This window comes from Aegilops tauschii, chromosome 6 (genome assembly GCF_002575655.3).
Source record: "Aegilops tauschii subsp. strangulata cultivar AL8/78 chromosome 6, Aet v6.0, whole genome shotgun sequence".
NCBI classification, from domain to species: Eukaryota; Viridiplantae; Streptophyta; class Magnoliopsida; order Poales; family Poaceae; genus Aegilops; species Aegilops tauschii.
The window spans coordinates 96,795,469-96,939,647 of NC_053040.3; the positions used below are offsets into that span (position 1 = coordinate 96,795,469).

The 144,179-nt window shown below is 46.0% G+C and overlaps 1 pseudogene; it reads left to right on the forward strand.

Moving 5' to 3' along the window:
* The first annotated feature begins 10,780 nt into the window (after nucleotides 1-10,780).
* On the forward strand, nucleotides 10,781-76,311 carry LOC141025852 (uncharacterized; annotated as a pseudogene).
* The last annotated feature ends 67,868 nt before the right edge of the window (nucleotides 76,312-144,179 follow it).

Genomic DNA, 144,179 nt, shown 5'->3' on the forward strand with positions numbered 1-144,179 from the left:
AAGACTCAATCCGATAAGATAACTTCAAAGGGAAAACTCAATCCATCACAAGAGATTAGAGGGGGAGAAACATCATAAGATCCAACTATAATAGCAAAGCTCGCGATACATCAAGATCGTATCACCTCAAGAACACGAGAGAGAGAGAGAGATCAAACACATAGCTACTGGTACATACCCTCAGCCCCGAGGGTGAACTACTCCCTCCTCGTCATGGAGAGCGTCGGGATGATGAAGATGGCCACCGGTGAGGGTTCCCCCTCCGGTAGGTTGCCGGAACAGGGTCCCGATTGGTTTTTGGTGGCTATAGAGGCTTGCGGTAGTGGAACTCCCGATCTATTCTGTTCCCCGATGGTTTTAGGGTATATTGGTATATATAGGAGGAAGAAATACGTCAGGGGAGCCACGAGGGGCCCATGAGGGTGGAGGGCGCGCCCAGGGGGGTGGGCGCGCCCCTTGCCTCGTGCCTTCCTCATTGCTTCCCTTACGTACACCCCAAGTTTCTGGATTGCTTCCGTTCCAAAAATAACTCTCCCGAAGGTTTCATTCCGTTTGGACTCCGTTTGATATTCCTTTTCTGCGAAACACTGAAACAAGGGAAAAACAGAAACTGGCACTGGGCTCTGGGTTAATAGGTTAGTACCAAAAATAATACAAAAGTGTTTAATAAAGCCCATAAACATCCAAAACAGAATATATAATAGCATGGAACAATAAAAAATTATAGATACGTTGGAGACGTATCAAGTAACAGCTTCAAGCTGACCAAGATCTGCTCAACGACAGATGGACTGATGTCCTAGCAGCCGAAGAATACGCCCTTAAGCGCCCAGCCAAAACTTACCCGTAGCGCAAATTGCTACCTCAGTTCGATGATGAGGCACCAGAGCCCGTACCATCATCATGCAATGTGGCTGACCGACCACCACGCGGCAGGGATAAAGCGGCAACTCAAGCCGAACACCAGCCCGTCCCACCTCGCCGTAAAGGCAGAGATAAAGCAGCTCGGGGTTACACATATGACCTCCGGCAGGACCTGGACAGTAGAGCAGGAAATACCAGATCGATCTACGGATCGCGAGGACGTGCCCCGACACGTGACGACGGCTATCTATTCGGACGTGACAAGCCTAGTCACGCCCGGGCCGAAAACCGCTGACGGACTCCATCGGAGCTATGTCGCGACGTGGCCCAATATAGAGGCCCTGCACACCCTCTTTGCTGACAAAGTAATGGATCATGAATTCCTAGAAGAGTTCAAACCCATAAATATCGAATCATATGATGGAACAATTGATCCCGCGGTTTGGATCAATGATTTTATTCTCCACATCCATATGGCCCGCGGAGATGACCTTCACGCCATCAAATACCTCCCACTCAAACTCAAAGGGCCAGCTCGGCACTAGTTAAACAGTCTACCAGAAAATTCTATTGGCAGCTGGGAGGACTTGGAAGAAGCCTTCCTTGACAACTTCCAAGGTACATATGTCCGGCCACCAGATGCCGATGACTTAAGTCACATAGTTCAACAGCCTGGAGAGCCAGCGAGGAAATTCTAGACTAGGTTCCTAACTAAAAAGAACCAGATCGTCCACTGTCTGGATGCCGAAGCCCTAGCGGCCTTTAAACATAGCATCCGTGATGAATGGCTCGCCCGCCACCTCGGCCAAGAAAAGCCGAAGTCCATGGAAGCCCTCACGACACTCATGACCCGCTTTTGTGCAGGTGAGGATAGTTGGTTGGCCTATAGCAAAAACACAGCAAGTGAAACGGGCACCTCCGAGGTAAAAAATAGCAAACGGTAAGCTCCGACGCAACAGACACAAACGCCAAAACAATGGTGACAACACCGATGACACGGTAGTTAACGCCGGATTCAGTGGCTCCAAGTCCGGTCAGCGGAAGAAGCCATATAAAAGAAACAACTCGGGGCAATCTAGCTTGGACCGCATACTCGACCGTCCGTGCCAGATCCATGGCACCCCAGACAAACCAGCCAATCATACCAACAGAGATTGTTGGGTTTTTAAACAGGCCGGCAAGTTAAACGCTGAGAACAAGGAAAAGGGATCACAAAGCGAGGACGACGACGAGGAGCCCAGGCAACCGAACACAGGGGGACAGAAGAAGTTTCCCCCTTAGATCAAAACGGTGAACATGATATATGTTACACACATCCCCAAGAGGGAGTGCAAGTGCGCGCTCAGGGACGTCTATGCGATAGAGCCAGTCGCCCCAAAATTAATCCATGGTCGTCATGCCCGATCACTTTTGATCGATGGGATCATCCGACCAGTATCCGTCATGGCGGTTCAGCCGCGCTGGTCCTCGACCCAATCATTGATGGATTCCACCTGACGCGAGTACTCATGGATGGTGGCAGCAGCCTCAATCTGCTCTATCAGGATACAGTGCGCAAAATGGGCATTAACCCACCACGGATCAAGCCCATGAATACTACCTTCAAAGGAGTCATACCAGGTGTAGTGGCCCGCTGTACAGGCTCAATCACACTCGAGGTGGTCTTCGGATCTCCGGATAACTTCCGAAGCGAAGAGTTAATCTTCGATATCGTCCCCTTTCGCAGCGGCTATCACGCACTGCTGGGACGAACGGCATTTGCTCGATTTAACGCGGTGCCACATTATGCTTATCTCAAGCTCATGATGCCCAGACCACGCGGCGTCATAACAGTTAATGGAAACACAGAACGCTCCCTCCGCACCGAAGAGCACACCGCTGCCTTAGCAGCAGAAGTACAAAGCGGCCTTCTCAAGCAGAACCTCAATTCAGCGGCCAAACTCTCAGACACTGTTAAGAGAGTCTGGACTATTCTGCAGCAGGATAGCTTGGCTCGTCGAGAGCTCGATTAGCAATTTGGCCTCCATCCCAGTCCCGATCAAGTGGCGGCAATCGCACAACGCGTACATAACTATGCACTTAAAATACCATGGGCATAGACGGAGGCATACCTACCTTGTGATCCACAATACGGCTCGACCGCTCCCGGACACATATACTGTCACTGTTTCCTTTTTTCCTTTTCAAGTTTCTTTTCCCAGGCCTCCTCTGATGGCCTGACCCGCGGTCCTTTCGAAGGATAAATACACCAAGATGGCAAGAAGCACAGACGTACAGGGGAATTTCTAGGTGATTTCTTTAACGATCACTCTACCTGTTTTCAGGACCCACACGTAGCTCTCCCTTGGTTGTGGCATGTCAAATAGCCTGTTGCTTATCGCACTACTTCTATCAATGCGCGTTGACGTATTAATCAAATTATAATGGAAACAATTTGCGGCCCAAATTTTAGGGCCCCAGCTCATTACCTTTGCTCCCTTTCTGTTTTCCTTTTTCTATTGATAACCTTATCAGATAGCACCCGTACACTTTGGTACGTTTCACATTTGCCAGGGGCTTCATAGCGCCCCGCACTACGGCAATAATGTCCGAACACTTCTTATAGTATAGTTCGGCACCCCGAATTTAGCACTATATGCATCGGCTCCGAATCATGTCTTTGGTCAATAGTTGGGTTGCCCGGCTCCTGTGATTGCTACCTTACATTCCGCTATATCGGCTAAGGTAGTAAAGGGAGAACTACAGTGATTGTGCCCTGGTTTACCCGATGGAGCACCTCAGTAGAGAAAGCCGAAAACTGACTGTCATGATGCGGCGAGAGCCGGTCAGCTCTTCGGAGGTCTCAAATCCTTAGAGATTTTTCCGCATTACGCGAGGGATCGGTAATTACCCGATCAGGTGTTTACAGCCTCCTGGTTTGGATACTAGGGGCTGCGCCTAAATTTTTATCGTCAAACTCCTATGGCTGAGTGAGGGTGTTCAAGACGAATAGTCTGATTGCCTAGTTCGTTGAGCTAAACACCTCCTTTAAGGACCAAATAATTGGATCAAGAGTTTTAGATTACATCCCGAACACCCCCGTACTACCTACGTGGGGGCAGAAGCCGACGACTGGCCAACTCTCAGATTTCATACAACACGGCCGCACAGGAGGTGAAAATATTTTAAACAACCATTATATTACATAACAACTTTGTTTCATCATACAAGGCAAAGACAACATGAATGTATTCATTCAAAGATAATGTCCTGCGTACACTGCGCCACCACAATGCGAGACCCCTCCAGGACGTCTCCAAAATACCGCTCAGGCATGCGGTGCTCCTTGCCTTCGGGTGGCCCCTCGGTCACAAGCTTGACGGCATCCATCTTCGCCCACCACACCTTGACGCTGGCGAAGGCCATACGCGCGCCCTCGATGCAGGCCGACCGCTTGACGACGGCCAGCCGAGGACAGGCGCTCACCGGCCGCTTCACGAGCCCGAAGTAGCTGCTGGGTATAGCTTTGGCAGGCCACAGCCGGATTATCAAATCCTTCATGGCTAGCTCGGCCACCCTATGCAGCTCGACCAGCTGTTTTAGCTGATCGCTAAAGGGCACTGGATGTTCTGGCGCAAGATATTGCGACAAGAACAGCTTCTCCATTGAGCTCCCTTCTTCGGCTCGGAAGAACTCCGCAGCATCAGACACACTGCACGGCAGGTCCGCAAATGCGCCTGGAGAACTCCGAATCTGGGTTAGTAAGAAATACTTCTTCTTCACATACTTGCTTTGCATACTAAACGCCTTACCCGCCGCGATCTTCCTGGCCTCCTGGATCTCCTGGAGGGCGCCCTGGGCTTCAACCCGGGCCTTTACCGCGCTTTGGCGAGCCTTGGCGAGTTCAGTCTCTTGAGCCGAAACATCGCACTCCAAAGCATCGCATTTTTTCACAGCGTCCTGGAGCTCTTGCTGTACTTCGTTAAGCCTGGCCTTGAGCTTCTTATGGGCGGCTTGCTCCTTGGCAACTTTCTCCTCGGCTTCGGCCAGGGCCTTTTTAAGGGCCTAGACCTTGGTCGTCGCTCCTACACATATCATGACACTACGATCAATACACATCATTAATTCTTTCCGAATATATAGCGAGTCATTGCATACCTTGCTGGTCATCTAGCTGCTTCCTCGCTTGGCCGAGCTCTCCCTCGGCCCGTTCCAGTCTCTGCTTTAGTCTGGAGACTTCGGCAGTGTGTGAGGTCACGGCCAGCAACGACGCCTGCTTATTCATATAAGACACATTCAGTTAGTTTCCTGCGAAAATTAATTGATCCTATGTCCGGCTTTGCTTTCCGAACATCAGACAGTGTCTCAGGGGATACTGTCTATATTGGGACTTTTCTCTTTTGTGTCGCTTACCTCAAAACCTGTCAGCAGGCTGCCGTAGGCTTCGGTCAGTCCGCTCTTGACGAACTGAACCTTCTCAATCACCGTACCCATAAGGATATGGTGTTCATCCACAATGGAAGCGCCTCGTAGCGCTTCCAGCAGATTATCCGGTGCCTCTGGTTGGACAGAGGTCACCGGCGGGACAGGCACACCTACTTCTCTCGAAGGAGGCCGCTTACCGAATTCCAGAGCCGTATGGGTCTCCGGATCCGTGTTCGGCTGGGGTCCGAACTGCACACGGCCCTCATCGCCAGTCTCCATGGGGACCCGCTCCCCCAGGTGTTCGGCGACCGAGGTTTCACCCTCCGCCGCTACCCTGACGGCCTCCTGAACCTCTCCCTAGCCTGGGAAGGTCCTTTGGGACAACACCTCATCGTCACCCTTGGCCTTGGGAGAGTGAGCGGCCGGCGGTGACTCGCTGGCCATCGCCTTTGAATCCCGCGAGCCTCCCGATGAGGTTCGCGGGGAGCTGTCGTGGGCCGGACTGCAATAACACGATTAACCATATTAATACCATAAAGAGGAGAAGCCGGATACATTGATGCATCTTGGCTTTTTTAGTACTTATGATGCGGCCAGGGGCTTGTTCCAAGGGCATCGCTCCGGACTGCTATCAACATCCCATGCGGAGTTATCCGCAAGGGAGTCCTGCCCCCTCTTGGACGCCTCCGCCTCCAGACTCGTGGAGGCCGCCCTCTTCTTCCTTCCCCCATCAGGGGGAGGGTTGTTTACCTCCTCCTCCTCATCGTCATCCTCAGCGGCGGAGGAATGGGTCTCGTCGTCTTCGGACGTCACGTCCGAAGCACCCTTGCGACGGGGGCCAGTTTTGGCCCCCTTGGCCTTCTTCTCCGGCGGCTGATAGGGCGCCCGGACCAGCATCTTCGCCAGGAGCGGGATGAGTGGTTCTTCGGGCAGCGGAGGCGGACACTGAATCTGCTCCGCTTTCTCTATCCATACCTGAAAGAATAAATTAGTAAAGTTTAGTTACCCTCCTTGAACAAGCAAGTAGAGGGTACGCCTTGAGACGTGAAGGACCTACCGCATTGGCGGGATGGGCAAGATCGTGCCCGCGGTCCAAGTCTATAGCCGGCGGCTTCTCGTTGCCCTTGAAGAGCAACTTCCAGGCATTTTCGTGAGTGGTTCCGAAGAGCCGCACGATGGTTTGGTGCTTCCCCGGATCGAATTCCCATAGAGGGGAGGTTTGGCTTTGGCAGCGGAGGATCTGGCGAACTAGCATCACCTGGATCACGTCGACGAGCTTGATGTTTTGTCCACCATGCTTTGGATGCGCATTTGCAGCGCTATCAGCTCATCCGACGAAGACCAATTTGGGCCCTTCTCCATCCAGGAGGTAAGCCGCATTGGAGCTCCGGACTTGAATTCGGAGGCCGCGGCCCAGGTGGCGTCGTGGGGCTCTGTGATGTAGAACCACAGCTTCTACCACTCCTTGACAGTCTCCACAAACGTGCCTTTGGGCCATGTGACGTTGGGCATCTTGCTCACCACGGCTCCTCCGCACTTGGCGTGTTGGCCATCCACCACCTTCGGCTTCACGTTGAAGATCTTGAGCCACAGTCCGAAGTGGGGCTGGATGCGGAGGAAAGCCTCACACACGACAATGAATGCCGAGATGTTGAGGAAGGAGTTCGGGGCTAGATTGTGGAAATCTAGCCCGTAATAGAACATCAGTCCGCAGACGAAAGGGTGGAGTGGAAACCCTAACCCGCGGATGAAATGAGGGATGAACACCACCCTCTCGTTGGGCCTCGGTGTAGGGATGACTTGCCACTTGGCCGGAAGCCGGTGGGAGATCTCTTTCGCCAGATACCCGGCCTCCTGAAGCTCGGCGATGTCCTTCTCCTTAACGGAGGAGGCCATCCACTTGCCTTGCCCTCCAGATCCGGACATAGTGGAGTGCTTGCTTGAGGCGGAAAAGATGAGAACTTGGGCGCTAGAGCTCAAGAATGGAAGGGCAGAGGAAGAAAGAAGGCGTGGGTGAAGAAAGGGAATCCTTATCCCCTTATAAAGGCAGTGAATATCGAACGCCTCCCCACTCGCCTTAAAACTCGCCTATTCCCAAGGGCTGTGCAAATGGCACAGTTGGATTACCCACGCCCGTATTGATGAGAATCCTGCGATAAGGGGACACGATCTCTACTTTGACAAGACGTGCCAATAGAAACCGCATCTCGAAACGCGGAACGGCAGACGAAAACGGTTCGAAATGATGACCGGGTAGACGTGATGTCATCTTGCAAAAAGTTGTCAGCGGATGGGACTCGTGAAATACTATACTCTCTACGGCTGTGTGTGTGGTACTTTTGTTGCAGATCTGGACACGTTCGTTGCGTCCGAAGACTATCTTGGAGTATTCGGAAAGGGGAACCCGCCTTGCAATGCCGAAGACAATCTCCGCACCGGACACCTCGTCATTGAAGCCTGGTTCAGGGGCTACTAAGGGAGTCCTGGACTAAGGGGTCCTCGGGCGTCCGGCCTGTTGGACATGGGCCGGACTAATGGGCTGTGAAGATGCAAGACCGAAGACTCTCTCCTGTGTCCGGATGGGACTCTCCTTGGCATGGAAGGCACGCTTGGCGACCAAATATGAACATTCCTTTATCTGTAACCGACTTTATACAACCTTACTCCCCTCCGGTGTCTATATAAACCGGAGGGTTTAGTCCGGAAACGGACATAGTCATACAGGCTAGACTTCTAGGGTTTTAGCCATTATGATCTCGTGGTAGATCAACTCTTGTAACACTCATATTCATCAAGATCAATCAAGCAGGAAGTAGGGTATTACCTTCATAGAGAGGGCCCGAACCTGGGTAAATATTGTGACCCCTGTCTCCTGTTACCATTGACCTTAGACGCACAGTTTGGGACCCCCTACCCGAGATCCGCTGGTTTTGACACCGACACCACCCCTTGTGGTTGGTGTGCTCCCCTCTTATGGCCCATATGGCCAATATACCTCCCCCGGGGGTTCCGGTAACTCCTCCGATACTCCGATAGATACCTGATACACGCCGGAACACTTCCGGTGTCTGAATACTATCATCCTGTATATCAATCTTTACCTCTCGACCATTTAGAGACTGCTCGTCATATCTGTGATCTCATCCAGTAATCCGAACAACATTCATTCACGAAATCACATAACTCATATAATACAATATCGTCATCGAACGTTAAGCGTGCGGACCCTATGGGTTCGAGAACTATGTAAACATGATCGAGACACCTCTCTGGTCAATAACCAATAGCAGAACCTGGATGCTCATATTGGCTCCTACATATTCTATGAAGATCTTTATCGGTCGAACCATTATGACAACATACATTATTCCCTTTGTCCATCGGTATGTTACTTGCCCAAGATTCGATCGTCGGTATCTATACCTAGTTCAATCTCGTTACCGGCAAGTCTATTTACTCGTTCCGTAATACATCATCCTACAACTAACTCATTAGTCACTTTGCTTGCAAGGCTTCTTATGATGTGCATTACCGAGAGGGCCGAGAGATACCTCTCCAATACTCGGAGTGACAAATCCTAATCTCGATCTATGCCAACCCAACAAACACCTTCGGAGATACCTGTAGAGCATCTTTATAATCACCCAGTTATGTTACGACGTTTGATAGCACACAAGATATTCCTTAGATATCCGGGAGTTGCATCATCTCATAGTCGAAGGAATATGTATTTGACATGAAGAAAGCAATAGCAATAAAACTGAACGATCAATATGCTAAGCTAACGGATGGGTCTTGTCCATCACATCATTCTCCTAATGATGTGATCCAGATATCAAATGACAAGTCATGTCCGCGGTTAGGAAACCATAACCATCTTTGATCAATGAGTTGGTCAAGTAGAGGCTCACTAGGGACACAGTGTTTGTCTAGTATTCACACATGTATTTGGGTTTCCGATCAATACAATTCTAGCATGAATTATAAATATTTATCATGAATAAGGAAATATAAAATAACAACTTTATTATTACCTCTAGGGCATATTTCCTTCAAAAAGATCTTCAAATTGTGTGAACGCCGAACATCTTGACTTCACTATACCTTCTTCTTGTTAATGTGCGACGTTTGCCCAACTTTAAATGCCGAGAAATTGGTATCCCTATGGTAAATTGCAAAGGCTATTGACCATCATTTATATTGTTATGCAATATTTATTCCTATCGTCCTATAAGTTTGATCTAATGGTATGTACAAAAAATGAATCAACGAATCCAAATTTCAAAATGCCAAAGATTGTATCAAGTCTTATTCAGGAGTTTCATCGAACATGATGTGGGCATGCCTGGAGCTGGCATTGCTCGACGTCGCCCAATGCCTTTGGAGTTGCAACGAGTCAGCCATCGTGGACGTGTCGAGGACGTCTTTCAAAAACTCAACTGGGATGCCCGTCCACTGGGAGGCGGAATGGAGTCGAGCTCAACAGACAAGTTGTTTGCCCCCGCGGCCACGACAGATGGATTAGTCTATGTCGCTACACCGCTGATGGCATGCAAGGGCACATGGCTATTGCAATTCGCAGTAAGTAGAGTATGTCGATCCCACGGGGAGCGGTGGTTGCGCTGGTAACTGCCAAACCCACAACTACTTTGTCACACACGCAACTACGTTCACACCCAGAACATTATTTGGAAATAGTGTATTCGTCGATTGCTAGCGGAATTATAATAAGGGTGGTTTTGTCTAAACAACTAAGCGAAGGTAGAAACTAAATAAAACAATGAATAAAATAAGGGAGTGATGCTTGAGTAAACGGTATTCTCGAGGCGTTCAGAATCATTACTACCCACATGTCCTACGGACACTCAAGCCACTTTTCATGTAGTTATTTGTGGGCGGAGCCTGGTACAGAACACGTTCTACTCGGAGTAGACTTCGTGCCACGCATGCCACCACCGTTTTCTACCCTAGCGGGTTACGACAATGATGATTAAGGGTTTCCCTGTGGACACGCCCATGTGGTCTATGTTATTCCCCTATCGAATTGGTAGAGATGGGATAGGTAGAGGATACTACTATCACTTTTTCTGCTCCACTTGCCTAGAGATTGCGCTATCACTTGCCTTCTCTGCTCTCTACTTTATCAAACAGTTACATCCTTGTGTCCAAAGTTGGCAAATGTTGGATGGCGCACTTCACCCAACATCACGAAGAACATTAACAATACATGAAAAGGTTATCTCATATCGCGCAAAATTATTCGATGCTAGTACAAACTAGAGTTCATCCTATTCCCCAAGAACTAGTAATTCACTCAAACATCTCAAACATCTAGGGAGTAGATAGAGGATTGAGACAAGTTGCAAGCCAACATGATGTTGGAGATGGAGAGGAGCATGGTGGTGGCGGCGATGGAGAGGGCACCGGCCCTTTGGCCGGTGCTAGGTGTTGGGGGTGCCTCCTATCCTCCTTCTCCTTGTATTGGACCTCTCTCTATGGTGGAGTTTCTGCCATGGAGGTGTGGCGGCTGATGGAACTTGTGGACGATGGAGATGATGTGAGCCGACGGCTAGGGTTGAAGGTCTTCATACAGAAGTCCTCCTCAGGTCTCCTCTGTTGATCTAGCCTCCTCCCTTTCATCCAAGGGCTAAAGGGGAGCCAAATCCATGTCCAATAGAAGCCTTGGTCGTCAAGGATATGGTAGGAAAAAAGGGGACAAAATCAGAGAAAAATTTGGAAAGTTCTGGACAATTTTCGTGGCTGTCTGGAGCTCACACAACCACTCAAACGGGCGGCTTCGGTCGTATGAAAGGCCGTCTTTCATTTTGGACTCTGGGAGCCGCTTTGGTCGCCATTTCTTCATACGAACTCCGTTTTTGAGTTTTGACGTTCTTGGGCTCGTTGGATTGCTAGTAAAAATCCCAATGTATTTGCCTTGGATCTTCATTTTGGACACTTTGATAAATGTCAAATCATCAAGCTCTCCAAAGGGCCTCGATCCAGTGTCTGGAACTTCTACGATTTGACACCTAGCTTGACTCTTTTGATGTGCCAAATCCATGAACATCTCAACACACCTACAAAGACCACAAAATAAAGAAAAACTAAATAAAAATAAAAAGTGTGCAGTGAACTTGGTAAAAGAAGTAAATATCGAAAACTATGCATCGAAGACATAAATAAGTGCTACTCCCTCCGTTTCTAAATATAAGTATTTTTAGAGATTCCACTACAAACTACATACAGATGTAAATGGACATATTTTAGAGTGCAGATTCACTCATTTTGCTCCGTATGTAGTCCATAGTGGAATCCCTAAAAATACTTGTATTTAGGAACGAAGGGAGTAGATGGATATGATATGAGAGATTTTGGCACTAGAATATACTCTAAAAAGTATGCATAAAATACACCCGTCAACTGCTTGGGCCAAAGTCCATGTCCTCATAACTGACCATCTCCGCGACCGCCTTCTCCGCCGGTACCTCCTACACTGCCTCATGTTCAGGCTGCCTTCGGCGGTGGTCCTTGTTGGCAAGGTTCTCTGCCATGCAAGGAACCGCCACGTCGGGGAGTCTAATCGATTCCGCCGAGGCATCATGCATGCCAATGGTGTCGAACAGGGTTTTCGGCAACGACATCAGGAACAACGGATGAGGACAACTACACGGACTACGAGCAAGGAAGGGGTTGGCAGCTCCACAGAGGCAGAAAATGGAGGACGGAAGCTGGAGGAGTTTGGTCAAAGTGAGGGACTGGTCAATTTTGAGAAGATTTGAGACGGACCCGGATCGTCAGAGCCTATGTGGAGGGTGTGTCCGGGCGTCCCCATATCCGCCCCATATATGGTTCCGGTATGGGGAATGCCGGACAACCGGGGTGTTTGGGCCTGATTTGCCGGGTGCGGTTGGGTGGTTGTTTTCTGTAAGGGTAGCAACCAGGCAGGCTGCCCGAATGTTTTGGGTGGATATGAGGGCTCCAGTTGTAGATGCTCTTACGGTCTCTTATCCACATACCACAACGGTTGCTAAAAAGCACCACATAAAAAGATATACCTATAAAAAAAGACCACAGATGTACTATGCTAATCCCTTAGAAAAGTACTCTACTGAAGAAATAGAGCATCCGGATGGGCTCAAGCAGCTATGCTATAAAATGCAAACTTCTTGTCTCCCCCGCAAGTGGAACATGACAATATCCATGCCCATAAGGCGCAAGAAGTTGAGAATCGGGAGGTCTTACACTAGCAACCTAGGAAGGAGGAAGAGAAGAATGTGGTGTGATATGTACGTCTCCAGCGTATCTATAATTTTTTATTGTTCCCTGCTATTATATTATCTATCTTGGACATTTTATATGCATTTATATGCTATTTTATATGATTTTTGGGACTAACCTATTAACCTAGAGCCCAGTGCCAGTTTCTGTTTTTTCCTTGTTCTTGAGTTTTACAGAAAAGGAATACCAAATGGAGTCCGAACGAGCTGAAACTTTACGAAGATTTTTTATGGACCAAAAGAAGCCCATGGAGTATCTGAGATGGACCAGAGGAGCCACGAGGCATCCACAAGGGTGGAGGGCGCCCCCCTAGGGTGCGCCCCCTACCTTGTCGTCACCTCATGGACCCCGCTGACTTGTCACCCATGCCAAAAATTCCTATAAATATAGAAACCCCCAGAAATAAACCTAGATCGGGACTTCCGTCGCCGCAAGCCTCTGTAGCCACGAAAAACCAATCGGGAGCCCGTTCTGGCACCCTGTCGGAGGGGGAAACCATCACTGGTGGCCATCTTCATCATCCCGGCGCTCTCCATGACGAGGAGGGAGTAGTTCACCCTCGGGGCTGAGGGTATGTACCAGTAGCTATGTGTTTGATCTCTCTCTCTCTCTCGTGTTCTTGATTTGGCACGATCTTGATGTATTGCGAGCTTTGTTACTATAGTTTAATCATATGGTGTTTCACCCCATGTATCTTCTTGTGATGAATTAGGTTTTACCTTTGAGGTTTCACTATTATTGGATTGAATACTTGTATGGATTTGAGAACACTTGATGTATGTCTTCCGTGGGATACCCATGGTGATAATGGGGTGTTCTATTGATTCACTTGATGTATGTTTTGGCACTCAACTCGCGGACTCCCAAGGTGACATTGGGGTAATCTATGCATAGGGGTTGATGCATGTTGTCATCCTTGCTTCTCCGGTAGGAATCCTCGGGCACTCTTTGAGGTTCTTTATGTTGGATTGAATATTATGAATCTGAAGTTGTTTGATGCATATCATATAATTGACCCACGGATACTTGTGGTGACATCGGAGTATCTAGGTGACATTAGGGTTGATTGATGTGTGTCATATGGTGTTATTTTACTATGAACTCTAGGGCTGTTTGTGACACTTATAGGAATATCTGAATGGATTGATCGGAAAGAATAACTTTGAGGTGGTTTTGTACCCTGCAAGCAATTTCATCTTATGTTCTCTGCGATAGGAACTTTGGAGTGACTTTTGTCGCACGTTGAGGGATTGTTATATGATTCAGTTATGTTATCATTGTTTAGAGAACTTGCAGTAGTGAAAGTATGAACCCTAGGCCTTGTTTTCAAGCATTGCAATACCATTTTCGCTCACTTTTGTTACTAGTTACCTTGCCATTTTTATATTTTCAGGTTACAAAAACCCATATCTACCATCCATATTACACTTGTATCACCATCTCTTCGCCGAACTAGTGCACCTATACAATTTACCATTGTATTGGGTGTGTTGGGGACACAAGAGACTCTTTGTTATTTGGTTGCAGGGTTGTTTGAGAGAGACCATCTTCCTCCTACGCCTCCCACAGATTGATAAAACTTAGGTCATCCACTTGAGGGAAATTTTCTATTGTCCTACAAAACTCTGTGCTTGGAGGCCCAACACGAGTCTACAAGAAGAAGGTTGCGTAGTAGACATCAAGATCTTTTCTGCCGCCGTTGCCGGGGAGGTTAGTGCTTGAAGGTATATGTGTAGATCTTGCAATTGAATCTTTTAGTTTCTTGTTTTATCACTAGTTTAGTCTATGAAAGAAAACTACAGAAAAAATGGAATTGAGGTTGCCTCATATGCTTCACCTTTTTAATGTCTTTCGTGAAAATGATGGAAAAGAAAATTGTGCTCAAGTGTTAGAAGAAGAAGTTAATAAAATGTTTGGCACTAAATCTTTGAATGAAGAGCATGATTTCAATGTTGTTGGTATGAATTCTTTGAATATCCATGGTGCTAATGACATGCAAAGCCACAAGCTTGGGGAAGCTATGTTTGATGAAAATGATATTTTTTGTCCCCCAAGTTTTGATGAGAATATTTATTATGATGATAGCATGCCTCCTATTTATGATGATTATATTGATGAAAGTGGGTTTGGAAGAGTGTCAACTCTAGGTAATTATCCCACTATTTTCGAGGGTGTTGAATCTTATAATATTTATGAAAGTGGATGTGGAGAGGTCATGGCTTTATTTAGTGATGAATCCACTATTTTGGAAGTGGTTCCAATTGATTATGAGAACAAAGTTGCTATCTATGATTATTATTGTTATGACATGTATGTTATAAAGAATAATGATAACCATGAAACTTGTCATCATGATTTTAATTTTCAATTGCATTATGCCTCACATGATAGTTATTTTGTTGAGTTTGCTCCCACTACTATGAATGAGAAGAATTTTGCTTATGTGGTGAGTAGTAAAATATCTATGCTTGTGCATCATGAGAATAATGCTTTATGTGATAGTTATATTGTTGAATTCATTCATGATGCTACTGAAAATTATTATGAGAAAGGAACATATGCTTCTACATATTGCAATAATATCAAGTTTCCTCTCTGTGTTGAAAGTTTTCAAGTAATGCTTGTTTTACCTTCCTATGCTAGTTGATTCTTGCTCCCATAAGTTGTTTGCTCACAAAATCCCTATGCATAGGAAGTGGGTTAGACTTAAATGTGCAGGTCATATGCTTCATGATGCTCCCGTTATGTTTCAATTCTTATCTTCCATGTGAGCATCATTGACATCATCTGTTGGAAATATGCCCTAGAGGCAATAATAAAATGGTTATTATTATATTTCCTTGTTCATGCTATAATTGTATTAACCGAAAACTGTAATACATGTGTGAATACATAGATCACAACATGTCCCTAGTGAGCCTCTAGTTGACTAGCTCGTTGATCAATAGATGGTTGTGGTTTCCTGACCATGGACATTGGATGTCATTGATAACGGGATCACATCATTAGGAGAATGATGTGATGGACAAGACCCAATCCTAAGCATGGCACAAGATCGTGTAGTTCGTTTGCTAGAGCTTTTCTAATGTCAAGTATCATTTCCTTCGACCATGAGATTGTGCAACTCCTGGGTACCGTAGGAATGCTTTGGGTGTATCAAACATCACAACGTAATGGGATCACATCACTACGAGTATCTCCAAAAGTGTCTATTGAGTTGGCACGAAGCGAGACTAGGATTTGTCACTCCGTATGACGGAGAGGTATCTCTGGGCCCACTCGGTAATCCATCATCCTAATGAGCTCAATGTGAGTAAGGAGTTAGCCACGGGATCATCATGCTTTACAAAACGAGTAAAGAGACTTGCCGGTAACGAGATTGAACGAGGTATGGGGATACCGATGATCGAATCTCGGGCAAGTAACATACCGATGGACAAAGGGAATTGTATACGGGATTGATTGAATCCACGACATCGTGGTTCATCCGATGAGATCATCGTGGAACATGTGGGAGCCAACATGGGTATCCAGATCCCGCTATTGGTTATTGGCCGGAGAGATGTCTCGGTCCTGTCTACATGGTTCCCGAACATGTAGGGTCTACACACTTAAGGTTCGGTGACACTAGAGTTGCTATGGGAAATTGTATGTGGTTACCGAAGGTTGTTTGAAGTCCCGGATGAGATCCCGGACATCATGAGGACTTCCGGAATGGTTCGGAGGTGAAGATTTATATATGGGAAGTCCAGTTTCAGTCGCCGGAATGGTTTCGGGGGTTATCGATATTGTACCAGGACCACCGAAAGGTGTCCGGGGGTCCACCGGGTGGGGCCACCTGCCCTGGAGGACTTGATGGGCTGAATATGAGAGGGAACCAGCCCTCTAGTGGGATGGTGCGCCCCCAAGGGCCCAAGGCGCCTAAGGTTGGAAACCTAGGGGAGGGGCGCCTCCCACCTTGCTTGGGGGGCAAGTCTCCCCCCTTGGCCGCCCCCCTAGATGCATCTAGGGGGGCCGGCCCCCTCTTCCCTTTCCCCTATAAATAGTGGGAGGGTGGGAGGGCAGCCGCACCCCCTTCCCCTGGCGCAGCCCCTCCCTCCTCCAACACCTCCTCATCCGTAGTGCTTGGCGAAGCCCTGCACGAGAACCGCAAGCTCCACCACCACGCCGTCGTGCTTCTGGAGCTCTTCCCAACTTCTCCTCTCCCCTTGTTGGATCAAGAAGGAAAAGACGTCCCCGGGCTGTACGGGTGTTGAACGCGGAGGCCCCGTCCGTTCGGCGCTTGCTCGGATCTTCCGTAATTTGAATCGCCGCGAGTACGACTCCATCAACCGCGTTCTTGTAACGCTTCCGCTTAGCGATCTTCAAGGGTATGAAGATGCACTCCTCTCTTGTTGCTAGCATCTCCTAGATTGATCTTGGTGACACATAGGAAAATTTTAAATTATTACTACGTTCCCCAACAATGGCATCGTGAGCTAGGTCTATGCGTAGATTCTATGCACGAGTAGAACACAAAGTAGTTGGGGGTGATGATTTGGTCAATTTGCTTACCGTTACTAGTCTTATCTTGATTCGGCAGCATTGTGGGATGAAGCGGCCTGGACCAACCTTACACGTACGCTTACGTGAGACTGGTTCCACTGACTGACATGCACTTTATGCATAAGGTGGCTAGCGGGTGTCTGTCTCTCCTACTTTAGTCGGATCAGATTCGATGAAAAGGGTCCTTATGAAGGGTAAATAGCAATTGGCATATCACTGTTGTGGCTTTTACGTAGGTAAGAAACGTTCTTGCTAGAAACCCATAGCAGCCACGTAAAACATGCAACAACAATTATAGGACGTCTAACTTGTTTTTTGCAGGGTATGCTATGTGATTTGATATGGCCAAAAGGATGTGATGAATTGTATATGTGATGTATGAGATTGATCATGTTCTTGTAATAGGAATCACGACTTGCATGTCGATGAGTATGACAACCGGCATGAGCCATAGGAGTTGTCCTAATTTATTTTATGACCTGCGTGTCAATGAAAACGCCATGTAATTGCTTTACTTTATTGCTAACCATTAGCCATAGTAGTAGAAGTAATAGATGGAGAGACAACTTCATGAAGACACGATGATGGAGATCATGGTGTCATGCCGGTGACGAAGGTGATCATGTCGCGCCTCGAAGATGGAGATAAAAGGCGCAAGATGGTATTGGCCATATCATGTCACTTTATTATTTGCATGTGATCTTTGTCATGTTTACACCTTATTTGCTTAGAACAACGGTAGCATAAATAAGATGATCCCTCACTAAAATTTCAAGAAAAGTGTTCCCCCTAACTATGCACCGTTGGGAAGGTTCGTTGTTTCGAGCACCACATGATGATCGGGTGTGATAGATTCTAACGTTCGCATACAACGGGTGTAAGCCAGATTTACACATGCGAAACACTTAGGTTGACTTGACGAGCCTAGCATGTACAGACATGGCCTCGGAACATGAGAGACCAAAAGGTCAAACATGAGTCGTATAGTATATGCGATCAACATGGAGATGTTCACCGTTGATGACTAGTCCATCTCACATGATAATCGGACACGGCCTAGTCGATTCGGACCATGTATCACTTAGATGACTAGAGGGATGTCTATCTGAGTGGGATTTCATTAAATAATTTCATTAGATGAACTTAATTATCAAGTACTTAGTCTAAAATGTCTTTATAATATGTCTTGTAGATCAAATGGCCCACGCTAATGTTGCCCTCAACTTCAACGCGTTCCTAAAGAAAACCAAGCTCAAAGACGATGGTAGCAACTACACGGACGGGGTCCGTAACTTGAGGATCATCCTCATAGCTGCCAAGAAAGCATATGTCCTTGAAGCACCGATAGGTGACGCACCCATTTTCCCAGCAACTCAAGATGTTATGAACGCCTGGCAGTCGCGTAGTGATGATTACTCCCTGGTTCAGTGCGGCATGCTTTACAGCTTAGAACCGGGGCTCCAAAAGCGTTTTGAGCAGCACGAAGCATATGAGATGTTCCAAGAGCTAAAAATGGTTTTCCAAGCTCATGCCTGGGTCAAGAGATATGAAGTCTTCGACAAGTTCTACAGTTGTAAAATGGAGGAAAACAGTTCTGTCAGCGAGCATATACTCAAGATGTCTAGGTTGCACAACCGCTTGTATCAGCTGGTAGTTAATCTTCCAGATGACTCGATCATTGACAGGATCCTCCAGTCGCTTCCACCTAGCTACAAGAGCTTAGTGATGAACTACAATATGCACGGGATGGAGAAGTCCATTCCTGAGTTATATTCAATGCTGAAATCAGTGGAGGTGGAAATCAAAAAGGACATCAAGTGTTGATGGTGAATAAGACCACTATTTTCAAGAAAGGCAAGGGTAAGAAGAACTTTACGAAGGACGGCAAGGGAGTTGCAGCGCCCGGTAATTCAGTTGCCGGGAAGAAGCCAAAGAATGGACCCAATCCTGAGACAGAGTGCTTTTATTGCAAGGGAAAAGGTCACTCAAAGCGGAACTGCCCCAAGTACTTAGCGGATAAGAAGGCCGGCAACGCCAAAGGTATATATGATATACATGTTATTGATGTGTACCTTACCAGCACTCGTAGTAGCTCCTGGGTATTTGATACCGGTGCGGTTGCTCATATTTGTAACTCAAAACAGGAGCTGCGGAATAAGCGGAGACTGGCGAAGGACGAGGTGACGATGCGCGTCGGGAATGGTTTCAAGGTCGATGTGATCGCCGTCGGCACGCTACCTCTACATCTACCTTCGGGATTAGTTTTAAACCTCAATAATTGTTATTTAGTGCCAGCTTTGAGTATGATCATTGTATCTGGATCTCGTTTAATGCAAGATGGCTACTCGTTTAAATCCGAGAATAATGGTTGTTCTATTTATATGAGATATGTTTTATGGTCATGCCCCGCTGGTCAATGGTATTTTTTATTGAATCTCGAACGCGATGTTACACATATTCATAGTGTGAATACCAAAAGGTGTAAGGTTGATAATGATAGTCCCACATACTTGTGGCACTGCCGCCTTGGTCACATTGGTGTCAAACGCATGAAGAAACTCCATGCAGATGGACTTTTGGAGTCTCTTGATTATGAATCATTCGACACGTGCGAACCATGCCTTATGGGCAAAATGACCAAGACTCCGTTCTCCGGAACAATGGAGCGAGCAACCAACTTGTTGGAAATCATACATACTGATGTGTGCAGTCCAATGAGCGTTGAGGCTCGCGGTGGCTATCGTTATGTTCTCACCCTCACTGATGACTTAAGTAGATATGGGTATGTCTACTTAATGAAACACAAGTCTGAGACCTTTGAACGCTCAAGGAATTTCAGAGTGAGGTAGAGAATCAACATGACAGGAAAATAAAGTTCTTACGATCAGATCGTGAGGAGAATATTTGAGTCACAAGTTTGGTACGCACCTAAGGAAATGTGGAATTGTTTCACAACTGACGCCACCTGGAACACCTCAGCGTAATGGTGTGTCTGAACGTCGTAATCGCACTCTACTGGATATGGTGCGATCTATGATGTCTCTTACCAATCTACCGCTATCATTTTGGGGTTATGCTTTAATTAGAGACTGCCGCATTCACTTTAAATAGGTCACCGTCTAAATCCGTTGAGACGACACCGTATGAATTATGGTTTGGGAAGAAACCTAAGCTGTCGTTTCTAAAAGTTTGGGGATGCGATGCTTATGTCAAGAAACTTCAACCTGAAAAGCTCGAACCCAAGTCGGAAAAATTGCGTCTTCATAGGATACCCTAAGGAGACTATTGGGTATACCTTCTACCTCAGATCCGAAGGCAAGATCTTTGTTTCCAAGAATGGATCCTTTCTGGAGAAAGAGTTTCTCTCGAAAGAAGTAAGTGGGAGGAAAGTAGAACTTGATGAAATACTGCCTCTTGAATCGGAGAGTAGCGCAGCTCAGGAAGATGTTTCTGTGGTGCCTGCACCGACTGGAGAGGAAGTTAATGATGATGATCATGAAACTTCGGATCAAGTTGCTACTGAACTTCGTAGGTCCACAAGGACACGTTCCGCACCAGAGTGGTACGGCAACCCTGTCCTGGAAATCATGTTGTTAGACAACGATGAACCTTCGAACTATGAAGAAGCGATGGCGGGCCCAGATTCCAACAAATGGCTTGAAGCCATGAAATCCAAGATAGGATCCATGTATGAAAACAAAGTATGGACTTTGACAGACTTGCCCGATGATTGGCAAGCCATAGAAAATAAGTGGATCTTTAAGAAGAAGACTGACGCGGATGGTAATGTGACCGTCTATAAGGCTCGACTTGTCGCTAAGGGTTATCGACAAGTTCAAGGGGTTGACTACGATGAGACCTTCTCACCTATAGCGAAGCTGAAGTCCGTCCGAATCATGTGAGCAATTGTCCGATTCTACGATTATGACATATGGCAAATGGACATCAAGACATCATTCCTTAATGGTTTCCTTAAGGAAAAAATTTATATGATGCAGCCAGAAGGTTTTGTCGATCCTAAGAATGCTGACAGGATATGCAAGCTCTAGTGCTCCATCTATGGGCTGGTGCAAGCATCCCAGAGTTGGAACATTCGCTTTAAAGAAATGATCAAAGCGTTTGGCTTTATGCAGACTTATGGAGAAGCCTGTGTTTACAAGAAAGTGAGTGGGAGCTCTGTAGCATTTCTCATATTATATGTGGATGACATACTATTGATGGGAAATGATATAGAACTTTTGGAAAGCATAAAGGCCTACTTGAATAAATGTTTTTCAATGAAGGACCTTGGAGAAGCTGCTTACATATTAGGCATCAAGATCTATAGAGATAGATTGAGACGCCTCATTGGTCTTTCACAAAGCACATACCTTGACAAGATATTGAAGAAGTTCAATATGGATCAGTCCAAGAAGGGGTTCTTGCCTGTATTGCAAGGTGTGAGATTGAGCACGGCTCAATGCCCGACCTCAGCAGAAGATAGAGAAAAGATTAGTGTCATCCCCTATGCCTCAGCCATAGGGTCTATTATGTATGCCATGTTGTGTACCAGACCTGATGTGAACCTTGCCGTAAGTTTGGTAGGGAGGTACCAAAGTGATCCCGGTATGGAACACTGGACAGCGGTCAAGAAAATCCTGAAGTACCTGAAAAGGACTAAGGATATGTTTCTCGTTAATGGAGGTGACGAAGAGCTCGTCGTAAAGGGTTACGTCGATGCTATCTTCGACACAGATCTGGATGACTCCAAGTCTCAAACCGGATATGTGTACATTTTGAATGGTGGGGCAGTCAGCTGGTGCAGTTGCAAGCAAAGCGTCATGGCGGGATCTACATGTGAAGTGGAGTACATAGCTGCCTCAAAGGCGGCACAGGAAGCAGTCTTGATGAAGGAGTTCATCACCGACCTAGGAGTAATTCCCAATGCGTCGGGCCCGACGACTAATGTCTACTACGCAACCTTCTTCTTGTAGACGTTGTTGGGCCTCCAAGTGCAGAGGTTTGTAGGACAGTAGCAAATTTCCCTCAAGTGGATGACCTAAGGTTTATCAATCCGTGGGAGGCGTAGGATGAAGATGGTCTCTCTCAAGCAACCCTGCAACCAAATAACGAAGAGTCTCTTGTGTCCCCAACACACCCAATATAATGGTAAATTGTATAGGTGCACTAGTTCGGCGAAAAGATGGTGATACAAGTGCAATATGGATGGTAGATATAGGTTTTTGTAATCTGAAAATATAAAAACAGCGAGGTAACTAAAGATAAAAGTGAGCACAAATGGTATTGCAATGCTAGGAAACAAGGCCTAGGGTTCATACTTTCACTAGTGCAAGTTCTCTCAACAATAATAACATAACTGGATCATATAACTATCCCTCAACATGCAACAAAGAGTCACTCCAAAGTCACTAATAGTGGAGAACTAACGAAGAGATTATGGTAGGGTACGAAACCACCTCAAAGTTATTCTTTCGGATCATCTATTCAAGAGTTTGTACTAGAATAACACCTTAAGACACATATCAACCAAAACCCTAATGTCACCTAGATACTTCAATGTCACCTCAAGTATCCGTGGGTATGATTATACGATATGCATCACACAATCTCAGATTCATCTATTCAAACCAACACAAAGTACTTCAAAGAGTGCCCCAAAGTTTCTACCGGAGAGTCAAAACGAAAACGTGTGCCAACCCCTATGCATAGGTTCATGGGCGGAACCCGCAAGTTGATCACCAAAACATACATCAAGTGGATCACGCGATATCCCATTGTCACCACAGATAAGCACGGCAAGACATACATGAAGTGTTCTCAAATCCTTAAAGACTCAATCCGATAAGATCACTTCAAACGGAAAACTCAATCCATTACAAGAGAGTAGATGGGGAGAAACATCATAAGATCCAACTATAATAGCAAAGCTCGCGATACATCAAGATCGTACCACCTCAAGAACACGAGAGAGAGAGAGATCAAACACATTGCTACTGGTACATACCGTCAGCCCCGAGGGTGAACTAATCCCTCCTCGTCATGGAGAGCGCTGGGATGATGAAGATGGCCACCGGTGAGGGTTCCCCCCCTCCGGCAGGGTGCCAGAATAGGGTCCTGATTGGGTTTTGGTTGCTACAGAGGCTTGCGGCAGCGGAACTCCCGATCTATTCTGCTCCCCGATCGTTTTAGGGTATATGGATATATATAGGTGAAAGAAGTTTGTCAGGGGAGCCACAAGGGCCCACGATGGTGGAGGGCGCGCCCCCCTGCCTCGTGCCTCCCTCGTTGCTTTCCTGACATGCACTCCAAGTCTCCCGGGTTGCTTTCCTTCTAAAAATAACTTCTCCAGAAGGTTTCATTCCGTTTCGACTCTGTTTGATATTCCTGTTCTTCGAAACACTGAAACAAGGGAAAAAACAGGAACTGGCACTAGGCTCTGGGTTAATAGGTTAGTCCCGAAAATAATATAAAAGTGCATAATAAAGCCCATAAACATCCAAGATGGATAATATATAGCATGGAACAATCAAAAATTATAGATACGTTGGAGACGTATCAGCATCCCCAAGCTTAATTCATGCTCGTCCTCGAGTAGGTAAATGATAAAAACAGAATTTTTGATGTGGAATGCTACCTAACATAATTCTGTAAGTAATTCTCTTTATTGTGGCATGAATGTTCAGATCCATAAGATTCAAGACAAAAGTTTAATATTGACATGAAAATAATAATACTTCAAGCATACTAACAAAGCAATTATGTCTTCTCAAAATAACATGGCCAAAGAAAGTTATCCCTACAAAATCATATAGTCTGGCTATGCTCTATCTTCATCACACAAAATATTAAATCATGCACAACCCCGATGACAAGCCAAGCAATTGTTTCATACTTTTGATGTTCTCAAACCTTTTCAATCTTCACGCAATACATGAGCGTGAGCCATGCACATAGCACTATAGGTGGAATAGAATGGTGGTTGTGGAGAAGACAAAAAGGAGAATATATTCTCACATCAACTAGGCGTATCAACGGGCTATGGAGATGCCCATCAATAGATATCAATGTGAGTGAGTAGGGATTGCCATGCAACGGATGCACTAGAGCTATAAGTGTATGAAAGCTCAACAAAAGAAACTAAGTGGGTGTGCATCCAACTCGCTTGCTCACGAAGACCTAGGGCATTTTGAGGAAGCCCATCATTGGAATATACAAGCCAAGTTCTATAATGAAAGATTCCCACTAGTATATGAAAGTTACAACATAGGAGATTCTCTATCATGAAGATCATGGTGCTACTTTGAAGCACAAGTGTGGTAAAAGGATACTAACATTGTCCCTTCTCTCTTTTTCTCTCATCGTTTTTTTATTTGGGCCTTTTTTTATGGCCTCTTCTTTTTCGTCCGGAGTCTCATCCCGACTTGTGGGGGAATCATAGTCTCCATCATCCTTTCCTCACTTGGGACAATGCTCTAAAAATGATGATCATCACACTTTTATTTTCTTACAACTCAATACTTAGAACAAAACATGACTCTATGTGAATGCCTCCGGTGGTGTACCGGGATATGCAATGAATCAAGAGTGACATGTATGAAAGAATTATGAACGGTGGCTTTGCCACAAATACAATGTCAACTACATGATCATGCAAAGCAATATGACAATGATGGAGCGTGTCATAATAAACGGAACGGTGGTAAGTTGCATGGCAATATATCTCCGAATGGCTATGGAAATGCCATGATAGGTAGGTATGGTTGCTGTTTTGAGGAAGGTATATGGTGGGTGTATGATACCGGCGAAAAGTGTGTGGTATTAGAGAGGCTAGCAATGGTGGAAGGAGGAAAAGTGCCTATAATCCATGGACTCAACATTAGTCATAAAGAACTCATATACTTATTGCAAAAATCTACAAGTTATCAAAGCAAAGTATTACGCGCATGCTCCTAGGGGGATAGATTGTAGGAAAAGACCATCGCTCGTCCCTGACCGCCACTCATAAGGAGGACAATCAATAAATAAATCATGCTCCGACTTCATCACATAACGGTTCACCATACGTGCATGCTACGGGAATCACAAACTTTTACACAAGTATTTCTCAAATTCACAACTACTCAACTAGCATGACTCTAATATCACCATCTTCATATCTCAAAACAATCATAAAGAATCAAACTTCTCATAGTATTCAATGCACTTTATATGAAAGTTTTTACTAGTCTTGAATACCTAGCATATTAGGATTAAGCAAATTACCATGCTGTTTAAGACTCTCAAAATAATATAAGTGAAGCATGAGAGTTCATCTATTTCTTCAAAATAAAACCACCATCCTGCTCTAAAAGATATAAGTGAAGCACTAGAGCAAATGACAAACTACTCCAAAAGATATAAGTGAAGATCAATGAGTAGTCGAATAATTATTTAGCTATGTGAAGACTCTCCCATTTAATAATTTCAGATCTTGATATTTTATTCAAACAGCAAGCAAAACAAAATAAAATGACATGATGCTCCAAGCAAAACACATATCATGTGGTGAATAAAAATATAGCTCCAAGTAAAGTTACCAATGAACGAAGACGAAAGAGGGGATGCCATCCTGGGCATCCCCATGCTTAGGCTCTTGGTTGTCCTTGAATATTACCTTGGGGTTCCATGGGCATCCCCAAGCTTAGGCTCTTGCCACTCCTTATTCCATAGTCCATCGAATCTTTATCCAAAACCTGAAAACTTCACAACACAAAACTCAACAGAAAACTCGTAAGCTCCGTTAGCGAAAGAAAACAAAACACCACTTCAATATACTGTAATGAACTCATTCTTTATTTGTATTGGTGTTAAATCTACTTTATTCCAACTTCTCTATGGTTTATAAACTTTTTAACTAGCCATAGATTCATCAAAATAAGCAAACAACACCCGAAAAACAGAATCTGTTAAAAACAGAACAGTCTGTAGTAATCTGTATCAAACGTATACTTCTGGAACTCCAAAAATTCTAAACTAAATTGGTTGACCTGAGGAATTTGTCTAGTAATCATCTTCAAAAAGAATCAACTAAATAGAACTCTCCAGTAAAAAGTTTTAGCTAATCTCGTGAGCGCTAAAGTTTCTGTTTTTTACAGCATGATCATATAAACTTCACCCAAGTCTCCCAAAGGTTCTACTTGGCAAAAACACTAATTATAACACATCTAAACAGAAGCTAGATGGATTATTTATTACTGAACATAACCAAAAAGCAAAAAACTAAAATAAAATTGGGTTGCCTCCCAACAAGCGCTATCGTTTAACGCCCCTAGCTAGGCATGATGATTTCAATGATGCTCACATAAAAGATAAGAATTGAAACATAAAGAGAGCATCATGAAGAATATGACTAGCACATTTAAGTCTAACCCACTTCCTATGCATAGGGATTTCGTGAGCAAACAACTTATGGGAACAATAATCAACTAGCATAGGAAGGCAAAACAAGCATAACGTCAAAACTTTAAGCACATAGAGAGGAAACTTGATATTATTGCAATCCCTACAAGCATATGTTCCTCCCTCATAATAATTTTCAGTAGCACCATGAATGAATTCAACAAAATAACCAGCACCTAAAGCATTCTTTTCATGATCTACTGGCATAGAAATTTTACTACTCTCCACATAAGCAAAGTTCTTCTCATTCGGAATAGTGGGAGTATCATAAGAGACTTGAATACTATAAATTGTTTCCACATTAAAAGAGTAATGTTCAGAAAAATGGTAATCATAATCATGACAAGTTTTATAAATATAATCATCACTACTTCTTATAGCATAAGTTTCATCACAATAATCATCATAAGTAGCAAGTTTGTTCTCATCATAATCGATTGGAACCTCTTCCGAAATAGTGGATACATCACTAAATAAAGTCATGACCTCTCCAAATCCACTTTCATAATTATCAAAATAATATTCAACATCCTCCAAAATAGTGGGATCACTACTTCCTAAAGTTGACACTCTTCCAAACCCACTTTCATCAATATAATCATCATAAGTAGGAGTCATGCTATCATTATAACAATTTTGCATATCAAAACTTGGGAGACTAAAAATATCATCTTCATTGAACGTAGCATCCCCAAGCTTGGGACAAACATTAATTTCAGCAAATATATTCTCAAATATGTCATCCTCATCAAACATAGCATCCCTAAGCTTGGGCCTTTTCATATCATAAGCATAATCACTCTCATCTTTAATAGTATGGATAGCACCAATAGTATAGCAAACATTATTATCATATTCTTCCAAGCAAGTGCCAAAAGGATTTTCAAGATCATAAGAAGTATCATTATCTTCCCAATAATAATCATTACAACAAGCAATAGGCATAACAAGATCATCATCAAGTGCATCATCTTCATTTTCCTGAGGCACAACAATAATAGGAGCAACATTATTTGGGAGAGATATCTTTTTACCTCTCTTCCTTTTTCTTTTCTTCTTCTTCACCACATCATGTGTGGGTTCAATCCTCTTTTTGGAGCTCCTTATTAATGAGATTGGTTGAATAGAAGGCTCCTCCTCGTTACCTGATTCATCATAAGAAATAATAGGATAATATTGGGAAGTCTCTTCCCTTTCGTTAGTATTCTCTTCATCTTCTATTTGTTTTCTTTTCTTTATGTAATTGGCAATATAAGGATTTTCAATGCAATTCACCGCACAATACATATAAATTTCTTCTAGATCAATATCGAGCAATTTCTCGAGGTTATATTCTGGAATAAACTTAGTTTGACGTTTCAATTCTTCATAACCCAAAAGCAGACTAAGTTCATTATGATGTGCAAGGGAAATCAAGTCATCACAATTTTTGGACACGATTCGATCATGAAACAATTTGCATTTGATATTTAAATGACCATGTTCATTGCAAAGTTCACAAGTATGGCTAAGATATTTTAAATTTTCAGCACTAACATTTAGCCTCTCTTGCAACCATTTAGTTTCTAAGTACTTGTGCCTCTTACAAAATCTATCTTCCCTTTTTGGTATGTATTTGCAAACTCTATGCACTCCACAAAAATCAACATGCTTATAACAAACATTTTCATCATGACTAGTGCAATCATCATTAGTACCATGGGTGTTCAAAGAATTCATACTAACAACATTGCAATCATGCTCATCATTCAAAGATTTAGTGCCAAACATTTTAATGCATTCTTCCTCTAGCAATTGAGCACAATTATCGGAATCCTTATTTTCACGGAATACATTAAAAAGCTGAAGCATATGAGGCAAACTCAATTCCATTCTTTTTGTAGTTTTCTTTTATAAACTAAACTAGTGATAAAACAAGAAACAAAAAGATTCGATTGCAAGATCTAAAGAAATACCTTCAAGCACTCACCTCCCCGGCAACGGCGCCAGAAAAGAGCTTAGTTGACGGCGTGTGAGTGCCGCTTACCTAGCCTCCCCGGCAACGGCGCCAGAAAAGAGCTTGATGTCTACTACGCAACCTTCTTATTGTAGACGTTGTTGGGCCTCCAAGTGCAGAGGTTTGTAGGACAGTAGCAAATTTCCCTCAAGTGGATGACCTAAGGTTTATCAATCCGTGGGAGGCGTAGGATGAAGATGGTCTCTCTCAAACAACCCTGCAACCAAATAACGAAGAGTCTCTTGTGTCCCCAACACACCCAATACAATGGTAAATTGTATAGGTGCACTAGTTCGGCGAAGAGATGGTGATACAAGTGCAATATGGATGGTAGATATAGGTTTTTGTAATTTGAAAATATAAAAACATCAAGGTAACTAAAGATAAAAGTGAGCACAAACGGTATTGCAATGCTAGGAAACAAGGCCTAGGGTTCATACTTTCACTAGTGCAAGTTCTCTCAACAATAATAACATAACTGGATCATATAACTATCCCTCAACATCCAACAAAGAGTCACTCCAAAGTCACAAATAGTGGAGAACTAACGAAGAGATTATGGTAGGGTACGAAACCACCTCAAAGTTATTCTTTCGGATCATCTATTCAAGATTTCGTACTAGAATAACACCTTAAGACACATATCAACCAAAACCCTAATGTCACCTAGATACTCCAATGTCACCTCAAGTATCCGTGGGTATGATTATACGATATGCATCACACAATCTCAGATTCATCTATTCAAACCAACACAAAGTACTTCAAAGAGTGCCCCAAAGTTTCTACCGGAGAGTCAAGACGAAAATGTGTGCCAACCCCTATGCATAGGTTCATGGGCGGAACCCGCAAGTTGATCACCAAAACATACATCAAGTGGATCACGTGATATCCCATTGTCACCACAGATAAGCACTGCAAGACATACATCAAGTGTTCTCAAATCCATAAAGACTCAATCCGATAAGATCACTTCAAAGGGAAAACTCAATCCATTACAAGAGAGTAGATGGGGAGAAACATCATAAGATCCAACTATAATAGCAAAGCTCGCGATACATCAAGATTGTACCACCTCAGGAACACGAGAGAGAGATCAAACACATAGCTACTGGTACATACCCTCAGCCCCGAGGGTGAACTACTCCCTCCTCGTCATGGAGAGCGCCAGGATGATGAACATGGCCACCGGTGAGGGTTCCCCCCCTCCGGCAGGGTGCCGGAACAGGGTCCCGATTGGATTTTGGTGGCTACAAAGGCTTGCGGCGGCGGAACTCCCGATCTATTCTGCTCCCCGATCGTTTTAGGGTATATGGATATATATATATATATATATATATATATATAGGTGAAAGAAGTACGTCAGGGGAGCCACGAGGGTGGAGGGCGTGCCCAGGGGGTGGGCGCCCCCCTGCCTCGTGCCTCCCTCGTTGCTTTCCTGACATGCACTCCAAGTCTCCCGGGTTGCTTTCCTTCTAAAAATAACTTCTCCAGAAGGTTTCATTCCGTTTCGACTCCGTTTGATATTCCTTTTCTTCGAAACACTGAAACAAGGGAAAAAACAGGAACTGGCACTGGGCTCTAGGTTAATAGGTTAGTCCCAAAAATAATATAAAAGTGCATAATAAAGCCCATAAACATCCAAGATGGATAATATAATAGCATGGAATAATCAAAAATTATAGATACGTTGGAGACGTATCAATGACTCTCTTCTGTGACAACACTGGAGCTATTGCCCTTGCCAAGGAGCCCAGGTTTCACATGAAAACCAAGCATATCAAGTGTCGCTTCAACTCCATTCATGAATATATTCAAGATAGCGACATAGATATTTGTAAAGTGCACACAGATCTGAATGTTTTAGATCCATTGACTAAACCTCTTGCACGGGCAAAACATGATAAGCACCAGAACTCTATGGGTGTTCGATTCATCATAATGTAACTAGATTATTGACTCTAGTGCAAGTGGGAGACTGTTGGAAATATGCCCTAGAGGGAATAATAAAATGGTCATTATTATATTTCCTTGTTCATGATAAATGTCTATTGTTCATGCTATAATTGTATTAACCGAAAACCGTAATACATGTGTGAATACATAGATCACAACATGTCCCTAGTGAGCCTCTAGTTGACTAGCTCGTTGATCAATAGATGTTTGTGGTTTCCTGACCTTGGACATTGGATGTCATTGATAATAGGATCACATCATTAGGAGAATGATGTGATGGACAAGACCCAATCCTAAACATAGCACAAGATTGTGTAGTTCGTTTCCTAGAGCTTTTCTAATGTCAAGTATCATTTCCTTCGACCATGAGATTGTGCAACTCCCGGATACCATAGGAATGCTTTGGGTGTATCAAACGTCACAACGTAACTGGGTGATTATAAAGGTGCACTATAGGTATCTCCGAAAGTGTCTATTGAGTTGGCATGAACTGAGACTGGGATTTGTCACTCCGTATGACGGAGAGGTATCTCTGGGCCCACTCGGTAATGCATCATCATAATGAGCTCAATGTGACTAAGGAGTTAGCCACGGGGTCATGCTTTACTGAACGAGTAAAGAGACTTGCCGGTAACGAGATTGAACGAGGTATGGGGATACCGACGATCGAATCTCGGGCAAGTACCATACCCATGGACAAAGGGAATTGTATACGGGATTGATTGAATCCCTGACATCATGGTTCATCTGATGAGATCATCATGGAACATGTGGGAGCCAACATGGGTATCCAGATCCCGCTGTTGGTTATTGGACGGAGAGATGTATCGGTCATGTCTACATGGTTCCCGAACCCGTAGGGACTACACACTTAAGGTTCGGTGACGCCAGAGTTGTTATGGGAAATTGCATGTGGTTACCGACGGTTGTTCGGAGTCCCGAATGAGATCCCGGACATCACAAGGAGTTCCGTAATGGTCCGGAGGTGAAGATTTATATATGGGAAGTCCAATTTCAGTCGCCGGAATGGTTTCGGGGGTTATCGGTATTGTACCGGGACCACCGAAAGGTGTCCGGGGGTCCACCGGGTGGGGCCACCTACCCCGGAGGACTTAATGGGCTGAATATGGGAGGGAACCAGCCCCCTAGTGGGCTTGTGCGCCCCCAAGGGCCCAAGGCGCCTAGGGTTGGAAACCCTAGGGGAGGGGGGCGCCTCCCACCTTGCTTGGGGGGCAAGTCTCCCCCCTTGGCCACCCCCCCCTCTAGATGCATCTAGGGGGGCCGGCCCCCTCTTCCCTTCCCCCTATAAATAGTGGGGGTGGGAGGGCAGCCGCACCCCCTTCCCCTGGCGCAACCCCTCCCTCCTCCAACACCTCCTCCTCCTCCGTAGTGCTTGGCAAAGCCCTCCAGGAGAACCGCAAGCTCCACCACCACGTCGTCGTGTTGCCGGAGCTCTCCCTCAACGTCTCCTCTCCCCTTGCTGGATCAAGAAGAAGGAGACGTCCCTGGGTTGTACGTGTGTTGAACGTGGAGGCGCCATCCGTTCGGCGATAGATTGGATCTTCCGCGATTTGAATCGCCACGAGTACGACTCCATCAACCGCGTTCTTGTAACGCTTCCGCTTAGCGATCTTCAAGGGTATGAAGATGCACTCCTTCTCTCTCATTGCTAGCATCTCCTAGATTGATCATGGTGACACGTAGGAAAATTTTAAATTATTACTACGTTCCCCAACATCATCATGCCTAGCTAGAAAGGCATTAAAGAAAAGCGCTTGTTGGGAGACAACCCAATATTTACCCCTACTGTTTTTGTGTGTTCACATGATTATGCTACTTTATTAACCATGTTTTATAGCTTTTGTTTCAATAAAGAGCCAAGTAAGACCTTTGGGATTGCTTACAGTGATAGTTGATTTGATCTTGCTGAAAAACAGAAACTTTTGCGTCCAGTTGCAGAATTTTTAAAGTTCACTCGAGCGTGATAAAATTCTGAATTTTTTACACAAGATTGATATACAAATTTTCTCTGTGGTCCTAATTTTTTAGGATTTTTGGAGTTACAGAAGTGTGGAAAGTTTCCAGATTACTACAGACTGTTCTGTTTTTTACATATTCTGTTTTCTATGTGTTGTTTGCTTATTTTGATGAATCTATGAGTATCGGAGGGTATGAACCATGGATAAGTTGGAATACAATATATACAACACCAATATGAATTTAGAATGAGTTCACAACAGTACCTAAGTGGTGGTTTGCTTTATTATACTAATGGACCTTATGAGTTTACTGTTGAGTTTTGTGTTTTGAAGTTTTCAAGTTTGGGGTGAAGTTTCGATGGACTAAGGAATAAGGAGTGGAAAGAGCCTAAGCTTGGGGGATGCCCAAGGCATCCCAAGCAACTAACCTTGGAGATGCCCCGGATGGCATCCCCTCTTTTGTCTTTAATCCATTGAGGCTATATTTTTATTAACCACATGATATGTGTTTTGCTTGGAGCATCATTTTATTTTATTATTATTTACTTGCTGTTATTTAGAGTAATGTTTTGAATCTTTTAGTTCAATAAAAAGGTCAGGTATAGCCTTTACCATGCTTATTTTGCAAGTCTATATGTTGTTGTTTTGAAAAAAGAAAGTTTTCTATCATTGTATGAATTCTCCTGGAAAGTCAGAACATGGTAAAATCTTGAAATTTTTACACAATGAGTAACAACAAATTTTCTGAAGTGGTAATTTTTCATAATTATTGGAGTTAGGGAAGTATGATTCCTCTTTCATTCTTTACAGACTGTTCTATTTAGACAGATTGTTGTTTTGTTTGCATATGTTTGCTTGTTTAATGATTATATTTGAGGATGGGAGTATTAAATATGCAGAGGCATTTAGCATGCAATGTCAAATTATAATTTTAGTGATTTATACAATAGAGAATGATAAGGTTTTGCGTTGATTTATACTAACTTATCTCACGAGTTCTTGTTGAGTTTTGTGTGGATGAAGTTTTTAAGATTTAGGGAAACAGCGATATGAAAGGAATTAAGGAGACACAAAATCACAAGCTTGGGGATTCCCAAGGCATCCCAAGTTAATATTTCAAGAAGTCTCAAGCATCTAAGCTTGGGGATGCCCCGGTTGGCATCCCACCTTTCTTCTTCAACAACTATCGGCCAGTTTTGGTTGAGCCTAAGGTTTTGCTTCTTCACATGATATGTGTTATCCTTGCAATGTCATTTTATTTTGTTTTGCTTGTTGTTTGAATAAAGTACTTAAGATCTGAAATTTTATTTATGAGAAGGAGTCTTCACATAGTTACATAATGATTCAACTACTCATTGTGCTTCGCTTATATCTTTTGGAGTAGTTTGTCATTTGCTCTAGTGCTTCACTTATATCTGTTTAGAGTACGGCGGTGGTTTTATTTTGAAGAAATTATTGAACTCTCATGCTTCATTTATATTATTTTGAGAGTCTCTCTAAACAGCGTGGTAATTTGCTTTGGTTGTGAATTTAGTCCTAACATGATAGGTATCCAAGAGGGATATAATAAAAACTTTCATATCAAGTGCATTGAATACTATGAGAAGTCTGATTCCTTATGATTGTTTTGAGATATGTACATGGTGATAGTAGAGTCATGCTAGTGAGTAATTGTGGATTGGAGAAATACGTGTGTTATAAGTTTGTGATTCCCGTAGCATGCACGTATGGTGAACCGTTATGTAACGAAGTTGGAGCATGATTTATTTATTGAATGTCTTTCTTATGAGTGGTGGTCAGGGACGAGCGATGGTCTTTTCCTACCAATCTATCCCCCTAGGAGCATGCGCGTAGTACTTTGTTTCAATAACTGATAGATTTTTGCAATAACTATGTGAGTTCTTTATGACTAATGTTTAGTCCATGGATTATATGCACCCTCACCCTTCCACCATTGCTAGCCTCTCTAGTACCACGCAACTTTCACCGGTGCCATACACCCACCCTATTACCTTCCTCAAAACAGCCACTATACCTACCTATTATGGCATTTCCATAACCATTCTGAGATATATTGCCATGCAACTTCCACCGTTCCGTTTATTATGACACGCTTATCATTGTCATATTGCTTTGCATGATCATGTAGTTGACATAGTTTTTGTAGCAAAGCCACCATTCATAATTTTTTATACATGTCACTCTTGAGTCATTGCACATCCCGGTACACCGCCGGTGGCATTCATATAGAGTCATATATTTGTTTTAGCATCGAGTTGTAATTCTTGAGTTGTAAAGTAAATAAAAGTGTGATGATCATCATTATTAGAGCATTTTCCCATGTGAGGAAAGGATGATGGAGACTATGATTCCCCCACAAGTCGGGATGAGACTCCGGACGAAAAAAAGAGGCCAAAGAGCCCAAAAAAAGAGAAAATAAAAAATGAGACAAAAGAGAGAAGGGGCAATGCTACTATCCTTTTACACACATGTGCTTCAAAGTAGCAACATGATCTTCATGATAGAGAGTCTCCTATATGATGTCACTTTCATATACTAGCGGGATTTTTTCATTATAGAACTTGGCTTGTATATTCCAATGATGGGCTTCCTCAAATTGCCCTAGGTCTTCATGAGCAAGCGAGTTGGATGCACACCCACTTAGTTTCTTTTTGAGCTTTCATAAACGTCACTACAAAAAAAGACACATCCGTGACATTTTGGGCCGAACGAAAAAAATTCTGTCATACTTATGACACTTCTATGACGATAATTGTGACAAAACACTGTATCATCATAGATGTGGTGGGGTCCTACTTCTATGACAAAAAATGATGACAGAAAATGGGCTTTTCGTCCTGGGCGGGCCGGAGACGCAGCTGCATGACATTCTTTGGGTCGTCCATGACGGAAAAAACCATGGTAGAAGCGAGGGCGAGGAAAATATCGGGGTGTTCCCGGTTACGGTGGGTGGTCGGGCCCGAGCGATGTGTGTTTCTCTCGTACACGCACGCGCGTGGGTGCGAGGCATTGGGCTCTAACTGAACCCGAGCGATTGCACTGCAGGCTACGCGTTACTGAACCCGAGCCATCGATCGATGGCTGTTAACTGAACCCGATCGAGCGATTCCTTCGCTACTGCTGCTAACTGAAGCTGATCGATGCTGCCTCTCGATGAACAGTGAGCATTGCTGGGGGTTTGGATGAACAGTTCCTGGTGGGGGTGGATGAACAGGACCCCGTGGTGTTGCCTCTGGATGACCAGGACCCGATTGATCGAGCCGGTTGGTCTGGATGAACAGGACCCCCTAGAGGGCTGGATAAACAGGACCACCCCGTGGAGGGCTGGATGAACAATAGAAGGTGGAGGGCTGGATGAACAGTAGCCCGTGGAGGGGTGGTTGAACAGGAGCCCGTGGAGAGGGCTGGTTGAACAGTAGTCAGTGGAGTAGCGCGCGGTGGAGGATGGATGAACAGGAGCCCGTGGATGAACAGTCGAAGGTGGATGCTGGAGGAGGTCGACGGTGGATGAACAGTAGCCCATGGAGGCTGGAGGGGGTCGACGGTGGAGATGAACAGTATCCCGTGGAGTCCCGTTTTGCGGTACGCCACAACCTTCCCGATGAACAGGACCCCTGTTTCGACCGTAGCGCTCCAACACAAGTCCGTTTCCTCCGTTTTGCGGTACGCCACACCCCTCCCAATCAACAGGACCCCGTTTCGACCGTAGGAGGTCTGTTTCCTCTGTTTTGCGGTACAGCAGACCCCTCCCGATGAACAGGGTCCCATTTCGACCGTGGCCGGTCGAACACAAGGCCGTTTCCTCCGTTCTGCGGTACGCCAGGCCTCGTTTCCATCGGCTGTTCCGTCCAAGCCCTCCCGATGAACACGACGACGCATTCCGTTCCAACCCAGCCGGTTGGCTCCCCATGAACACGACAACGACGCAGTTTCTTCATTCTGACCCAGCCATGTACACGAGCCCTGGCCGTACGTATGCGCGAGTAGGCGTTCGAGACCCTGCTCATATGTACGTGTATGGCCGTATTTTCTTTCTTGCACACTTGCCGCAGTACGTACGTGTACATGCTACGTGCACGCCTCTACTACGACACGTGCGCGCCTCTACATCGACCAGTATGTACATACACGTTCGCGACCAGAATGACAACGCTACGTACGCTTCGACCAGGTGGGTCCCGACTGTCAGGCACTTCCTTGCCTGCGAAGATGTAGCTGCTGGGTCCCAGCAGTCAGGGGGCGAATCGTTTTTTTTGCCCGGACGCACTTCCTTGCGTGCGAAGATGTAGCTGGTAGGTCCCAGCAGTCAGGAGGAAACATTTTTTTTCGTGAAATACAGTTGCCCGTCCGGTGGGTCCCTTCTGTCAGGTGGAGGAATAATTATTTTCCGCGTAATAAGGAGGCACTTCCTTGCGGCCGCCATGGACCTAGCTGTCAGCCTCTCCACGTACAGTACTCTTCCGATGGAAGTCGTTCCTTGCGCACGTTGACCACACTGCATCGAGAGCACCAGGGCGGTGGACGACAGCGAGGCCTAGGAAGGGGACGACGCGGAGCTGGGGAAGACGCGGCAGTGGAAGCCCGCGCGGAGAGGAGTACGATGGTTCACTGGTTTGGCTGCGGTGTGAGGCTGTCGTCGCCGCAGGGCCTGGCCAGCGGTGGGAATAGTAGGGGCGGTGAGGCATCTGCGGCAGCACAGCCGGCCACGGGAGGCAGGAGCATGCGGCATGACCGACACTTCTTTGGGCGGCTGGAGCAAGAAGACCAGAGGTTGAAGAAGCACTACGGCCGTTGGATGGACATCGTACGGTCATTGGAGCTAGAATCGTTCATATTGACTAAGTTGACAAAGCACTCCGTATCCGTCAACTTAGTAGGCCCACAAGTCAGCCTCCCACCAAGGTGGGTCCCAACTAGCAGGGGGAGTATTCATTTTTTTATGCATAATAAGGAGGCACCTCCGGTGGGTCCGAGCTGACAGCGGGGGGAACGTTTTTTTCACGAAATACGTTGGCCAGTCCGGTGTGTCCCAGCAGTCAGGGGGGAAACGTTTTTTTCGCCAAATACGGTGGCCCGTCCGGTGGGTCCCTGCTGTCAGGTGGAGGAATAATTATTTTCCGTGTAATAAGGAGGCACTTCCTTGCGGCTGCCATGGACCCATCTGTCAGCCTCTCCACGTACAGTACTCTTCCGATGGAAGTCGTTCCTTGACCACGTTGACCACGCCGCGCCGAGAACACCAGGGTAGTGGACGATGGCGAGGCATAGGAAGGGGACAACGCGGAGCCGGGGAAGACACGGTAGTGGATGCCCACACGGAGAGGAGTACGAGGGTTCACTGGTTCGGCTGCGATGTGAGGCTGCCGTCGCCACAGAATAACAGGGGGTGTGGGTGAGTGGAGGGATGCCCTGGCCAGCGATGGGAGTAGTAGGGGGTGGTGAGGCCTGCGCGGCAGCACAGCCGGCCACGGGAGGCAGGAGCAGGCGGCATGACCGGCGCTGCTTTGGGCGGCTGGAGCAAGAAGACCAGAGGTTGAAGAAGCACGACGGCCATTGGATGGACATCGTACGGTCACTGCAGCTAGAATCGTTTATATGGACCAAGTTGACAAAGCCCTTGGTACGCGTCAACTTAGTAGGCCCACAAGTCAGCTTCTGAAATAGTGCGCCCCAGATGTCAGGGGGAGGAATCATTTTTTGGGCGGGTGAAGCTAGAATATCCGAGATTTAAGAAGAAGCACGGCATCCGTTGGATGGACATCCAACGGCCACTACTGCTAGAACCGTGTGTTGACTATAAGTTGACAAAGCCTTGCATACGCGTCAACTCTCCTTTTTTTTAGGGGATGCGCCAACTTAGTAAGGCCACAAGTGTGTGGCAGAGAACTTATAGCCCATTTGAGATTTGTAAGAATGTGCAGCCAATTTTTGAATTCTAATGGAAGTTTACTACAGCCCATTTACAGTTTGTTAAAAGTACAGCCCATTTCAACCAACCGTTCAAAACATAATTCAATAAAATTTCCCACATTTTGATGGGATCCGAAATATTTTTATCGCGAAATTTCTAGTCAGATTAAATACAATTTCAATATAAATTTATATTACGTAAAAATCCAACGAAACATTGCGGTCGCAACAATTAATGAAATTAAAATTTTCAATATCCAAAAATAATATTTTATAAAGTAATTACGTGTTTGGTGCATTTTTTATAGTTACTGCCCAGTGTTTATAATTACATCCCATTTATTATTTCTTAAAGCCCATTTTCTTGTTAAGCCTAATGCATCCCTCCTAGGAAAGATTTGCAGCCCAGCGGGGCGGAGAATAACAACTTGACCTTGCCTGGGTGTTCCTAAAAAAAGTATAGCTGGGCTAGCCATTTTCAGCTTGAAAAAAATTATCTAGGCTGGATATCTGGCCTGGGCTAGATGGGCCACAGCCCGCCCAGTTAATAGCTGCAGCGATGTTTTCGTTGTTGTTCAGAGGAGAAAAATTAATACCTGGGCTAAACATCTACTCAAGTTGCTTGGTCCCAGCTGTCGGCCACTTCTTGTGCAATGCTCTCGTTTATTGACTACATAGGTTGACAATGGTGTGGGACCGTGATGACAGGAAACCAAGAGGAAGCAAAAAAAATTATAGTTTTATATACTAATAAGGAGGCACTTGCGTACGTGCGGCTATGGCCCTGGTGGGTCCCCACTGTCATCCTCTCCAAGTAAAGTCATCTCCTCATCCTCATGTTCGTTGACCATGTTGACAACGCGAGACGGTGGTGCCACGGCGAGCGCAACAACTCGAAGGACGATAGAGAAGGCCTCGCGGGCCCTACGGATGGTCTGATACAGCGCCCGCTGCTCATTCGGGAAGCCAGGATCATAGGGCCACATGTCCGCGACGGCATTGTCGTTCGCTTGTTCACCGGTGCTCATTGAGGAGACGGAGGTTGCAGCACAGGTCCTCCTGTGCTGGTAGCTCTTCCGCCATTAGGGCGTCAAAGTGCGGCCGCACCTGCTCTATGGTGAACATGGCATGAACCGGCTTGGACAGTGGCGCCAGCTCCTGGTTGGAAGCTACGTCCATCGTCTGATTGTCGTCGCTCAGCTCGGCGAGGTAGCTGGCGAGCCAGCATGTCCGGCTACTGGGCCGACCCACTGCCAAGCACGAGTCTGAATGCCCTGGCCCACCCAGATCGCCTCCCTCGCCCGCGCGCTTTCCGCCCGAAACGGTAAGCACCGCCCGCCCCGCTTCCCGGTGCATGCGATTGCTCCGCCTTCAAACGACACAAGTGCCGTCTGTCCGTCCTTTTTCCGCCCACATTAATGATATGCGGTTGCCGAGGTGGCTACTCCGGCGCCACATGTCCGTCCCTCCGCCGCCCACTATTGCAATATAAAGTGTTGCGCCAGTCATAGCCGCAGTCATCCTCATCCGTTCCTATTCTCCTGTCGACACCACTACTGCCCACCATGGCTTCCTCGCGCTCCAGCGCTCTTCGAGACGGGCGGACGACGGACCACAAGGAGATGGCAGCCATTGATGCCGACTGGCTGGCCGGCAGGCAGCCGGAGGACGACGACGTCCCAATGGAGAACATGGTAGTCGACGATCCGGCACCAACCCCCTCCTCCGCGCCATCCTCGTTGGTGCATTGCACCATGACCATCGGCGAGGCCCGTGCCCAATATATGGACACGGTGAGGCAGAAGCGCGAGGAGCAGTTCCGGGAGGCGCAGGCCAACACCTCCTACAACCACCATCTCCTCCAGGAGCACCTGCAGGCAGAGCAGGAGGCGTTGCTCGACTCGTACCGCTCCGCCCGCGAGGGCCCCCTCCAGCGCTGGCGGTACCGCATGCGGGTGGCGGAGGCTGCGGCCGCCTACAAAGAGGGCGATGAAGCGGGCGAGGCACTGTTTGGCGAGACCGAGGATGAGGCAGAGGACAATGCCGGCTCCGACGAGTCCCCGCTCCACTGGTGTCGACGAGGCCCTGCTCCGCCGAGGCCCCGCGGCGCCAACAACGAGTCAGAGGACACCGTCGGCTCCGCCGAGGCCCCACCCTGCCGGCAACGAGGGGGAGGATTTCCCCCGCTCCGCCGAGGCACCGCCTGCCGGCAACGAGACGGAGGACATCGCCGACTCTGCCGAGGCCCCGCCCCGCTGCCAGCGAGGCCGCGCCACACAAAAAACGAGGAAGAGTAGAACACAGTAGGTCGCCGCCGCTCGGGTCCAAGTAAGGCCATCGCTGCTACCCTAGGTTGAATCCAAGCTAGGCGGGTTGACCACTGACGGCCGGTTAGCTTCTTGGTGGCGACGTGGAGTCGGGGAGCTATGTTGGAGAAGGACGCTGCTTCTACTTAATTGTTGGTGCAGTTGGATGACTGACACGTGGGCCCAGCAGGCATCTGGGCCACATGTCAGTTACGCAACTGCACCTGCAGTTAAGTCACTAAAGCTTCTATTTGGCCCAGCCGGACACAGGTGGGTAGCTTTGGTTAATTAATTATACCTCCAGCGCACCCCTTTTTAGTTGAAGAATGTACGAAATGTAATGAAATCCTACATGTTTATATGAAATCCGACCGTGTATGAATGAATTTGTTTCGATTAGTTCGAATTCTTGTATCACTGGCATTGGATGAACATGCAAAACAATACGTACTAGCATTATTCCCAGGGTGATCACCTCGTTTGCAGCAGTTTCACATGTACTCCCTCCGGTCCTTTCTAGTCTGCATACAAGTTTTGTCTGCTGTCAAAGTATCTCTACTTTGACCAATCTTATAGAAAAAAGTATGCACTTTCACAATGTGTGAAGTAAAAAGGAACAGAAGGAGTACAAAGAGTTTGAGCAGCTTTTTAGCGTTCCTGTACATTGCAATCAAACACACAGGCCTGGCAATTCATAGAGAACATTCAAAACAATCGATGATTATGCATCTCGGCGATTCACATGTCAGAGCCAATATTTACTTCACAACTAAAGAATAAATAAAAAATGGATGAACGCTGCTGACAGCAAAGGGCGTCCCATTCAAAAATATCAAACGCATGTCTTCTTGCTAAAATCAATGAGCAAAATTTGACAAGGTTTTCCCATTCCAAAATATCAAATGCCTACGATTGTGGAATGGGCAGGGTTTGCCATCAGTTCGGACATTGACATGGCACCTCATGCTAAATAAACCAGCTGTTCTTTTTGTGCAGTTCCACCAGAATCAACCAAATTAGCGCGTAGCTTGTATGATTTCGCCCTTATATGTTGCAACACCTTGAACTTATCGGCACCTCCTTTATTGTGGTGGAAATGAATGATTCGATGTATTCATGAACATTTTGTGCAGTTCCCATTGAAATTAAGCTGAGCACCCCTGTTTGCACAAATACAAAAAAGTGATTAGTATAAAGCAAACTGCACTATGAATTGACAGTTTAAACAGGCACCTACATGGTCCATGTAGAGCACACTTTTAGAAAAATGGAACTCACCGGAAAGAATCCTAGAACAACATTGTACTCGCGCATCACAGCAAGAAAATGGAGATTTTTCAGTCCTTCTGAGCTGAAGTTAGTTTGGTCTTGTGGGGGGTAATGTAACCATCCTTCAACTGCTCCTTCTGATGAGAAGATAGACAGGGCTTCTTCATCCTGGCATAATCGGTAGTCACTTCACGTACTCCATATTCTTCTTCAGAGGAGGATGATCCTGTTGTGCAAAGACAAGAGGATAACTAAATGCTAGCATCCTTGTTTGCTCGAAAAAAGGAAAGGAAATATTTAAAACATCACAGATGAAGCACTTCTCAAGGACAATACCACTTTTTGATGACAGTATCTAAACAGTAGCACAACACCAATAGAGATGATAAAGCTCAATCATATGGATGAAATTAGTGGGCGAGTACCAACCTTTGTCAGGAGGCTTATTGTGTAGAGCATACTGATGAAGCACTTATCTTGAACCATCTGTTGCTATCTACTGTGGTGGCCACGCTTACTATATACTCCTCGATTAGATTAATGTTTCCAACATCTTCTTGTGCAGTTCCACTAAAATATATGGTATCTTCAAAGAAGATCTCTGTTTGCACAAGTAGAGATAATTACGTATTACATTAAGGAGTTAATTACACTATTGGTACATAAACTTGCAGCGCGGGTACAATCTCATACAAAAACTTACAAAATGACTCAAATTAGCCCATAAACTTGCTTTATGGGAGAAAACTGATATAAATTAGTTGAAACCTGCCACGTCGGCTCTAGGAACTTGGCCCGCATCCAGGTTAATTTACAGGAACCCCCCGCTGTATGATGTAAATAGATCACCGAGTAGCCTAGCCAGCCTCTCTGTTCACCACGCACCAGCCAAATCCCTAGCGGTTCTTCTCTGTTCTTCCCACAAATTTACACTCGACCGAGGAAGCCTTCCTCTCAAGCCAAATCCCTAACCCTTGACAGTGGCAACGGCCGCGGCAACAACGGAAGAAGGTGGCTCACCGTGACGGGGCGTCGTCGTCGGCGGATAGTCTCCTCGTGGGCGCATGGCCCATGGGCGACGGCGGTGGCAATGTCGGTCCCGACGATGGCCTGGGCGACAGTTGTACTGAAGAATAGCGGGTGACATCTGAGCTTCATTTCAGCCCAAAAAAATCCGGAGGTGCTTTTCTATTCGTAATTTCTCGTGTCCTACAGTATGTGACTTTGTGAGTAGAACTCAACAATTTTTGCACAATCAAATGCAAATGGCCACTGAGTATCATTTTGATGGGTTTATTCCACCATCTGAGTATTGCCCTGACTTTTATGACATTGAGAAGAAGGAGAATTGCGGGCATTTTCATAGCCCTGTTCTTAGAGTGTGTACAGAAGGATTCGACGCAGGGCGTAGGTTTCTAGACCTTCATCTGAGTTATGTAAATAGTGGTAGTGAAAAGATTTAAACAACACTTGTTTCAGTCACAAAACTATGAAAGTAATCACATCACAAGATTATGATCAAACAACAGCAACTCCATTGTAGCAGAACACTACTTTCTGCAACTCTCAACATCACACCCAACACGGGTTTCAGTAAACTATGACAAGTGGGCGGAAATACCACAAAACAACACGTTTCATCTACCGACGCCTAATTATCAACCATACGCACCACAGAAAAACCATATGCGAGCGAATATACCACTGATCAGACCGGATGAAAACCCTAGCGATAAGAGACGCCGTTACAGGTGGGACAATCCGACATAGAAGAAGGAAAGTGATTTCATACCGTAGTCAGGCGGAAACTCACCAATGCCGCGAGGACGCGGCTCCGTCCAGCGTCGATTTCGTCCGCGGCGACCATCGCACCGTCGCCGACGAGAAACAGAAAGGCGAAAGGGCCGATGAGAAACGAAAACCGAAGTGGCCGATGTGTGCCCCTCATCCGATGGGCAGGTTTCGGACTAATTTGTATCAGTTTGTTCCCACAAAGTAAGATTAGGGGCTAACTTGAGTCAATCTGCAAGTTTTTGTATGAAATTGTACCCTCGCTGCAAGTTTCTGTATCAATAGTGTAATTAACTCTACATTAGGAGTGGCATCAAATCAGTGGCAAAACAATTGCTCGTTCCAGCCATAGCAATAAATTAAGATGCAAAACTATATCATTACTTGTGTCATCACAGTTCCAGTGCTTCATTACAGCACCAGGAGTTGATTTTTGTTTTTCTTCCGCTTGTTCTTCCCCTTCATCACTTGGTTCAATAACAGACAAGCTTCACCTTCAATGTAAGATTTGGCATGTCAATTAGGTTGCAAAAGTATAGCACTAAACAATGACATTAATTTTCTGATGAAAGTGGCAAAATACAGGCCAACAGTTGTGAAATATCCTTATCTTACCTCAATGGGATATTGCGGTGCACATATAGATTGGAAGTCTTGTCTCCATTTGTGCAGTTCACTAAAATCAAGCAACATTACCGTACAAGTAGCACAACATATGAAAGCACGCTACAGAATCATGTGAAAGAAGGCTAGTACTGACCTCTCATGATGCGGAATTCAAACAACTCACAAGAAGAAGATCTGAATCAAATTTGCCAACACGGATAGGAAGTAAGATCTCCTCTTGTGCAGTTCCACTAAGATCAAGCAATCAAGCAACCTTGTCGGTGTGACATTTTGGTTGAACTGCACAAAACACTCTTAAAACAAAAGTGTTTTGTGCAGTGCAACAAAAGGTCACAATGGCAATGAGGTGAAGTAGATAACCCTGTTTACACAGAGGTGCAAAGGAAACAACTAGTGGTCAATAACGGTGGATGACATAGAAGCCAACAAAAAGAAGCATCTACCTTATCTAAATGGGAACGAAAGCAAGAAAGTAGCATTTCTCAAATGGTGGCATTGATTAATATTAACAGAGAGATTATATTAACAATAAAATTCGTTAAACATGTAATTTGCTTTTAACTTTGGCATTGCATCAATTTTCTAGCGGCATTATTAGAGGGTGCTTGTTTACAGGGACATTTTGGTGGAGGGACTAAAAAAACTCCGTGTTAGTCCCATCTAAACCAAACATGAGGGACTTTTAGGGACTAAAAGTGGGCATTTGGGAATAAAGAAAGAAGACCCCGAGGGAGAGTCATTTTCGGACTTTTCCCAAGAGTTGCCCCTGCCACGCATCGCACCTTGTCTCTATTAGTTCATTACTAGGGGTAACATGGTCTTTTAGCATGTCATTTAATAACCTCTAGTCCATGTTTATTCCCTGGAACCAAGCAGGTAGGAACTAGGGAGTTTTTAACCAAACAGGGCCTTAGATTAACAACAGTTAAAGAGTTGCATGGGACAGTGGACGCACCAGCACCGTGTGCATCTACCGATGTACTGGGGTGACGCACAGTCTGTTGCAACAAAGAACAAACAACCAAGGAGCATATTTGTGTTGGTCCCAGTTTTGTTATCTTTAGACACCTTTCCCTGTGTGAGCGCAGCAAATCAAGTCCTGCTCAAACTCTACAACCTTGTCCCCCAAAACAAAAGATCAGTTCGTTACAGATGTGTGTACTGCGTTTGTCATTGTTTTCCCTTTTCGACCAACATAGGTGCTGGATAGCCAGTATGTACTAGTAGTTTCCCCACTTCCTTTCCTCTGTGAACCACTTCCTAGATTTATACTATACAACTTTCCCAACTACTTTCCCCCATTCCTGCCCTCTTTGAACCACGTCTTAGATTCATGCGATACAACTTTCCCAACTACTTTCCCCCTTCTTTCCTTTTTGAACCACGTCCTAGATTCATGCTATACAACTTTTCCCACTACTTTCCCCCATTCCTTTCCTCTTTGAACCACGTCCTAGATTCATGGTATACAACTTTCCCCACTACTTTCCTGTTTGATCCAACACCTAGATTCGAGTGCAGAAGCGTAAAAAGCCCACATGCAGCTAGAGCAATGCATGTGGAATAAATTATACCTTAAGGTTCTTGGGGTGTGGTTTGCTGGGCGACCAGAGGCCGTTCGACCCACACTATGTATGGCGGCGAAGAAGAAGGGGTCGGAGGCCCTCCCGTGCCGCCGCTGGCTGAAAGTGAACAGCTGCGCCGGTAGTGGATTCCCTCCCTCGCCGACGGTGACAGCGTTAAGCTTCCTTCCCTTCCTGGCGGACGGATCCTGCCGGCCGTTTGACCAGCAGTGAGGGGAGAGAGAGAGGCCAACGAAGTCTTGTTTAGATCTGGAGAGGGTGAGAGAGTGTGAAGAGAGCAATTACAAGCAGACCAACAGTGAGGGGAGAGAGAGAGAGGCCAACGAAGTCTTGTTTAGATCTGGAGAGGGTGAGAGAGTGTGAAGAGAGCAACTACAAGCGCTGAGGCTGCAGCGTGTATATATATACTGGAGAGAGTGTGAAGAGTGCAAACCCTAGAAAACAAGCGCCGAGGCTGTAGCTTATACGTGATGATGATTATACGGTCACTACGAGGTCGTATAGCTCCGTATCCATCCATTTTGACCAGTCAAAGAATCCTCCTGGCACGAATTATGCTCAAGTGTAGTTATCGAACCCGAGACCTCAAGTTTGATCAGCGAACAGGCTAACCAGCTACACAACCCTCCCGTTATGTTCAACAAGAGGAAAATAACCTTTTATACATTCCTGCATTCGTGTGACAAGCTCATACGTCCATTTCGCATCATGCTTTTATATCAATATTTATTGCATTATGGGCTGTTATTACACATTATGTCACAATACTTATGCCTATTCTCTCTTATTTTACAAGGTTTACATAAAGAGAGAGAATGCCGGCAGCTGGAATTCTGGGCTGGAAAAGGAGCAAATATTAGAGACCTATTCTGCACAACTCCAAAAGTCCTGAAACTTCACCGAAGTAATTTTTGGAAATAATAAAAAATACTGAGCGAAGGAAATACCAGAGGGGACCCACACTATGGGCACGAGGGTGGGGGCGCGCCCTACCCCCTGGGCGCGCCCCCTGCCTCGTGGGCCCCCTGGTGGCCTTCCGGTGCCCATCTTCTGCTATATGAAGTCTTTCGTCCGAAGAAAAATCATAAGCAAGCTTTCGGGATGAGACTCCGCCGCCACGAGGCGGAACCTTGGCAGAACCAATCTAGGGCTCCGGCAGAGCTGTTCTGCCGGGGACACTTCCCTCCGGGAGGGGGAAATCATTGGTATCGTCATCACTGATAACTCACAAGTATAGGGGATCACAACAGTTTTCGAGGGTAGAGTATTCAACCCAAATTTATTGATTCGACACAAGGGGAGCCAAAAAATATTCTCAAGTATTAGCAGTTGAGTTGTTAATTCAACCACACCTGGATAACTTAGTATCTGCAGCAAAGTATTTAGTAGCAAATTAATATAGAAGTAACGGTAACAATAGCAAAAGTAATATTTTTGGGTTTTGTAATGATTGTAACAGTAGCAACGGAAAAGTAAATAAGCGAAGAACAATATGTGAAAAGCTCGTAGGCATTGGATCGGTGATGGAAAATTATGCCGGATGTGGTTCATCATGTAACAATCATAACATAGGGTGACACAGAACTAGCTCCAATTCATCAATATAATGCAGGCATGTATTCCGAATATAGTCATACGTGCTTATGGAAAAGAACTTGCATGACATCTTTTGTGCTACCCTCCCGTGGCAGCGGGGTCCTAATGGAAACTAAGGGATATTAAGGCCTCCTTTTAATAGAGTACCGGACCAAAGCATTAATACATAGTGAATACATGAACTCCTCAAACTACGGTCATCACCAGGAGTGGTCCCGATTATTGTCACTTCGGGGTTGCCGGATCATAACACATAGTAGGTGACTATAGACTTGCAAGATAGGATCAAGAACTCACATATATTCATGAAAACATAATAGGTTCAGATCTGAAATCATGGCACTCGGGCCCTAGTGACAAGCATTAAGGATAGCAAAGTCATAGCAACATCAATCTCAGAACATAGTGGATACTAGGGATCAAACCCTAACAAAACTAACTCGATTACATTATAGGCCTCATCCAACCCATCACCGTCTAGCAAGCCTACGATGGAATTACTCACGCACGGCAGTGAGCATCATGAAATTGGTGATGGAGGATGGTTGATGATGACGATGGCGACGGATTCCCCTCTCCGGAGCCCCGAACGGACTCCAGATCAGCCCTCCCGAGAGGTTTTAGGGCTTGGCGACGGCTCCGTATCGTAAAACGCGATGAATCCTTCTCTCTGATTTTTTTCTCCCCGGAAGTGAATATATGGACTTGGAGTTGAGGTCGGTGGAGCGTCAGGGGGCCCACGAGGCAGGGGGCACGCCCAGGGGGCAGGCGCGCCCCCCACCCTCGTGGACAGGGTGTGGGCCCCCTAACATGGATTCTTCTTCCAGTATTTTTAATATTTTCCAAAAATATGTTCCGTGGAGTTCCAGGTCATTCCGAGAACTTTTGTTTCTGCACATAAATAACACCATGGAAAGTCTGCTGAAAACAGCGTGAGTCCGGGTTAGTTCCATTCAAATCATGCAAGTTAGAGTCCAAAACAAGGGCAAAAGTATTTGGAAAAAGTAGATACGACGGAGACGTATCAACTCCCCCAAGCTTAAACCTTTTCTTGTCCTCAAACAATTCAGTTGATAAACTGAAAGTGATAAAGAAAAACTTTTACAAACTCTGTTTGCTCTTGTTGTTGTAAATATGTAAAGCCAGCATTCAAGTTTTCAGCAAAGATTATGACAAACTACATTCACAATAACTCTTAGGTCTCATGTTTACTCATGTCAATGGCATAATCAACTAGCGAGCAATAATAATAAATCTCGAATGACAACACTTTCTCAAAACAATCATAATATGATATAATAAGATGGTATCTCGCTAGCCCTTTCTAAGACCGCAAAACATAAATGCAGAGCACCATTAAAGATCAAGGACTGACTAAACATTGTAATTCATGGTAAAAGAGATCCAGTCATAGTCATACCCAATATAAATTAATAGTAATGGATGCAAATGACAGCAGTGCTCTCCAGCTAGTGCTTTTTAATAAGAGGGTGATGACTCAACATAAAAGTAAATAGATAGGCCCTTCGCAGAGGGAAGCAGGGATTTGTAGAGGTGCCAGAGCTCGATTTTGAAATAGAGATAAATAATATTTTGAGCGGCATACTTTCATTGTCAACATAACAACCAAGAGATGGCGATATCTTCCATGCTACACACATTATAGGCGGTTCCCAAACAGAATGGTAAAGTTTATACTCCCCCTCCACCAACAAGCATCAATCCATGGCTTGCTCGAAACAACGAGTGCCTCTAACTAGCAACAGCCCCGGGGGAGTTTTTTTTGCAATTATTTTGATTTAGTTTGCATAAAGCATGAGACTGGCCATCCCGCTGACCAGCCATTTTCTCGTGAGTGAGGAGCGGAGTCCACTCCTCTTGAGAATAACCCGCCTAGCATGGAAGATACGGACAGCCCTAGTTGATACATGAGCTATTCGAGCATACAAAACAGAATTTCATTTGAAGGTTTGGAGTTTGGCACATACAAACTTACTTGGAACGACAGGTAGATACCGCATATAGGAAGGTATAGTGGAATCATATGGAATAACTTTGGGGTTTAAGGGATTGGATGCACAAGCAGTATTCCCGCTTAGTACAATTGAAGGCTAGCAAAAGACTGGGAAGCGACCAACTAGAGAGCGACAACAGTCATGAACATGCATTAAAATTAATAGACATTGAGTACGAGCATGAGTAGGATATAATCCACCATGAACATAAATATCGTGAAGGCTATGTTGATTTGTTTCAACTACATGTGTGAACATGTGCCAACTCGAGTCACTTAAATCATTCAAAGGAGGATACCACCCCACTATACCACATCACAACCATTTTAATAGCATGTTGGCACGCAAGGTAAACCATTATAACTCATAGCTAATCAAGCATGGCACGAGCAACTATAATCTCTATTGTCATTGCAAACATGTTTATTCATAATAGGCTGAATCAGGAACGATGAACTAATCATATTTACAAAAACAAGAGAGGTCAAGTTCATACTAGCTTCTCTCATCTCAATCAGTCCATCATATATCATCATAATTGCCTTTCACTTGCACGACCGAATGATGTGAAAATAATAAGAGTGCACGTGCATTGGACTAAGCTAGAATCTGCGAGCATTCAATAAACAGGAGAAGACAAGGCAATATGGGCTCTTGGTTAAATCAACAATAATGCATATAAGAGCCACTTCAACAATTTCATTATGGTCTTCTCCTATCAACCCCTAAAGAAAAGAAAAGAAATAAAACTATTTACACAGGAAAGCTCCCAACAAGCAAAAGAAGAACAGGAAATCTTTTTGGGTTTTCTTTTTAATTATTACTACTACAGAAATAAAAGTAAGCTAACTAATTTTTTTTGGTTTTTCTTAAGGTTTATCAAACACACAAGAAAGCAAGAAAAGAAAATAAACTAGCATGGATATTACAATGAAAAAGTATGAGCACCGACATCTAGCAAGGAGTGTGTGAACATGAATGTAATGTCGGTGAGAAATACGTACTCCCCCAAGCTTAGGCTTTTGGCCTAAGTTGGTTTATTGCCACGGCTGGCCTGGCGGATATCCATAGTTGTAGCCGGGGTCGTACTGCGATGCGCCAGTTATTGCCTCCTGGGCTACAGCGTGGCGGCGAGCTGCCTCCGCCCTCCTCTCGTACTCATCTACCTCCTCTCTGGTAATAAAATGTCTTCCATTTGCCTGATAATCAAAGAAGGCAGGAGCAGGGAGAGTAATATGGACAGCACGACGTCTGTCAAAGATTAAGCGATACCGGAGAGGTGATTCATTCCTCTCGACAAAATGGTGGTGAACCATAGCATTAAAGTCTAAATAAGTAGGAGGCAATTCAATATCATCATCACGTATGGTTACACCAAGAAAATCAGCTAAGCAGGTTGCATAAATTCCTCCAAAGAAATCTCCATTAAATCTATTGTGATGCAACCTACGCGCAACAATGGCTCCCAAATTATAAGATTTGTCTCCTAACACAGCACTCCTAAGAATACTGAGGACAGAGACACACATATGACATGCTTCATCTTTACCATTTATGCACCTACCTATGAAGAGAGCAAAATAGTGTATAGCAGGAAAATGAATGCTCCCTATGGTAGCTTGTGTTATGTATCTAGATTCCCCCACAGTTATACTAGCAAGAAAATTTCTAAATTCAGATTTGCGAGGTTCACTAGCACTACCCATTGTGGAAGTTTGCAAGCAGTGGTAAAATCCTCTAAGTCCATCGTATAAGATTTTTCATAAAGATCAAACAGGACAGTTGGAGAATTGCGTGAAGATGAAAATTCAAACCTCCTCACAAAGGAACTAGTGAGATAGTGGTACTGGCGGCACTTTTCCTCCTCGAAGCTCACAAGATCAGCGTTGCGCAAATATGTGTTAAATTCTTCCTTGATTCCCGCTCGATCCATAAAGTTTTCTGAAGGCCATTCACAAGGCCGCACTGGAGCGTCCCTTGGTGGCTCATCGTCAGCATCACGCATTGCAAGCCTGGGTCCTTGCTTCCTTGAAGAACCACCTTGGTACATTTTCCTAAGCATATTTCTTCCTCTGAAAAATTTCTGAAATTTTTAGTAACTTCAAATAAAAGTGAACCAAGCTCAACAAAATTGATAGCAACTACTCCTACAAGTGCCTAGAGCCTATATCATGCATTAGAACTACTTGGAACCATATAAATTTGACATGCAAGCTCAAGAACATGGTCACCTAGGCAGCACAAATTTGCAATGAATAAAGCACTAGAACAAAAAATAATTGGACCAATGGAGGAGTCACATACCAAGGAACAATCCCCCAAGCAGTTTTGTGAGAGGTGCTTTGAGCAAGAAGATCGAAAATCGCAGCAAAATGAGCTAGAACTCGTGCTTGAGCTGGATGGTGATTTTTTGGGAGGAAGAAGAAGTGTGTGGGTGCAGGAATAAGTGGAGGGGGTCCACCATGGGCCCACGAGGCAGGGGGCGCGCCCTGGACCCTCGTGGCCAGGTGCTTGCTCCCCTGCTGTGTTCTCAGTGCCAGATATTCTCAAATATTCCAGAAAAAAATCATATTCCATTTTCAGGGCATTTGGAGAACTTTTATTTTCGGGGTATTTTTATATTGCACGGATAATTCAGAAAATAGACAGAAAATACTATTTTTACTTTATTTCAACTAAATAACAGAAAGTAAAAGGAGGGTACAGAAGGTTGTGCCTTCTAATTTCATCCATCTCATGCTCATCAAAAGGAATCCACTAACAAGGTTGATCAGGTCTTGTTAACAAACTCATTCCGACTAACATGGAACCGGAGAAATTTCGAATAACACTATGTTACCTCAACGGGGATATGCACAACCCCAATAATAAGAATATCATATTTCTTCTTGACAGTAGGAAGAGGAAATTCGAAACCTCCAAAAATAATCGATGGAATTTTTCAATAGAATTGATACTGTGGACCTGAGGTTGTTTCCTCGGAAAGTGTACCGTATGCTCATTACCATTAACATGAAAAGTGACATTGCCTTTGTTGCAATCAATAACAGCCCCTGCAGTATTCAAAAAAGGTCTTCCAAGAATAATAGACATACTATCGTCCTCGGGAATATCAAGAATAACAAAGTCCGTTAAAATAGTAACGTTTGCAACCACAACAGGCACATCCTCACAAATACCAATAGGTATAGCAGTTGATTTATCAGCCATTTGCAGAGATATTTCAGTAGGTGTCAACTTATTCAAGTCAAGTCTACGATATAAAGAGAGAGGCATAACACTAACACCGGCTCCAAGATCACACAAAGCAGTTTTAACATAGTTTCTTTTAATGGAGCATGGTATAGTTGGTACACCTGGATCTCCAAGTTTCTTAGGTATTCCACCCTTAAAAGTATAATTAGCAAGCATGGTGGAAATTTCAGCTTCCGGTATCTTTCTCTTATTACTAACAATTTCTTTCATATACTTAGCATAAGGATTCATTTTGAGCATATCAGTTAATCGCATACGCAAAAAGATAGGTCTAATCATTTCAGCAAAGCGCTCAAAATCCTCATCATCATTTTTCTTGGATGGTTTGGGAGGAAAAGGTATGGGTTTCTGAACCCAAGGTTCTCTTTCCTTGCTGTGCTTCCTAGCAACAAAGTCTCTCTTATCATAACATTGATTCTTTGATTGTGGGTTATCAAGATCAATAGCAGGTTCAATTTCTACATCATTATCATTACTAGGTTGAGCATCATCATGAACATCTTCATTAATATTTTCATTAGGTTCATGTTCATTACCAGATTGTGCTTCAGCATCAGAAATAGAAATATCATTTGGATTCTCAGGTGGTTCAGCAATAGGTTCACTAGAAGCATGCAAAGTCCTATCATTCTTCTTTTTCTTCTTTTTAGAAGAACTAGGTGCATCTATATTATTTCTCTGAGAATCTTGCTCAATTCTCTTAGGATGGCCTTCAGGATACAAAGGTTCCTGATTCATTTTACCAGTTCTAGTAGCCACTCTAACAGCATAATCATTATTCTTACTATTCAATTCATTGAGCAAATCATTTTGAGCTTTAAGTACTTGTTTTACTTGAGTGGTAACCATAGAAGCATGTTTAATAATGAGTTTAGGTTCACCTTTAACCCTACACATATAATCACCCAAGTGTTCAATCATATCGGAATTGTATTTCAATTGTCTACCAAAATAAGCATTGAAGTTTTCTTGTTTGACAATAAAATTATCAAACTCTTCTAAGCATTGTCTAGCAGACTTATAGTGAGGAATATCACCTTCATCAAATCTATAGAGAGAATTTACCTTTACTACCTGTGTCAGGTTATCAAGACCATGTGTTTCTTCAACAGGCGGTAAATTAAGACCATGTATTTCTTCAATAGGAGTTAAATTCTTAACATCTTCAGCTTTAATACCCTTTTCTTTCATAGATTACTTTGCCTCTTGCATATCTTCAGGACTGAGAAATAGAACACCTCTTTTCTTCGGAGTTGGTTTAGGAATAGGCTCAGGAACTGGCTCAGGAAGTGTCCAATTATTTTCATTGGTCAACATATTATTCAATAGAATTTTAGCTTCATCCGGTGTTCTTTCCCTGAAAACAGAACCAACACAACTATCCAGGTAATCTCTGGAAGCATCGGTTAGTCCATTATAAAAGATATCAAGTATTTCATTTTTCTTAAGAGGATGATCAGGCAAAGCATTAAGTAATTGGAGAAGCCTCCACCAAGCTTGTGGGAGACTCTCTCCTTCAATTTGCACAAAATTATATATATCCCTTAAAGCAGCTTGTTTCTTATGAGCAGGGAAATATTTAGCAGAGAAGTAATAAATCATATCCTGGGGACTACGCACACAACCAGGATCAAGAGAATTAAACCATATCTTAGCATCACCCTTTAATGAGAACGGAAATATTTTAAGGATATAAAGGTAGCGAGTTCTCTCATCATTAGTGAACAGGGTGGCTATATCATTTAATTTAGTAAGATGTGCCACAACAGTTTAAAATTCATAGTCATAAAAAGGATCAGATTCAAAATCCTTATCAGTAACACAGATAGGCGAAGTAGCAAAAGCAGGGTCAGGTTTCATTCTAGCATTAAGAGATCGCTGCTTCCATTTAGCTAATAATTTATTAAGATCACTTCTATCATTGCAAGCAAGAATGGCTCTAGAAGATTCTTCATCCAGAACATAACCCTCAGGCACAACAGGCAATTCATATTTATTATGGGGAGAGTCTTCATCATCACTATCTTCAATATTATCAGTTTCAATAATTTCATTCTCTCTAGCCGTAGCAAGTTGTTCATCAAGAAATTCACCAAGTGGCACAGTAGTATCAAGCATAGAAGTAGTTTCATCATAAGTATCATGCATAGCAGAAGTGGCATCATCAATAAAATGCGACCTATCACAATTACTAGCAGAAGCAGGTTTAGGTGTCGCAAGTTTACTCAAAACAGAAGGTGAATCAAGTGCAGAGCTAGATGGCAGTTCCTTACCTCCCCTTGTAGTTGAGGGATAAATTTTTGTTTGCTCGTCTTTCAAGTTCTTCATAGTGACCAGCAGATATAAATCCCAAGTGACTCAAAGAATAGAGCTATGTTCCCCGGAAACGGCGCCAGAAAATAGTCTTGATAACCCACAAGTATAGGTGACCGCAACAGTTTTCGAGGGTAGAGTATTCGACACAAATTTATTGATTCGACACAAGGGGAGCCAAAGAATATTCTCAAGTATTAGCAGTTGAGTTGTCAATTCAACCATACCTTGATAACTTAGTATCTGCAGCAAAGTATTTAGTAGCAAAGTAATATAGAAGTAACGGTAACAATAGCAAAAGTAATATTTTTGGGTTTTGTAATGATTGTAACAGTAGGAACGGAAAAGTAAATAAGCGAAGAACAATATGTGAAAAGCTCGTAGGCATTGGACCGGTGATGGAAAATTATGCCGGATGTGGTTCATCATGTAACAATCATAACATAGGGTGACACAAAACTAGCTCCAATTCATCAATGTAATATAGGCATGTATTCCGAATATAGTCATACGTGCTTATGGAAAAGAACTTGCATGACATCTTTTGTCCTACCCTCCCGTGGCACCAGGGTCCTAATGGAAACTAAGGGATATTAAGGCCTCCTTTTAATAGAGTATCGGACCAAAGCATTAACACATAGTGAATACATGAACTCCTCAAACTACGGTCATCACCGGGAGTGGTCCCGATTATTGTCACTTCTGGGTTGCCGGATCATAACACATAGTAGGTGACTATAGACTTGCAAGATAGGATCAAGAACTCACATATATTCATGAAAACATAATAGGTTCAGATCTGAAATCATGGCACTCGGGCCCCAGTGACAAGCATTAAGCATAGCAAAGTCATAGCAACATCAATCTCAGAACATAGTGGATACTAGGGATCAAACCCTAACAAAACTAACTCGATTACATGATAGATCTCATCCAACCCATCACCGTCCAGCAACCCTACGATGGAATTACTCACGCACGGCAGTGAGCATCATGAAATTGGTGATGGAGGACGGTTGATGATGACGATGGCGATGGATTCCCCTCTCCGGAGCCCCGAACGGACTCCAGATCAGCCCTCCCAAGAGATTTTAGTGCTTGGCGGCGGCTCCGTATCGTAAAACGCGATGAATCCTTCTCTCTGATTTTTTCTCCCCGAAAGTGAATATATGGAGTTGGAGTTGAGGTCGGTGGAGCGTCAGGGGGCCCACGAGGCAGGGGGCGCGCCCAGGGGGGCAGGCGCGCCCCCACCCTCGTGGACAGGGTGTGGGCCCCCTGACGTGGATTCTTCTTCCAGTATTTTTAATATTTTCCAAAAATATGTTCCATGGAGTTTCAGGTCATTCCGAGAACTTTTGTTTCTGCACATAAATAACACCATGGAAAGTCTGCTGAAAACAGCGTCAGTCCAGGTTAGTTCCATTCAAATCATGCAAGTTAGAGTCCAAAACAAGGGCAAAAGTATTTGGAAAAGTAGATACGACGGAGACGTATCAATCACCAACGCTCCTCTCATCAGGAGGGGACCAATCTCCATCAACATCTTCACCAGCACCATCTCCTCTCAAACCCTAGTTCATCTCTTTTATCCAATTCTTGTCTCTAAGTCTGAGATTGGTACTTGTAGGTTGCTAGTAGTGTTGATTACTCCTTGTAGTTGATGCTAGTTGGTTTATTTGGTGGAAGATCATATGTTCAGATCCATTATGCACATTAATACCCCTCTGATTATGAACATGAATATGCTTTGTGAGTAGTTACGTTTGTTCCTGAGGACATGGGAGAAGTCTTGCTATTATTAGTCATGTGAATTTGGTATTCGTTCGATATTTTGATGAGATGTATGTTGTCTCTCCTCTAGTGGTGTTATGTGAACATCGACTACATGACACTTCACCATTATTTGGGCCTAGAGGAAGGCATTGGGAAGTAATAAGTAGATGATGGTTTGCTAGAGTGACAGAAGCTTAAACCCTAGTTTATGCGTTGCTTCGTAAGGGACTGATTTGGATCCATATGTTTCATGCTATGGTTAGGTTTACCTTAATACTTCTTTTGTAGTTGCGTATGCTTGCAATAGGGATTAATCATAAGTGGATACTTGTCCAAGTAAGGACAGCACCCAAGCACCGGTCCACCCACATATCAAATTATCAAAGTACCAAACGCGAATCATATGAACGTGATGAAAACTAGCTTGACGATAATTCCCATGTGTCCTCGGGAGCACTTTTCTCTATATAAGAGTTTGTCCAGGCTTGTGCTTTGCTACAAAAAGGATTGGTCCATCTTGCTGCACTTTATTTACTTTTGTTACTTGTTGCTCGTTACAAATTATCCTATCACAAAACTATTTGTTACCTATAATTTCAGTGCTTCAGAGAATACCTTGCTCAAAACTGTTTATCATTTCCTTCTGCTACTCGTTGGGTTCGACACTCTTACTTATCGAAAGGACTATGATAGATCCCCTATACTTGTGGGTCGTCAAGACTCTTTTCTGGCGCCGTTGCCGGGGAGTGAAGCGCCTTTGGTAGGTGGAATTTGGTAAGGAAAAATTTATATAGTGTGCTGAAATTTACTGTCACTTGTTACTATGGAAAGTAATCCTCTGAGGGGCTTGTTCGGGGTATCTTCACCCCGACCAGTAGAGCAAAGAGTTGCTCCTCAACCTAATGAACCTACTGAAAATGAAAATGTCTACTTTGAAATTCCTTCGGGTATGATAGAGAAACTGCTAGCTAATCCTTTTGCAGGAGATGGAACATTACATCCTGATGAGCACCTAATATATGTGGATGAAGTTTGTGGATTATTTAAGCTTGCAGGTATGCCTGATGATGTTATCAAGAAGAAGGTCTTCCCTTTATCTTTGAAGGGAGATTCATTGACATGGTATAGGCTATGTGATGATATGGGATCATGGAACTACAAACGATTAAAATTGGAATTTCATCAGAAGTTTTATCCTATGCATCTTGTTCATCGTGATCGTAATTATATATATAATTTTTGGCCTCGCGAAGGAGAAAGCATCGCTCAAGCTTGGGGGAGGCTTAAGTCAATGTTATATTCATGCCCCAATCATGAGCTCTCAAGAGAAATGATTATTCAAAATTTTTATGCTCGGCTTTCTGACAACAATCGCACCATGCTCGATACTTCTTGTACTGGTTCTTTTATGATGACGACTATTGAATTCAAATGGGATTTATTGGAAAGAATTAAACGCAACTCTGAAGATTGGGACCTCGACGAAGCTAAGGAGTCAGGTATAAAACTTAAGTTTGATTGTGTTAAATCTTTTATGGAGACCGATGTTTTCCGTAAATTCAGCACTAAATATGGATTTGACTCTGAGATAGTAGCTTCTTTTTGTGAATCTTTTGCTGCTCATGTTGATCTCCCTAAGGAGAAGTGGTTTAAATATCATCCTCCCATAGAAGTAAAAGTATTTGCACCTATTAAAGTTGAAGAAAAGACTATCACTTATAATGATCCTATTGTTCCTACTGCTTATGTTGAGAAACCACCTTTCCCTGTTAGGATAAAGGATCATGCTAAAGCTTCAACTATGGTTCGTAAAAGCAATATTAGAACTTATACACCTCCTGAGCAAGTTAAAGTTGAACCTAATATTGCTATTGTTAAAGATCTCTTGGCCGATAATATTGATGGGCATGTTATTTATTTCTGTGATGAGACTGCTAGAATTGCTAAACCTAGTGCTAAAGATAAACATAGACCTGTGGTAGGCATGCATGTTATTTCTCTTAAAATAGGAGATCATTGTTATCATGGCTTGTGTGACATGGGTGCTAGTGCCAGTGCAATACCTATTGACTTATACAAAGAAATTATGCATGATATAGCACCCGCTGAGTTAGAAGAAATTGATGTCACAATTAAACTTGCCAATAGAGATACTATATCACCAATTGGAATTGTTAGAGATGTTGAAGTCTTGTGCGGGAAAACTAAATATCCTGCTGATTTTCTTGTTCTTGGTTCCCCACAAGATAGCTTCTGTCCCATTATATTTGGCAGACCCTTCTTAAACACTGTTAATGCTAAGATAGACTGCAAAAGGGATGTTGTTACCATTGGTCTAGGTGCTATGTCTCATGAGTTTAACTTTTCTAAATTTCGTAGACAACACCGTGAAGAGGAATTGCCTAGTAAAGATGAAATTATTGGTCTTGCTTCTATTGTCGTACCTCCTAGTGATCCTTTAGAACAATATTCGCTAGACCATGAAAATGATATGTTTATGAATGAAAGAAGGGAAATCGATGAAGTATTCTTTAAACAGGGACCTATTCTAAAACACAACTTGCCTGTTGAAATCCTAGGGGATCCTCCTCCACCCAAGGGTGATCCCGTGTTTGAGCTAAAACCATTACCTGATACTCTTAAATATGCTTATCTCGATCAAAAGAAGATATATCCTATTATTATTAGTGCTAAACTTTCAGAGAAGGAGGAAGAAAAATTATTGAAAACTCTGAAGAAGCACTGTGCTGCTATTGGATATACTCTTGATGATCTTAAGGGCATTAGTCCCACTCTATGTCAACATAAAATAAATTTGGAGAAAGATGCCAAACCAGTTATTGATCACCAACGACGCCTGAATCCTAAGATGAAAGAAGTGGTAAGAAAGGAAATACTAAAGCTCCTTGAGGCAGGTATAATCTATCCCGTTGCTGATAGTCAGTGGGTAAGTCCTGTCCGTTGTGTCCCTAAGAAGGGAGGTATTATTGTCGTTCGTAATGATAAAGATGAATTGATTCTGCAAAGAATTATTACATGTTATAGGATGGTAATTGATTTCCGCAAATTAAATAAAGCTACTAAAAAAGATCATTACCCCTTACCTTTTATTGATCAAATGCTAGAAATATTATCCAAACATACACATTTTTGCTTTCTAGATGGTTATTCTGGTTTCTCTCAAATACCTATGTCAGCTGATGATCAAGCTTAGACCACATTTACTTGTCCTTTCGGTACTTTTGCTTATAGACGTATGCCTTTTGGTTTATGTAATGCACCTGCTACCTTTCAAAGATGCATGATGGCTATTATCTCTGATTTTTGTGAAAAGATTTGTGAGGTTTTCATGGACAATTTCTCCGTCTATGGATCCTCTTTTGATGATTGCTTGAGCAACCTTGATCAAGTTTTGTAGAGATGTGAAGAAACTAATCTTGTCTTGAATTGGGAGAAGTGCCACTTTATGGTTAATGAAGGTATTGTCTTGGGGCATAAAATTTCTGAAAGAGGTATTGAAGTTGATAAAGCTAAAGTTGATGCTATTGAAAAGATGCCATGTCCCAAGGACATCAAAGGTATAAGAAGTTTCCTTGGTCACGCTGGATTTTATAGGAGGTTCATTAAGGACTTCTCAAAAATTTCTCGGCCTCTGACTAATTTATTACAAAAAGATATACCATTTGTCTTTGATGATGATTGTGTAGAAGCATTTCAAATACTTAAGAAAGCATTGATTTCTGCACCTATTGTTCAGCCACCTGATTGGAATTTACCCTTTGAAATTATGTGTGATGCTAGTGATTATGCTGTAGGTGCTGTTCTAGGGCAAAGAGTTGATAAGAAATTAAATGTTATTCAATATGCTAGTAAAACTCTAGACAATGCCCAGAGAAATTATGCCACTACTGAAAAATAATTTTTAGCAGTTGTATTTGCTTATGATAAGTTCAGACCTTATATTGTTGATTCTAAAGTAACTATTCACACTGATCATGCTGCTATTAAATATCTTATGGAAAAGAAAGATGCTAAACCTAGACTTATTAGATGGGTTCTCTTGCTACAAGAATTTGATTTGCATATTATGGATAGAAAGGGAGCTGAGAACCCCGTTGCTGACAACTTGTCTATGTTAGAAAATGTTCTTGATGACCCACTACCTATTGATGATAGCTTTCCTGATGAACAACTAAATGTCATAAATGCTTCTCGTACTACTCCATAATATGTTGATTATGCTAATTACATTGTTGCTAAATTTATATCACCTAGTTTCACATACCAGCAAAAGAAAAAGGTTTTCTATGATTTAAGACATTACTTCTGGGATGACCCACATCTTTATAAAGAAGGAGTAGATGGTGTCATTAGACGTTGTGTACCTGAGCATGAACAGGAATAGATCCTACGCAAGTGTCACTCCGAGGCTTATGGAGGACACCACGGTGGAGACAGAACTGCACATGCATAAGGTATTGCAATACGGTTTTTATTGGCCTACTCTCTTCAAGGATGCCCGTAAGTTTGTCTTATCTTGTGATGAATGTCAAGGAATTGGTAATATTAGTAGACGTCAAGAAATGCCTATGAATTATTCACTTGTTATTGAGCCATTTGATGTTTGGGGCTTTGATTATATGGGACCGTTTCCTGCCTCTAATGCATATACACATATTTAGTTGCTGTTGATTATGTTACTAAGTGGGTAGAAGCTGTTCCAACTAGTAGTGATGATCATAACACCTCTATCAAGATGCTTAAAGAAGTTATTTTTTCGAGGTTTGGAGTCCCTAGATATTTAATGACTGATGGTGGTTCACATTTTATTCATGGTGCTTTCCGTAAAATGCTTGCTAAGTATGATGTTAATCATAGAATTGCATCTCCATATCACCCACAGTCTAGTGGTCAAGTAGAATTGATTAATAGAGAGCTCAAATTAATTTTGCAAAAGACTGTTAATAGATCTAGAAAGAATTGGTCCAAGATACTTGATGATGCATTATGGGCCTATAGAACTGCATATAAAAATCCTCTGGGTATGTCTCCGTATAAAATGGTTTATGGAAAAGCATGTCACTTACCTCTCGAACTAGAACATAAGGCATATTGGGCTATTAAAGAGCTCAACTATGATTTCAAACTTGCCGGTGAGAAGAGGTTATTTGACATTAGCTCACTTGATGAATGGAGAACCCAAGCCTATGAGAATGCCAAATTGTTTAAAGAAAAAGTTAAAAGATGGCATGACAAAAGAATACAAAAGCGTGAGTTTAATGTAGGTGATTATTTATTATTATACAACTCTCATTTAAGATTTTTTGCAGGAAAACTTCTCTCTAAATGGGAAGGTCCTTACGTTATCGAGGAGGTCTATCGTTCCGGTGCCATAAAAATCAACAACTTCGAAGGCACAAATCTGAAGGTGGTGAACGGTCAAAGATTCAAACACTATATCTCAGGTAATCCTATAAATGTTGAAACTAATGTTATTGAAACTGTAACCCCGGAGGAATACATAAGGGACACTTTCCAGAACGTTTCAGACACCAAAAAGGAATAGGTATGTGGTACGGTAAGTAAACCGAATCCAAAACAGTTCTAATGGCAATTTTTCTCCGTTTTGGAATATTTAGAAAGATAGAAAAATAAGAAGTAGTCCGGGAAGGACACGAGGCCTCCACAAGGGTGGAGGGCGCGCCCCCTGCCTCGTGGGCACCTCGTGCGCTCTCCGGACTCCGTTTTCTTGCACGATACGTATTTTGGTCGGTAAAAATTCATTATATACTCTCCCGAAGGTTTTAACTCATGTATCACGCAAATATCCTCTATTTGTGTTTCGAGCTGTTGCTGCTGCAGATTTGAGCAAGATGTCGTCTCAAGAGTCAGTCGGGGAGAGCCGGGTGTCTCATCCGGCATCGAGATCAAGGACAAACAGCGATGCTGACCACTTTGGGCCAGCAACGGAGGAAGAGATGGAGGCTGATTTGAAGAGGATAGATGCCATGGAGGAGGATCAAGAAGTCACTTCTCGCTTCCGAGCTGGATTCACGATGGGGGAACTACAGAGCTCGGCTATTCCAAACTCGGTTATCCCTTCCAATGTTAGATTTCTTTCTTATGAGAATATGAAAAAGAGTGTTACTTGTTCCCCCGCACCTATGCAACATCCATGGGTACAAGGAGCTTTAACCGTCACGGGTAAGCTCCATAAGGAGATAATGGATCTCAAGCAGCAACTCAATAAGATCGAGGAGGAGAATCGTATCCTGAGGAGTATCATCGCCAAGAATATCACACCACCACCTCCGAAGAAGGAGACATAATCACATGGGTATGGGCACTCCCCTTGGCAACTGCCAAGCTTGGGGGAGGTGCCCCGGTATCGTATCACCATCACATCTCTATCTTTTCTGTTTTTCTAGTTCGATCCTTTTAGTAATATCTTGATCTAGTAGAATAAAGTTTTGGTATGATTTAGTTTTGAGTTTTGCTTTATGATCCCTCTATGTAATCGAGTCCGTGAGTTATATAATAAAGATTAGTGTTGAGTCAAGGGCTTGATTATTTTGCTATGATCTTGATGGAATAAAAGAAAAAGAAAAGGAATAAAAAGAAACAAAGAGATCATATTGATCTTATTGAGAGTAATGACTTCACATAGAAAGAGTATGATGATTAAAAATTGTTGAGAATTGACAAACATAGCTTTGGTCATCGTTGAAATTAATAGGAAGTAATAAAGAAAGAGAGGTTTCACATATAAATATACTATCTTGGACATCTTTTATGATTGTGAGCACTCATTAAAATATGACATGCTAAAGAGTTGATGTTGGACAAGGAAGACAATGTAATGGGTTATGTTTTCTTATATCTGAAATAAAGTATATTGTCATGGATCATCCAACATGTTGAGCTTGCCTTTCCCTCTCTTGCTAGCCAAATTCTTGCACCAAGTAGATATACTACTTGTGCTTCCAAATACCCTTAAACCCAGTTTTGCCATGAGAGTCCACCATATCTACCTATGGATTGAGTAAGATCCTTCAAGTAAGTTGTCATCGGTGCAAGCAATAAAAATTGCTCTCTAAATATATATGATTGATTAGTGTGGAGGAAATAATCTCTATACGATCTTGTGATGTGGAAGAAATAAAAGCGACGGACTGCATAATAAAGGTCCATATCACAAGTGGCAATATAAAGTGATGTTCTTTCGCATTAAGATTTTGTGCATCCAACCCTGAAAGCGCATGACAACCTCTGCTTCCCTTTGCGAAGGGCCTATCTTTTACTTTTATCTCTTACCCTTATGCAAGAGTCATGGTGATCTTCACCTTTCCTTTTTACATTTTATCCTTTGGCAAGCACAGTGTGTTGAAAAGATCCTGACATATATATCTAATTAGATGTAAGTTAGCGTGAACTATTATTGTTGACATTACCCTTGAGGTAAAAGGTTGGGAGGCGAAAATATAAGCCCCTATCTTTCTCTGTGTCCGATTAAAACTCCGTAACCACAAGTATTGCGTGAGTGTTAGCAATTGTGAAAGACTAAATGATAGTTGAGTATGTGGACTTGCTGAAAAGCTCTGACATAGACTCTTTCTGATGTTATGATAAATTGCAATTGCTTCGCTGACTGAGATTATAGTTTGTTGGTTCTCAATGAAGTTTCTGATTCATACTTGACATTGTGAATAGATTATTACTTGAGCATAAGAAATCATATGACAATATCCATATATGTGGCTGTTATAAGAATGATCATGATGCCCTCATGTCCGTATTTTATTTTATCGACACCTCTACCTCTAAACATGTGGACATATTTATCGTTATCGGCTTTCGCTTGAGGACAAGCGAGGTCTAAGCTTGGGGGAGTTGATACGTCCATTTTGCATCATGCTTTTATATCGATATTTATTGCATTATGGGTTGTTATTACACATTATGTCACAATACTTATGCCTATTCTCTCTTATTTTACAAGGTTTACATAAAGAGGAAGAATGCCGGCAGCTGGAATTCAGGGCTGGAAAAGGAGCAAATATTAGAGACCTATTCTGCACAACTCCAAAAGTCCTGAAACTCCACGGAATTTATTTTTGGAAATAATAAAAAATACTGAGCGAAGAAAATACCAGAGGGGACCCACACCCTGGGCACGAGGGTGGGGGCGTGCCCGACCCCCCGGGGCGCACCCCTACCTCGTGGCCCCCCTGGTGGCCTTCCGGTGCCCATCTTCTGCTATATGAAGTCTTTCGTCTGAAGAAAATTCATAAGCAAGCTTTCGGGACGAGACTCCGCCGCCACGAGGCGCAACCTTGGCGGAACCAATCTAGGGCTCCCGGAGAGATGTTCTGCCGGGGACACTTCCCTCCAGGAGGGGGAAATCATCGCCATCGTCATCACCAACGCTCCTCTCATCGGGAGGGGACCAATCTCCATCAACATCTTCACCAGCACCATCTCCTCTCAAACCCTAGTTCATCTCTTGTATCCAATTCTTGTCTCTAAGTCTGAGATTGGTACTTGTAGGTTGCTAGTAGTGTTGATTACTCCTTGTAGTTGATGCTAGTTGGTTTATTTGGTGGAAGATCATATGTTCAGATCCATTATGCACATTAATACCCCTCTGATTATGAACATGAATATGCTTTGTGAGTAGTTACGTTTGTTCCTGAGGACATGGGAGAAGTCTTGCTATTAGTAGTCATGTGAATTTGGTATTCGTTCGATATTTTGATGAGATGTATGTTGTCTCTCCTCCAGTGGTGTTATGTGAACGTCGACTACATGACACTTCACCATTATTTGGGCCTAGAGGAAGGCATTGGGAAGTAATAAGTAGATGATGGGTTGCTAGAGTGACAGAAGCTTAAACCCTAGTTTATGCGTTGCTTCGTAAGGGGCTGATTTGGATCCATATGTTTCATGCTATGGTTAGGTTTACCTTAATACTTCTTTTGTAGTTGCGGATGCTTGCAATAGGGGTTAATCATAAGTGGGATGCTTGTCCAAGTAAGGACAGCACCCAAGCACCGGTCCACCCACATATCAAATTATCAAAGTACCGAACACGAATCATATGAAGGTGATGAAAACTAGCTTGACGATAATTCCCATGTGTCCTCGGGAGTGCTTTTCTCTATACAAGAGTTTGTCCAGGCTTGTCCTTTGCTACAAAAAGGATTGGGCCATCTTGCTGCACTTTATTTAATTTTGTTACTTGTTGCTCGTTACAAATTATCCTATCACAAAACTATCTGTTACCTATAATTTCAGTGCTTGCAGAGAATACCTTGCTGAAAACTGCTTATCATTTCCTTCTGCTCCTTGTTGGGTTCGATACTCTTACTTATCAAAAGGACTACGATAGATCCCCTATACTTGTGGGTCATTACAAGCATGCCGTGTTTTTGTGTGTGTGGGAGTCATTGGGATTTAAATCATAATCGTGTCATGTGGCTTTGGTGGTAAGACTATCCACAGTGGTGCAGAAACAATGCAGCCTTAGTCACCTTACCTCTCTCCACGTAGTACGTTGGGTCCCACCAGTCAGAGGGTGAAACAAACAAATTAATAAGAAAAGGTTAAAGCGCCAGCGGTGTATCTTACCTCACACATCTCGCTACTACTCAGGAACACTGTCCAATTGATGCCTCTGTTCGCTCACGTACTATTTTATGTGAATCCTTATTATAACATGCACACAATTTTGGGCACTTGTATTCGACCTAAGTCAGTGTGCCACCGTATCTCGTATGACTCCCTCCGTCTAGGTGTAATAAGTCATGTTAGAAGGTGCAGCGGGACCAAGGTGCAAGCAGATTGGAGGAGAAGGAGAAACTTGACCGGTCATTCCTCCAATCAAAGCCGTGATTTCTGTCTCTAAACGCAACAATTAATCCAAACAACTAAGAGATGCCGTTTTAGCTACCATGCAGGGCCACGTATTAACTCGCATGCAAGCCGACTTTGATTTCTTGACTGATCAACGCGTAGTTGCGCTCCATGCATTGGGTTTCCGGGGGAGATAACAAGGCAGAGTAAGGAGCGTTTGGTTACATTGCTTAGGCTAGTCATAGTGGTGAGTAACTTGGACTAGTACAACATGCATATGTTACTAGTCTATGTTACTACTACGCGAAGTTTGCCATCGGAAGCGAGCCGATCTGGCTCTCCTGAGCTAGCAAGGTTTTTCTAGCCCACCCAAGCTAGTTGGCCCACAAAAGCTAACATATTTTAATAGTTCCAAACGCCTAACCTTGCCCGGCTCTGCTATAAGCTGTTCTTGCTAAGGATCCAAACGCTCCCTAATTAACAACGCTCGCTAGCAACAAGGTCAGGCGGGGATTGAGATGCGAAGTTAATGGACGACGCCTAAACATTTTGGGAATATCTGATTTCCGTAGGATGACTTAACACCTAGACGGAGGGAGTACTACTCCTCAGTCCAGTTTTGATGGAATATTCGTCACCTCTTCTCTTCTTGTACGTACTCCATTTGTATCTCACTTCCTGTGGCTTCGCACTCGCACGATTTTCCTATTCTATGAACCTGTGTGTGCGTGTGCATGTGTTTGTTTAACAGCATGTGTGTGTTACAGAGAGATAGTGTGTAGTGTACGATTTTAGCCGCGAGAGTCGGTGCATCCTCTTGTTTCTGGGCGTCCGGTAGGGACAGGCGGACAGCTGCCACGCCCGCTCTTGACCAGCCTGGCCCACCCAAAGCCCCTCCATCTCCCGCGCGTGCTTCCCGCCCGAAACGGTCAGCGCCGCTCCAAAGAATCGGTGACGCATTCATGCCTGGGCAGAGCGGACGCGACCTCTCACTGGCACCTGCGTTGAAGGGAGAAGCGGATTCAAGAGTGATAGTTGCTTCGTCCATCCAACTTACTACTGGGTCTATGTGATTTGACGGCTCATTGGTCATTATTGTTGGGGAACGTACTAATTTCAAAAAATTTCCTATGCACACGCAAGATCATGGTGATGCATAGCAACGAGAGGGGAGGGTGTTGTCCACGTAACCTCGTAGACCGAAAGCGGAAGCGTTAGCACAACGCGGTTGATGTAGTCGTACATCTTCACGATCCAACCGATCAAGTACCGAACGCACGGCACCTCCAAGTTCAGCACACGTTCAGCCCGATGACGTCCCTCGAACTCCGATCCAGCCGAGTGTTGAGGGAGAGTTTCGTCAACACGACGGCGTGGTGATGATGATGATGTTCTACCGACGCAGGGCTTCGCCTAAGCACCGCTACAGTATTATTGAGGTGGACTATGGTGGAGGGGGGCACCGCACACGGCTAAAAGATCAAACGATCAATTGTTGTGTCTCTAGGGTGCCCCCTTGCCCCCGTATATAAAGGAGTAAGGGGGGAGGTGCGGCCGGCCAGGTGGGGCGCGCCAGGTGGAGTCCTACTCCCACCGCGAGTATGACTCCCTCCCTTTTCCTAGTTGGATTAGGAGTGGATGGGAAAGAGGTGGAGGAGAGGAAGGAAAGGGGGGCGCCCCCCTCTCCTTGTCCTATTCGGACTAGGGAGAGGGGCGCGCGGCACTGCCCTGGCCGCCTCTCCTCTTCTCCACAAAGGCCCACTATGGCCCATTAAGCCCCCGGGGGGTTCCGGTAACCCCTCGGTACTCCGGTAAAATCCCGATTTCACCCGGAACACTTCCGATATCCAAATATAGGCTTCCAATATATCAATCTTCATGTCTCGACCATTTCGAAACTCCTCGTCATGTCCGTGATCACATCCGGGACTCCGAACAACCTTCGGTACATCAAAACATATAAACTCATAATATAACTGTCATCGAAACGTTAAGCGTGCGGACCATACGGGTTCGAGAACTAGGTAGACATGACCGAGACACGTCTCCGGTGACTAACAAATAGCGGAACCTGGATGCTCATATTGGCTGCCACATATTCTACGACGATCTTTATCGGTCAGACCACATAACAACATACGTTGTTCCCTTTATCATCGGTATGTTACTTGCCCGAGATTCGTTCGTCGGTATCTCAATACCTAGTTCAACCTCATTACCAGCAAGTCTCTTTACTCGTTCCGTAATATATCATCCCACAACTAACTCATTAGTTGCAATGCTTGCAAGGCTTAAGTGATGTGCATTACCAAGAGGGCCCAGAGATACCTCTCCGACAATCGGAGTGACAAATCCTAATCTCGAAATATGCCAACCCAACAAGTACCTTTGCAGACACCTGTAGAGCACCTTTATAATCACCCAGTTACATTGTGACGTTTGGTAGCACACAAAGTGTTCCTCCGGTAAACGGGAGTTGCATAATCTCATAGTCATAGGAACATGTATAAGTCATGAAGAAAGCAATAGCAACATACTAAACGATCGAGTGCTAAGCTAACAGAATGGGTCAAGTCAATCACATCATTCTCCTAATGATGTGATCCCGTTAATCAAATGACAACTCATGTCTATGGCTAGGAAACATAACCATCTTTGATCAACGAGCTAGTCAAGTAGAGGCATACTAGTGACACTCTGTTTGTCTATGTATTCACACAAGTATTATGTTTCTGGTTAATACAATTCTAGCATGAATAATAAACATTTATCATGATATAAGGAAATAAATAATAACTTTATTATTGCCTCTAGGGCATATTTCCTTCAATTATTACTGAGGTGGTTGGACTGCTGGATGTCCCATGCTTTCGGCGAAAGGAGGTACTACTAGATTACAATTTTCTCCGTTCTTACGGCGGAGGAGTGCAAGCGCAGTGAAAACACGCATGCTCAGTGATTACATGGCCCACCTCACACTATCACCATATTTTCTGGACACCGTGCGACACCTAACTCTTTACATAGTACTCCCTCTCCGTTCCTAAATATAAGTCTTTGTAGAGATTCCACTAGGTGGACTACATACGGAACAAAATGAATGAATCTACACTTAAAATGCATCTATATACATTCGTATGTGGTTCATGGTGAAATCTCTACAAAGACTTATATTTAGGAACATAGGAAGTACTTGTATAGTACGTACTGTAATTTATCAGCGAGATAGTACAATGCTATGAAGCTTCCAGCTTCTGTTACATGTATCTTGCGTCCAAGGTTGCCCGTTGCAGCATTCATCAAATACAAAGGAGACTAACATGCATGCTATTGCATCTCAATGATTGACAGATCATAGCAAATATGTACTCCCTCCGTTCCAAAATAAGTGTCTCAACTTTATGCTACATACGGAGCAAAATGAGTGAATCTACACTCTAAAATACGTCTATATACGTCAGTGTTTGGAGTATGTACTAGTAGTTCATATTGAAATCTACTAAAGGACATATATATTCCAAACAATATGATAATCTCTCTAACCAAGGTAGTAGGGACGAGGAGTAAACGGAGGGAGTAGTAAAATTTTCTCCTCGTCCTGCGAGCCACCGCGTGCGTGGGCGAGGGAGCGGGCGTAAGGCGTACAATACTACTACTACTGATGCAGTCCCTAGCCATTGAAACAGAGACAGCTAAAGAAAAAAAATCCATGCAGTCCCTAGCCCTTGAACCGTAAACCCTAACCAGGCTTTAATTTGCTGGCAACGTCGGCGCTTCCTAAGAAATGAAGTTTGCAACCCTTTGACCATCGGATCATTTTGTGCAGTTTCACCAAAATCGAGATGAGCATCCCTGTGGCAAAGAAATTGAAGAAGCGTGATTAGAATAAGATTACTAGGACTAGTTGATGAGATATAAACTCATCACAAATACAGTACGTAGAAGCTAGTAGAGGTATGTGCGGGGCAAAGAAGTAGAGAAATATCCACATGGAGTGATGTGGGCAGCTGGAGCAGTGGTGCAAGCCAGCTGTAAAGGGAGTTGTACCTAAGGGATGTCGGGACGTAGCTCAACCTAGAGGAGGGCGGCGGGACGAGGCAACTACCTACGTCGCGGAAGTGAGCAATGGACGAAGGCAACCTCACCGGCTTTGTGAGAGAGAATGGCGGGGACCCCTGATCGGGACGTGCCAACAGTGGGTTTTCGCCGTCGGCGACGGCGACCGCATCTACACTAAGCATCCACCCCTTCCCCCGGCGGACGTGATCCGCCGGGATGTTAGAGATGTGGCCACAATGGTTTTGTGCGAGAGAGTGTGAAAACTGAAGAGAGCAACCCCAGCAAGCAACCGTGTAGGCTCGTCCTGCCTATGTATATAGTGGAGCGGTTTCCGTTTCTCTCCATATGAACCTATTTATATTGCGTACGTGCCACTGAAGAAAAAAAACTTTATTTATAAATGACGCGGCACCTACTACTCGTTCTCCTATAAACCTTGCGCTTGGCATCTCCAAACTATTAACCTTGCGATTGGCTCTTTACCTCTTCGGGAAGTCGAGCAATAATGGTACTGCAGTATATATCGTTCTGGCTATATGAGACCGAATGAATTGCTGCACGTCCACCACGTGGCGAGGGTCGAGGGGCGAGGGAGAGTGCGTACTATTACGTCCGTTTCAATATGGACTACATACGGAGCAAAATGAGTGAATGTACACTCTAAAATACGTCTATATACATCAGTGTTTGGAGTATGTACTAGTAGTTCATATTGAAATCTACTAAAGGACATATATTCCAAACAATATGATAATCTCTCTAACCAAGGTAGGGACGAGGAGAAAACGGAGGGAGTACTAGTAAAAATTTCTCCTCGTCCTGCGAGCCACCGCGTGCGTGGGCGAGGGAGCGGGCGTAAGGCGTAGTAAGCAAGCTTCACCTCATCCTGCGAGCCACCGCACCCGTGGGCGGGGGAGACGGCGTACTAAGCGAGCTTCTCCTCGTTCTACGAGTTGACGGGACACATCAAAAGTACTCCAGTGTATAGAGCCTTGCCTCTAAGGTAGGCCCCACATGGTTTGCCTCTTTTTTAACATAACGCGTCAAGTCGCAATTTGTTTGTTCACCCGTCGTAGACGATCCTCCCTCCATCTAGTGGACAACCAGTACACGTGTCAAATTACCACGTGGGCAGCCTTTTCGTACAGAAATGAGCTTGTAACATCCCAAATTTTCAATTTGGTATGTTATACATAGATCATCATTGCATATCATATTTTATTGCATTTTTGACAAATCCTCGATAAATCCTAAGCAACTCAAGGACCCTCGGAGAGAGTTGGGGATTTTCTCAAATTTTCATATTTGATTTTTATCAAATAATAAAACGAGGATTTTGGTTTTAATTATTTTCTCTCCGGAAAATATTTCATTAAACCAAATAAACGAGAGGAGAAAATATGACTTCTCCAAGACAATTGAAATACTGGAGGAAAAATGTTAAAATCATTTATTGGATTTTCTTCGGATTTTATTTGCAATTTTTATTGCATTAAAAATATTGCATGTTTTAAAAAAATTTATTTTGTGCTAAAAAAATGTTCACCCTATTCTAGATTTTCTAACTAGACGGGGAAAATTTATTTTATATTTTTCTGACTTTTATTTATTTTTCTACGAATTTTTCCGCGGAACGTATTAAAAAAACCCTAGATCGATCCAGGCCGAGCTCCCCCCCCCTTTATATACCCGCGCCCCCTCTTCTCTCTCTCACCCCGCCGCCGCCTGCCTTGCCCGCTGCCGCCGCCCGCACGGGAGTCGCCGCCGCCGCCGTTGCCGCCGCCCCCTCGCCGCCCCTCGCCCTCCCCGAGCACCCCGCACCCCGCCGCCCTCGCCGCCCTCGCCGGAGCCCCGCCGGAGCCGCCCCCGACAAGGTACTGCCTCGCCTCGTTGTTGCCGGTTTTGTTAAAAAAAAACCTTCGTTTTTTAAAAAAAACCCTAGATCGGTTTTTTTTCGGTTTTATTATCTTGCGAGCGTTCACCGAACCGTTCGTTTTAACGAACGCGTTCGTCGGTTTTTCTCTATTAACGAACGTCCGTTCATTAACCGTTCGTCCGTTTTTCTTTTTCGACAGAGTTTTCCGTTATTTTCTCAGATTCGATTTCTGATCGAATCTTCGTTTCTGTTTAGCTTCTCGCTCGTTTATCGGAATCAGGCGATTCAAGCGCCTAGAGTTTCGTCTCGAAATTCTCTTTCCGTTTAACCTACTCAAACAAGTTTTCGCTACAGTAAAATTTGACCTAGATCCAGATTAGTAAACGAAGCTTGTTTCTTTCGCCGTTTGACTTTCATTGCTTCTTTCGAGTTGATTCTTTTTGCAAACCGGAGTTCTTAAGTTGAACTTTCTGGTTGGATCTTTCATTCGAGTTTTACCTGTGCATTAGATGAGTACTGATTGTATGCTTGTTTTTTTGCGATAGAGTACCCGGAGTGTGCCGCTTGTTACTTTGAATCGCTAGGTTTTGCGGATCATCAGCAAGGCAAGTAACACTTGGATCATATACTTTTCCATACCCAGTTTTTATTGCATTAGATCTATTCCTCAAACACTTGCATGATTAGGATCTAATTAAATTGTGGGTATTGGGAAGTAGTTGAGGTAGTACCTATTACCTGTTTTATTTATCAAACCCTTGGGAGTTACTTCTACGTTTGCTATTATATTGCCATGCTATGCTCGTAGACGTGGATTGGGTTTGAGAGATTTCCATGACAGATGTGAGATTGTTAATTAATGGTTTACTTAAGATGGCAACTAAAACTCACATCTGGGTGGATTGAGGTACCTGGGTATTCCAGGATTGCCTGTTTTTCTTTTGGACCGCCACCCAGGTTCAAAGGGATCATGAGATTATTCATGCTAGAAACTTCCGTGTGCAGCCGCAAGCTATTATGGGCTCTAATATAGTTGATTAAGTTGTGTGAACTCTTAAAGTGGTAGACTAGCAGATGTAGGGGAAAGTAGGTGTAACTGTCTACCCATACGTAAGGTGCAAACACTTCTGAAAGACTGTGTCTCGGTCATCCGTTACTCAAACACCATGTAGTGCGAGTAATCCAATGGAGGAGATCGAGTCTTGTGGGGAAAAGTGCACAAACCTCTGTAGAGTGTACAAACTAATCATGGTTAGCCGTGTCCCCGGTTATGGACAACTTGAGTATCTAGTATTTGGATTATCATGTGAATCTCATCACTATGTTACTTCTAATTAATTTTGTTGGGTTATTGATGACATTTAATTGGGATTGACATGCTGTCAACCATCTCAATGTTTCACAACCACCATGATAGTTAAATAAAATTTATTCCTTTGAAGTAGGATAAAATTGGCTTTTCGCAAAACTGTAACCATAGAGCTTTCCACCAGCCATATATGCATGTAGTATAGCATTATTATTGTTCATTATTCTCTATGTGTTACATTGCCAGAATATTCTATGTGCTGACCCGTTTTCGGGCTGCAACGTTTCATGTTGCAGACTTTTCAGACGACGAGTAAGGTGCCTTAGGTCGTGGTCTTATACTCAGTGATGCCGCTGGAGTTGATGGACTCACTTATCTTCCAAGTCTTCCGCTATTATCGTTATTAGATGGCCTTAAGCCATATTTATCATACTTATTCTCTTTGGAGATATTCGATGTAATAAGTGTGTGATTGCTACTCTGTTATAAATCCTCCATTTGTACTGTGCGTGTCAGCATTACTGATCCAGGGATGACACTGGTGCACAGCAGCACAGACCATTTGAGGTCTGGTCGCTACAAAGTTGGTATCAGAGCACACGCTGACTGTAGGACACGACCACTAAGCTTAAGCCCTAGAAAGCTTCTCTCTTCTCATTTCTGACCCCTCTCCACTTTCTACTCTTTTAGGAATGGCGAATGCAAGGAGCAAGTTCATGCAACCAGATGAAGACACGCCGTTTGGTCGACACTTGAAGGAAGTCACCAAGTACTTGAACATAGGAATACCAAGCATCACCGGAACCTACAACGCCACATTACCTGAAGAGGAGAGCTGGAAGATTCAAGTTCACATTCCAGGAAGGACGTTTGTGCCAGTTACTGAACCCATAAGATTGGTTTTCGAAGCACCAACTTGGAGTTTAGGGAAGAGCATGGCCGCACACATCGCCATGGGACGCATTGGAGAAGTCTATCACCAGGAACTTAAGGATACAATTTATCAAATTTGTGGACGCCGAGACGCGCAATGGGAGATGATCAGAACCAAGAAGGATGGATCAATTGCAGCTTTCATCCAGGAGCAGAACCAACATATTCGTCGCCAGGAGAACCAGATGTGCACGGACAAGGAAGAACTGAAGAAGGCATTAACCAAGATCAAGGAGCTCCAAGAAGAACTCAAAGCTACACGCGAAGATTATTTGGAGGAAATCAACGCACTAGTAGGGAAGAATGACGACCTGGAGAAGAAGATTGGAGTATTCATGGGAAATCCAGTGCCAAAAGCAGAAGCCGACGAATGCACTTGTCTGGATAACTACATCATCATCGACGACACCGACTCGGAACCAAGTGAAGATGACTGGGTTGATGAAGCCGGAGCAGACATCATGGAGTCTTCAACGGATTAGAATTATTTTATTAGACCACCATATCAGTAGTAGTTTTCCCCCATTTAATAGTATAGTTCAAGCACTTTGTAACACTAGTTAGATCGATTGTTTTGCCTTGTTTGAATTGATTGAGTGATATTGATTGAATTTGTCTCATGAGCATATGGGTAGTGTTTTCTCTCTAGACCTCATTCTATTCTTAACTCTCATCTTTTCTAAACCTATCAGATGCCTCCGAGACGCGACACCGGATTTGTTTTCCCGCCAGAGATCACCCAGTTGATTCAGCAACAGAATGCCCTGATGCAAGTGTTAGTGCAGAACCAAGGCAACAACAACAACAACAACCCACCGCCACCACCACCTGTTGATCACTTAGCCCGTTTCTTAAGGCTAAACCCGCCGGTGTTTTCCAGTAGCACCGAGCCGATTGTTGCAGATGATTGGCTCCACAAAGTTGGAAGGGAGTTGACCACTGCAGGATGCACAGATGCGGAAAGAGTGCGTTTTGCCGCACATCAGCTTGATGGACCCGCAGCATCATGGTGGGAGAATTATACAGCCACGCACCCTATTGACACTGTCACATGGGACCAGTTTCAGCAAGTTTTCCGTACAGCACATGTTTCAGCAGGAGCTATGGCTATGAAGAAGCGTGAGTTTCGCAACCTACGCCAAGGAGGACGCACCGTAGGCCAGTATGTTGAGGATTTCAGTAATTTGCACGTTATGCACCAGATGACGTTGCTACAGATGCAGCCAAGCAGGAGAAGTTTTTGGAAGGACTGAATGATGAGCTGAGTATGCAGTTGATGGTAGCAACTTTCAACAACTACAAGGAGCTGGTAGATAGAGCTCTCATGATTGAAGGAAAGCAACAGCAGATTGAAAAATCGTAAGAGGAAGTATGGACAAGGGAAGTATAATTCCGGAGTTCAGCAGAAGCCACGATTTACCCCGAAGCCGGGAGGACAGTTTCAGCATACCCATGGAGGAGGTAGTTCGCACAACCATAATGGCTCTAAAAATGGTAATGGGAATGGAGGAAGCAACGGACAGAACCGCACCAACCCATCTACCCCAGCCAAGAGGGACCTGAGTCAAGTCACTTGCTTTAAGTGCCAGAAGAATGGACATTATGCCAATGAATGTCCTGAAGCCCAAAATGGAAATGGCAATGGAAGCTCTGGGAAGAAGCCAAACCCGTTCAACAAAGGACATGTGAACCACGTGAGCGTGGAGGAGGTTGAAGCTCAGCCTGATGCAGTAATAGGTAAGTTTTTGGTTAAGTCATTTACTGCAACCGTTCTTTTCGATACTGGTGCATCGCATTCATACATATCAAGGGGAGTTGTGAATAAGTTTAAGCTGTCCACCAAAGTTCTCAGAACCCCTATGTTAGTAACCTCGCCAGGAGCAGAGTATATGGCAACCCAAGGATGTTTTCAGATACCATTGGCCATTGGTAGGCATGTTTTCCCCTCAGACCTCATTGTTTTGGAATCGCAAGGTTTGGATGTGATTTTGGGAATGGATTGGCTGTAGTTGTATGGAGGAAACATTGATTGTGCCAACAAGACGATTTTGCTTACCACCTCGGAAGGAAAAAGGATTAAGTATGTATCCCGGCATATGCCGAAGAGGACTTAAGTAAATTCCTTATCAGGAGTTGTACAGGAGGAAGTACCAGTGGTGAAGGATTATCCGGATGTATTTCCAGAAGAGTTGCCAGGCATGCCGCCAGATAGAGACATTGAGTTCTTGATTGAACTTTTGCCAGGCACAGGGCCAATATCTAAGAGACCGTACAGGATGCCCGCAAAAGATTTGGAGGAAATTAAGAAGCAGATCAAGGAGTTACTGGATAAAGGCTATATTCGCCCAAGTTCGTCACCTTGGGGATCACCAGTACTTCTAGTGGAAAAGAAAGATGGATCGCTGAGGATGGTTGTTTATTACCGAGGATTGAATGAAGTAACCATCAAAAACAAGTACCCACTGCCGATGATCAATGATTTGTTTGACCGCCTACAAGGAGCTAAAGTATTTTCCAAGATCGATCTATGATCAGGATACCATCAGTTAAAGATTCGGGAACAGGATATACCTAAGACGGCATTTACCACCAGATATGGATTGTATGAGTATACTGTTATGTCATTTGGTCTGACTAACGCACCTGCCTATTTCATGAACCTGATGAACAAAGTGTTTATGGAATTTCTGGATAAGTTCGTCGTGGTGTTCATTGATGATATTTTAATCTTTTCCAAGGATGAGGAAGAGCATGAGGAGCATTTATGATTGGTACTTGAGAAGCTCAGAGAACATCAGTTATATGCCAAGTTCAGCAAATGTGAATTTTGGCTGAAGGAAGTTGGATTCCTTGGACATGTTATTTCTGGAGAAGGAATAGCAGTGGACCCTGCCAAGGTTGACATAGTGACAAGTTGGGAATCACCCACGACAGTTGGAGAAATCCGGAGTTTTCTTGGACTTGCAGGATACTACCGGAGATTCATCGAGAATTTCTCAAAGATTGCTAAGCTCATGACTGAGCTATTGAAGAAGGACGCCAAGTTCAATTGGACTGAGGAATGTGAAGCTAGTTTCCAAGAGTTGAAGGAACGATTGGTTACATCACCAGTGTTGATTCTGCCAGATCAACGCAAGGATTATGAAGTTTATTGCGACGCTTCTCGTCGAGGACTTGGAGCAGTGCTTATGCAGGAAGGAAGAGTTGTGTCATATGCTTCACGACAACTTAAACCCCATGAGAAGAATTATGCTACGCATGACTTGGAGTTAGCAGCCGTGGTGCATGCATTGAAGACATGGAGACATTTTCTCATCGGAAACCATTGTGAGGTGTACACGGATCACAAGAGTTTGAAGTATATTTTCACACAGAAGGAGTTAAATCTCAGACAGAGGAGATGGTTGGAGCTCATTAAGGATTATGATATGAGATTGCATTATCACCCAGGAAAGACTAACGTAGTAGCAGACGCGTTGAGCCGCAAGAGTCATGTCAACACCCTCATGACAGGAGAGTTACCTCAGGAGTTAGCCGAGGACCTTCGCGAGCTATGTTTGGAAATAGTCCCAAGAGGCTATTTAGCGACACTGGAGATTCAGTCTACCTTGATGGAAAGGATCAGAGAAGCTCAGAAGACAGACAAGGAGATTGAAGAGATAAAGGAGAAGATGAGCAAAGGAAAAGCCATGGGATTTCGTGAGGATGAGCACGATACCTTATGGTTTGAGGACCGCGTATATGTGCCAAATGATCCGGAGATCAGGAAGTTGATTTTGCAAGAAGCCCATGATTCGCCGTACTCGATTCACCCAGGGAACACCAAGATGTATTTGGATTTGAAGAATACTTTCTGGTGGACCGGAATGAAGAAGGATATTGCAGAATATGTAGCAGTTTGTGATGTGTGTCAGAGAGTGAAGGCAGAGCATCAGAAGCCAGCAGGATTGCTACAACCATTGCCGATACCCGAATGGAAGTGGGATAAGATAGGCATGGATTTTATCACAGGATTACCCAGGACTCGTTCAGGCTATGACTCAATATGGGTTGTAGTCGACCGTTTGACGAAAGTGGCTCATTTCATTCCAGTGAAGACCACTTACACCAGTGCTAAGTTGGCAAAGATATACATGACCAGGATCGTATGTTTGCATGGAGTTCCGAGGACCATTGTATCAGACAGAGGAACCCAATTTACCTCAAAGTTTTGGAAGCAGTTACATGAAACATTGGGAACCAGGCTGGAATTTATTACAGCTTTTCACCCACAGACAGATGGACAGACCGAGAGAGTCAACCAGATTTTGGAGGACATGTTGAGAGCTTGTGCGCTAGATTATGGATCTAGTTGGGACGACAACCTGCCATATGTGGAATTTTCTTATAACAACAGTTATCAAACCAGTTTGAAGATGGCCCCTTTCGAAGCCTTGTACGGAAGGAGGTGTAGAACACCGTTGTTATGGGACGAAGTTGGAGACCGTCAGTTGTTTGGACCAGATCTGATTAAGGAGTCTGAACAGAAAGTGAGGTTGATTCGCGATAGGCTCAAGGTAGCCCAGTCCAGGCAGAAGAGTTATGCTGATTCTAAACGAAAAGAGACAGTTTACGAAGTCGCAGACCGAGTGTATCTTCGAGTATCACCACTCCGAGGAGTGAAGCGCTTTGGAGTTAAGGGAAAGTTAGCGCCCCGTTTTATCGGACCATACAAAGTTGTGGAACGTATGGGAGAGGTTGCCTACAAGCTGGAATTGCCCGAAGGATTGTCTGGAGTTCATGATGTATTTCACGTTTCTCAGTTGAAGAAGTGCCACGCAGAGATGGCTGAGGTACCACTGAGAGATACTGTGCCACTGGAAGCGATTCAGCTGGAAAGTGATTTGACCTATGAGGAGAAACCAGTTAAGATTCTTGAATATGCCAGCCGAGTTACCCGCAGTAAGATTATCAAATTTAGCAAAGTCCAGTGGAGCCACCACACGGAAGATGAAGCCACCTGGGAGCGAGAGGAAGATCTACGGAAGGACCACTCTCACCTATTTTCTAGCCAACCCGAATCTCGAGGGCGAGATTCATCTTAAGGGGGGTAGGTTTGTAACATCCCAAATTTTCAATTTGGTATGTTATACATAGATCATCATTGCATATCATATTTTATTGCATTTTTGACAAATCCTCGATAAATCCTAAGCAACTCAAGGACCCTCGGAGAGAGTTGGGGATTTTCTCAAATTTTCATATTTGATATTCATCAAATAATAAAACGAGGATTTTGGTTTTAATTATTTTCTCTCCGGAAAAATATTTCATTAAACCAAATAAACGAGAGGAGAAAATATGACTTCTCCAAGACAATTGAAATACAGGAGGAAAAATGTTAAAATCATTTATTGGATTTTATTCGGATTTTATTTGCAATTTTTATTGCATTAAAAATATTGCATGTTTTAAAAAAAATTATTTTGTGTTAAAAAAATGTTCACCCTATTCTAGATTTTCTAACTAGACGGGGAAAATTTATTTTATATTTTTCTGACTTTCATTTATTTTTCTACGAATTTTTCCGCGGAACGTATTTAAAAAAAACCCTAGATCGGTCCAAGCCGAGCTCCCCCCCCTTTATATACCCGCGCCCCTCTTCTCTCTCTCACCCCGCCGCCGCCTGCCTTGCCCGCCGCCGCCGCCCGCACGGGAGCCGCCGCCGCCGCCGTTGCCGCCGCCCCCTCGCCGCCCCTCGCCCTCCCCGAGCACCCCGCACCCCGCCGCCCTCGCCGCCCTCGCCGGAGCCCCGCCGGAGCCGCCCCCGACGAGGTACCGCCTCGCCTCGTTGTTGCCGGTTTTTGTTAAAAAAAACCCTTCGTTTAAAAAAAACCCTAGATCGGTTTTTTTCGGTTTTATTATTTTGCGAGCGTTCACCGAACCGTTCGTTTTAACGAACGCGTTCGTTGGTTTTTCTCTGTTAACGAACGTCCGTTCTTTAACCGTTCGTCCGTTTTTCTTTTTCGTCGGAGTTTTCCGTTATTTTCTCAGATTCGATTTCTGATCGAATCTTCGTTTCTGTTTAGCTTCTCGCTCGTTTATCGGAATCAGGCGATTCAAGCGCCTAGAGTTTCGTCTCGAAATTCTCTTTCCGTTTAACCTACTCAAACAAGTTTTCGCTACAGTAAAATTTGACCTAGATCCAGATTAGTAAACGAAGCTTGTTTCTTTCGCCGTTTGACTTTCGTTGCTTCTTTCGAGTTGATTCTTTTTGCAAACCGGAGTTCTTAAGTTGAACTTTCTGGTTGGATCTTTCATTCGAGTTTTACCTGTCTATTAGATGAGTACTGATTGTATGCTTGTTTGTTTGCGATAGAGTACCCGGAGTGTGCCGCTTGTTACTTCGAATCGCTAGGTTTTGCGGATCATCAGCAAGGCAAGTAACACTTTGATCATATACTTTTCCATACCCAGTTTTTATTGCATTAGATCTATTCCTCAAACTCTTGCATGATTAGGATCTAATTAAATTGTGGGTATTGGGAAGTAGTTGAGGTAGTACCTATTACCTGTTTTATTTATCAAACCCTTGGGATTTACTTCTACGTTTGCTATTATATTGCCATGCTATGCTCGTAGACGTGGATTGGGTTTGAGAGATTTCCATGATAGATGTGAGATTGTTAATTAATGGTTTACTTAAGGTGGCAACTAAAACTCACATCTGGGTGGATTGAGGTACTTGGGTATTCCAGGATTGCCTGTTTTTCTTTTGGACCGCCACCCAGGTTCAAAGGGATCATGAGATTATTCATGCTAGAAACTTCTGTGTGCAGCCGCAAGCTATTATGGGCTCTAGCATAGTTGATTAAGTTGTGCGAACTCTTACAGTGGTAGGCTAGCAGATGTAGGGGAAAGTAGGTGTAACTGTCTACCCATACGTATGGTGCAAACACTTCTGAAAGACTGTGTCTCGGTCATCCGTTACTCAAACACCATGTAGTGCGAGTAATCTAACGGAGGAGATCGAGTCTTGTGGGGAAAAGTGCACAAACCTCTGCAGAGTGTACAAACTAATCATGGTTAGCCGTGTCCCCGGTTATGGACAACTTGAGTATCTAGTATTTGGATTATCATGTGAATCTCATCACTATGTTACCTCTAACTAATTTTGTTGGGTTATTGATGACATTTAATTGGGATTGAGATGCTGTCAACCATCTCAATGTTTCACAACCACCATGATAGTTAAATAAAATTTATTCCTTTGAAGTAGGAAAAAATTGGCTTTTCGCAAAACTGTAACCATAGAGCTTTCCACCAGCCATATATGCATGTAGTATAGCATTATTATTGTTCATTATTCTCTATGTGTTACATTGCCAGCATATTCTATGTGCTGACCCGTTTTTGGGCTACAACGTTTCATGTTGCAGACTTTTCAGACGACGAGTAAGGTGCCTTAGGTCGTGGTCTTATACTCAGTGATGCCGCTGGAGTTGATGGACTCACTTATCTTCCAAGTCTTCCGCTGTTATCGTTATGAGATGGCCTTAAGCCATATTTATCATACTTATTCTCTTTGGAGATATTCGATGTAATAAGTGTGTGATTGCTACTCTGTTATAAATCCTCCATTTGTACTGTGCGTGTCAGCATTACTGATCCAGGGATGACACTGGTGCACAGCAGCACAGACCATTTGAGGTCTGGTCGCTACAGAGCTCCACCGTGTACCCGCGCGGGTGTGGTTGGGAAAGAGACGGGAGTACGTGTGCCGTGCGTGCACCTCTTCTCTTCGTGCACGTCACCCACCTACGTGGGTGTGTGTGAGAGATACAAACCTAGACAATTGGCTTGTGCGGTTCGTGAGTGTTTTTTGTTTTGGGGGGGAGGTTGATTTCGTGAATGTATTTGTGGGAATATGTGTCGATGACATCTCAAACAAAATTTTGCGTGCAATGTGTGTGAAATGGAGGCCTGTCCATATCATATATAGAGGGTCGGGCGATCCACGAGAAGAGAGGGAGGAGTCATAGATATTGATAGAGTCGAAGAGAGGATCAAGTGGGTGGGTGCGAGATCGATGAAGAGTGCCATCGAAATTGTGTGTGTGTGTGTGGGCAAGTCAAAGATATAGGGCGACTGAACTAGCTACCAGAACGTCGGAGGGCACAGGTCAAGTTTGTGTGCGGCAGGGAGACATGACTAGAGCGCTCGATGTATCGGTGTGTGTGTGGGAGAGGGTGGGGGGGAGGGTAGGCAGAGGCCTAACTATAGAGGTAGAACGACTCGTTTATGTGTTGAGAAGGAGAGACCCAGCTATGTCTTGAGGGAGATCGGTCGACATCCATACATAACTGAAAGACGGGAAATAGGATGGGACAGAGAGAGAGGAGAGAGAGAGGGAGGGAGAGGGGTAGAGTGCTGGATGGGTGATGGAGTTGCTTCTCGAAGATGGTGGGAGAGGCCTACAAGACAAACTGAGGGTGGAACTGCAATATTATCAATAAGAGTGGGGATGTGTTTCTGTGTGTGCCTGTGCGTGATAGATCTGTCGGGACACATCCATGGATGATGAAGGGGAACCATGTGTTTGGTAAGCAAACCTAACTAGATCGGTAGATCAATTGTTGTTTGTCGGAGGAAGGGAGAGACATAACTAACGAGGTAGATCGATCGACGCGTTGGGAAAAACGAGTTATAAGGACCTCGCTACTATATGTATAGCGGGAGATCGGTCGGTGTACGTCCATTTGTTAGAGGAAAATAAGGCCCGGCGAGACGGATAGACAGAGAGAACGGAGCTAGGAGGTGGTGCGAGAGGCCAAGCTACTAGCTAGATAGGGGGCGGAGTGTGCGGTTGTGAGATCGATGAAAAGAGGGGCGAGAGTTTACACGTGTGTGGGACCGTATGAGAGACACGAGGCAAGGACACATAAAGGAAGAGATTGAAGGTGCATGTGTATGTTGTAGGCAGACATCGCTGGAGAGGTTTATCATTCTGTGTGTCTCGGAAAGGAGTTGTGGAGACTGTGGGAGAACGACCTAAAGAAAAAAAATGAATGTGCGCGATGGATAGAATGCTGAGGGAGGGGGAGGGTGAGGAGGGCGTGTGCATGATGAGAGAAAGTTAGTGGTAGCTACAAAGGTTAGAGGATTGTGTGTGTGTAAGAGACTAACAAACATCACAATTTGATATGAAAGTGGATTCATATATTTGAATAGGAGATCATAGTGTTTTAAACATATGCATGCATGAATATAGCAGTGATACACGTGTTGTGGTTTTGCACATGTTATACCATAATGTGATAATGCATGGCATTTGCAACTCACAGCTAAATGTCGAACAATCTAAACCATACTATACATCGAACAACCTCACATTTTATTTGAATTTGTGATAATGTGTGGCATTTGCAGCTTACAACTAAATATCGAACAATCTAAACAATACTATATATCGAACATTCTCACATTTTATTTGAATTTGTGGTAATGTGTGGTGTTTGCAACTCACATCTAAATACTTGTAGGCGTAGGGGGCGGGGCACCATACATAATGTGATAAAATTATTATACATATGAAACATGGTTTAGTTTGTGAACATCTAGCTAGAGCTTGAAATGTACTATGATTTGAAATCAACATAAAGTGGATTCAAAAAATCAAGTTCGAGTTCATATAGTACACATAGTTCATATGTAACTCGAGACTAATCATGTGGTGTGCTGTGAAGATAATACACAAACGATGGTTTAACTTGAAAATAATGACGATTGTAGATCTTATTAAAACAGAGAAACGAATTCAAATGCTTTGACTTCACAACAATCATTATTGTAGATCTTATTCAAATAGAGAAACGAATTCAAATTTAGTTCATATTGAATCGGTAGTATATACGTTTGGAATGCACTAAAACGTTCATTTGAGTACTAGGTTGCATGCACTATACACGTAGTGAAATATTTTAATTGAACATAACATGAATTCAAAGTTTTGAATGACATTTGTAGTGCGAATTGATTTGGTACATTACACATTAGGTTTGTCCGGAAATTTCAACCCGCGCCTTGTTAGCCCGAAATATTTAAGATATATCTTTGTCTCGTTGTGCTCCGACAACTCCCTCCATCTCAACCCGCGCCTTGCTATTCCAAAATTACAACGCGCGCGAAAACTCCCACCTCCTGTGAAATCTCGACACGCGAAATGCCCATGATACCCCTGAACCGAAAGAACCGCCTCAAATCGGTGGGGTACTTTCATAACTTACCCCACATTTCGGACAAGCGCGTTCCTAAGCCATGGTTCCCCACTCCCATCCCATCCGCCCACCCATTCTGTAGCGACCAGACCTCAAACAGTCTGATCTATGTGCATCAGTGTCATCCCTGGATCGGTAATGTTGACACGCACAGTACTTGAAGGATTTATAACAGATTAGCAATCACACACTTATTACATTGAATGTCTCAAAAGAGAACTTATTACAATAAATATGGCTTAAGGCCATCTAATACGATAACAGCGGAAGGCTTGGAAGATAAAGTGAGTCCATCAACTCCAACGGCATCACTGAGTGAAAGACCACGACCTAAGGCTCCTTACTCGTCGTCTGAAAAGTCTGCAACATGATACGTTGCAGCCCGAAAACGGGTCAGCACATGGAATATGCTGGCAATGTAACACAACAGAGTAGTAAACAGAATAAAGCTATCACTACATGCATATATGGCTGGTGGAGGCTGTATGGTTAATATGTTTTGCGAAAAGCCAATTTTTCCCTACAACAAAGGAATATATTTTATTTAACTATCATGGTGGTTGTTAAACATTGAGAATTGTAAACCCCATCTCAATCCCAATTAAAAAGTAATTAAATAACCCAATCAAATTTTATAATTAAGAGTGATGAGATCCACATGATAATCCAAGAACCAGATACTCAAGATGTCCATAACTGAGGACACGGCTAACCATGATTAGTTTGTACACTCTGCAGAGGTTTGCGCACTTTTCCCCACAAGACCTGATCGCCTGCATTGGATTTCTCGCACTACATGGTGTTTGAGAAACGGATGACCGAGACACAGTCTTTCAGAAGCATAAACTCTTTCGATGGGTAGACCGTACCACCTACATCCCCTACATATGCTAGTCTACCACTAAAAGAGGTCACACAACATACTCAACTATGCCAGAGCCCATAATGGCTTGTGGCTGCACACGGAAGTTTCTAGCATGAATAATCTCATGATCCCTTTGAGCCTGGGTGGCAGTCCATAGGAGAATCACACGGTACCCCGGGATTTCCAAAAATACAGGCAATCACTGGATTTCCCAGGTGCCTCAATCCACCCAGATGTGTATTAAAGTTGCCACCTTAAGTTAACCATTAAATAAGAAAGCTCACATCTGTCATGAGTACACTCAAACCCAATCCACGTCTACGAGCATAGCATAGCAATATAAGCAATGTAGAAGTAACTCCCATAGGTTTGATAATAAACAGGTGAATAGGTACTACCTCATCTACTTCCCAAACCCACAAATTAAATTAGATCCTAACCATGCAAGTGTTTGAGGATTGATCTAATGCAATAAAACTGGGTAGTAAAGAGGTATGATCAAAGTGTTACTTGCCTTGCCGATGATCCGCGAAACCTAGAGATTCGTAGTAGCACGCTTCGCACTCCGGGTACTCTATCGCAAACAAACAAGCATACAATAAGCAATCAAGCAAGGGCACGGATAAAACTCAAATAAGAGATCTAACCAGAAAGTTCAACTTAAGAACTCCGGTTTGCAAAAAGACTCAAATCAAACGAAGCAACGAAACTCAAACTGCGAAAGAAACAAGATTCGTTAATCTGGACTAAAGTCAAATTTTACAGTAGCAAAATCTTGTTTAAGTTGGTTAAAAAGAAAGAGGGTTTCGAGACGAAACTCTTGGTGCTTGAATCGCCTGATTCCGATAAACGAGCGAAAAGTTACGCTAAAACGAAAATCGGATCAGAAATCGCGATCGAAAATTATCGCGGAAAAATCCGAGAAAAAGATAAACTGACGAACAGGCTAATGAACGAACGTTCGCTATCTGCGGGTAAACGGTGAAAACCGTTCGTTAAAACAAACGTACGAACGGACATTCGCTAAATAACTAAACCGGAAAAAAATAAAACCGATCTAACGAAATAATAAAAAAACGGGTTTTACCGAAGAAAACCGGCCGGTCAAACGACGGTCAACGACGACTAGATCCCGCTACTCGGCGGTCGGCGGCAGGTGGCGGCGGCGGCAGCTAGGGTTTGGCGCAGGGTGGGCTGGAGGCGGCGGTGGGCTGCGGGGCTGGGAGGCTGCAGCTTATAAAGGGGGGCCTGGGAGGAGTCCGGGCCGGATACGGCCCGTAGGTCGGTTCCCCTTTTTTTAAATAATTCCGCTCGGAAAAATGAATAAAAGAAATACTAAAGGGACTCCAAAAATCCCAAAATAAATTTTCCCCGTCCTCTAAAAATATGCCGGACAAGGTGCACATTTATTTGGGCCTAATATGCAATTTTCAAAAATGCATTTTTTCCTAATTCAAATAAAATAGCGATAAAACTCCGAATAAAAATCTTATTTGATTTTAATATTAAATCTCCAATATTTATTTATTTTTGAGGAAGTCATTTTATCCTCTCTATCTTTTATTTTAATAAAAGAAATATAAAGAGAAAATAATTAAAATCAAACGATCCTCTTTTCAAAATTCGAGAAAAACTCGAATATGAAAATAATGAAATCCCCAACTCTCTCCGTGGGTCCTTGAGTTGCGTAGAATTTCTAGGATCAAACCAAAATGCAAAAAAAATATGATATGCAATGATGATCTAATGTATAACATTCCAAATTGAAAATTTGGGATGTTACAAACCTACCCCCCTTAAGATGAATCTTACCCTCGAGATTCGGGTTGGCTAGAAAATTGGTGAGGGTGATCTTTCCTCAGGTCTTCCTCTCGTTCCCAGTTGGCTTCAGCCTCGGTATGGTGGCTCCACTGAACTTTGCAGAACTTGATAACTTTGCTATGTGTAACTCGGGTGGCAAACTCGAGAATCTTGACTGGCTTCTCCTCGTAGGTCAAATCGCTATCCAATTGTATCGCTTCCAGCGGCACTATATCTCTTAGAGGAATATCAGCCATCTCTGCGTGGCACTTCTTCAACTGAGAAACACGGAACACATCATGAACTCCTGACAATCCTTCAGGCAACTTCAACTTGTGAGCAACTTCTCCCATACGTTCCAAAACTTTGTACGGTCCCACAAAATGTGGTGCTAACTTCCCCTTAACTCCAAAACACTTCACTCCTCGAAGTGGGGATACACGAAGATACACTCTGTCTCCGACTTCGTAAACTGTCGCCTTGCGTTTAGAATCCGCATAACTCTTCTGCCTGGACTGGGCTACCTTGAGTCTATCGCGAATCAGCTTAACCTTCTCTTCAGATTCTTTAATCAAAACTGGTCCACACAACTGTCGATCTCCAACTTCGTCCCACAACAATGGTGTTCTGCACCTCCTTCCGTACAGTGCTTCAAAAGGGGCCATCTTCAAACTGGCTTGATAGTTGTTGTTGTAAGAGAACTCTGCATACGGCAAATTATCGTCCCAACTAGATCCATAGTCTAGCGCACAAGCTCTCAACATGTCCTCCAGAATCTGATTGACTCTTTCAGTCTGTCCATCTATCTGCGGGTGAAAAGTTGTACTAAACTCTAGCCTGGTTCCCAAAGTTTCATGCAACTGATTCCAAAACTTTGAGGTGAACTGAGTTCCTCTATCTGATACAATGGTCCTCGGAACTCCATGCAGACATACGATCCTGGTCATGTATATCTTTGCCAACTTAGCACTGCTATAAGTGATCTTTACTGGGATGAAATGAGCTACTTTCGTTAGACGATCGACTACAACCCATATCGAGTCAGAGCCTGAATGAGTCCTGGGTAATCCCGTGATAAAGTCCATGCCTAGTTTATCCCACTTCCATTTGGGTATCGGCAATGGTTGTAGCAATCCTGCTGGCTTCTGATGCTCTGCCTTCACTCTGTGACATACATCACAAACTGCTACATACTCTGCAATATCCTTCTTCATTCTGGTCCACTAGAAACTATCCTTCAAATCCAGATACATCTTGGTATTTCCTAGGTGAATCGAATATGGCAAATCATGGGCCTCTTGCAGAATCAACTTCCTGATCTCCTGATCATTTGGCACATATACGCGGTCCTCAAACCATAAGGTATCGTGCTCATCCTCACGACATCCTTTAGCCTTTCCTTTACTCATTCTTTCCTTTATTTCGGCTATCTCCTTGTCCGTCTTCTGAGCTTCTCTAATCTTATCCATCAATGTAGATTGAATCTCCAAAGCCGCTACATAACCTCTCGGAACTATCTCCAAACATAGATCACGAAGGTCTTCTGCTAACTCCTTGGGTAACTCTCCGGTCATGAGTGTATTGACATGACTTTTGCGGCTCAACGCATCGGCTACTACATTAGCCTTTCTGGGATGATAATGCAATCTCATATCATAATCCTTAATGAGCTCTAACCATCTCCTCTGCCTGGGATTCAACTCCTTCTGCGTGAAGATATACTTCAAACTCTTGTGATCCGTGTATACCTCACAATGGTTTCCGATGAGAAAATGTCTCCAAGTCTTCAACGCATGCACTATGGCTGCTAACTCCAAATCATGGGTAGCATAATTTAACTCATGGGGTTTAAGCTATCGTGAGGCATATGAAACAACTCTTCCCTCCTGCATAAGTACGGCTCCAAGTCCTCGACGAGAAGCGTCGCAATACACTTCGTAATCCTTGCGTCGATCTGGCAGAATCAACACTGGTGATGTAACCAAGCGTTTCTTCAACTCCTGAAAACTGGCCTCACATTCCTCAGTCCATTTGAACTTGGTGTCCTTCTTTAACAACTCCGTCATAGGCTTTGCAATCTTTGAGAAATTTTCAATGAACCTCTGGTAATATCCTGCGAGTCCAAGAAAACTCCGGATCTCTCCAACTGACGTGGGTGACTCCCAATTTGTCACTTTGACAACTTTGGTGGGGTCTACTGCTATTCCTTCTCCGGATATAACATGTCCAAGGAATCCAACTTCCTTCAGCCAAAACTCACACTTGCTGAACTTGGCGTATAGTTGATGTTCTCTAAGCTTCCCAAGTACTAAACGCAAGTTCTCTTTATGCTCCTCTTCATTCTTCGAGTAGACCAGAATATCATCAATGAACACCATGACGAACTTATCCAAAAACTCCATAAACACCTTGTTCATCATGTTCATAAAATAGGCAGGTGCGTTAGTCAGGCCAAATGACATAACGGTATACTCATATAGCCCGTACCTCATGGTAAAAGCTGTCTTAGGTATATCCTGCTCTCGAATCTTCAGCTGGTGGTACCCTGATCGCAGATCGATCTTGGAAAACACCTTAGCTCCTTGCAGCTGGTCAAACAAATCATTGATCATCGGTAGTGGGTACTTGTTCTTGATTGTCACCTCATTCAGTCCTCGATAATCAACAACCATCCTTAACGATCCATCCTTCTTCTCCACTAGAAGTGCTGGGGATCCCCAAGGTGACGAACTTGGGCGAATATAACCTTTATCCAGTAACTCCTTAATCTGCTTCTTAATTTCCTCCAAATCCTTTGCGGGCATTCTGTATGGTCTCTTAGATATTGGCCCTGTGCCAGGCAAAAGCTCAATTAAAAACTCAATGTCTCTATCCGGTGGCATGCCTGGCAACTCTTTTGGAAATACATCCGGAAAATCCTTCACCATGGGTACTTCCTCCTATACAACTCCTGAGAAGGAATTTACTTGAGTCCTATTCGGCACAGCCGGGATACATACTTGATCCTTCTTCCTTCTGGGGTGGTGAGCAAAATCTACTTACTGGCGTAGTCAATGTTCCCTCCATACTTCGATAACCAACCCATGCCTAATATCACATCCAATCCTTGTGACTCCAATACTATTAGGTCTGAGGGGAACAGGAAGTTACCAATCCTTAATGGTAAATGATCACACCATAGGCTAGCCATATACTCTGCTCCTGGCGAGGTTACTAACATGGGTGACCTAAGGGCTTGGGTTGGCAGTTTAAACTTATCCACGAATCCCCTTGATATGTATGAATGTGATGCACCAGTATCAAAAAGTACGACTGCAGTAAATGACTTAACCAAAAACTTACCTATTACTGCATCGGGTTGGGCTTCAACCTCCTCCACGCTAACGTGGTTCACTTGTCCCCTGGTGAAAATGTTGGGCTTCTTCCCAGAGCTTCCATTGTCGTTTCCATTCTTAGCTTCAGGACATTCATTGGCGTAATGTCCAGTCTTCTGGCACTTGTAGCAAGTAACGTGGCTTAGGTCTTTCTTGGCGGGTGATGCCGGGTTGGAACGGTTCTGTCCGCTGCTTCCTCCATTACCATTCCCGTTCTTGGAGCCACTATGGTTGTGCGAAGTTCCTCCATTATGAGTGTGGCCTCCATGGTTATGAACAAGTCCTCCCGAGTTCGGGGTAAAACGGGGTCTCTGCTGAGCTCCAGAATTATACTTCCTGTCGTGGTTTTGTCACGGCAGATGTCCTAGAGAAAGGACTTAGTCGTGGAGCCATCGCTACGGGTTAGCTTGAAGGGGTTAAAGCCGACAAGGGACGCAAGAGAGTTTTATACTAGTTCGGCCCCTTACGATGAAGGTAAAAGCCTACGTCTAGTTGTGATGGAATTGATGGGGTTTCGATGACCAGGGAGCGAATACGCTTTGCCTGAGTCTCGAGTTGTTGTCTGTTGTTCCTGAACCGCCGCCGGGTCGTCCCCTTATATACATGGGTTGATGCCCGTCAGTTTACAGACTCCGAGGCCGGCTCATAATCGTGTCCGGCTCGGTCTCTGCTACGCATATCTTACAACACAAGTTTACATCTCAATGCCGGTTTGTGTCTACATTCCTTAAACCGGCTTTGGGCCCTGGGCCTTCATGAAGCGCCACCGTCTGTCTTCATGGGCTTCAGATACAGATGAACTACTTATGAAGTTAACCCGGCCTCTCCTGGCCGGTTTATGCCCAGTGGTAATATCCCCAACATTAGGCCCCAGATTGATTTGAACTGGTTCATGTCAATCCTCAATACTTGAGAAAATTTCTTCTTCAACATCTTCACACAATCTTCTAAACCGCCATGACATCATCTTCTAGGATCTTGGTAAACCGCCGTGACGTCACCTGTCATTAATGAGCCTCCGACAATCGAGGTGACAGCATCACCGTATATCCAAAAATCCGGCTCCTCGATTTTCGCATCTGTCGTTTATCTCCTTATAAATAGGGCCAGGGGGTCTTTCCTGTTTCCCCCTCGTGCCTCTTCGCTTCATCTTCATCCACGCGACGCCCGAACCTTCGTCCTCAGCCACCGCCGTCAACCTTCAACTGCTGCACCAACCTTGGCCACTGCATCGACCTGAACGTACCAGAGCTCCTCCACGCGCCGCCGCTGCTCAACGGCATCCGTAAGTCTCCCCTTTCTCTTACCATAGATCGCACTTAGGGTTTCTGTCGTTCATCGGTGTTCGTCGCCGCCCTTCTTTTCCCTTATTTATATCCATGGGTTAGATCCAAAAAACCACATAGGTCTCGTGCGGTAGTAGTTTAAACCACATAGATCTCGCGCTTTAGCAGTTTCAGCACCTGTTTGATATCCAACTCATCTCATCTTGGGGAACCTTCAGTTCACTGGAATTTAGGTCAAAATATATTTTGTTTTTCCTACAAGCGGTAGATCTGAAATTACCATAGCAAGATGTGAAACTTGTTTCTTCCTTCTCTTACACCCTTTGAATACCAAATTGGTCGGTTTAACCTCACAGAAAAAATGATGACCCGGTAGATACCATTAGTCCCCTGTTCAACCGCCAATCCATTACACCGTTCCATTGCCAGACTCCGGTTTACGAATAAGCAAATCCGGTTTACCAATATGCTAGTATCCTCATACCGCTGTATAGTTGTCCACTGTAAATCTTAAACCAGTAATACTCATGTTTCAGATTTTCCTTGTCATGGATAAACAAGTCTATGAGTGCAATTGGGCTCCCTCTCGAGTAACCGAGGAGCAATTAAACAACCTTGTTAAAACGGGCACTTTAGCCAAGAAAGATGTCATCCACCGGAGGGTCCCGCCCGGAAAATCCTCCTACACCCAAGGATGGAGAAGTAGTCGTGTTTGCTGATCATCTCGGACGAGGTTTTAGCCCTCCCGGTTCAAAAAAATTCCGAGATGTGCTAGCCAATTTTCAGCTGCGCCCTCAAGACATCGGTCCCAACTCTGTTACCAACATCTGCCACTTCCAAGTATTCTGTGAAGCTTATCTGCAAGAGGAACCTACAGTCGAACTGTTTAGGGATTTCTTTCACTTAAACCGTCGCACCGAGTTCTCAGATGGACCCAATACGGAACTGGGCGGAATGGCGGTTCAGAAGAGGAAAGAAGTCACCTTCCCCCATCCCAAACTCCACAGTCATCCCAAAGAGTGGAACCAAACTTGGTTTTACAGCATGGATACCTCTCAATCTTACAAAAAACCCCTGCCGGGTTACTGCCCTGAACGCCTGAGCAACACACACCCGTTTCCTCAGAGGTTGACAGCAAGAGAACGGGCCAACTATGCTCCCCAACTATCAAAGCTTAGAGCCTTCATGGTGAACAGTTTGACTAGAGTTGATCTTGCTCGTTGCTGGATAAGCTGGAGCATTCTGCCCTTAAGTCGGCGCCCCGGTTTGATGCGTGAGTACACTGGTAGTCTGAAGGATGCTCAGCGGCACATTGATATTCAGCTTACAGACAAAGAAGTCACCGAGGCTGTAAAGAAAATACTGAACGAACCGGAGGCCGTCTGTTCCCAAATCGGACTACTCCCTTTCTGCACCTTCAACAAACCAACAGCTGTAAGAATCATACAATCCTTTGTATCTGAATTTGCTTCCGTCCAAATATTCTCTCAAAGTGTGATTATTTTCTGACAGGGTGATGATCCGTTCTGGAACAAGAAACCATCACAAGATAAACCGGCAAAGCCACAAGACAAACCGGTCAAGCCAGTTCATCCAAAGACCGAGGTTGTTAAGAAACCTGCCAAGAGAAGGACCACTGCATCCTCCGATCTACCAGCTGATGACGATGTGCATAATCCGGAACCAGAGGTAGAACTTAACTCTCTTTGTAGCGACCAGACCTCAAACAGTCCGATCTACTGTGCACCAGTGTCATCCCTGGATCCGTAAAGCTCACACGCACAGTACTCGAAGGATTTATAACAGAGTAGCAATCACACACTTATTACATCGAGTGTCTCAAAAGAGAACTAAGTATGATAAATATGGCTTAAGGCCATCTCAAAATGATAACAGCGGAAGACTTGGAAGGTAAGTGAGTCCATCAACTCCAATGGCATCACTGAGTATAAGACCACGACCTAAGGCACCTTACTCGTCGTCTGAAAAGTCTGCAACATGAAACGCTGCAGCCCGAAAATGGGTCAGCACATGGAATATGCTGGCAATGTAACACACAGAGAGTAATGAACAGAATAAGGCTACACTACATGCATATTTGGCTGGTGGAAAGCTCTATGGTTACAGTTTTTGCGAAAAGCCAATTTTTCCCTACTGCAAAGGAATAAAATTTTATTTAACTATCATGGTGGTTGTTGAACATTGAGATGGTTGACAGCATCTCAATCCCAATTAAGAATGTGATTAACCCAATCAAATTAACTTAAGTAACATGATGATGAGATTCACATGATAATCCAAGAACTAGATACTCAAGATGTCCATAACCGGGGACATGGCTAACCATGATTAGTTTGTACACTCTACAGAGGTTTGTGCACTTTTCCCCACAAGACTCGATCTCCTCCGTTGGGATTCTCGCACTACATGGTGTTTGAGAAATGGATGACCGAGACATAGTCTTTCAGAAGCATTAACTCTAACCCCGGGTAGACAATACCAACCTACATCCCCTACATCTGATAGCCTACCACTGGAAGAGGTCATGCAACCTACTCAACTATGCTAGAGCCCATAATAGCTTGTGGCTGCACACGGAAGTTTCTAGCATGAATAATCTTATGATCCCTTTGAGCCTGGGTGGCGGTCCATAGGATAATCACACGGAACCCCGGGATTTCCAAAAATACAGGCAACACTGGATTCTCCAGGTGCCTCAATCCACCCAGATGTGAGTTTAAGTTGCCACCTTAAGTTTAACCATTAATTAACAATCTCACAACTGTCATGGAAAGATCTCTCAAACCCAATCCACGTCTACTAGCATAGCATAGCAATATGAGCAAACGTAGAAGTAACTCCCAAAGGTTTGGTAACAAAACAGGTAATAGGTACTACCTCATCTACTTCCCGATACCCACAATTTAATCAGATCCTAATCATGCAATGTTTGAGGATTGGTCTAATGCAATAAAACTGGGTAGTAAAGAGGTATGATCGAAGTGTTACTTGCCTTGCTGATGATCCGTGAAACCTAGAGATTCGAAGTAGCAAGCGGTGCACTCCGGGTACTCTATCGCAAACAAACAAGCGTACAATAAGCACTCATCTAATGCACAGGTAAAACTCAAATAAAAGATCTAACCAGAAAGTTCAACTTAAGAACTCCGGTTTGCAAAAGAATCAAATCGAACGAAGCAACGAAAGTCAAACGGTGAAAGAAACAAGCTTCGTTTACTAATCTAGATCTAAGTCAAATTTTACAGTAGCAAAAACTTGTTTGAGTTGGTTAAACGGAAAGATAATTCTAGGCGCTTGAATCGCCTGATTCCGATAAACGAGCGAAAAGTTATACTAGAACGAAAATCGGATCAGAAATCGCGATCTGGAATAATCGCGGAAAAATCCGAGAAAAAGAAAAACTGACGAACAGTTTATCGAACGAACGTTCGTTAACTGTAACTAAACGATGAACACGTTCGTTAAAACGAACGAACGAGCGAACGCTCGCTAAAAAAACTAAACCGAAAAAAACCAAACCGATCTATAAAAAAAATAAACCGGGGTTTCTAAAAAAACTCCACGGTTTTCCGGCGAAAACCGGCGCGACGGCTACCTCGGGTCCGGCGGGATCTGGCGGGTTCGGGCGGCTCCAGCGGGGTTCGGGAGGCGGCGTGGGGCGGCGGGGCTGCGGGTTCGGGCGGCGGGTGGCGGCGGGGTCGACGGGAGGCGTCGGGCGGCGGCGTTCGGGCGTCGGGCGGAGGCTTCCCGCGGCGGCGGCGTTCGGCGACGGCGGCGGCGGTTGGTGGCGCGGGCGGCGGGGTCGGGGTCAGGAACGAGGTGGCGGGGCGGGGTACTTATAGGTTCGGGGGGGCGTCCGACTTGGAGAAGGGGGCGACCCCGGGCGGCGGCGGCGGCGGCGGCGTCGTCCCGGACTCCGGCGGGAGTCCGGCTCAGCCACGATTCGGGCGAGGCGGCGCGGCAGGTGGGCCGGCGGGACCTTCGGCCCAGTTCGGTCCGCGGGCGAATTTTTTTTAAAATTACGCCGAACTAAAATAAATCCTAGAAAAATAAATAAAAATCTAAAAATGCCAAAACAAAATTTCACCGTCTAATTAAAATAATTAGAATGCGATGAACATTTTCTTGGCCCTAAAATGCAATTTTGAAAACATGCAAATTTTTCTAATGCAAATAAAATGCAATAAAATCCAAAAAAATCGAATATTTGATTTTAATATTTTTCCTCCAATATATCAATTATTTTGGAGAAGTCATATTTTCTCCTCTCATATACTTTTATATGAAATATTTTTCAGAGTGAAAAATAATTAAAACCAAAATCCTCGTTTCATAATTTGATGAAAATCAAATATGAAAACCGGGAAATCCCCAACTCTCTCCGAGGGTCCTTGAGCTGCTTAGGATTTCGAGGATTAGACAAAATGCAATAAAATATGCTACGCAATGATGATCTAATGTATAACATTCCAAATTGAAAATTTGGGATGTTACAAACCTACCCCCTTAAGAGGAATCTCGCCCTCGAGATTCGGGTTGGCTAGAAAATAGGTGAGAGTGGTCCTTCTGTAGATCTTCCTCTCGCTCCCAGGTGGCTTCATCTTCGGTGTGGTGGGTCCACTGAACTTTGCAAAACTTGATAACCTTGCTGCGGGTGACTCGGCTGGCATACTCAAGAATTTTGACTGGTTTCTCCTCATAAGTTAAATCGCTATCCAACTGAATCGCCTCTAGTGGCACTGTATCTCTTAGCGGTATATCAACCATCTCTGCGTGACACTTCTTCAACTGGGAAACGTGGAATACATCATGAACTCCTGACAATCCTTCAGGCAATTCCAACTTGTAAGCAACTTCTCCCATACGCTCCAAAACTTTGTATGGTCCTACAAAACGTGGCGCTAACTTTCCCTTAACTCCAAAACGCTTCACTCCTCGAAGTGGTGATACTCAAAGATAAACTCGGTCTCCTACTTCATAAACTGTTTCCTTACGTTTTGAATCCGCATAACTCTTCTGCCTAGTCTGGGCTACTTTTAGTCTATCGCGAATCAACTTCACCTTCCGTTCAGATTCTTTAATCAAGTCTGGTCCAAACAACTGGCGGTCTCCAAATTCGTCCCATAACAATGGTGTTCTACACCTCCTTCCGTACAAAGCTTCGAAAGGGGCCATCTTCAAACTGGATTGATAACTTTTCTTGTAAGAAAACTCTGTATATGGCAAATTGTCGTCCCAACTGGATCTATAATCTAGCGCACAAGCTCTCAGCATGTCTTCCAAAATCTGATTGACTCTCTCGGTCTGTCCGTCTGTCTGTGGATGAAAGGCTGTACTGAACTCTAGCCTGGTACCCAAAGTTTCGTGCAACTAATTCCAAAACTTTGAAGTAAACTGGGTTCCTCTATCTGATACAATGCTCCTCGGAACTCCATGCAGACATACGATCCTAGTCATGTATATCTTTGCCAACCTAGCACTGGTGTAAGTGGTCTTCACTGGGATGAAATGAGCTACCTTCGTCAAACGATCGACTACAACCCATATCGAGTCATAGCCTGAACGAGTGTTGGGCAATCCCGTGATAAAATCCATGCCTAGTTTATCCCACTTCCATTCGGGTATCGGCAATGGCTGTAGCAATCCTGCTGGCTTCTGATGCTCTGCCTTCACTCTCTGACATACATCACAAACTGCTACATACTCCGCAATATCCTTCTTCATTCCGGTCCACCAGAAAGTATCCTTCAAATCCAAATACATCTTGGTATTTCCTGGGTGAATCGAATAGGGCGAATCATGGGCCTCTTGTAAGATCAACTTCCTGATCTCCGGATCATTGGGCACATAAACGCGGTCCTCAAACCATAAGGTATCGTGCTCATCCTCACGAAATCCCTTGGCTTTTCCTTTACTCATCTTTTCCTTTATCTCATCAATCTCCTTGTCTGTCTTTTGTGCTTCTTGGATCTTTTCCATCAAGGTAGACTGAATCTCCAATGTTGCTACATAGCCTCTCGGAACTATTTCCAAACGTAGTTTGCGAAAATCCTCGGCTAACTCCTTGGGTAACTCTCCGATCATGAGTGTGTTGACATGGCTCTTGCGGCTCAACGCATCGGCTACTACGTTAGCTTTTCGGGGGTGATAATGCAATCTCATATCATAATCTTTTATGAGTTCCAACCATCTCCTTTGCCTGAGATTCAACTCCTTCTGCGTGAAAATGTACTTCAAACTCTTGTGATCCGTGTACACCTCACAGTGATTTCCGATGAGAAAATGTCTCCATGTCTTCAACGCATGCACTACAGCTGCTAACTCCAAATCATGCGTAGCGTAATTCTTCTCATGGGGTTTAAGCTGTCGTGAAGCATATGAAACAACTCTTCCTTCACGCATAAGCACTGCTCCAAGTCCTCGACGTGAAGCATCGCAGTAAACTACATAATCCCTGCGCTGATCTGGCAGAATCAACACTGGTGATGTAACCAAACGTTTCTTTAACTCCTGAAAACTAGCTTCACATTCCTCAGTCCAATTGAACTTGGTGTCCTTCTTCAACAGCTCCGTCATGGGCTTAGCAATCCTCGAAAAATTCTCAATGAACCTCCGATAGTATCCTACAAGTCCAAGAAAACTCCGGATCTCTCCAACTGATGTGGGTGATTCCCAGTTTGTCACAGTGACAACCTTGGTGGGGTCTACTGCTATTCCTTCTCCGGATATAACATGTCCGAGGAATCCAACTTCCTTCAACCAAAATTCACATTTGCTGAACTTGGCGTATAACTGATGTTCTCTGAGCTTCTCAAGTACCAAACACAAATGCTCCTTATGCTCCTCTTCATTCTTGGAGTAGACCAAAATATCATCAATGAACACCACGATGAACTTATCCAAAAACTCCATAAACACCTTGTTCATCAGGTTCATGAAATAGGCAGGTGCGTTAGTCAGACCAAATGACATAACGGTATACTCGTACAACCCATACCTAGTGGTAAAAGCCGTCTTAGGTATATCCTGCTCTCGAATCTTGAACTGCTGGTATCCTGATCGCAGATCGATCTTGGAAAATACCTTAGCTCCTTGCAATCGGTCAAACAGATCATTGATCATCGGTAGTGGGTACTTATTTTTGATGGTCACTTCATTCAATCCTCGATAATCAACAACCATCCTTAACGATCCATCCTTCTTCTCCACTAGAAGCACTGGTGATCCCCAAGGTGACGAACTTGGGCGAATATAGCCTTTTTCCAGTAACTCCTTAATCTGCTTCTTAATTTCTTCCAAATCCTTAGCGGGCATCCTGTATGGTCTCTTAGATATCGGCCCTATGCCTGGCAAAAGCTCAATTAAAAACTCAATGTCTCTATCCGGTGGCATGCCTGGCAACTCTTCTGGAAATACGTCAGGGAAATCCTTCACCACTGGTACTTCCTCCTGTACAACTCCTGATAAGGAATTCACCTGAGTCCTCTTCGGCACATGCCGGGATACATACTTGATCCTTCTTCCTTCTGGGGTGGTAAGCAAAATTGACTTACTAGTGCATTCAATGTTCCCTCCATACTTTGATAACCAATCCATGCCTAATATCACATCCAATCCTTGAGATTCCAATACTATTAGTCCTGAGGGAAAACACTACCCATATGCACATGAGACAAACACAAACAATACCACTCAATCAATTCAAACAAGGCATACAATCGATCTAACTATCGTTACAAAGTTCTCGGACTATATTATATACATGGGGAAATACTACTACTGATTATGGTGGTCTACTAGAAATTTTGATCGGTCGAAGACTCCATGATATCTGCTCCGGCTTCATCAACAAAATCATCTTCACTGGGGTCTGAGTCGGTGTCGTCGATGATGATGTAGTTCTCTGGGCAAGTAGAATCGTCATCTTCTCCTCCTGGTGCTGGGTCTCCCATGAAAACTTCGATCTTCTTTATCAGGTCGTCATTCTTCTCCAGTAATGTTGCGATTTCCTCCTCATATCCATCGCATGTAGACTTGATCTCTTCCTCCAGTTCTGTGATCTTGGTCAATGCCTTCTTCAGATCTATCATGCCTGCGCACATTTGGTTCTCCTGGCGACGAATGTGCTGGTTTAACTCCTGGATGAAAGCTGCAATTGATCTATCCTTCTTGGTGCTGATCATCTCCCATTGCTCATCTCGGCGCCCACAAATCTGATAAATAGTATCCTTAAGCTCCTTGTGGTAAACTTCTCCAATGCGTCCCATAGTGATGTGGGCTGCCATGCTCTTTCCTAAACTCCGGGTTGGTGCATCAAAGGAAAACTCTATAGGCTCAGTGACTGGTATGAACGTCCTTCCTGGAACTTGAACTTGAATCATCCAGCGCTCCTCTTCTGGTAGTGTGGCGTTGTAGGTTCCGGTGAAGCTTGGAATTCCGATGTTCAGGTATCTAGTGACTTCCTTCAAGTGGCGTCCAAATGGTGTATCTTCATCCGGTTGCATGAACTTGTTCCTTGCATCCGCCATTCCTAAAAGAGTAGAAAATGGAGAGGAGTCAGAAATGAGAAGAGAGTAGTGTTCTAGGGTTTAAGCTTAGTGGTCGTGTCCTACAGTCAGCGTGTGCCCTGATACCATCTTGTAGCGACCAGACCTCAAACAGTTTGATCTACTGTGCACCAGTGTCATCCCTGGATCAGTAATGCTGACACGCACAGTACTCGAAGGATTTATAACAGAGTAGCAATCACACACTTATTACATCGAGTGTCTCAAAAGAGAACTAAGTATGATAAATATGGCTTAAGGCCATCTAAAAACGATAACAGCGGAAGACTTGGAAGGTAAGTGAGTCCATCAACTCCAACGGTATCACTGAGTATAAGACCACGACCTAAGGCACCTTACTCGTCGTCTGAAAAGTCTGCAACATGAAATGTTGCAGCCCGAAAACGGGTCAGCACATGGAATATGCTGGCAATGTAACACATAGAGAGTAATGAATAGAATAAGGCTATACTACATGCATATTTGGCTGGTGGAAAGCTCTATGGTTACAGTTTTTGCGAAAAGCCAATTTTTCCCTACTGCAAAGGAATAAAATTTTATTTAACTATCATGGTGGTTTTTGAACATTGAGATGGTTGACAGCATCTCAATCCCAATTAAAAACGTGATTAACCCAATCAAATTAACTTAAGTAACATGATGATGAGATTCACATGATAATCCAAGAACTAGATACTCAAGATGTCCATAACCGGGGACACGGCTAACCATGATTAGTTTGTACACTCTGCAGAGGTTTGTGCACTTTTCCCCACAAGACTCGATCTCCTCCGTTGGGATTCTCGCACTACATGGTGTTTGAGAAACGGATGACCGAGACACAGTCTTTCAGAAGCATTAACTCTTACCCCGGGTAAACAGTACCAACCTACATCCCCTACATCTGCTAGCCTACCACTGGAAGAGGTCATGCAACCTACTCAACTATGCTAGAGCCCATAATAGCTTGTGGCTGCACACGGAAGTTTCTAGCATGAATAATCTTATGATCCCTTTGAGCCTGGGTGGCGGTCCATAGGATAATCACACGGAACCCCGGGATTTCGAAAAATACAGGCAACACTGGATTCTCTAGGTGCCTTAGTCCACCCAGATGTGAGTTTAAGTTACCACCTTAAGTTTAACCATTAATTAACAATCTCACAACTGTCATGGAAAGATCTCTCAAACCCAATCCACGTCTACTAGCATAGCATAGCAATATGAGCAAACGTAGAAGTAACTCCCAAAGGTTTGATAACAAAACGGGTAATAGGTACTACCTCATCTACTTCCCGATACCCAAAATTTAATCAGATCCTAATCATGCAATGTTTGAGGATTGGTCTAATGCAATAAAACTGGGTAGTAAAGAGGTATGATCAAAGTGTTACTTGCCTTGCTGATGATCCGTGAAACCTAGAGATTCGAAGTAGCAAGCGGCGCACTCCGGGTACTCTATCGCAAAAAAACAAGCATACAATAAGCACTCATCTAATGCACAGGTAAAACTCAAATAAAAGATCTAACCAGAAAGTTCAACTTAAGAACTCCAGTTTGCAAAAAGAATCAAATCAAACGAAGCAACGAAAGTCAAACGGCGAAAGAAACAAGCTTCGTTTACTAATCTGGATCTAAGTCAAATTTTACAGTAGCAGAAACTTGTTTGAGTTGGTTAAACGGAAAGAGAATTTCGAGTCGAAACTCTAGGCACTTGAATCGCCTGATTCCGATAAACGAGCGAAAAGTTATACTAGAACGAAAATCGGATCAGAAATCGCGATCTGGAATAATCGCGGAAAAATCCGAGAAAAAGAAAAACTGACGAACAGTTTATCGAACGAACGTTCGTTAACTGTAACTAAATGATGAACGCGTTCATTAAAATGAAAGAACGAGCGAACTCTCGCTAAAAAGACTAAACCAGCTGCCAAATCACGACACGCGATGGCGACTCCCACCTCCCACCCACCCTAACCCCTAGCTGCCGCCACCCCACCGTTGATCTCCACGCCTAGCCGTGGGTTTTGCCATCTGATCTGCTCATCTTCTCCGGTGTCCTCTCCCAAAGCCTCTGGTTGTCATCTCAATGGCTGTTCACGCGTCCATCTCTCTAGGGTTTGACTTCAACCCAGGGATGGGCTTGGCTCAGGAGATCTGGCGCTCTTTTCGCCGATCTATTCATCCTTCAGAAGATTCAGGCCACTTCATCATGGTTGTCTCGTTTGCCAGGCATTCTTTTAGATTATCTCTTGAGAATGTTGCCCTGGCTTTGGAATCTGCTATTGGTGGATATTGTTCTCAGCTCAAGGTTTCTTGCCTACGTGATCAGGTTTCTCTTTCCATGTCTCTTGCAAAGAAGTTGGGTTTTTTATCCTGCATCAACGTAGCTTCGTTTGCCCTCAGTTTAAGTGTTTTTTCCATCTCTGGGGTCATGGTGGCCTAGATTGGATGAAGGAATTTCGTCTCTGGCAGATTGAGTGCAATGAGGAGTGGACAGTGGTCAGTCCGTCTAAACGTCGTGCTAAGCTAGGTTTATTACCCATGCGAAATCCACCCGTCAAGTCCTCCTTACGCACTAATCCTAGGTCGGGACCTGCTAAGAGTTTGAGGTTTGCTACTTTCATGAAGTATGATGTTTGTAAGGGTTATCAATATCATCCAAATGCTGTTGAAGTTTTGACCATCCGGGAGGCTGGTTATGATGTTGATTCTCCTGACAACTCGGACTCCACATCGTCGGGCAATTCTCCCCTTGCAACATCGCCTCCGGCAAGCCCGTCATCGCCGCCGGTGACAATTCAGTTTGGATCTTTTCCTCCATCCCCGGAGCCGGTTAGTTCGTCAAGCGGCAATCCCGGATTTTCTAGGATTTCAAAATCATCTGGGCCCACTCCAATGGTCACTATCCTTTCGGACAGCCCTAGCCCCCCATCATCTATTTTGGGCTCGGCCCCTGGTCTCTCCCTTGGCAGCCCTCGCACTCCGCCGCTGGGATTGGATTTGGCCCATGGATCCTCTTTGACCAGCCCAATTTTATTATCTGATGATGATTCGCTTGACACCTCATCTCTGGTTTGTTTTCCGTCACCGAAGGAAATTGTGGATGATTTACAGAGTTTCAATGAGATGATTGAAGATATGGCAGTTAAATATTGGGATTGTCAGAACTGTTTGGGTATGGGTCACATGTCCGATACGTGCACGAATCGTATACGCTGCAGATTGTGTTTTCGGTCCGGTCACGTTAAGAAAGACTGCCCGGGTATTAATGCTGGTTCCACTGTTTGGGCACCTAAAGTCCCGTCGCCAGGTTTCGAGCCGCGCGCCTTGACAGAACCCCTCCCCGGCGCTTCGGGCCCCCTGCCTTCACCGCCCACCTCCACCACTTCCCCACAGAACCAATCTGCCCAAAAACCCCAATCACCTCCACCATCGCCTGCTGCAGCTGATACTCCATCCATGGCGGTCTATGAGCTTGACCCCCGGCGATTTCTTCCTGCTGGCCATGACATCATTGATGGAGGGGTAGAGCGTTTGCCAAGAACCTACTACACCCCGCTGCAGGCCCCTCCAAGAGCCCATGAGCAGTTCATGGTGGCCATTGTCGAGCCACTGCCGCCGGCTCATCATGGGGCCATCAGACGGGAGCAAGTGATCAACTTCTTGCAGGAGGATCTTCAGGTGATTATTCGCTCTGCTCAAACCTGGTTCCAGGGGGTTGGGTTATTTGAAGTGGCCAGTCCGGTGATGCGATCTTGGTTTACTCGACATCCTCCTTTCCCCATGGGTTTAGATGAAGATGGCAATGAGTTCTTTGTGCGTTTCATACCACACAATCAGGGAGAGGGTTTTAGGGCTATTCATGGACACAGAACGGGTTGGTTAATGTTCATTGGTGTACCGTTGGATTACAGGAATACCCGATACCTGTCTGATGTTGTCAGTACTTTTGGTCAGTTTCATTACTGGGATGAGCCAGATCGGCGATTAGTGAAATCTTTGGTGTATGCTTCTTTCCCGGATAACATTATGGTGCCTCGCTATGTGGTATTTCGTGAGTATGCTAATTGGGGAGGTACTATTGTTTCCTCGACTGTTGCGGTCTATATTCTCACTGATAATTTTGCGGAAGCCATGTTGGGTGCTAATGAAGACCCAATGCCCTTGGATGGAAACCCTCATCCTATGCCAGGGCATGTCCCCCCACAACCCTTCTGGGGGATGCCACCGTTTCCTGCTTTGGGCTGGGATGCTAATCCTGCGAATGGCGAACATCAACCGGAGCAACCTCATGGCTGGGGCGTTGATCATCCTGAACAGCAGCCAGAGCCAGCACAGAATGCTGAGGAATGGGGCCCTTGGGATGAGGCTGTGGTTGCACAGAACACTCAAGTGCATGAGCCTGCAGTTCAAGAAGCCCAAGATCAGAACTCCATGGTGTTGAATCCTTCCTTGGGGTCCAACAGCTCCTCTGACGATCAGCCAGCAGACGTTGAAGTGGTTCAGCAGATTGTGGTCCAGGAAAATTTGGAGCGAGCACTTGTTCCCTACTTTCCTCCAGCAGTTCATCCACCCGTGGTTAACCTTGACCCAATACACCTGGGCCTTGTCAGGGTTGTGTTTGGTCCGGTTCTTCCACCTGCCATGGTGTGGGAGCGTTCTTTCAAGAACCTTCTGCCTAACTTTGAAATTCAGAGCATTCACAGGCCTGTCTGTCTATCTGTGCTTCCACCTGCGGTTTTGCCCATGAGGATTTGGCCCCAGGAGTTTGAATGCTCCTTCCTGTCTCTAATTGGTCAGGCTACTCCTGGAACGGTTGGAGGAGTTGCTTCACTGAGGGAGTTACCTGAGGGTTTATCTGCGGAGCCAGTTGATCAGGATGTTTTTGATGGACCTGCAACTCTGTTGGACCTATCTGAGGTTTTTTCTGCGGAGCCAGTTCGGCTTGATGACTTTGAGTTTACGTCCAAGATTCCATCCATGTTAGGCAAGCACAAAGGTGGCCATCGTCAGGGCTCCAAGCTCGTTCGTTCTCCAGAGGATTTTTCCACCAGGAGGATGACCCGCAGTTGCGCCAAGAAATCGGGTTTCAAACCTACTTCTGCAATCCCCAACAAGCCGTCTTCTCTCCGGCGACCTCGTGCTAAGAAGCCTAGGTATGGTTCTGTCTCTCAGGAGGAGAACTCGTCTGCGGCAGGGGAGCACAGCACGGCAGTTCCACCACCTACGCCAATTAGTCTCATGCAGCGTATTGGAGAATCTCTTGGGATCTCACCAGAGAAGCTCACCGAGGACAAGCTTACGGCAAGTCCTGAGAAGAAGGACCAGCACAATGATCGTGATGATAAGTGAAGCTTCAAGATGTCAGTTGGGCGGGAATGCGCTGTCATTCCTTTTTTGTTATGATTTCTGTGTCTGTCAGCTTGTTATTTTGTGTCGGCAGTCTGAACTTTCCTCTGTTACTTCTGGTCTTATGCTATGGGCCGTTTATGTTCTTTGCGTTGTCAGCACTGGGTCCGAGTCTGAAAACCTATTATCTATTTGCATGTATGAACCTGTTGGCAGTTATCTTCTCTGTTATGCAGTGGAGATGTTTGGTTACCCCCTTGAGTTTCTTTATGGATAATCCGCGTTTTCGTAATTGGAAAGTTCTGTGCTGGAATGTGTGTGGTTTAAACTCTGAGAAACGTCAGCGAGACGTCCATGCAAAGATTGAGGAAAGTAACTGCTCCATTGTTTGTTTACAAGAAACAAAATGTGAATCTTTCGATCTCAAGTTTATCTGACAATTTTGCCCGCGAAGATTTGATAATTTTGCGTTCGCTCCCTCGCATGGGACCTCTGGGGGCATTCTAGTTGTTTGGAATTCAGCTTCTTTCTCTGTTGTCTCATCGAAATCCAGCGTTTTGCTGTCGTTGTTTCCTTTACTTCAACTCATAATTCTGAAGTTTGGAATCTGGTTTCAGTGTATGGCCCATGCGACGGCCCTTTGCGAGATGATTTTGTTCAATGGTTATATCATCTTCAAATACCTGTTGATGCTAACTGGTTGTTGCTGGGTGACTTCAACTTCATCAGATCTTTGGACAACAGGAATTTACCTGGTGGTGACGTAAACGATATCTTTATGTTCAATGAGATTATTGGGCATCTCGGTTTATTGGAATTGCCGTTGAAGGGTAGGGCCTATACCTGGTCAAATATGCAGCAACAACCTCTCCTTGAACAGTTGGACTGGTTCTTCACATCTAGTTCTTGGATCTCGTTATACCCTAACACAGTTGTGCACCCCCTCGCTCGCACGGGTTCTGATCATATCCCGTGTTTGGTATCGATTGACACCACCATCCCTAGAGCAAAAGTTTTCCGGTTTGAAAATTACTGGGTGGACTTACCTGGTTTTATGGACTGTGTCACGGCCTCATGGAATGCTCCTTTAGCTTGTGTGGGCTCGGCAGCTGCTGTTATTTGAAAGAAGTTCAAGCGTCTTAGGAGTGATCTGAAGAGATGGCATATTAATCTTGCCTCGATAAAGAAGGTTATTCTTAACTGCTCTAAAGTGATTCTTTGTTTGGATACTCTGGAGGAATGCAGGCCTCTCACAACCCCAGAGTCCAATTTCAGAAAGATAGTTAAGCTCCATCACGAGGATTTGCTTATGTTGCAGTATATTTACTGGAAGCAGCGTTGCACTATTCGTTACATCAAAGTTGGCGAGGAAAATTCAAAATTTTTCATGCAATGGCATCTGAGAGGCTGAGGAACAACAACATTGCTAGTCTACTATCTGATGATGGTGTTACTGTTCATGATCATGACCAAATGGCGGGAGTTCTTTGGCACTCTTTCAAATCAAGGATGGGCCAGTCCAGGGGGATCCGGATGGGCTTTTGCTTGGCTGATCTTATCCAGCCCATAGATGGCCTGCATGATCTGTCGAGGCCCTTTTCACAAGCTGAAATTGATAAGGTCCTGAAGGAAATGCCTACGGACAAGGCCCCTGGGCCTGATGGGTTCAATGGATTTTTTGTTAAGAAATGCTGGCCTGTTATTCAGAAGGATTTTTTGAGTCTGATTGAGCAATTTGCTGCTGGCTCGCTGAGCCTGGAGGGCATTAATGGCTCCCTGATAACTCTTATACCTAAAATGATTGCTCCTCAGGGTCCAGGGGATTTCAGGCCTATCTCCTTGACCAACACATGTCTCAAGTTCTTAACTAAGTTGCTTGCTAATAGGCTGCAGTTAGTGATTCTTAAATGTATCCACAAAAACCAGTATGGGTTTCTGAAATCAAGGTCCATTCAAGACTGTCTGGCATGGGCCTTTGAGTACATTCATCAGTGCAAGCAATCTCGGAGACCTATACTGATTTTGAAGCTGGATTTTGCCAAGGCTTTTGACACGATCGAGCATGAAGCAATATTGTTAATCCTGCAGCAGAAGGGCTTTGATGTCAAATGGCTAGCTTGGGTTAAGGAAATCTTATCTTCTGGTTCTTCTTCGGTTTTGTTAAATGGAGTGCCAGGCAAACAATTTCAATGCAAGTGTGGTGTTAGGCAAGGGGACCCTTTATCTCCTCTGCTCTTTGTAATTGCTGCCGATCTTCTGCAATCAGTTGTCAACAGAATGCTGGTTGATGGAGTCCTCACCCTGCCAATTCCCTCCCATGATCCACATTTTCCAATCATCCAATATGCTGATGATACTATATTAATTGTACCTGCAGTGGACTCCCAGCTCATTGCTCTCAAGGAAATGTTGGATGTTTTCTATGCCTCAACTGGCCTCAAAGTGAATTTCCAGAAATCCACAATGGTTCCCCTTAACATTGACAATGAGGAGGCCATTAGGCTTGCGGCTGTGTGACGCTTCCTTTCACTTACCTAGGTCTCCCCATGGGAACTTCTAAGCCAAGGATTATTGATCTTTTGCCTTTGGTTGATAGGATGGAAAGAAGGCTTACTGCTAGCTCTGCCATGCTGAATCAAGGCTCCCGGCTTCAGTTGCTGACCTCTGTGTTGTCCTCTATGCCCATTTATTTCCTTTGTTCATTGGACATTCCAATTGGCATTATTAAGCAACTGGAACAAATTCAACGACAATGCCTCTGGCGTGGCAATTCAGACACACCCAAACAGTCACTTGCAGCATGGGAGTTGGTTTGCAGGCCCAAGGATAAAGGTGGTCTTGGCATAATTAACTTACACCTTCAGAACCAAGGTTTACTCATTAAGCATCTTCATAAGTTTTTCAATAAGGAAGACATCCCTTGGGTCTCTCTTATCTGGAACTCTTATTATGATGGTGTTGTACCCCATGCCACGGTGTTGTGTGGCTCTTTCTGGTGGAGGGACGTTTTCAAGCTGGCTGATTCTTACAGAGCAATCTCTACAGCCATTGTGAATCAGGGAGATTCTATTTTTTTCTGGTCTGACAGTTGGATACTACACAATTCAAACAGACCACTTCGGGACCGGCTGCCTCACTTATTCTCCTTTGTCAAGGATGACAAGATCTCTGCCATGGATTTCCTGGATTCTGAGGATGTGACATCAATGTTTCATTTGCCAATCTCGAGCACAGCAGCTTCAGAACTTGATCACCTCCTTCTTTGGGTCACTATGTTGCAAAGAGATGCTACTGCTCCTGATGTGTGGTCTTGGCCTTCAAAGACTGGTTACTCTTCTAAGAGCTTTTACACCATAATGCACACACACCTTCCGACTATTACACCTTGTGTTTGGCTTTGGAGAAGTTCATGCACGATGAAAATTAAGGTTTTTGGTTGGTTGCTCTTTTTTGATCGCCTAAACACTCGAGACCTCCTTCTCAGGAGACATTGGATGACTGATCAAGAGGATAATCTTTGTGTACTTTGTCATGCCCGTCTGCATGAGGATAGGTTCCATCTCTTCTTCAACTGCAATTTCAGTCAACGGGTCAGGTCTTATCTCCAGATTGATTGGTTGGGCGGACAGGATGTGACCTCCTGCCTTTTGCACGCCAAGAAGAATTTTCAGCAACCATTCTTCTTTGAGGTTATGCTCACTGCGGCCTAGTGCATTTGGACTACTAGGAATGGGAAGATCTTCAGATCAGAGAGGGCCTCATTTGGCGTGTGGAGGGGTAAATTTGTACATGATATCAACTTGTTGTACCGTAGAGTGAGGGAGAGTGTTAAACCTGCTTTCTTAGCTTGGGTCAATAATCTTCCTTAGATTGTTGTATTTTGTAGCATAGGTAAGTAGGTAAGTTTCTTTTCTGCCTTTCTAGTTTGTATATAGGTGGACCTCTATTCTTTTAATATTAAATAAAAGACTGTGGAGCTTTTGCTTCAGAGTACATAGTCAAAAAAAGACTAAACTGAAAAAAAACCAAACCGATCTATAAAAAAATAAACCGGCGTTTCTAAAAAAACTGCACGGTTTTTCGGCGAAAACCGGCGCGACGGCTACCTCGGGTCCGGCGGGATCCGGCGGGGTTCGGGAGGCGGCGTAGGGCGGCGGGCTGCGGGTCCGGGCGGCGGGTGGCGGCGGGGTCGACGGGAGGCGTCGGGCGGCGGCTTCCCGCGGCGGCAGCGTTCGGCGACGGCGGCGGCGGTTGGTGGCGCGGGCGGCGGGGTCGGGGTGGGGAACGAGGTGGCGGGGCGGGGTACTTATAGGTTCGGGGGGCGTCCGACTTGGAGAAGAGGGCGACCCCGGGCGGCGGCGGCGTCGTCCCGGGTTCCGGCGGGAGTCCGGCTCGGCCATGATTCGGGCGAGGCGGCGCGACAGGTGGGCCGGCTGGGCCTTCGGCCCAGTTCGGTCCGCGGGCAATTTTTTTTAAATTACGCCGAACTAAAATAAATCCTAGAAAATAAATAAAAATCTGAAAATGCCAAAACAAATTTTCACCGTCTAATTAAAATAATTAGAACGCGATGAACATTTTCTTGGCCCTAAAATGCAATTTTGAAAACATGCAAATTTTTCTAATGCAAATCAAATGCAATAAAATCCAAAAAAATCGAATATTTGATTTTAATATTTTTCCTCCAATATCTCAATTATTTTGGAGAAGTCATATTTTCTCCTCTCATATACTTTTATATGAAATATTTTTCGGAGTGAAAAATAATTAAAACCAAAATCCTCGTTTCATAATTTGATGAAAATCAAATATGAAAACCGGGAAATCCCCAACTCTCTCCGAGGGTCCTTGAGCTGCTTAGGATTTCGAGGATTAGCCAAAATGCAATAAAATATGCTATGCAATGATGATCTAATGTATAACATTCCAAATTCAAAATTTGGGATGTTACACTCTTGGTTCATTTTTCGTACATCTCATTGACAATGATTATTATCAGGACGACGCTGAAGGCAGTCACGCTGAGGACATAGAGGTAACTATTCTTTCCTCCGATTCAGATCCTCTGCCAACATCAAAATCCGTCAAGCAAACCGGAAAGTAAAATTTTCTCACCCTCTTGCTTATTTGGACCCAAACTTTCTTTCGAAGACGCAGCAGCACGAAGCTCGCCGTACCACCCGGCACAGCGGCCACGTAGTTACCTCCGCCGGTTTACCGAACAGTCCGGTTCGGAAACGCCGATCAGAGGTCTCTTATCCCATTGATACTTCATGCCCAAAAGCAGGTTGTTTTCGCCAGCCTCTTAACCCGTCTGATTCAAATTATCAGGGTACTTCTCACTCATCCTCTGGCAAGTCTTCGGCCACACAGCTTCCACCCCTCAAGATAGTTCCTAGGTGAGTTATGCACATGTCTTTATTCTTGATATGTTATCTTTTCATACTGTACTAATCCTTATGTCTATCTTTTCGCAGCGCCAAGCCAAGACCCAGCAAGAAAGCTCGGTTGAACAAACCGGCCGATGATAATGTAGCTGCTGAACCAGAAACAACTCCAGATCTGGAAGAAACCGACACGGACACCATGCTTCACGATCCGCCGCTTCAAGACCATGATTTCCTTGCTGAACAAGTGCAAGTTGATACTACAAGTCATGCAGACCGGCCAGCAAGCCCTGTCCGAACTGGTGACAAACCGGTCAGTCCAGCTAAGGACACTGATAAACCGCCAACTCCGGCAAGAGCTGCTGATGAACAAGATGATGACATTATGATTACTGGCACTGGCCACTCCACTCCAGGCAACCATGTAGCTTTTTCAAAGCATACTGCCAAGGATGATCTCTCTGCTATCAGCAAAGGCAAATGGAATGTCGATCTATCAAGCTTCGCCCACCTCAATGTTCAAGATATTCACTCTGGCTTCTTGAACCGTCTGTATACCAGCCGTGACTATGAAGCTAGTTTGGTAAACTTGATGAAGGAGCGATATGAGGTAACTACTGTTTGTCTCCTTTGTCCAATTGCAGTTTATCGACTCTTAATAGCCCCCAACTGACGGTTTACGATACCAATCTAAACCGGGACTTTTGTCATAACTTAACTTTGCATATGTAGCCTCCAGGGACCGGATTACCTTGTTAAGATGAACCGGTTCCTTAAAATTTGCCATACTGCTCTTTCGCCGGTATAGTCCCCAAGGGTCGGGTTAACTTTATAAAGAAGAACCGGGACTGTAGAAGAATTCCCATATCAACAGTTTTTTGAGCAAACACACATTAGCCCCCAAGTGCCAAGCTTAATACTTGTATTGTGCTTGGGACTTGTAAAAATTTCTGAGTAAAAGCAAACATGCATTAGCCCCCAAGTACTAAGGGCATAACTTGTTATGTGCTTGGTACTTCAAATATGTACTGTCAACTTATTATGTATCTGTCTCTTTACAGGCGGAGCTGAGCAAGAAGGAATGCCAAACCGCTGATCTGCAAGAGAACATCAAAACCCAGCAAGATGAAGCCTCCAAAGCGAAGGAAGAGTTGACCCGCGCTCTAGGCGCTATGGAGAAACTAAAACAAGGCTTCAACAAAGAGCGGGCGGGTTGGGAGACTGAAAAAACCGCTTTGATAAAAAGGGCTGAAAACGCAGAAGCCGCTCTTAAACCGGTGGTTGATGAGCTGACTGGTGTAAAGCGGCAAGTGCATGCTATGACCGCTGCTGTGTTTGGTAAGCATCTTGTCTTTAATACTGTCAACATATCTTCCCATGCGTTGCCGGTTTACTGATGTTTGCAATGATGCAGGAACTCGCATTGGTCATCTGGGCTCTGATGTTCAGAAGAAGCTGAAGGCTGCCTATACGCTGATAGAACAACTGTATACCGGCGCTCAATGGATTATCTGCACTGCTTCTCACAATAAGCCGCCCCCGACGTTAATCAAAGATACCTTAGACAGGCTATCTATGCTGCCTGCCCGAGTAGAAGAGCTGAAGAGGTCTGCTGCAAGGGTTGGCGCTCTGACCGCGCTAACCCGGGCAAAAGCATGGGTGCCTGATCTTGACCCGACGGACGTGGCTAAAGGCTACCCAAGCTTGAAAGAAGACGGATCAGAATTTTGCACTGAAGATCTCCGCGCCATAAACCGGGAAGTACGTCCACTGGCTTGTCAACTTGCTGAAGAGGCTGATCTTTCACATTATCAGGCGAGTTATGATATCAATAACAAGCGAGTTGCTGCACCAGCTCCTAAGGCTCAAAACCTAATCCCTCCAATCCGTAAGCAAACTTATGCCCCTGATATTGAACCGTCCACCCTTATAAGCGATGAAGCTGTGTTCCAAGCTTTAATTGGGATCGACTGGACAACTGTTGACTTCCAGCCGCTGGGTAGGGACGAAGAAGAAGAACCGGTGCAAGATGACCCACAGCCGTCAGGTCAAGCTGCTCAGTGATCATAACCCGGGGGCCGGTTTAATCTTCCATACTGCAATGTTTATTGAGAAACAATTATTCCTTTGGGCACTGAAATGCCTTGTAATAGGCTAGTTAAAACACTTGGTCTCTTATGCCTTCCTGCATATTTATCTGCAACTGATGCGTGTTAATCCGCCATGCTTGAGATATGATGTTCATAATCCATAGCTATTTATTCCAGTTGTTCCTGCAGATAAAAAGCTTAAAGCGCCCTGGTGGTTTACCACCGGGCGGGTCATGATACCCAACTATATATATGACCAAGCTTTATAACCAAGGTTGTAAAAGATAACCAAGTATGGAAATATATGATACCTGCGACCTTTAGGCATAGTGTTGGCTGACCAACCTTGTAATGAAGGTAATAACCTTAATCCGGAGTAAAAGTATCTCCTGTTATATAATGCCGGTTTACAACATAACAATTCCGGGTTGTGATAAACACCGGCTTATTCCATACTGGTGACTATGAGTCAAAACCAGACCGGGCTGATAGTCTCCGGATTATAACTTGGTCACGTACTGACAACTTGTAGTTGACAGCCCAACCGGGTTGATAAACACTGGTTTGAAAACATCACAAATCTTAGCAAAAGAAAGAGAAACTTAGCAAAAGGAAAATATGTCACGACCGGTTTTTCAATAAGATAATTATTGAGAGACCAATCCCTTTTACGGACCAGTAAGGAAGAATTCCTTCTCACTGGTAGACAATATCTTGGTCACAAAAGAAAAATACCAGGAGTACTGAATATAATACAAGGTTGAGCGGAGACTGCCCAACAATTTACTACATGCACGCCGATAAAACAAGACGGCGGATAGGGTGGCATACTACTAACTCATGATAATAACGGTGGTGGAAATATCACCGCGAAGCGAGTGATATGACTCCTGAAGACTACAGCTCTTCGAGCGTCGGAGTGAGGCTCGAGGAGACTTATTGCTGGTGGCGGAAGCGTATATAAAATAAGTGACCAAAATCCGGGATCGCACAGGACTGACTGGGACTCCTCTAGGCGTCGGACGCGCTATCAAACTCTTCATCCAAGAGATTGCCTTCGTGAACATCTGGCCAAATCAACAAGCCAGGTGAGTACTATGAAAGTACTCGCAAGACAGTTCGGACATAAGATATAACAAATGTAAACATGAATCATATGAACAATTAACCAGTGCGTTAAGACATAGAGATAATAAATACGGGGTGCCAAACGAGGGTCTGAATGACGCCTCGAGCGGAAACTGCAGAATAGTAATACTGGTACCAAACGAGTGTCTGAAAGACTCCTCGAGCGGAAAATGCAGAGTAGTAATACTGGTGCCAAACGAGGGTCTGAATGACTCCTCGAGCGGAAAATGCAGAATAGTAATACTGGTGCCAAATGAGGGTCTGAATGACTCCTCGAGCGGAAAATGCAGAATAATAATGGCACAGTCGGGCGTCGGGGCAACACCACATAAAGGGCTTATAAAAGAAAACAAAGGCAGTGCGTGCCACAGTCGGACGTCGGAGCGACATCACATAAAGGGCTCATATTTAAAGTAAGAAACAAGAACACGCCACAGTCGGACGTCTGAGCGACATCACATAAAGGGCTTATATTGTAGTTCAATAATTTAATAGCCCGGGAACACAAAATTACTGCAAGTACGAGACAAACATAAGGTTAGTCCATCCACAGTAATAATAATCAAACTGGGTTTACCACTTGAGCTTGATCACCGGGGACAAGCTTCCACGCGGATAGATATGGATATACTGATTACACTACTTGATCATGGATACGATGACTTGGAAGGAAATTGACTCTGCAGAGTTTGTACTTAACCACAGCCAACGGATTTCAGTAGTCACGGGAACTAGTTCCGTTTACGGTGTTTTAGAAGAAACACGTCTAACTAGTACACACCCAATTCAACATTCCGAAGCCAGGGATCACCCTCGGCAACGTTCACGAAAAACCTTGAGACGGGGAGGCTACAACCTCGCGTAGCATGGGATCAAATTTCTATACGCGCGCTCTAAGGGGGTGCCCCACCCCTCTCGGTCCCAACCGGAAACACCCATGCCCCCTGACCGGATGACTGGCTTTAATCCTGGGCCAAGGTACCATCATCTCGGCCTGATTACACTACTTCATCATGGATACGATGACTTGGAAGGAAATTGACTCTGCAGAGTTTGTACTTAACCACAGCCAACGGATTTTAGTAGTCACGGGAACGAGTTCCGTTTACGGTGTTTTAGAAGAAACACGTCTAACCAGTACACACCCAATTCAACATTCCGAAGCCAGGGATCACCCTCGGCAACGTTCACGAAAAACCTTGAGACGGGGAGGCTACAACCTCGCGTAGCATGGGATCAAATTTCTATATACGCGCTCTAAGGGGGTGCCCCCCCCCTCTCGGTCCCAACCGGAAACACCCATGCCCCCTGACCGGATGACTGGCTTTAATCCTGGGCCAAGGTACCATCATCTCGGCCTCTCTTTTTGGAGTGTACACGGAAAGAGGTTACCAACTTACTAAACCGCATCCTGGCAAATGAAACATGTGGTAGCACGGAAGGGGGAAAGAACGATAACGTGACTCTGTCCATGTTAACGTCAGAGAAAGTCGGATGACGCAAGGCTGGTATGCTACAACAGTACCACCTTGCTGCCCTTCATGTCACCACATGATTAGGCCATCTCTCATCAGAGATCATCGCAACTTTGGAACATGGAGGGGAAAAGAACGATAACGTGACTCCGTCCACGTTAACGTCGAAGAAAGTCGGATGACGCAAGGCTGGTATGCTACAACAGTACCACCTTGCTGCCCTTCATGTCACCACATGATTAGGCCTTCTCTCATCAGAGATCATCGCAACTTTAGAACATGCGGGTAGTTGCCTTACAAGCAACGAGGTATTCACCGACACTCATATGCCACGCACAAACTTTCACACAAACATGCAAAACACCTGTCATATCAAATGTTCAAAACATGCTTGCCTGGTTCGGAGAAGTCGGAGTCTAGCTCGGCGAAGTTCGCGGCTCCGTCACCTCTTCCGGAACCTACGGCAATCACGAAAACGGGCACTAACGTGAAAACCAATGGGTGCACAGAAACTCCTCCAAAAAATTTCCAAATAAATCTCATAAAAAACTAGGCAAAATTTTAAGACTGTCAGAAAAAGAATCACTCAAAAATCCCTTTTTAATAAAAAGTTATAAAGGTTTATGTCCAGGGACTTATCTGTAATGAAACAGAAAAGTTCCAGGGTATAAACTGAGAAACCAGAAAACGCTTCGGAAAGAAATGCGCTAGCTAAAGAAAGAAAACGTATTTTGCCCGAAGGCGCCAACAGAAAACGGTTCGCGAAAGAATAGAACAGAGGCTGACATGCGGGGTCCACATGTCAGGTTTGAAAAGCTCGCCGGCGCCCGAAGACTGCGGTGGACGCCGGCGTCGAACCACGGCGAGTTAGGAGGATCGGAGGGTACCAAGAGCTTCGGCGTCTTCTTCCGCGTCGGTGGGTGGTGGACTCGACCAACGGGGAGCACCACGTCGACGGCGACACTATCTCCGGCGGGCGGCGGCTCGGGTGGTGGTGGAGAACTCCGGTGGAGGGCTGCAAACTTCGAATTGAAGCGCGGGTCAGAAGGAGGGATGCATAGTGAAGCTACTGGCAAGAGAAGGGAGGCGGAGGTGCACACACGGGGGCGAATCGAGCTGGATCCCGTGGCGGGTCGCGGCGGCCGGAGTCGAGGAAGGAGACCTCCTCGGGGCTCTTCCAGTGGCTAGGCGTGCTCTAGGTAGAGTGCAGGGATGGTGGGTGCTCGAGTTGAAGCTCGGGGCCTCTATTTATAGGCGGATCGACGGGGTGGCCGTGAATGGAGAGTCTCCGGCGAGCGATTACGGCGATGCAGTGGATTGGCAGGAGGTTTGAGTGGCCAAGTAGCATCAGTGGAGGTTACTGGTGTCATTCCCCCGCTAACTTCGGCTGGTCTTGGCGTAACGGCGTCGGTCCACGGTGAGGTGACCGCACGGGCACGGCGGCGGCAGAGAGCGCGCTCCGCGCCCTGCGGTTCACGACGAGGGTGGCAGCGCGTTCGGGGGAGTGGAAGGCCACGCGGCGAGCTCCGGTGGTTTGGGCGGCGCTGGGTGGCGCCGTCAGCGCCGTGCCTCCCGCTAGCGGCCGCAAAGCCGCCGCTGGCGTCGGTCACGGGGCGGCGCGCCTTCTGCTGCTCGTCGCCGACGTCCGCAAGGTGCCAGGCGTTCGTGCGGAGCAGGAACAAGGGGGAGGGGACGAGGAGCAAGGTGCCAATGCTGCACTGTCGAGATCGACAACATGCTCTGAAGAAAACGACAGTAGGGCACTGAACTGAATTTCTGAAACTCTGAACTTGATAATGACCATGCACTGCAAGTGCTCGACAGAATGATTTGGCTATGAGATAAACTTTTCTGGGGTTGTAACTTGGTGAGGTGACCACTCAATGCACCCAGAGGCTGCCTGATTTTACTTGGAATTTTTGGAGAAAGTTTTGAATGAATTTCACCAAATTTGACAAATCTGGTCCAAACTTGCAGCAAGTGTAGTTTGAAAAATTTGAACTGAAGACCAGTGGATCTTCATGGATCTTGGTTGAGGGTTCAAAGGACTAGGAGGGGAAAAAGGTTTGGGGGCAAAAATCAAAACAGAAAATGGAGTTCCTTTGTAAATCACCAATGGCTAGAATAGAAGGCAGATATTTGTTTGAATAAGATTTAGATGGAAAATAAACATAGGAGAGGTTCAACTTGCTGGATTAGATGCCAAACATGATCCAAAGATGAGGGGAGGTTTAGGAGAGAGTATTTGCACTAAGGCCATGGCAAGAGAGAAATGTTGAAAGTGGTAAAGGATTATTCCAAAAGCCATAGTGCAAATTTCAAAGAGATCTTCAAAAGGTATTTTCCCAAGTGAAAAGCATTTTCTCTTGAGTCCAAATAAAAAGCAAGAACCTCCAAGACCAAAGACAGATCTTGGGTGAATCCAAATAAAACCTTTGTCATAAAAATACTTGAAAGGGAGAGTCCTTTTTAAAAAAAATTAAATCACCTCCCTCAAGTCAAATAAAATCTTTTGAAAAAAAATCCAAATAAAAGTTTGGGTGTCACAAAATAAAACTGTTGTAGTCGAGGCTTTTCACGGGCTGCCAGGCCCCAAATTTGATCAAGAGGTGTTGCTATGGTTCGGATTCGACCAAGCCCCCAAGTGATTCTGTGGCTTTACGCCGATCAAGAGGTATTGCTGTGGTTCGGGTTCGACCAAGCCCCCAAGTGATTCTGTGGCTTTACACCGATGAAGAGGCGTAGCCATGGTTCGGGTTCGACCATGCTCCCAAGTGATGCTGTGGCATTACGCCGATCAAGAGGCGTGGCTATGGTTCGGATACGACCAAGCCCCCAAGTGATTCTGTGGCTTTACGCCGATCAAGAGGCGTAGCCATGGTTCGGGTTCGACCATGCTCCCAAGTGATGCTGTGGCATTACGCCGATCAAGAGGCGTGGCTATGGTTCGGATACGACCAAGCCCCCAAGTGATGTTGTGGCATTGCGCCGATCAAGAGGTGTAGCTATGGTTCGAATACGACCAAGCCCCCAAGTGATGTTGTGGCATTGCGCCGATCAAGAGGTGTAGCTATGGTTCGAATATGACCAAACCCCCAAGTGAGCTAATATCAAGCTTTGAAAAGCTGAATCAAGGGGTAAACCGGACGCCACTTTGTAAGCTCCATGTAACCACACATGATGTAAGAAAACAACAGATACCCTGCTTTAGCTGAGGTTCCGGTTTATTATATTGATCATAATATATACAATGTCATAATATGTACATGAGCAGAGCCTGTAGCTCAAGTATAGTAGGGCCGAAGATGAGCAATATTCCACGGCCGGTTGGTCTCCTCCTCCGATTTACGTGAGTCTTTGCGTTCTTGAACATCGATTAGGTAGTATGACCCGTTGTGCAGATTCTTGCTGACCACAAAAGGTCCTTCCCAAGGGGAGGATAGCTTGTGCATATTTGTCTGATCCTGGATGAGTCGAAGCACCAAATCTCCTTCCTTAAAGGTTCTGGTTCTAACCCGGCGGCTATGATAATGACGCAGATCTTGCTGATAAATCACCGAACGGGCTGCCGCCATATCACGCTCCTCATCTAACAGGTCAAGAGCTTCCTACCGTGCCTTCTCATTATCCGCTTCAACATATGTCGCTACACGAGGCGAGTCATGACGGATGTCACTAGGCAGAACCGCTTCCGCTCCATAAACCATGAAGAATGGCGTGTAGCCTGTCGATCTGTTGGGTGTGGTATTGATGCTCCATAACACTGAAGGTAACTCCTCAACCCAACAACCTGGCGTCTGTTGCAAAGGAACCATAAGCCGGGGTTTGATGCCTCTCAAGATCTCTTGATTGGCCCTCTCCGCTTGACCATTAGACTGGGGGTGAGCCACTGATGACACGTCAAGCCGGATGTGCTCACGTTGATAGAACTACTTCATGGCACCCTTTGACAGATTGGTACCATTGTCTGTTATAATGCTGTGTGGAAAGCCAAACCGGAAGATCACCTTTTTGATGAATTGAACTGATGTGGCTGCGTCACACTTACTAACTGGCTCCGCCTCCACCCACTTTGTGAACTCATCAACCGCCACCAAAAGGTGGGTCTTCTTGTCCTTGGACCTCTTGAAAGGCCCAACCATATCCAGCCCCCAAGTTGCAAACGGCCAGGTGATTGGAATCATCCTCAATTCTTGAGCTGGTGCATGAGCACGCCGTGAGAATTTCTGACAGCCATCACATCTTTTAACCAAGTCCTCGGCATCAGCATGAGCTGTCAACCAATAGAAACCGTGATGAAACGCCTTGGCAACCAAAGATTTTGAACCGGCGTGGTGTCCTCAATCTCCTTCGTGGATCTCACGCAAAATTTCACGGCCTTCCTCAGGAGACACACAGCGTTGAAACGCCCCTGTCACACTGCAATGATGTAACTCTCCATTGATAACAATCATGGACTTGGACCACCGGGTTATCTGTCTGGCCAAAGTTTCATCTTCTGGTAACTCGCCCCGATTTATATACATCAAATATGGAACCGTCCAGTCCGGGATAACATGTAGAGCTGCCACCAACTGAGCCTCCGGATCATGAACAGCCAAATCCTCTTCACCAGGGAGCTTGACAGACGGATTATGCAAAACATCCAGGAAGACATTAGGTGGAACCGGTTTACGTTGGGAACCCAGGCGGCTTAAAGCGTCTGCCGCTTCATTCTTCCGCCGGTCAACATGATCCACTTGATAACCTTTGAAGTGACCTGCAACAATATCTACCTCACGACGATATGCTGCCATTAATGGGTCCTTGGAATCCCAAGTGCCAGACACTTGTTGAGCCACCAGATCCGAGTCACCGAAGCATTTAACTTGGCTGAGATTCATCTCCTTAGCCATCCGAAGACCATGGAGTAAGGCCTCATATTCAGCTGCATTATTAGTGCAAGGGAACATTAAACGGAGAACATAACAAAACTTATCACCTCGTGGGGAAGTTAACACGACTCCAGCCCCCGAGCCCTCCAATTGCCTGGACCCATCAAAATGATCCAGCTTTTCTTCTGGTGCTTGTAATTCTGTCCAATCATTGATGAAATCCACAAGTGCCTGAGATTTGATCGCCATTCAGGGTATGTATTTCAACCCGTGAGGCCCGAGCTCGATAGCCCACTTAGCAATCCGACCAGTTGCCTCCCTATTCTGGATTATAACCCCCAAAGGAGCAGAGCTGACCACCGTGATGGGATGACCCTGGAAATACTGCTTAAGCTTCCGGCTTGCCATGAAAACCCCATACACCAATTTTTGCCAATGCGGGTACCTCTGCTTGGATTCAATGAGTACCTCACTAATATAGTAAACCAGCCACTGAACCGGATATTCCTTTCCTGCCTCCTTGCGCTCCACCACAATAGCCACACTAACAGCCCGAGCATTAGTTGCCACATATAGCAACAATGGCTCTTTGTCAACCGGAGCAGCGAGAACCGGCGGATTAGCTAGCTGCCGCTTTAAGTCCTCAAATGCCTCATTAGCGGCGTCACTCCAGACGAAGTTATCCGTTTTCTTCAGCATCTGATACAAAGGGATGGCCTTCTCCCCAAGGCGACTGACAAAACGACTCAACGCGGCAATCCGGCCTGCCAGGCGTTGAACATCATTGATACAGTTTGGTTTAGCCAAGGAGGTGATGGCTTTGATCTTTTCCGGATTAGCTTCAATGCCCCTGTTAGACACCAAAAAGCCCAAGAGCTTCCCTGCAGGTACACCAAAGACACATTTGGCCGGATTAAGCATCATTTTATAAACCCGCAGGTTATCAAAGGTTTCCTTCAAGTCATCAATCAATGTCTCCTTCTTCCTTGATTTTACCACAATATCATCCACATAGGCATGAACATTGCGGCCGATCTGTTTATGAAGACAATTATGTACACACCGTTGATAAGTTGCCTGTGCACTCTTAAGCCCAAAGGGCATGGACACATAGCAGAAGGCTCCAAAGGGAGTTATGAAGGCTGTCTTCTCCTGGTCCTTAACTGCCATTTTGACCTAATGATAACCAGAATATGCATCCAAAAAACTTAAACGCTCACAACCCGCCGTAGCATCAATAATTTGATCAATACGGGGAAGGGCAAAAGGATCTGCTGGACAAACTTTGTTGAGATCTGTGTAGTCCACACACATACGCCAAGTGCCATTCTTCTTGAGGACCAGCACCAGATTAGCCAACCACTCAGGATGGAATCCTTCAACAATAAATCCAGCCGCCAAGAGCCTGGCTACTTCTTCCCCAATAGCTTTGTGTCTTTCTTCATTGAACCGGCGAAGAAACTGCTTGACTGGTTTATACTTAGGATCAACATTGAGAGTGTGCTCAACGAGTTCTCTCGGTACACTAGGCATGTCAGAAGGCTTCCATGCAAAGATGTCCCGATTCTCACGGATGAACTCGATGAGCGTGCTTTCCTATTTCGGATCCAAGTTAGCGCTGATGCTAAACTGCTTGGACGAATCACCAGGTACGAAGTCAACAAGTTTAGTCTCATCAGCCGATTTAAATTTCAGGGCCGGATCATGCTCCGTAGTTAGTTTCTTCAACGAAGTCATATCTGCTAGATCAACATTGTCCTTCTAAAACTTCAACTCTTCTGTTGCACAAACCGACTCAGCATAAGCCGCATCACCTTCTTCACACTCCAGAGCAATCTTGCGGCTCCCATGTACAATTATAGTTCCCTTGTGACCCGCATCTTGAGCTGCATATAGACATAACAAGGCCGTGCCATGAACTTAGGATAAGCTGGCCGTCCAAATAGGGCATGATATGGGCTGCTGATTTTCACCACTTCAAAGGTCAAGGTTTCTGATCTTGAGTCATGCTCATCTCCAAAAGCCACCTCCAAAGCTATCTTACCAACAGGATATGCCGACTTACCAGGCACCACACCATGGAACACCGTATTGGACGGTTTAAGATTTTTATCTGTTAACCCCATGTGACGGAAAGTTTCATAATAAAGGATATTGATGCTACTCCCTCCATCCATGAGTACCTTAATGAACTTATAGCCTCCCACCTGAGGTGCCACCACCAGAGCCAAATGACCCGGATTGTCAACCCTGGGTGGATGATCTTCTCTACTCCACACAATCGGCTGCTCGGACCAGCGCAAATAACACGACACGGCCGGTTCAACGGCATTCACTACCCTTTTATGAAGCTTCTGATCGCGCTTGTCCAAGCTAGTGGTGAAGACATGATACTGTCCGCTGTTCAACTGCTTTGGGTTGCTCTGGTAACCTGACTGCTGCTGCTGCTGATTGCCCTGATGATTATAGCCACTTTGATTACCATGATTACTTTGATTGTTATGTCCACCCTGATTGCCATGGAACCCTGAACCGGAATTTCCCCCGCCTGAACCGCCGCCTGATCCATGATCATACCGGAAAGAGTCAGAATTTTTGAACTCTTGCATGATGTAACAATCTTTCCTGAGGTGTGTGGATGGTTCCTCCTTCGTCCCATGCTTTGGACAGGGCTGGTTTAACATATACGACAAACGGTCCGGGTTAGGATTTGGCATTCCATTGCACGGGGGCGGTTTACCCTTACGCCGCTGGCCCTTGTCATGTGTATTAGTGTTAGCCACAAAGTCTAAACCGTGGTCCGCTTTACGCTTGCCGCCGTTTCCATGACTCGCCGGGTTGTGGTGCTGCCCCTTGGCGTTGCCGCTCTTCTTTCCCTTCCCTGTCTTATCATTGTCAGACTCGGGATCCTTGGTACTATCAGAGTCGGCATACTTCACTAGTGTAGCCATGAGGGTTCCCATGTCATTACAATGACGTTTAAGCCGTCCCAACTTCAACTTCAATGGTTCAAACTGGCAATTGCCTTCCAATGTTAAAACTGCGGTGTCAGCGTTGATGCGGTCTGATGAATGCAAAATCTGCGAAACCCGGCGCACCCAATGGGTTGTTGACTCTCCTTCCTCCTGGACACAGGCAGCTAGGTCCACAATTGACATGGGCTGCTTGCATGTATCCTTGAAATTCTGAATAAACCAGGCTCTCAACTCGGCCCATGACCTGATAGAATTAGCCGGTAAGCTTTTTAGCCAAGTGCGGGTCGTTCCTTCTAGCATCATGGTGAAGTACTTCGCACATGCCGCATCATCCACGTCCAGCATCTCCATGGCCATCTCATAGCTTTCGACCCATGTTTCAGGGGATAAATCGGCGGTGTAATTCGGCACCTTGCGCGGGCCCTCGAAATCTTTGGGCAGGCGCACATTGCGCAATGCCGGGACAATACATGGCACTCCCAAGGAACTAGAGGTAACTCCTGGTTCCACCGATGTGGTTGGACGAACCGGAGTAAGCTGACGGGCCTCGTGCTGGTGCCGCTAATCCGGCCTCTCTACGTGTCCGAGCCCGGTCCACCACATCCTGAGCATCACTGGCACCACCCGCCGGGTTATGGCCACGGGGCGGATCACGGTTCCGCGCATTTCTTGATACTGCCGGTTCATCCATACGCCTGCTATAACTCCGGCTTGGACAGGGAGTGGAATGAACCCGATCGCGACTATATGAATAAGCCTCCTGTTGAATCAAGGCTGTCTGAAGAAGCTCCTTAACCCGACGCGTCTCGACCGCTGCTGGAGAATCGCCTTCGATCGGGATGGCCGCCAGTCGTGAAGCGGCAGCGACAATGTTGTCCATTGGGTTTGAATAATGACCCGGTGGTGTGGGGACATGAGGTACCACAACGTTGTTCTGACGAGGCGGATCCACCAAACGTGGCTGAACCGGCGCCCCTGCTCCGGGTGCCTCTACCCGGTTTACCACCGGCGGATTACTGGTTCCTCCTCCTGGGGTGTTAAAGAGATTTTTAGCGTCATAAACCGGCGGCAGGCGAGATTGGTGCCTCCTCTTCAGGACTTCGTTCGACGCACTCTGATCCAGCATAATCCGGTAAGCTTGTGCATCCAAAGCGGCCCGCTCCGCGGCTATCCTGGTATCCTCAGCTGCTAAGTCGGCTCTTGCCTGGGTGATCTGATCTTTCACTTTCGCGATTTTCGCATTGTGTGTATCCTGATCCGCCGGGTTAACCTCCGCCATCAGCGTTGCCAACATATCAAACAAATCAGACAGAACCTGAGCCGCAGTCGCACAGGGCCTCCTGCCCCAGCCGCTGCTGCCGCTGCTGATCCGGAAATCATCGCCGGTGCCGTCAAAGAGTGGAGCGTTGGTTGCGTGCCGGCCATGAAGATCGCCACCCGGCTTGGCAGATCAGAGGGGTCCAGAATACTGTCGCCATCGGAGCAGCCCCCAATCCGGCCATCTTGTAACTGATATAACGACTCGGTCTCTCCAGTCGATGACTCGTCGCCGGAATAAACGACGGTCTCACCACCAGATTCCAATCTATCCTCAGATTCCCCTCCATGGATAACTCCCACGAAGGCACGCTTCATGACAGGCTTGACCCGGGCAGATCTCGCACGCTGAGCCGTTTCGATGAGGTCGATGCAGATGTCCGGCTCAGGGCCCGTTCATCGATCTTGCCAATGAAAACGTGTATGCTACCAAAGGGGACCCGGTACCCGTACTCGATTGAGCCGGCCTCGGGGCCCCAGCCTGCATCGTCGATGTAGAGCTTGCCACGACGACTCTTGGTCATCCGGCCCACAGCATAACCCTTGAGTCCTTCGAAGTTGCCCTCCAAGAACTTGAAACCATCGTGCGATAGCCCCACGGTGGGCGCCAACTGTCGTGGTTTTGTCACGGTAGATGTCCTAGAGAAAGGACTTAGTCATGGAGCCATCGCTATGGGTTAGCTTGAAGGGGTTAAAGCGGACAAGGGACGCAAGAGAGTTTTATACTAGTTCGGCCCCTTACGATGAAGGTAAAAGCCTACGTCTAGTTGTGATGGAATTGGTGGGGTTTCGATGACCAGGGAGCGAATACGCTTTGGCTGAGTCTCGAGTTGTTGTCTGTTGTTCCTGAACCGCTGCCGGGTCGTCCCCTTATATACATGGGTTGACGCCTGTCGATTTACAGACTCCGAGGCCGGCTCATAATCGTGTCCGGCTCGGTCTCTGCTACGCATATCTTACAACACAAGTTTACATCTCAATGCCGGTTTGTGCCTACATGCCTTAAACCGGCTTTGGGCCCTGGGCCTTCATGAAGCATCACCGTCTGTCTTCATGGGCTTCAGATACAGATGAACTACTTATGAAGTTAACCCGGCCTCTCCTGGCCGGTTTATGCTCAGTGGTAATATCCCCAACACTTCCCTTGTCCATACTTCCTCTTGCGGCTATCAATCTACTGCTGCTTCCCTTCAAGCATGAGAGCTCTATCTGCCAACTCCTGGTAGTTATTGAAATTTGCCACCATCAACTGCATGCTCAGCTCATCATTCAGTCCTTCTAGGAACTTCTCCTACTTAGTTGCATCCGTAGCGACGTCATCTGGGGCATAACGTGCTAGCTTACTAAAGTCATCCACATACTGGCCAACGGTGCGCCCTCCTTGGCGTAAGTTGCGAAACTCACGCTTCTTCATGTCCATAGCTCCTGTTGATACATGGGCAGTGCGAAAAGCCTGCTAAAACTGATCCCATGTCACCGTGTCAATGGGGTAAGTGACTATGAAATTCTCCCACCATGATGTTGCGGGTCCATCAAGCTGATGTGCGGCAAAATGCACTCTCTCCGCATCTATGCATCCTGTAGTAGTCAACTCCCTTTCAATCTTGCGGAGCCAATCATCTACAACAATTGGCTCGGTGCTACTGGAGAACACCGGCGGATTCAGCCTAAGAAAACGGGCTAAGTGATCAACTGGTGGTGGTGGTGGTGGGTTGTTGTTGTTGTTTTTCCCCTGATTCTGATTCTGGACTAGTATCTGCATCAATGCATTCTGCTGCTGGATCAATTGAGTGAGCTCCGGTGGGAAAGCAAATCCATTGTCGCGTCTCGGAGGCATCTGCTAGGTTTAGAAAAGGTGAGAAATCAGAATAGAATGAGGTCTAGGGGGAAAACACTACCCATATGCACATGAGACAAACACAAACATATCACTCAATCAATCAAACAAGGGCATACAATCGGTCTAGAACTATGATTACAAAAGTGCTCGGACTATACTATATACATGGTGGAATACTACTACTGATATGGTGGTCGACTAGAAAAATTGATCGGTCGAAGACTCCATGATATCTGCTCCAGCTTCATCAACATAGTCATCATCGCTATCATCGGGATATGAGTCGGTGTCGTCGATGATGATGTAGTTCTCCGGGCAAGTGGAACTGTCATCTTCTCCTCCTGGCGCGGGGTCTCCCATGAAAACTCCTAGCTTCCTTGTCAGGTCGTCATTCTTCTCCACTAGTACGACGATTTCCTCCATATAATCCTCGCGAGTAGCCTTGAGTTCTTCCTCCAGTTCCGTGATCCTTGTCATCGCCTTCTTCAAATCTGTCATGCCTGCGCACATCTGGTTCTCCTGGCGTCGAATGTGCTGGTTTAACTCCTGGATGAAAGTTGCAATCGATCTATCCTTCCTGGTGCTGATCATCTCCCATTGCTCATCTCGGCGCCCACAAATCTGGTAGATTGTATCCTTGAGATCATTGTGGTGAACTTCTCCAATGCGTCCCATGGTAATGTGAGCTGCCATACTCTTTCCTAGACTCCAGGTTGGTGCATCAAAGGAAAACTCTATGGGCTCAGTGACTGGCGTAAATGTCCTTCCTGGAACTTGAACTTGAATCATCCAGCGCTCCTCTTCTGGTAAAGTGGCATTGTAAGTCCCTGTGAAGCTTGGTATTCCAATTTTCAGGTACCTAGTAACTTCCTTCAAGTGGCGTCCAAAAGGGGTGTCTTTATCCGGTTGCGTGAACTTGATCCTTGCATCTGCCATCCTAAAGAGTAGAAAATGGAAGAAGTCAGAAATGAGAAGAGAGTAGTGCTCTAGGGCTTTAGCTTAGTGGTCGTGTCCTACAGTCAGCGTGTGCTCTGATACCATCTTTGTAGCGACCATACCTCAAATAGTCTGATCTCTGTGCATCAGTGTCATCCCTGGATCGGTAATGCTGACACGCACAGTACTTGAAGGATTTATAACAGAGTAGCAATCACACACTTATTACATCGAATATCTCAAAAGAGAACTTATTACAATAAATATGGCTTAAGGCCATCTAATACGATAACAGCGGAAGGCTTGGAAGATAAAGTGAGTCCATCAACTCCAACGGCATCACTGAGTGAAAGACAATGACCTAAGGCTCCTTACTCGTTGTCTGAAAAGTCTGCAACATGATACGTTGCAGCCCGAAAATGGGTCAGCACATGGAATATGCTGGCAATGTAACATAAGAGAGTAGTAAACAGAATAAAGCTATCACTACATGCATATATGGCTGGTGGAGGCTGTATGGTTAATATGTTTTGCGAAAAGCCAATTTTTTCCTACAACAAAGGAATATATTTTATTTACCTATCACGGTGGTTGTTAAACATTGAGAATGGTAAACCCCATCTCAATCCCAATTAAAAAGTAATTAAATAATCCAATCAAATTTTATAATTAAGAGTGATGAGATTCACATGATAATCCAAGAACCAGATACTCAAGATGTCCATAACCAGGGACACGGCTAACCATGATTAGTTTGTACACTCTGCAGAGGTTTGCGCACTTTTCCCCACAAGACTCGATCGCCTCCGTTGGATTTCTCGCACTACATGTGTTTGAGAAATGGATGACCGAGACACAGTCTTTCAGAAGCATTAACTCTTTTGATGGGTAGACCGCACCACCTACATCCCCTACATCTGCTAGTCTATCACTGAAAGAGGTCACACAACATACTCAACTATGCCAAAGCCCATAATGGCTTGTGGCTGCACACGGAAGTTTCTAGCATGAATAATCTCATGATCCCTTTGAGTCTGGGTGGCAGCCCATAGGAGAATCACACGGTACCCCGGGATTTCCAAAAATATAGGCAATCACTGGATTCCCCGGGTGCCTCAATCCACCCAGATGTGTATTAAATTTGCCACCTTAAGTTAACCATTCATTAAGAAAGCTCACATCTGTCATGAGTACACTCAAACCAATCCACGTCTACGAGCATAGCATAGCAATATAAGCAACATAGAAGTAACTCCCATAGGTTTGATAATTAACAGGTGAATAGGTACTACCTCATCTACTTCCCAAACCCACAAATTAAATTAGATCCTAACCATGCAAGTGTTTGAGGATTGATCTAATGCAATAAAACTAGGTAGTAAAGAGGTATGATCAAAGTGTTACTTGCCTTGCTGATGATCCGCGAAACCTAGAGACTCGTAGTAGCACGCTTCGCACTCCGGGTACTCTATCGCAAACAAACAAGCATACAATAAGCAATCAAGCAAGGGCACGGGTAAAACTCAAATAAGAGATCTAACCAGAAAGTTCAACTTAAGAACTCCGGTTTGCAAAAAGAATCAAATCAAACGAAGCAACGAAACTCAAACTGTGAAAGAAACAAGATTCGTTTACTAATCTGGACTAAAGTCAAATTTTACAGTAGCAAAATCTTGTTTAAGTTGGTTAAACAGAAAGATGGTTTCAAGACAAAACTCTAGGTGCTTGAATCGCCTGATTCCGATAAACGAGCGAAAAGTTACGCTAAAACGAAAATCGGATCAGAAATCACGATCGAAAGTAATCGCGGAAAAATCCGAGAAAAATATAAACTGACGAACAGGCTAACAAAACTTCGCTGTCTGCGGCTAAAAGGCGAAAACCGTTCGTTAAAACGAACGTACGAACGGACGTTCGCTAAATAACTAAACCGGAAAAGAAACCGATCTAACGAAGTAATAAAAAAACGGGTTTTTACAGAAGAAAACCGACTGGTTAAACGACGGTCAACGACGACTAGATCCGGCGGCTCGGCGGCGGCGACTAGGGTTTGGCGCGGGGTGGGCTGGAGGCAGCGGTGGGCTGCAGGGCTGGGGGGCTGCGGCTTATAAAGGGGGGGCTGGGAGGAGTCCGGGCCGGATACGGCCCGTAGGTCGGTTTCCCTTTTTTTAAATAATTGCGCTCAGAATAAACGAATAAAAGAAATACTAAACGGACTCCAAATATCCTAAAAATAAATTTTCCCGGTTCTCTAAAAATATGCCAGACAAGGTGAACATTTATTTGGGCCTAATATGCAATTTTGAAAAACGCATTTTTTCCAAATTCAAATAAAATAGCGATAAAACTCCGAATAGAAAATCTTATTTGATTTTAATATTAAATCTCCAATATTTCTTTATTTTTGAGGAAATTATTTTATCTCCTCTCTCTCTTACTTTAATAAAAGAAATAATCAAAGAGAAAATAATTAAAATCAAATGATCCTCTTTTCAAAATTCGAGAAAAACTCGAATATGAAAATAATGAAATCCCCAACTCTCTCCGTGGGTCCTTGAGTTGCGTCGATTTTCTAGGACCAAACCAAAATGCAACAAAAATATGATATGCAATGATGATCTAATGTATAACATTCCAAATTGAAAATTTGGGATTTTACACATTCGTACACCGAGGCCGGCAAAACCCACGAAGCCCCACACCCTCCTCCGTCTGCCACCCAGCCGGAGCCTCTTCCCCGATGACGTCGTCCACAGAAACACCTCGACGTCCCTCATCCACCGTACCGGATGAGGATCTGTCGTCGATCTGCTTGTCCCGCCAGTTCAGCCACCCCGTCATCCACCTCCAAGGAGCTGCCCCGACGTTCCCCTCGTCTTTCACGCCACCTCCATTTCCACACCGCCGTCTTCACCTGCACCACCGGAAGAGCATCATCATCACCGTTTCCTCGGATGAAGCTGCGGCCTAATCAGCGCCACCAAAGAGGTTGCACACTAATCGCCGCATTTTCTTCTTGATTCGATCTCACGGTGCTGCCAGTGCTCGGTCCCGAGCCGACACGGCGCGGCTCCATCCATGCCGGCGTCGCCGGCCACTTCCTCCATGGTGTCGCTCCCTCGGCGGCGACATCCACATCAGTAGGAGCTACTGCTGCTTTACTCTCGCTCGTGCTGCTGCTGTGCTCTTGCTCTCGGTCCCCTGCCTGGTCTGCTCTTGCTCTTGCTGCTGCTCTCGCTCTTGCTCTTGCTTGCGCTGCTGCTCTCGCTCTTGCTCTTGCTTGCGATGCTGCTCCGATTTAGCTACACTTCAATCGACTGAATCAAATTTTGGGTCAGTCAATTTTTAGGGGGTGGGGGGGCTCGCCGGAGTTAAGGAAGAACCAGCCGCAGCGGGGAGGGGGCTCGCTGGAGAGGTACCCCACTATCTATCTTAGGGTTCAGGGTGGGGGCGGTGGTCGCCGGCGGTGGTGGGGCGGTGGCGTGGGGATCGCCGGAGAAAAAGCTCGGCACGGGGGGCCTAAAGGGATGGCCGGGGCGGCGGTGGACCGTCAGTGGGGAGTGTTTTCGGGGCGGGCGGGGCGGTGCACCGCCGGCCGCGGGCGGCGGGGGGCAGCTGTTTGGCCGGTGGTGGCTGGCGGCTCAAGGGGGTGGAGGTTGAAGATGAACTGCAGGCCCTTGATTTCGTATCCAACGGCTGCAAAATCGACTGACCAGAGATGAAAAAGTCAGTCGACTGACTTGTAGCCTCACCTCTAGTGCGTTCAGTTTCGACAGTAAAATTCAGTTTCGACAGCAAAATTCAGTTTCGATAGTTAAGTTCAGTTTCGACAGTTAAATTCAGTTTCGACAGTTAAGTTCAGAGATGAGCGGCTGATGTATACATCTAGCATTTTGTGGTTATGTATTTTACGTCATCTACTGGAGATGCTATTAGAATTCCACTCAGGTTAACGTTGTCTCTCTTGTCCTGCTTCAGCCTCGGCGTCGTACAACTCACCGGAGCTGCTCCAACGACGAAACCCTCCATCACAGCGGAGCAGTACCTCGGGCTCCATCTCTAGACGCCTAAGATCTTCTTCCCCTCCTCCGACAGCCAAGTCAGTCGGAGCATCCTCACCAGCCAAGCCCATCACGCTGAGATCGACATGGCTTCGCCAAAGAGGTTGTACACTTCTTGTGGTTTGACTTAATCTCAACATGCTTCTTTGCATCCTGTGATCCTCCAATTCTTGTGAACCAAACACCCAGATTGGCAGAAATCCTGTGTTTTTAAATTATCTATTTTGCACGTGCATTCCTATCCTATTCCTGTCTATTTCCTATCCCTGCATTGTTAGAATCCTCAAATTCAAACAAGCCCTTACACAATTACTTCTGTTACAGATATGTGTCAAAGAAAACCTTGTGAGGTTTGTCCTGCTCCTGCGGTGCTGTGTTCCACCCCAGCTCAGCTGCTCCAACGACGGAAAGTTCACCACAGCAGGGATCCACTCACCAGACTGTCTTTCGCTGCCTCAGATCTTCTTCCCCGCCGCCGGCAGCCACGACAACTGCATTACCATCATCAACTAAGCAGATGACCTTGAGGACTACACGGGTCCGCAAGAGAGGTCGCACTCTTCTGTGTCTGCTTACGTTACGCATTGCTTAATATGATGACATGCTACTTTATCGTCGTGTTCACCTATTAGACTCCGACCCAGGTCCAAACTTATGCTGAAACTTGAGTTTTTAAATGGTTGTGGGGTACATATTGGGGCAGCAATCAGTACTATCTGTCTACTATCTGGTTAATCTCGGGTGTCTACTATGAGTTTCATGTTGGGTGCAAACAAACATTAAAGGATCCGTTATGTGTATTTTTTAACTAAAGCTATTACCTACGTACTATCATTGGTTTTTGGTGTATCCATAGTTTGCTACCTTCACTCTGGATTTGTGCATGCACTCCTTACATAATCTCACTATGTTTTATTCCTATGCATGTCAGTTATTGTACACAATGGAACTGAACATGTAGAGCAAAAGAGACGAGCCTTGCATGGCAATAAAATTTCATACAGACGTTGCTCCATGGTGGGCGCAAAGGCAGCCCCCTCCACCCATTTCGGATCGTAATCAAGAGGAAGATAACTGTTCTGAGGGGGATCCAGAAGCAGAAGACCACTCCTATTTACCCCATGAGGTCTTCGCTCTAACTTGGCATGCTGATGTTGGTAATATTTGAAGGAAATATGCCCTAGAGGCAATAATAAAGTTATTATTTATTTCCTTATTTCATGATAAATGTTTATTATTCATGCTAGAAATTGTATTAACCGAAAACATAATACATGTGTGAATACATAGACAAACAGAGTGTCACTAGTATGCCTCTACTTGACTAGCTCGTTAATCAAAGATGGTTAAGTTTCCTAACCATAGACATGAGTTGTCATTTGATTAACGGGATCACATCATTAGGAGAATGATGTGATTGATTTGACTCCTTCCGTTAGCTTAGCACTTGATCGTTTAGCATGTTGTTATTGCTTTCTTCATGACTTATACATGTTCCTATGACTATGAGATTATGCAACTCCCGTTTACCGGAGGAACACTTTGTGTGCTACCAAATGTCACAACATAACTGGGTGATTATAAAGGTGCTCTACAGGTGTCTCCGAAGGTACTTGTTGAGTTGGCGTATTTCGAGATTAGGATTTGTCACTCCGATCGTCGGAGAGGTATCTCTGGGCCCACTCGGTAATACACATCACTATAAGCCTTGCGAGCATTGTAACTGATGATTAGTTGCGGGATGATGTATTACGGAATGAGTAAAGAGACTTGCCAGTAACGAGATTGAACTAGGTATTGAGATACCGACGATCGAATCTCGGGCAAGTAACATACCGATGACAAAGGGAACAACATATGTTGTTACGCGGTTTGACTGATAAAGATCTTCGTAGAATATGTAGGAGCCAACATGAGCATCCAGGATCCGCTATTGGTTATTGACCGGAGACATGTCTCGGTCATGTCTACATAGTTCTCGAACCCGTAGGGTCCGCACGCTTAACGTTCGGTGACGATTTGTATTATGAGTTTATGTGTTTTGATGTACCGAAGGTAGTTCGGAGTCCCGGATGAGATCGGGGACATGACGAGGAGTCTCGAAATGGTTGTCGGGTGGTAGGTGCGACATATGCCAACGGGTGGCTTATCATTGTGGGAGCCAGTAAAACATCACTGGTGCCTGGAAACGGGATGAGGCGAAGACATGCACGCCGGCGGATCTTACCCAGGTTCGGGGCTCTTCGTGGAGATAACACCCCTAGTCCTGCTCTGCGGGGTCTCCGCGTGATCACTAGATCAATACAAGTAGGTACAGGTGCTCCTTGAGTTGTTTGGCTAGAGGAAGAAGAAGGGCAAGGCTAGCTCTCCTTTTCTCTCTATGTGGTGTGTGGAATTCTATGAGATCAACCCTTTGCATGGGTGTCCCGGGGGGTTTATATAGGCCTACCACCCAGGGGTACAATGGTAATCCGGCTGGGTGCGGGTCCTAGCCGTCAGCGTCTATGCTCGCCGGCTTCTCCGCCGGTCATTGGGGCCCGCCGACTGGTGGGTCCCGCTGGCTGCCGGCCTCTTGGCCGGCAAGCCGGCCCCACCGCTTGGGGGCTTTGTCGGCGGCTGGTTACTGTCGCCTCGCCTCTGATGATGAGGGTTTTGTCGAGGTAAGCGTGGCTACAGTGTCGCCGCCTCGCGGGCTCTCACTGTAGCCTTACCTCGTCTTGTCTTCTTAATGAGGCACATGTTTCGAGGGAGGGAGGTAGCCGGCTATTGGGAGCCGGCCACACCCCTGGCCGACTAGAGGAGGCCAGGCCTCCTTCGGGTGTCTCTCTGGCAAAAGGGGCCCGCCGCCTACGGGCCGTACTGGCGCCTGTCGTGGGTGACATCGAGGCCAACACGGCTACAGTGCCGCGCCGGACTGGGGATGGCTGGCCCGTACGGAGCCCTGTGGCCATGCCTGGTCCGGGATTCAGGGGTAGTGGGCTGTACTGCGGCCACGCCCCATCCTATCGCCGTTATGTGGGTACAGTCTTAGTGGGTGCAGTCTTGGCCGGCTTCTGGGAGCCGGCTTTCTTCATGGCCGGCTTCTGGGAGTCGGCTTTCTTCATGGCCGGCTTCTGGGAGTCAGTCCTCCTGGGGCCGGCTCCCTGGAGTCGGCTATCTCGTATCTTTCTTGGGGGAGGTTTCTGAGGCTGGGTCGCCTTCTGGGAGTCGGCCCTAGGGATAGCCGGCCGGGGGAAGGCGTCCCTATGCTTTGTATGCTTGAAGGCTTGAATGGCCTGATAATTTTTCGAAGAGCCAGGGGGGGTCGGTTAGGCTACCCGTGGCCATTTACTCTGACAGTAGTCCCCGAAGCTGGTTGGGCTTCGAGGCTGAGAGGAGGTCGAGAAGCTCGGTCAGCTTCTTATCTTGACGAGCCAGCAGCTGGGAGCCGGCTACGGTTGGGCGCGCCGTCTTGGAAAAAAAATTAAAGTCGGAAGGCGGGAGTCTGTTGGCGCATGCGCCGGGCTGTGGGCCGGCCGCTCGCTGCCTGCAAACCACGTGGCGTCCCTTGGCTGAAAAGAGCCTGCCAACCCACGCGCGCGACAAGACGTCGCCGCTGGCCGAGGGCCCACCACTCCTACGCCTAGGCCCAGGCGCGGATTCTTTGCGGCCCAAAGCCGTTCGCACGTCTTCCGGCGGCGGTTTCCGCACGCCGTTAGGGCGCAATAATCGCGGGACGTGGGGGAGTGGGTGCAGTTAATCCCACGTTCCTCCCCACGCCTCGCCTCCTCGGCTTCGCCGCACGAGGCTATAAGTAGGGGGAGGAGGGGAAGCGGCAGACGCTCGCACGCTCCTCTCCTCTCCGCCATCTTCTTCCTCCTGCTTTCCCTCGCAGCAGCGCCTCGCCGCCGCGCCGTCCCACCAATCTTCACTCCGCCCCGCCGCTTTGCCGCCGCAGGGCCGTGCTTTCTCCGCCGCCGCACTCTTCCTCGTTAGCTTCTCGCCACCATGCTGTACGGCGGGGACTGGGACTGCTCCAACGTCCATATGGATCACATCGAGTTCCTCCGCAAGACGCGGCGGTTGCCCGGCACGGACTAGGTGCGGGTCCGTCTCGCGCCTGCGAAGGAGATCACGCCAGAGCCGGAGGAAGGCGAGCGGGTAGTCTTCCGATCGCACTTCCTGCGCGGCATCGGCTTGTCGGCGAGCGCTTTCTTCCGCTCCTTCCTCGACTTCTATCAACTCCAGCCGCACCACCTCACTCCGAACACGGTGGTGCTGTTGTCCGCCTTCGTCACCTTGTGCGAAGGCTTCCTTGGCGTTCTCCCCACCCTCGATCTCTGGGGGGAGTTCTTCCAATCTAAGCCGGGCACCCGCATGCGGAGCGGCGCCTTCATCGCGATGCAGAGGCCGGCGGCCGACAACCCCTTCCCCGTCATCACGTTAATCCAGTCGGTGAAGCTCTGGCAGAAGTCATATTTCTACGTGAAGAATGTCGCCCCACAAGGCGACTACGTCAACTTGCCGGCTTACGTAGCCGGCCCGCCGGCTGGGAGGTGGCCCCAGTGGTCCTATCGGGCCGTGACGCTGTCGCAGGCTGGAGCCGCGGCCGTCGCCCGACTGCGGGTGATGATCCAGTCGGATGGCCTGACTGGGTCCGACTTGCTGGCCGCCTTCGTCGCGCACCGGGTGCTTCTGCTTCAGAGCCGCCCTCACCTGATCTGTCAGATGAGCGGCCAACTCGATCCGAGTCAGATGTGCACCAAGGACATGCCGCACGACGAGGTGGCCCATATGGTGAATTATCTTGCGAACTGCAAGCTCTCTGCAGAGTGGCGGTTTGGCAACGAGCCATATTCCCGTGCACATCCGCCGCCCACGGTATGTTCTCTTTTTCCCTTTTTTCTCTTAGTTTTGTCGCCGAGTTCCTTTTGGCCGACTCTGACCAGTCGGCACGCCTTGGCAGAGCCCTCTCCTTCGACATGCAGCCGGGTCGGAGGCGGAGCGCCGATTCCTCCCCGACCGGGCGGAGCATGACTTGGAGGACCACGACTTGGGGGCGGCCGCCATGGATGAAAACACCGAGGCGGGTGGCGGCGAAGCCGGCGGCGAAGCAGGCGGCTCCGGGCTCGGAGCCAGCTTCGACGACTGGCCAGATGATGACGAGGCGGAAATCGTCCCACGCCGCCAGCCGGCACCCGGCCATGGCGCGGGTTCCTCTGCCGCGCCGCCTGCTCGGGGCGGCGGGCAAAAGCGCCGGGCCGCGTCGGGTTTGTTCGGCAGTCGGCCGAAGAAGCCCAAGGGTGGGGTGGCAGCGACCAGGCGGGATGAGGCGGCCGCGAAGGCGGCCCGCTTCCGCAAGGTGGTGAAGCAGCCGTAGACGGTGTCGGCGTAAGTGTATATTCCTTTGTACATTCTTTCTTCTTTTCTTGGTGATTTCTGAATCCTTGTCCTTTCTCAAAAATCAGGGCTCCGCTTTCGCTTGAACGGGTTGCTGCCGCCTCCATCGTTGGATCGCTGGGAGGATCCGGGAGCACCCGCCGCGTGGACCCCCGCGCCGAGGTTCGGGCGGCGACGGAGCAAAACGCGCGGGAGGCGCGGGAGGAGCAGGAGGCGGAGGAGTTGAGGGCGGCTGCCGCCAAGGGCACGGGAGGAGGAGGAGGCGGCGAAGGCGCGCGCCGATGCAGCGGCCATGGCCCAAGCGGAGGCTGCGGCCGCGGCAACAGCGGAGGGGGCCTTGCTCGTCACCCCTTTGCGTGTCACGGCGCCCGAGGTCCCGGAGCCCCCGCCGGAGGAAGCCGGCGGCGACCAGCCGGGGTTGGAGAGGGAGGACGATGTCGTCGTCCCGGAGAGGGAGGCGGCACCAGCCCCGCCGACTGGGCGGCTCAAGGCAGCCGGCCTAACGTGCCTCCTGCGCAATCGGCCGGGGCGAGCCGACCGCGAGGACGGACCTGGTGGTCCAGTCGCCATCGCGCCGGCGCGCATGGAAGGCCGCATCGGACCCGCAGAAGGCCGCGGGCTTCGGCTCATTGGCCCGGGACGTGGAGGCGGCCAGCGCCAGCTCGGGGTGCATGCCGGGTGGAGGGACGGCCATGGTGAACGTGGCGGTGCAGGACGTCCGGAACCGGCTTCAGTCCCAGGCTGTGGCGCTGAGGAAATACAACGACGAGTTCCTTGCGACGCGAGCGGCCATTCGAGTTAGTCTTCCTATTTTTGCTTTTTTGATCTTGGTTTCTTCCGTGGGGACGCGTCAGCGCACCCACTGGGTGTAGTCCCTGAGTTTCGAGTCGCCTGCTGAGCAGGCGGCTTGGAACTTCTTAGCGGGCTTTGTTTTGCTATCTTGTTCTCATTCGCTTCTCTGCCTGTCTTGCAGGACTACCACAACCTCCATGCGGCTGCCTTCAACTCCCAGGCTCGGGAGCACCCAGAAGAATGCTGATCTATCTGAGAGCCGGGGTAAGTGCTTCGTCCTTTATCTCACGTGGGGGCGCGTCAGCGCACCCACTGGGTGTAGTCCCCGAGATTCGGGCCGACTACTGAGCAGTCGGGTCGGATCTTTCTTGACGACTTCTTCCTTATTGCTTCTTTCTTTTCTGCCATACCTGCAGCGGGCAACGCCAGACTGAGGGAGCAGCTGGGTGGGACTCAGGCCACCCTCCGTGCTAAGGAGGCCGAGTTTGACGCCTTGGCCCAGGAGCGTGACCGCCTGGCCAAGAGGCTGGCCGACTAGGAGAAGAGCCACAAGGCGGCCCTGAAGGCGGTGCAGGACAGCGAGGCCGCCCTCCAAGCCGAATATGAGACAGAGGTGGCAAGCTGGGCCGAAGCGAGGCAGTCGCTGATCAACGGCTACGGCCAGATCGAAGACTTGACGGTAGTGTCGGAGTAAATGGCCACGAGTAGCCTAACCGACTACCCCTGGCACTTCAGCAAAATTATCAGGCCTTTGGGGCCTTCAAGCATTCCAAGCATTTGGGCCGCCTTCCCTAGCCGGCTACCTCTAAAGCCGACTCCCGGAAGTCGATCCAGCCTCACCGATTCCTCCCCAAGACGACTACGGGGTGGCCGACTCCGAGAAGCCGGCCAAGACCGCAACCACTCCTACATAACGGCGACGTGATGGGGTGTGGCCACAGTGCGGCCCGCTACCCCCGAAGCCCGAGGCGGGTGTGGCTATAGGAGGCCGTACGAGACGGACGTCTCCCGTGCGGCTCGGCACTGTAGCCATGCTGACCTCGACATCATCCACGACCCCCTCCTGTACGGCCCAAGGACTGCGGGCCCCTTTAGCCAGAGAGAGGCGTGAAGGCGGCCCAGCCTTTCCCAGCCGGCCGGGAGCATAGCCGGCCTCTGATCCCTTCCTCGAAGCAGGAGTCCCATTAAGGAGACAAGACGAGGTAAGGCTACAGTGATAGCCCCCGATGCGGCCCACTGTAGCCACGCTTACCTCGACGAAGCCCTCGTCATCACATGCGAGGCTACAGTAAGCAGCCGCCGACAAGACCCTAGGCGGTGGGGCCGGCCTGTCGACAGAGAAGCCGGCAGCCGGCGGGACCCACCGGCCGGTGGGACCCAGCAGCCGGCGGAGAAGCCGGCGAGCGTAGACACTGACGGCTGGGACCAGATCCCAGTCGGATTACCATTGTACCCCCGGGGGGTAGGCCTATATAAACCCCCCGGAGCACCCATGCAAAGGGTTGGCTTCTAGGTTCACTTCCAGGCGCCTCTAAGCATAGCACCCACACACACACCATAGATATAGAGAGAAGCAAGAGCTATCCTTGTTCTTCTTCTCCCTTGATCATTCCAGCTCTAGGAGCGATTGTAGGTACCTTTTATCGATCTAGTGATCATGCGGAGACCCCGCAGAGCAGGACTAGGGGTGTTATCTCCTCGGAGAGCCCCGAACCTGGGTAAGATTCGCCGGGGTGCATGTCTACGCCTCATCCCGTTTCCAGGCACCGGCGACGTTTTATTGGCTCCCACAACGATAAGCCATCCCTTCGCATATGTCGCACGAACCACCCGACATTTGGCGCCCACCGTGGGGCCAGGTGCACCGTCATCCGGAGACCTGTTCTGGACGGGAACCCTCTTCCTCCCCCGCGAGCGCAGCCAGCCTGCTGCGCCCGATGGCGTTTGCCTCAACGCGCTGCAAGGCGTCGACGACGCCTGCGCAGCGAGCCGCCTCGCCGATCTGCTCGGCGAGACTCGCATCTCCGACGAGCCTGCATCCGACGCAGGTACCGACTACCCCGAGAGCCGCCTCGTCAGCCTCCTCGACCAACTTCACGTCTCCAGCGAGCTGCCGCGGACATGGAGTCTGTCGGCTCCACCGACCCGATGCTCATCGACTCCGACACCGCGTCGCTCGACGCCTACCCCTCCGATGTGGTGGTCTTTGACGACCCCCTCCCTCGAGCTGACAGCGGCAGCAGCGCTGTCACCGAAGTGCTGGTCATCAGCCACGTCTCCAACTCGGGCGAGAACGCTCGCGATGCTCAGCAAGCGGCGATGCACGACCTCTCCGTCCCCATCCCGGCCGATGCCGACGCCGAGACCCTGGAGGCACGCCGCCTTGCCCTCATCGCGGAGGGCAAGAAGATAGCCTCGATGAGACGCCTCACCGAGGCCCACCAGCGCGAAGTCGACCGCGCCGCCTTCGGCACGCCGCCGCCTAGCGGCCCAAGCCGAGCCGGCTTCGTCCAGAAGCGCGGCGCAGCCGTCGCCAGCATGCTGGGCACAGACCGCCCGGTCTACGCCACCCCGCTCGAGAATCTGCGGGCCGCTCAGGCGGCTGCAGAGGAGCTCAATGGGCTGGGAGCCGATGAGCTCCCCTACATGACAAGACGGATCCAGCAGCTGATCGATGCGGCTGCAGAGCGGCACGAAGCCGGCGCCCGCGCTGATAGCCATCCCCCGCACCGGGAACACGCCGCGACGTCCCGCTCGCCAACTGCGAGCGGCGCGTGCCAGAAGAAAGACAAGGAGCCGGCTGCCAGCCGCAGCCGGACTCGCGTCACCATCGAGCGCGACGTGGATGGCCGCCCTCGAGCGGTAGAGCACCAAGGGAATCTGCCTCCTCCCCCGTCTCGAAGAGAAAGATGCCTTACTCCGCCGCCGGTCACGCATCCGACTCTTGGCGACCGACTCGGCCGCCGAGAAGGAGTCGGCGAGAACGACGCCCGCCACAGGATCGACGGCCTAGCTTGGTCCTTGGCGTTAGAAGAAGAAGACGATGTCGGCCCGCCATGCTTTGGCCCCCGCATCCGCGACGAGCCCTTTCCCAAAGCGTTCTCGCTCCCCAGAGACACGCCCAAGTACAACGGCTCGGTGAAGCCGGAAGATTGGCTCATCGACTACTCCACGGCCGTCAGCATAGCCAACGGCAACCGGCGCGTCGCCGTGAAGTACGTCCCCCTCATGCTGCAAGGCACGGCACGCACATGGCTTAACAGCCTCAAGCCCTACAGCATCAACAGCTGGCTAGACTTCACCGAAGTCTTCGTCCGCAACTTCACCAGCACCTACAAGCGGCCTCCCAAGCCTCGCCAGCTCTCCCTCTGTGTCCAAGGGCCCAACGAGTCGACTCGCGACTACCTCACGCGATGGGCCGAGCTCCGCAACTCTTGCGAAGGGGTGCATGAGGTCCAAGCCATCGAGTACTTCACCGCCGGGTGCCAAGAGGGCACCCTCCTCAAGCACCGACTCCTCTGCGACGAGCCGGCTACCCTCGATGAGTTGCTGATCATCGCCGACAAGTACGCCACCGCCGACTCCTCGATGAAGACCGAGCTCCGAGTGGATGCCTCGGGGAAAGTCATCTCTCCGGCTCCCAAGCCGCCGGCTGGCGACACAAACCGGTGCCCCTACCAGAACGACCACAAGCGCAAAGGCCCTATGCCGGCTTCCTCTAGCCGGCAGGTGGCCACGGTTGAAGACGAACAGCCCGAAGAGCGGCCCGCTCCCAAGAAGAAGGGTGGCCGGCCGCCTTGGCAGCCGGCCTTCTCCTACGAGCAGGCTCTTGATGCCCCCTGCAAGTTTCATAGCGGCGCGAAGCCGTCCAACCACACAACCCGGAAGTGCCACTGGCTCACCCGCATCACCAAGGGCGAGGGAATGCAGCCGCCTCCTCCTCCTCCCGGCCCGCCACCTCCAGCCCCTCAGCAGCCGGCGGCTCGGCCGGCAGTCGGCGCCGTCCAAGACGAGTTCCCCGAAGCGCACGACGCTTACGTCGTCTTCACAAGTCAAGCTGACGACAAGCGCAGCCGACGCTGGCAGCATCAAGAAGTGAACGCAGTCGCCTCTAGCCCCGCCGAATTCATGCACTGGTCGGAAAAGCCCATCAGCTGGAGCCAGGCCGACCACCCAGAGGTGATGCCTTCGCCTGGCTCCTATGCTATGGTCTTGGATGTCACCCTTGCGACGGAGAGGCGAGCTGCCAGGTTTTCCCGCGTCCTGATAGACGGCGGAAGCAGTATCAACATACTGTACCGTGATACCATGGACAAGCTGAACATCAAAGCGAAGCAGCTCATGCCGAGCCGCACCGTCTTCCATGGTATCGTACCCGGCCTATCTTGCTCTCCAATCGGCAAGATCAAAATGGATGTTCTCTTCGGAGACAAAGATCATTTTCGCCGGCAAGCAATATGGTTCGAGGTAGTGGATTTGGAGAGCCCCTATCATGCGCTGCTTGGCCGACCTGCTTTGGCCAAGTTCATGGCTGTGCCCCACTACGCCTACCTGAAGATGAAGATGCCGAGCTCGAAGGGGATCATCACGGTAGCCGGCGACTACAAGAAGTCCATCGAGTGTGCCACGGCCAGCAGCCAGCTGGCCGAGTCCCTCGTGGTGGCAGAAGAGAAGAAGATGTTGGAGCGGGTCGTGGCCATGGCCGGCAAGCAGCCGGCCTTGTCCCCCAACCCCAAGGATTGTGATGCGCAGGGCTCCTTCCAGCCTGCGAAAGAGACAAAGAAGATACCTCTAGACCCGGAGCACCCGGAGAGGTTCGCCGTGATTGGGGCGAACCTGGATAGTAAATAGGAAGGCGAGCTCGTCGACTTCCTCCGTGAGAATCGAGACATCTTTGCATGGTCCCCAAAGGACATGCCGGGTGTCCCGAAGGATTTCGCCGAGCACAAACTACATGTCCGAGCTAATGCGAAGCCGGTCAAGCAAACCCTCCGCCGACTATCAGAAGAGAAGCGAAGAATTGTGGGAGAAGAAATAGCCCGGCTCCTTGCCGCCGGCTTCATCATGGAAGTGTTCTTTCCAGAATGGCTTGCCAATCCAGTTCTGGTTTTGAAGAAGAATAACAGGTGGCATATGTGTATAGACTACACGAGTTTGAACAAAGCTTGCCCAAAGGATCCGTTTGCTTTGCCACGGATTGACCAAGTGATAGACTCTACAGCCGGATGCGAGCTGTTAAGTTTTTTGGATGCGTACTCAGGGTATCATCAGATCAAGTTGGACCCGGATGACCGCCTGAAGACTGCCTTCATCACACCCTTTGGAGCTTTCTGCTACCTGATGATGACATTCGGCTTTAGAAATGCCGGTGCCACCTTTCAGCGTTGCATGCAGAAATGTCTCTTGAAACAACTCGGCAGAAATGCCCACGTCTACGTAGACGATATTGTGGTGAAGACAGAGAAGCGCAGTACCTT